Genomic DNA, 116,595 nt, shown 5'->3' on the forward strand with positions numbered 1-116,595 from the left:
ATGGAATGATATTTGCACATTTCAAATTTTGTCCAAAATTGGCAATATGGATGGCACGAGTGCATGGGCATGTGCAGGCCCATGATGCAATACATAAAGGTCCAAAATCATTCCAATTGAAATATGAATGGAAGTTTAATTGGCAAGGCAATGTGAACTGAAGTTTGTGCAATTGATTCTTTCCAAAGATGCAGCCCTGTTAAAGCCATGCACAGACCTAGCAAACCTCATCCAAAATGCATGAACTTGGGTTCTTTAGAAAGCTTGGATCAAGGGGAACAAGTTTTATCTTTAACACTCTTTCATTTGGAGCTTGGATCATGGAGAATTTTGAGGTGGAAGTTTGGAAATTTTAATATGTTGAAAATTTTTCTAAGTGTCAAGCCATATACCTCAACATTCCACTTTACTTAACTTTTTATGTGAGCCTCAAATGAGAAAAGTGTCTTCATCAAAGTTGTATATATTTCAAATACCTTAAAAATAGTCACCAATTTCATGTCATTTGGATTTATAATGATAGAGTTATGCATTTTTGAAGTTTGGAAAAATCACTTGTTCAATGGTATACGTCAAAAATGACCTATAATGTAACTTCATATCATATGCTCATAAAAGTTGAATTAGCTCTTACTCCAAACATAAAAGTTTAAGTATACATCTTGAATTTAATTGTTCAGCTTGGAAATATTTTATATCATAAAAATTGAGCAATTTATGGCCTTGGGAAGTTGACTTTCAAATTAGGGTTTAGACAAAATGACCTATAATGTTTCAACATAGAAAATGAATTTCCAAGCAAAACTAGATCTAGGTCTCAAAATGAAAGTTGTTTTTAATGTCATTTAGAGTAACTTTCATCTTGGAATCATTTTCATATGGTGAAAAGTGTAAGAGATAGGGTCTAGGGAGACCCAGTTTTGATCAGATGACTTTATCTGGCCAACCACCATCAACCAACTTGCTAACCTTCAATTCTTTGGAATTTATTGAATCATGATAGATAATATATGCATAATATAATGAATTTTGAAGTGTACCTTGAGAAATTTGATCAATTGGTGAGATAGCTTGTTGGAGAAGTCACTCAAGATACCCAGACAAACTAGGGTTTCCAAGGCAAATCACCCTCAAACTCTTGAAGAAAACTTGATCAATATGACATGTAGAGATCAATGGAAGTCATATATGATGCTCATAACAATTCCTGGATCAATTCATGGTTGTGCTCTTTGTCATGAGGGTCTCAACCCCTAGATATGAACTTGATAGATCAATGGGGATCATGCCCTACCTACAAAAGGAGTTAGGCAAATGCAAAAATATATTTTTGTATTTTGGTTAGTAAATGATGATATACAAGTATGATACAATCACATAGTGCTTGGTGATCTCTCCCAAAACAAACCCAATGAAATAGAGGTAAGGAGGATGCCAAGGTATGATCTCAATGCTAATGTTTATGATGAAATTGCATGAGGGATCTTAGGGTCAAAATTGAGGTCTTACAATAGGAATAAGGTCCAAAGAGACCTTATTCCTCTCAAAGTTTTGTTGTTGATTATTGTTGTTGTTGTTGTTGTTGTTGGTTCTTTGTTGCGATTGTTGTTGACGTTGTTGTTGAATCAAAGTAGATTGATTGTTGGAATTGTTGGAAAGCACATGAATTACAGATGAAACTTGATGTTGATACAGACACTGTTGAGAACTTCTTCTGACATGAGGCCTCCTCTACCTCTCTACAGATACTGAATTAGTTTCCCCCTCCTTCCTCTTGGAGAAACCACTCCCATACTTCTTATTGGACGATGCTTCTTCCCTGGACAGACATCCTTCACGGACTCCCTCTTCTAGCCTCATCCCCATGTTTACCATTTCGGTAAAGTCACTGGGGGCACTAGAAATCATACGTTTGTAATAAAACAAACTCAGCGTCTTCAGGAAAATCTTCTTCATCTCCCTCTCTTCCAATGGAGGATTAATCTGAGCAGCAAGTTCCCTCCACCTTTGAGCATACTCTTTAAACGTTTCCTTATCTTTCTGAGACATAGACCTAAGCTAGTCTCTATTAGACTCCATATCAACCTTGTATTTGTACTGCTTAACAAAAGCTTCACCCAAATCGTTGAAAGTACGGACACTTGCACTGTCTAACCCCATGTACCATCTCAGTGTAGCACCAGTCAAACTGTCTTGAAAGTAGTGAAGCAGCAACTGATCATTATCAGTTTGAGTCAACATCTTTCTGGCGTACATTACAAGGTGGCTTAGTGGAAAAGTATTTCCCTTATAATTTTCAAAGTCATGGACTTTGAACTTCATCGGGATTTTCACATTCGGCACTAGGCAGAGCTCAACAACACTCTTACCAAACATGCCATTTCCTCTCAATGTTTTCAACTCCTTTCACAGCTCAAGGAAATGATCCTTCATCTCCTTCATCTTCTCATATACTTCTGGGCCCTCAGATGGCTCAGAATGGTATATGGTGTCCTCAACATGAGGCAAAGTATGAAGAACTAGAGGAGGCACAGACATGACTGGGCTAGATTCCGATATAGAAACAAAGGTAGGTGCAAACCCCTCAGGCATTAAATTGGATGGCATTCCCCACGGGAATCTAGCAGGCACGGATAGACCAGATTGGCTAGTAGCAACGGGAATAGTCGAGGTAGCAACCTCAGAAATGACAGTCCTTTGGGGAGGAGTTACGGTAGTTGGTGAAGACTGATTCTGTGCAGCAAGAACAGATTCCATCATGGCAGTCAACCGTGCAATCTCATCCGTCAGTTATTTATTCTCTTGTTCCATGATCCTTAGTTGATTGGCGCGAGTGTTGTATTGGTGAGTCAGCTTGGCTGAAGCACAAAAGAATAACCAATGAGACATCTGAAGGAAGAAAACCTGTTATGTAAATTATGTATGAAATGCAATGTTTTTTTTTAAAATTTCAAGGAACATATGAAGCTTTATTTGCAAGTATTAAATAATAAGAATTATAACAATTTGATTGACCATAAAATCTCTTTTATTCATAAAATTTGGAAGGATTACACTGAGTACAATTTCACAAACCAAAGTACAAATACAAGAGAAAGGGAAACTAATCATCCTAAGGATCCCCTAGCAACAATGTCAGATGATCTGGCTGCGGGCGCGTACTTCCTTCGGATGCGTCAAATCTCGGACTCAAAAGATGTCTTCATCTGAGCTTTCTCAAGGACAAGCTGATCAACAATCTTCTTCCAAGCACTAGAAGGCTGAGGCATACTAGAGGAAGGTAGACCATCTGGATCTCTTTGTATCTTCACTAATCGGTCTTCAAGAAGTTCAATAAGTGCATTCTTGTCTTTCGACTCAAGCTGCAACTCCTCATGCTTTCGACTTAAAGCGTGGAACCACTCTTCACACATATCTTTCTCTTGCTTCATCTTAGCGAGTGCGTCTTCTAACTCCTCTACATCTTGGTTAGGAAGAGTTAATGGCTCAACCACAACCAAAGACATAGGTCTTTCACAAGCGTACGACATCTTCAGCTCCAAAGCTCTCTTCTTTACCCAAATAGTGTAAGCTTCCAAAGCTACACAATTGCGCGGACCAGTCTTGGATCTTCCTTTCCTATGCACCTTATGCCAAGCATATATCATCTTTTGCTTCAAATGTTGGGGATCTTTACCCTCTCGATATAAAAGACCTTCTAACTGAGTGTTATTAGTTTTGTCTCTCAAGGGGAACCCAAGTTGACGACGAGCCAAAGCAGGGTTGTAGTTGATTCCTCCTTGTGTACCAATGAGAGGCACATTAGAGAACTCACCATAACTGTCAATAATATCCACACAACTCAATGTAGAGTCATACCAAACAATATCATCATTAGTGAGAGACATATATCTATGGGACCACCGTAAATATTGTTGGTTCTCCAAGAAAGCAGGCGTCTGAGGCAAGTGCAAAATAAACCACTTGTACAAAAGAGAAACACAACACACAATAGTTTCATAACCTTTAGAATTCCTCAAATGCAAAGAAAAATACATATCACCCAACAAAGTAGGCACAGGATTCCCAATCAAGAAGATTCTAATGGCGTTAACATCAATAAAACAGACGATGTTAGGGAACAAAGCTAAACCATAGATGAGAAACACAAAGATGGCTTCAAAAGCATCTACACTACCGGCTTGAGCAAAGACAGTAGCTTTTCCAATGAGAAACTCAGAAGTCAACCCAAACATTCCTCATTTCTTCATCCAACGTTAGATGAAGAGCTTTAGCTATGATATGAGATATGTGAATCTCCTCCAATCCACTAAAAGACACTTTGTTAGAAACGGGTATTCCCAAGAGATGGGCATACTCCTTTAACGTAGGCACAAGCTGATAATTTGGAAAAGTGAAGTAGCGGTAGAGAGGGTCATAGAACTTAACCAAAACACTCAGAAGTCCTTCAACTACATCAATATATAATATAGACAAAAGCTTCCTATGACGTTGCTTGAAATCCAAGGGATCTAATACAAAGGATGGTAGCTTCCTTAGCTCCTTCAAACCAAGACATTTAAGACTGTACTTCTTAGTGTTCCTTCATCCACAATCCATAGTCTGAAAATATTTGTAAATAAGACCTCAGTTCCTTGAAGTTATTTTCGTGTGATGAATGTTATGATGCACATGAATTCATGGATGCAATAACCACAAACAAGGGATCACACACAAGGAAAAAACAAATAAAGGTCGAGGGATGGATCAAGTCATCATCAAGATCAATCGTCCATTTTGGTGGATTATGGTTTTCACCTTATCAACACCCAAGTTCCGTTGATATTGACAAGACTTGATCGGATCAACGAAGAATCAAAGGGTTTGTTGCGAGTCACGAGCATGGAGTTAGGTTAAGAACCATCCAAAAGGAGTGTACTAAAGATAAAAACCTATAGATCATGTTCTAGAAAGTTTCCAGAGTCTTAATTCCATCTATCAGATATTATAGGTTAGGATGAGTAACTCATTAACCCATAATATTCTCAAGAGAAACTCGTCTGAGTGTAGTATCGCATAACAACTGTTATCAGGTCTACACCTGAACAATCTCCGTACTACGTCCTAAATAGACCAAGTTAGGTTAAATGTTCTACGATCCTCAGCTTCTCGGACCCCAAATCAGAGAAAGTAATGTCTAACCACAAATAACTTATGTGACATTAGTAACTCCAAAAGGATCTCCATTAATTAGATGTATCTCAAGCCAACTTGTTAAGGACTACTCCACACAAGTCGAAAATGACTATACCATCCTCTTATCTTAATTGCACTCAAGTTTGGGTTAGAACTTATCTCACCACTCAGAGATCACTAAGCACAACAAGCAGATCATATCACACAAACAAATATACAAACATAAAATATACAAATATATACACATAAAAAAGTAGGCTAAACACACTGAGGACTACTCCCCAGCAGAGTCAACACTTAATTTCTATAGCGGTAAATTCATGACCATCAAGTTATGGATAAACTTAACGTCAATAAAACCAGAGTCGTCATCGCGCTTTTATTGTTTCCAAAGGAAAAGGGAAAAGTACGAATAAAACCCAAAGATAAGAAGTTTTTAAATCAAAACTAATAAAATGCCAGAGATTACAGGTAAGGGGGTTGGTTACACATAGGGAAGGTGTTAGCACCCAAAGTGTCCTAGGTACTCCTAGGAAGCCCTTTTTTATGTGTGTATGTGTTTTGGTATAAAAGGATGTTTGAGAAAAATAGAGTGTGGGGATGAGAAAAGAATTTGTTGATTATATTTTTGTGTTTGACAAGACCTTCGGACTTGTGCCTACTTACCAACATAAAAAAGAGGGATCAAAACCTCGTAGTTCGTGGTATCAATTTAAAAAATGGGTAAGTTGCTTTTAATCAAATTTTAAGTTAAAAGAGGCACAAAGGGCCCAGAAGTTTGAATAAGTGTTAGTTCTTTTTGTCTTTTGAAATTTTAAGTCAATATGATTAGATTTATTTACAAATTTGATTTAAGAAAAGAGTTTTAAAATGCAATGGCAGGAGGCCAAAGTTTCTATTTGAAATAAAGTCTAAGTTTTGAAATCACAAGCAAATAAGGGTTTTTTAAATGGGGGGAGATTTGAAATTTAATAAGTGGGAGAAGATGAAGAGACTAATCCTAAGCATAAAATTAAAAGTTAAGAGTTGAAAAGATTTGACCAATGGGATGCAATCCAACAGACAAGAATGTCATATAGAAAACCCATTTTCCCTTTGAATTTGAATCAAGCAATAATCAACAAGCAATTAGCAATATCAGACATCATGAAGATCAATGCATCAAATAAAGATGGCCACATCCAAGCAAGCAATTCCATAGCTAGCAGTCTTCTTTGTCTTCTCATGTATCAGATGAAATACTCCTTGATTAACTCAGAATAATCAGAATCAAAATAACAATTAGCATCAAGACAATGTAGCAGATGAATTCAAGTGGATCCCAATACTTGCATCAGATGAAAGCTCAAATTACAATAACTTGGTCTCAGAAATGTTGGCATTGGCCAAGTCCTTTTGCATATGGAATGTTGCCTAATCCTAAGTCCAAAAGTTCAGATCAAACTCAACAGTCCACACAAACATTTTTTAGGGATTTTTGTTGTTTATTAAGTATTTTAAGTTCCTAAGACCACAAACTCAAACATAATACACCAACAAATATATACAATCATAATATATGGCTCAAATGAGTAAAGTGAAAATGACATAAACATAAACAAGTTGAATGATATATAAATGGCAAATGAATGGTAAATGACTAGAAATTAAATTGCATAAAGTAAATGGCTTGAAAGTAAAGCAAAATTAATAAGAGTTGGTCAAATGTTATTCAAGGTTAATTGAATGTTAGTGGTGTTTTGCTTTTTAATTGATTAAGTCATCCTTTGGAGAACACTCAACCATATATTCACAAGCATGAATCCCTGAACCAAGACATCTTACAAAGGAAGGAAAAAAGGCCAAGTTTCCACACAATACCATGAAAGATGGGAGACTTACAATCTCACTCACTAGAATGTTATGCCTTTAGGGTCAAAATTTAGCTCTATGTTAAGCAATTATAATTGGACTTATGTAGAAGTCACAACTATCTGAGGCCAGGCAATAAAAATTTAGGTGCTAATGCATGTTAGAGATTTGGTATAATGAACCAAACTCCTAAAACATACCACACACTAAAAGAAAAGATCAAAATGGATGGACCTATCTCATCCATAATTGTATTGGTTCATCTGACAAAAAGTCATTGGTCAACCAATTAGCCTTAGGATATTAAGACTTCATTGGTCAATGAAAGGAATGGGAAAGAATAGGGATGAAGATGAAGAGGGAGGGGAGGAATTTTATAAAATTAAAATCATTCATTCATTTTGGGAGATGAAATGTGCATTTCATCAATCCCCTTAATCCAATGATTTTAATCCAACAAAAGTCAAATCAACCTTGACCAAGGCCCAAACAAATAGTCAAATATCACAAGACCATAAAAATGGCTCAACATAATTTTTACACAATTAGTCAATTAAAAATCAAATTAAAAATGCATTTAAATTCAATTTAATTTGGTCAAAAACTAAAATCTCTTCAAAACACCAAATAAATAGCCAAGAGATTTATCCCAGGTCAAATGACCTTAGACAAAAAATTTCATGATTTTTGAAAAGTCAGAAGTATTTTTAAACAATTAAAAATATGCACAAAAATAATTAATTCATGAAAAATATCAAAGTTAATCAAAAAAATAAGTTTAATTCAGAAAATGAATGAGGAAAATATTTAAAGATCTTTGGTGAAAGTCCCACATATTTTGGATTAAAAATGAATTTAATATGAATTAAACAAAATAAATGGATTAAATATAAAATCAGAAATTAAAAAGAATTTCAATAAAACAAGGACCATCAAATCTCCCTCATTAATTGAGGTGGCAAATGTGATGGCCAAAAGCGCGCTTCCACCAAACACTGCAGTTAATGCATGTACACGTATGGTATTCAAAAGCAAGGGCCCTGATTAAAACGTGGAACCAAGATCAAATGGTTTGGACAATGCCAACACACCACCGAAGCCCTAGCTCCGACCATCTTCTCCAGTGGGGACCACCGGACTGGTCCAACCAAAACATCACGAAAAATGGAAAATGAATACACTAATTTGAAGAAAAAATACTCAGGAGCACGAATCTGACCTCCATTTTTTCCAATTCCAAGTATATTGAAAGATACATGGGTTTGAAATTTGAGGTTCATGATCTGAGTTGCTTCGATTTGACCTCAAAGCAACTCAATCTTGTTTCCTACATTGGTAGGACTTCAACCAACAAATAATCACAAAGAATGGTGAAGAATTGAGAGAGAATCGAAGAGATGAAGTTTCTAAAAAATCACCTTCGAGTTGCTTCAAATTCACTTGATCTTGATCTGGATTTGCTTGTTTTCTCTTCCTCTTGCTTGTAGAAACCAATTCAGATGAAAAGGGCAATGACTTCTTGGAGTTTGAACTTCCAAACAGAAGATGAAGTTCAAGCTTGATTTCAAATGAAATCTTCAAGAATTCTATGGAATGGAGGGTTTAGATTGCTTTGGAAAAGCTTGGACAAGGTGTTGATGAAGTTCTGATCACATTGAACTTGTATTTATAGCCAATGCATATGTTTTTCACACACTTCCATTTGAATATCCAAAATTAGCAACTTCCTTCATGAGCTAGCATAGGTGTATGCAAAGCCCAAATAATCATTTGCAAAGGTCCAAAATCTTGCATAGGTCATGCTGAAAGCAACGCATTAAGCCATGCAATGTTGAAATGAGTTTGATCATGAAATCCTTCCAAATGGTACCATGTATTGCAGCCATTTGCAAGTCCTTCAATATTGATCCAAATGAGATGATTTTGAACTTTTTGGAAATCTGAGATCAAGGGGAACAAATTTCATGTTTAACACTTTTTCATTTGAAGCATAGATCATGATGAATTTTAAGGTGGAAGTTTGGGAAATCAAACATATATCAAAATTCTCTAAGTACCAAGTCAAATGTTCACTTCTTCCATCTTAAATAACTTTTGCTATGAACTTCAAAGGGAAAGAGTTCCTTCATCAAAGTTGTAGCTATTTAAAACCTCTTTAATTTGGTCACCAATTTGACCTAATTTGGATTTGGCATGAAGGAGTGATGCATTTTAGAAGTTGAGGAAAATCACTTGTTCAATGGTAATGGCCCAAAATGACCTATAATATTTCCTCTTGGCACATGCATTTTCAAGTTGAATTTGAACTTAGTACAAACATAAAAGTTGAAGTATAAATCTTGAATTTGATTATAGAATTTGAATGGATTTAATATCTTAAAAATAAGCAAGTTATGGTCTTGGGAAGTTGACCTCCTAACTAGGGTTCAAACAAAATGACCTATAATCTTTCACCATAAAAAATGACTTCCCAAGCAAAACTAGATCTTGACTTAAACATGAAAGTTGTTTGGAATGTCATAAGTATTAACTTTTATCTTTAAAGAATTTTCATATGGAAAATTTTGTAGGAGATAGGGTCTAGGGAACCCCAATTTTGACTAGTTGACTTCTCTGGTCAACCACCATGAACCATCTTGCTAGCTTGACATTCTCTTGACCTTTGGGACTAATGGAGGATCATATATGTGTAAGATGATATAATATGAAGTATCCCTTGAAATATTTGGTCAAATGATAAATAAACTTGTTGAGGAAGTCACACAAGATACCCATATGAATTAGGGCTTCCAAGGCAAACAAGCTTCAAAGTCTTGATGATTTCTTGATCAAAATGATATTTGAAGACCATGGGGATCCATATATGATGTCTAAAGTCAATGTGAACCATATCTTGATTAGTCTCCTTGCATTAAGGGTCTCAAACCCTAGATATGAGCTTGATAGAGCATAGGTGAGCATACACACTACCTACAAAAGCAACAAACTATACATTGACATATTTTTTGGTATTTTGGTTAGTAAAAAAACAAAGTATGATACAATCAAATTGTGCTTGGTGATCTCTCCCAATGCAAGCCCAATGAATGAGGGGTAAGGAGGATGCTAAAGTGTGATACCAATGTTAATGTATATGATGAGATAACATGAGGGATCTTAGGGTCAAAATTGAGGTCTTACACCTGGTTAAGTTCATTTATAAATTTGATTTAAGAAAAGGTTTGAAAATTCATTGGCATAAGGTCAAAGTTTCTAGTCATTAAAACATGTCTAAGTTATAAAACACAAACAAAGAAAGTTTTTGAAAAGAGGGAGATATTTTGAAATTTAAGAAGTGGGAGGAGATGAAGGGACTATCCTAGACAAAAATTAAAAGTTAAGGGTTTAAAAGATCTGACCAATGGGATGCAATCCAACAGACAAGAATGTCATATAGAAACCCATTTTCCTTTGGACTTTTAGCAAGCAACAAGCATAATCAATATCCAAGCAAACCATAAGAAGACCATAGCTATCTTGCATTGGTGGATTATGACTCTCGACTTTCTTGCATTGAGTCCATTGGATCTTCTACTATGACCTGGAGGGAATAATAACAAACAACCAAAGCATAAAATCCTGAAAATACGAAATAAAACTAAAAATTGATAAAACGCTTAAATAACTTACAGAAATGCAAAGTAACTTAAAACATGACATAATGCGAATAAAGTATTCCAGAATCCTTGGTTTCTTGTCGAATAAGTGATGAAAACATAGGGAAAATGGTGGTCGGTGAATGCACATCAGTCAGATTTTGCAATTGGGTACACCAAGTCCTCAAACTCTTTCCTTCTGATCCCAATGGTCCACCAACACTTTGCAAGTGGTATTATGGTATTATTGAAGGTCAACTTTCACATGGAAACCTCCTCAAACAGAAAACTCGATGCCATGTGCAAAAATTAGCTTTTGCCCAAAATGGCAAAAAGCAAATCATGCAGCTGACATTCTCGTTGCTCTTAGTTGTTCCAAATCCACGCTAGGGATCAAAACCAACTTGCCTATAGTGAAAACAAGCATATAAGGTAGTCGTTTCAGTGTTCCCCAAGTCAACACCAATCATGCTTCAACTCACATGCGAATCTGAAGCAAAATACTCCAATCTCACTCTAAAACCATCCACACACCTTTCCTATCAATAGGTGAAGGTGTTCCACTATAGAACCATGCTGAAAAAGGCTCCAAACATATTCTGAACATTTAAGCTAAGCCTATATTAATAGAGTATCGAGTTTTCATTCCAGAGATCCTCAACCCCAAACAACCACCCAGAAACACTCAATATACATCATTCAAGCTTCCCAAACACTTAACTCCCCTTCCCCAAGCCTCACCTGAGCTGAGCCATACCATTGGAAAACTCCCCTGAGCAACTTCTGATCAGGTAGTTTCACTCACCCTCATCTCTAAAACAAGTTACCACTTGACTCAAAATTCATCTTTGATCGTTGACCCTAACCTTGTAGCTTTGATTACTCCATTTCCATAATTTAATTTTTAAATTAAGGCAAGGTTGTTCATCTGGTTCGTGTGTAAGACTCCAATTTTGACCCTAAGATCCCTCATGTTATCTCATCATATGCATTGGCATTGGGATCACACCTCGGCATCCTCCTTACCCCTCATTCATTGGGTTTGTATTGGGAGAGATCACCAAGCACCGTTTGATTGTATCATACTTTGTATTTTAGCATCTTTACTAACCAAAATACCAAAAATATGTCTTTGTATTTGTCTAACTCTTTTGTAGGTAGGGCATGTGCTCACCTTTGATCTATCAAGCTCATATATAGGGTTTAAGACCCTCATTGCTAAGAGCTCAATCAATAATGGTCTACCAATGGCTCTAAGCATCATATATGGATCCCCATGAATCTCACATGTTATTTTGATCAAGAAATCATCAAGAGATTGGAGTTGGTTTGCCTTGGAAACCCTAATTCATCTGGGTCTCTTGTGTAACTTCTTCAACAAGCTTCTTCAACAATTGATCAAATATTTCAAGGGATACTTAAAATTTCATCATCTCATGCATATATGATCTCTCATGAGTCCCAAAAGTCAATAGAATTGCAAGCTAGCAAGTTGGTTCATGGTGGTTGACCAGAGGAATTCATCTGATCAAATCTGGGGTCCCCTAGACCCTATCTCCTACCATTTTGTCATATGAAAATTATTCCAAGAGTAAATTTACTCTAAATTACATTCCAAAAAACTTTCATGTTGAGGTCTATAGCTAGGTTTGCTTGGAAAGTCATTTTTTTATGATAAACAATTATAGGTCATTTTGTCTAAAACCTAATTTGGAGGTCAATTTCCCAAGGCCATAACTTTCTCAATTTCTATGAGATGAAATATTTTCAAGTTTCAAAATAAAATTCAAGGTGTCTACTTCAACTTTGATGTTTGGAGGAATAGCTAATTCAACTTTTATGAGCATGTGATATAAGGATACATTATAGGTCATTTTGGACCAATACCATTGAACAAGTGATTTTCCTCAACTTCAAAAATGAATAACTCCTTCATATCAAATCCAAATGAGGTCAAATTTGTTACCATTTTGAATCAATTTGAGAGAGTTGCAACTTTAATGAAGGAATTTTTCTCATTTGAAGCTCACACAAAAAGTTAGCCAAGATGGAATAAGTGAACATATGGCTTGACACTTAGAATTTTTTTTGATATGTTTAATTTTCCAAACTTCCACCTCAAAATTCATCATGATGCAAGTTTCAAATGAAATGTTTCTAACATGAAAGTTGTTCCTATTGATCTACCCTTTCCAAAAAGTCCAATTTCATCCATTTTGGACAAGACTTGAATGGGTTGTGCATGGCTTGAACTTTGCATCATCATTTGGCAAGATTGAACTTCAAACTTCCATGCACAATTGCCTAGCATTCCAACATAATCTCAGACTTGTGTACACTCAACTATGGACCAAATGAAGTGACTTTATGGGTCTGTACACACCCATGTACCCATGCATCACACATTGCTAAATTGGAAGTTCACTTCAAGTGTGCAAATATCAATTGAATTGGCTATAAATAGAGGCTATATGCATCAGAAATGAGGACCCTGCGCGCCAGCTTTAAATCCACACTTCCAAACCCTTCCATTTGAGAGGATAAACCTGAGAATTTCCATTGGAAATTGAGTTTGAATCTCATTATTTTGAGATTCAAAACTCCAGGGTGTAATACCCCAAAATTTACCCTTCATTTTTCCTGGAAAAAAAAACGAAAAAAAAAAACGAAAAAAAAAAGAAAAAAGAAAAAAGAAATTTTTTTATTTAATTAATTAATTAATTAATTAAATAAATAAATAAAATAAATAAATAAAACATAACAAATTATTTTGGACTTGGGTCTCCCTCATTTGAGCCCATTACCCACGAAAATCAGTCTATAAATACTGAAGTTTCAGTAGAGGAAAACACACTTGGAGTTACACTGGGAGATTCACTTGAGAAAAAGGGAGAGAAGCAAAATACTCTGAGGTTTCCTTGGAACAAAACCCCGAGGAAAAAGATAGTGAGAGAAGAACTAACAGAGTTTAGAGCAGCCTCCAAACCCTGAAGGGAAATCAACTTGTAAACCTCACGGGTGCAACTCAATTTCAATCAAGCTCTCCAATCAGGTTTGCCCTATATCCATCATCTTTATGCCTTTAATTTGAATGCTCTAAATGTATAAGGTATTATGGATGAATTTGATACCTTTTTTGTGAGCCTTTTGTGAATTTTGATGGAATTATTCATGTGGTTACATTTTGATTTAGGGGCAACTTTGGGTTACCCTATTTTGTTTATTCTAACATGTCTTGTGTTTCCATGGCATTGTTTTCTCTTGATTTCATCCTGCTGCTCTAACCCTTTGTCGAGTTTTGTGAGGGCTCACATGGCTTTCGCAGAGACACTCGCGTGGTTTCCCACTTTATTTGTGGGATACCCCCTGGAGTTTTATTCTGATTATTCGTGTTGACTGATTTCCTTTGACGGTCCAGCTGGAGACATTTCAGGGTTTCTTGCCCCTTTAACTGCTATAGCTTCGGATCTTTATCCGTGTGGTAATTTTTTCCCTTTCTCATACTTTATCGCTTTCTTAGCTGGAAGACCTCGATAAGAGGCAATGTTTGAGCCCCTGGGTGGCATTTTACTTTGAGATACATGTTTTGTGTTTTGTATTCATATCCCCCACATGTAGCGCGGTTCCTTCGTCAAGGACTGCCTGTTTGCCCTCGAGCATCTCAAACCCTAAAACCCAAAGCAACACGTTTACTTCTTCTACTACAGGCGAGTAAGTCTCCGAAGGTCGAGCATCCGGTAGATTGCGTAGTGACGTCGTTCGTCCAAAACCCAATCCATAACCCCGTAGTTAGCCGAACTACGGCTTGCTCTGATTCTCATTCCAGATGAGATACGTAGGCATAAGACGCAATGTCTTAGAGAGCACACATCCCCCCAACCCATAGGTCAGCCGAGCTACGAAGACTCTGATTCTCATATTCAAATGAGATACGTATGCAGTGGATGCGACATCCGCGCGAGTCATTTCTCTTAACCTTTTTAGTAAATAAACACATTAGGTAAACCCGTACCCTTTAGACAAAAAAACTACAAAAGTGGATCCCGTAGAGTACTATGGATGCGTAGGGGTGCTAATACCTTCCCTTCGCATAACCGACTCCCGAACCCAAGATTTGGTTGCGAGACCCCGTCTTGTCCTTTCCTTTTTTTCAGGTTTACTTCGAGCGTTTCCTTTCCCTCCTTTGGGATGAATAACGCACGGTGGCGACTCTCCTGTCATTCTCTTTCGCCGGTTGTTTTTTTTCGCGCACTGTATTTTTCAGGTTGCGACACAGGGATCCAAAGCCTTTTGATCATTCTAATCTACTTCTGCAAGCATTCTGAGAAAGATCAAGCACGAATCAAAAGTAATAACAGTTGAATTCAGACCTGCATTAAAGGTATTTTCCAGAAAATTTCATCTCTTCGATTCTCACTCAATTCTCCATAATTCTCTTAGATCCTTGGTTGTCTTAAGTCCTACCAATGTAGGCAACAAGGTTGAGTTGCTTTGAGGTCAAATCGAAGCAACTCATATCGTGTACCTCAAATTCCAACTCCCTGTATCTCTCAATATACTTGGAGTTAGGATGAATTGAGGCCAGATTCGAGCTCAGTGCCATTTTTACTTTAAAATCATGTCCTTCTTTTTAATTTTGGTGATGGTTATGACTAAACCAGTCCGGTGAAGCTCACCGGAGAAGGAGACCGGAGTTGTAGCTCTAGTGGTGAGTTGGCAGGTTCAGAGCCACATGATCCTTTTGAAATGAAATAATCTCGTGCATTGGTTTGGATTACCATTGTTATGGCGCACTGACTAGAGTCTATCGTGGATTGCGCGCTTGTGACCACTTGATCTGCCACCTCAATTAATCAGGGAGATCAAGTGGTTCACGTTTTTTTTGATCATTTGATTTTCATTTTATTTGTTTTATTTTCATTAATTCATATTAATTTTAATATTGATCCAAAAAATATGAGAGTTTCACCAAAAAAAATTAAATAATTTCCTATTTCATTTTTTGCATTAAAATTATTTTTTGGATCATTATTAATATTTTTCATGATTTAATTGATTTTGTGAATATTTTTAATTGTTTAAAAATAGTTTTAAGTTTCCAAAAATTATGAAATTTTTTCTCCAAGGTCCTTTGACCTTGTTTGACCTATGATAAATCTCATGGTCATTTCTTTGGTGTTTTGATGAGGTTTTAGGAATTTGATAAACCATAATTTAATTTAATGCATATTTTAATTGATTTTAATTATTAAAATGCCAAATAAATTGTGTTGAGCTTCTATTATTGACTTGTTGAGTTTGATTTGTGTTGTTGGGCCTTGGTCAAAGTTGATTTGACTTTGTTGAGTTAAGATCATTGGATTTAGGGGATTGATGAAATATACATTTCATCTCCCAAAATGAATGAATGATCTTAATTTGGTAAAAGTCCTCCTTTGATCAATTTGTGTTGATTCCATTTCCCATCCCTCTTCATCTCATTCCCCTTCTTTATTCATTCATGTCATGGACCTATGATATCTCTAGATCCTAAGACTAGTTAATTGCAAAATCAACATGAGTATGGATGAGATTAGGTCCACCCTTTTGCATAATCTTTTTGTGTGTGGTATGTTTTAGGAGCACAGTTCATTATACCATGTCTCTAACATGGATTAACACCAAAATTCTATTGTCCGGCCTCAAATAGTTGTGACTTCTACATAAATCCAATTACGATTGCTTAACATAGCGCTAAATTTGTGACACAAAAAGGCATAGCATTCTAGTAAGTGAGATCGTAAGTCTCCCCTCTTTCATGGTATTGTGTGGAAACTTGGCTTTTTTTCCTTCCTTTGGAAGATGTCTTGGTTCAAAGATCCATGCTTGTGATAAGTGGGTTGATTGTTCTCCAAAGAATTACTTAAACAAAACAAAGCAAAAGCAATACTAACTTCCAATCAACTAACAATTAACATTTAATTTCAAGCCATTTATTTTTATGCACTTTAATTTTAAGTCTTTATTCATTTGTCACTATTCATACCATTCAATTTGTTTATTTAATGTCATTTTCACTTTGCTCACTTGAGTCATATCTTATGAATATATTGTGTTTGTATATACTTGTTTGTATTTGTGGTCTTTTGACCTTAATGAACATAATAAGAACAAAAACCCTAAAAAAAATTGTGTGGACTGTTGGATTGATCTGAGATATTGGACTTAGAATTAGGCAACACTCCCTATGCAAAAGGACTTGGCCAATGCAAACTTTCATGAAACCAAGTGCTTGTGAAGTGAATTTTCATCTGATACATTATTGAAGATCCATTTGAGTTCATCTGCAACATGATCATATTGAAGTTGTTATTTTGAACCTGTGTCCAATGCTCCTCTTTGAAGTCATTTGATACATGGGGAATCATGGAGTTGCTAAGCTTGGATGTGACCATCTTTGCCATTTGTGACACTCAGATATAGCGAACCTTTGCCATGAGTTAAAGTTCCATTGGTCGTTAACTTTGTGTAGATGCCATTCTCCTAGGTTTGCCAGAGGATCTGGGATGTGTTGAAGCATACCGAACTACAATTTAACACGATCACTATTGTGCATCTCCATAGTGGTGCATCTTATGATCGATGTACATGCAGTCCAAACAACTGCGTCTTGTTCGTTGATTTCATGGTCATGATCCAAATTTAGATATGGACGCCAAATGAACTGAAATGTGAACATATATTATATTATAAATTTGGTAGAAGAAATTAAAAAATTATTACGAAATAATTAGATTAATGGCCATACATCTGTCAGTCAAAGGTGATCAAAGAGATTGGGATATTGGGTAATACAATGTCTAGGATATCTGTTATAACTCATACTACGTGCCGACCATATGCACCATAAAAGTGAAAATATCATTTAGAGATAATAATCGATAAAGTAAGTAAGTATAGTCCATTTTTAAGAACTTACTTTTGTCCATACAGGAATGTGAATGAGTTATTGTTGACGGGTGGTAGGGACGGTAGTATGGACCAACCCCATGCTTGGAGAAAAATAACACATCCATAAAATGTAAATGTGTCTTTGTGTGCATTTTTACACAAAGAGCTATGAAGATAAGCCAAACAAGCGGACTCCCAACTGTAACTTCCTATTCTATCTACATGTCTTAGTAAAGGTAAATACATAACATGCATACTAGAACCATTACCTTCGGGAAATAAAAATGAATCAATTAAAAGCATAATGTAACACCTAGTTTTTATTATTCGAGCCTCTTCGGTAGAATTGGCATCTAACTGCAAGCTGTTATAATATGCCTTAAGGCGTGAAAGGAGTATACCTTGACCTCTTGAGTTATCATCTAATAAATCAGCATCCAAGAGGTCCATGCAAATTGAATTCGCATAGTTGGTTTTACCATTTACCGCCTTACCTTTTATAGGCAATCCCAATAACATGTAGACATCTTCTAACGTCACGGTACATTCACTGGTTGAAAACCAGAATGTGTGTGTTTCGGGACGCCATCTTTCACATAACGCATGAATAAACTTATTATCCACCGACAAAGACATTATTTTGCTTATATGTCCAAAACCAACGAGTTCGATATACGGTTGAATCATCGGGTCCATGTGTCCAAATTCGTGGACCCGAGTTCGAAACCTAGAAATATCCTACAAAAGAAATAATAAAATACGTTACTTTATAAAATATAAACAACAAATTAAGTATCATTATTAAAAATTATTCTAGAAAAATAATACAAGAATTAAACGCTTACATAAGTTGATATATTTACAATTGTGCCTCTGTGCGATTCACCCATAGTGAGGAGAGACATCTTGTCGGAATAAATATTTGAAACATTGGTTGTTGCAGATGAAATAGTTGTTGTTGTAGAGGAAGAAGTGATTGTTGGTGAGGAAAAAATGTGAGAGTTGCATGTCTATTTATAATGAGTGACATGCAAATACATGCAAAAGTTTGAATGCATGGATAATAGTGTTTGCATGCTAGCGCCAAATGGTTTTACTTACACATGCAACACATACTCTCCAGGACGCTTACAATCATCTTTCTGATGTTTACAAGGCCATTACCGTCATGAATGTGTATAACAAAAACTTCTCAATGCTACCAATAGAGGAATATTGACCTCCATATAAAGGTGACATAGTTTGACACAACGATGAGATGCGAAGAAAGAAAAAAGGACGGCCAAACAGCACGCGTATTAGAACAAAAATGGATACGACTGATAAAATGATAAGATTATGTAGTATACGTCGTCAACCAGAACACAATAAGAACAAATATCTCAATCTAGGAGCAACATCTGCATCATAATCTTTTTGTAACCTTGGATTTTTATATATCATTATCTTTTTGTTACAATAAGGTTAACAACAAACATCACTACAACATAAGCAAACTTAAACCATAACATTTCTAACTGATTACAATAATCAAATTGATGTCATCTCGTCCAAACATCATTTCCCTAACATCCTTATCAGTTTTGACTCGCACCCAACCAAATATACCATCGAGTCTCTCAATACTTCTAATTTTTCCCCTTTTGGTATTTTTCCATCTAACCAACGAACCAACTCCCTCTTTAGTTGATCGAAACTACAGATGCTCCAGAAGAACATCAACATTGGAGGCTTGTCTCTCGAATAAATCACGTTTCCATAGCAACAACGAACACCAAACATGTTTGCAATATGACGAAATGAAATGTGGAAAAATGAATCACACAACACATCTATTTATAACAAAAAAAAATTCACTTTACACTGAGGCGCCAAACCAATTGGCGCTTCCTCTTCCAAATAACACATGGGCGCCAATTGGATTGGTAGCACCATGTGTTGTAGCCAATCCAATTGTCACCTCCACTTAAAATTTAAGGGTATACGTCAATTGATCTGACGCTTATGCCTTAAGTATTTTTTTTTTTTTTGTGAAATTGAGATAGTTTGACAAATTTTTTAAAAACTTGATTATTTTAAAAAGAAATAGAGTATTTGAATAAAAATTTCCCAAACTCGCGCCTACCCTATGAAATTCCTGTATAAAAATCATTTTACATTTAATTCACAAAAATCAATTTCATATAATAAATTCATTTAAAATCATATTTTTACACTACAAAACCAAAGTTCAAGACAAATTGAGGGAGAGGATTTGCCACCTTTACTCTCACGGTTTTTGAAGAGACTGACATGCCCAATAGTTAAAAACTTCTATCCACCTTATTATTAGTCAAAACTGTCTATCACCACCGCAAAAGAAAGAAATAGAAGATAGCTTAGCCTTAATGGAAGCCTAAATGAAACTTTCAGCATTCCCCAACTTCAAACTTGTTTCTAATTCTTCCCTATTCCATTCTACCTCGAATCAATTTCGCTCTCGATGCTCTCTTTCTCTTCGTCACTGCCATTATGGCTTTCGGTGTCGAAATTCAAAACCTGTACCGCAGATCAGGATGTGTTCGGAGAAGCTTCCGCTGTCGAACGGTTACGGCGGAGTCGATATCCGAGAAACCAAATCCGATTTCGTCGAAGTGATTGCCATTGGCGGTAGGAAGGACGCGGTTCTTGATTTCTGCTTGAATTCGCCATTTCAGTTGTCTTCTTTACGCTTTTGGTAATTGCTTAGTTTCCTGTAATCGTTTTTATGCGGTGTTGTTGTTGTTGTTGTTGTCAAGTTTGGTGAATTGAAAATTATACTGTTGCGTTACTGCGTTTGATTTTGGAGCGTGTCAGGCTATTCAGTGGATGCGATGTAATTGATTCTGGTTTTGCAACTCGAAACCTAAATCTCTATCACTATTATATTTGCTACTTCAGGATTTTCTATTAGGCTTGGCGCGAAAATTGATTTTATACCTTTCATATTTGATGATGATTTTAGAGTATTTAGAAGAGAGATTGGTGATTCAAATAGAGAGAAACTTACCAAAGGTAGAAAATCCAAAGGTAGAGAATCCCTACATATATAGCATGGTAAGAGAGGGTTGAACTAGCAACAAACCTTATCTACAAAGGGTTTATTCGGCTATGTGCCAAATTGTGGAGAATATTTATGCTTAGTTCAAATTATTTGTAGATGATTAGGTTTCTTTTAATTTCTAGCTGGCTCTGTGTAATGAAAAGTTGGCCAAAAGTTTGTAGTTACTTTTACTAGTTTTGGGAATTTAAATTTCCCTTCTAGCATTGTTATTTATCACAGCGGAAATTGATCACGAATAACAGTGGTCCGGTTTTAAGAAGAAATGGGAAATGGCTATGTTGATTATTCTGGAAATGATGGGCATTCTGCGAATGATATAATGTCGTGAGTCGTGACTATTTTGTGAGAGAGCCGTTTGTCACATAAAGCTTTTCCTTACTCTTCACTTGGATCGAACAGGGGAATTGAATCAGCTGCCATTTTTGAAATAACTGCAACTCGTGCAGTTTTTGTCCAATGGCTTAAAATATATTTTCATGAAAAGCTTTAGTTCTCCTGATCATGAAATTAATTTATGAAACAATTAGTAAGATTGGATTAGCATTGTTGACGGTCTCTTTGTGCCTGATATCAAATAGTACATCATTTTTAGTGTACAATAAATAACTTCTTGTTGTAGTTTGATAAATTATTCTTCCGTTGCAGAAAAAGATCTAATTTATTCTGGAATTGCTTTTTCGTTTCCCTCATTTTGAATTTGTCTTGATTTATCAATATCCTGCAGGAATGTCATTGTAAAAGATTCACAAGATGTGCAATTACAACAAAGGCCTACTAAAGAAGGTTTTCCTCTCATTTCTGATTCTTCTTCACTTGTTCTTCATTATGCTTTGCATTTCACTACCAAAAATGAAAGTTAAACCCCAATTCAGAAAACAGACTCATTATGTAAGTCACAACTTTTCAATAAAATAGAAAATTAGTAAAGAAAAACAGGGTAAACACCTAGTTTCATAAATGAAATTCAGTTCAAATATCCAAACATATCACATACTCTGGTTAAAAATACTGATAATTGACGTTATTTCTGCAGAACCTTGCTCCGGAATTGTCAAAGCTCCAGTATTTATGAAGTCATGCTCAAAGACCATTGTCCTTGTTTGTACATTCCTTTCCTTAATACTCTCATAGTAAAATCTTTGTTTCAATATTGGTGATCTTCATACATTAAGTTACCTCAAGCGTAGTTTGCTTTATCCTTTTAAACTGATGTTGTAAAGTTCACAAGTCAACTGAACTACTTAAATTTGTTATTCATCACCATAGAAAATATATTTTATAACTGAAATTCTAAGGCGTGACTTTTTCCATTATTAGATATGGTAAAGAGCTGGCTGACATGAATTAGGATGTTTGGTTGCCTTAAGATGTATTTTTCCAGCCATGATTAGTGAAAGTAGTCTAAATAGACCTTTGGTTATCCCCCATTTTTTTTTCTTTAGGTGGCTAGTGCAGGATATGGATCAGACCACACCGTCACCGTTGATATTTTTGAAACTATAAGGTCCACAAATGGACTCACAGTTGCTGTAGTTTTGAAGCCATTTAGCTTTGAAGGGTTGAGACGAAAAGATGAGGTATTAACGCCACTTTGTATAATATACTTCACTGCTATAATGTCATCAGAAATCACACCCTCAAAGCATTCTTTATGATGGTTATTCAAACAAAGCTGCATGCAATATGATGAATATTTCAATGAGCTCGGCATCTCATCAATTATGATTTCTCACAAAAATGGCACTGGAAGTTATTAAACATCTTAATATTTTTCACTTAATAGTTGCTTTAGTTTCCTCGTTTAATCAGTTATGTTTTGTAGTTCAAGCATTTTTGTCCACATGATATAATTATTTGTGTTATGAATTCTCAGGTAAAAGCTTTGATGGGGAAACTTAAGGAGAATACTAATTTACTTATCGGTGAGCAATGTGCTATATTTTTACAACTTTTTCATGGTTAATTGGTTTTTTCCAAAGTCCAGACCCATGTCCATGACACTAACAAACCCAACTGACACTTACCATACATCAGATTGACTAATATTGATTCTATAACTGATTCGTTTTCACATATCATGTACCAAACAAACAAAGGCATTGGACCAACTTGTGACATATGCCTCAATAACGGGCAAATCAGCAATCGTTAACACAACTAAATCTTCTTTTCTGAAATATATACTCTTGCAAGATTTTCTTTGCAAATCACCTTAAACTCATAAGTATAAGAATTATTTGAAGACCAATTATCGGATAGAACTCAACTTTTTGTACATATTCTAAGAAAGATTTTTGAATTTTATTTCCAACATGCCACACATTCAAAAGAACTTAGATCCATATTTACTAAACCTACTCAAAGTTGACACAATTGTCAAAACATTTATCATCCAAACAGCCTGCAATACAAAAAATGAGGCATTCTTCAGAGTTTCTCAAGTGTTAACACACATAAGGTGACAATAATTGGAAAGGTATGGTAACTGAATGGATTTATACCATTGGGATTATAGGTGGATGCTGGAAGTTGTTTACAGTTCCTGTGAATTGAACTGATTAAAGTTGAATAGGAGAAGCAAGAGAAGTATAATTTATTTTTAATACGATAACCAAAGTGCCCACAAAACGTCTGAAATTTTGCTCACTTTTGTTGTTTATGAGACAGAAATTGACATTGATGCACTTCTCAAAAAAGACTTGTTGACTCTAGATGAGGCTATGAAGACTGCAAATGATGCTGTTTTGCTAGCTATTAAGGCCATATCAGTTCTAAAATCAGTTAAGTTTCATTTTCAAGTATTTCTCTTGCTATTTGTTTGTGTAAAAGTATCATATGGTTAAAAACTTATAGATGGAATGTTTTACAGGAAATGCACAGAAAATTTATAGATAGATTGCACAATAGCGTGAAAGAAGCCTGCAATTCAGAAATTATTAAAGTAAGTTTCTAAGATTTTCATCAACAGTTCAGACATTCTCCCCATAAATGTTGCTTTATATCCCTGTTTATATCTTACTTGAAACGGGACCAATCTTGATTATCAAGGCACTCTATTTTTCTAAAACCTGTCTTACTATGTACAGATATTGGAATGCTATAAAGAAGCCAGAATTGGATTTGGGGCTGCTTATAATATCAAAACTTCAATTTTGCAGTCTATATTTGATAGTCCCTTCTTGGGTGCTTCTTTGAAGGTATCACCTTCCTTAAATATTCAAGCATATTAGTTATTTTTTCTTTGTTTGCGGATCATACACATGCATTTTTTTGTCGCACAAAATGACCATATTGCTAGTAGATCCTTTTAAAGAATGGTTTCCTTTGCCTGTTTTAGATTCATTTTCTAAAAATATTTAATCGTAAGCGTTTAGTTTTTTATTTTCTGATTCTTATTCCTTTCTTCCAGTGTATAACACAATCATTAATAGCGGCCGCTCCAGGTGCTATCCCGGGATTCTCTCCCGGTGCGGCAACCCTCCGCTACGGAGGAGCGGCGCGCATCCCAGTTTTAGATAGCGGCCAAGAAAGCTGGGATAGCGGGTTGCGGGAGCGAAGCGCTTCCCGGCCCAGAGTGATTTTCTGCTTTTAGGGCTTTTTGGAATGCGAAAAAGACCTTTTAACACTTCAAAAAAAAATTAATTTGAAAATTTATTATAGTCATTAGTGTTTTCTCCTCTCTCATTCGTGTTTTCACCTTTCTCCATCGCGGTTCTTTTGTTTGTTGCTTCTTGTGTTTTTCGCGCGCAGCTTCTTATGCCCTAACTCCTCCTCCGCCTCATCTGCTTCAAGCTTCTCTCTATTCTTCTATTCTCCTTCTTCTCTACTTCCGTATACTGCTTTTCTATTTTATTCTCTATCCTGGTCTTCTATATTCATTGTTTTTCTATTCGTTTTCAGGTTGATTTTTCTTTCATATCATTGTTTTTTTTTCTTTCTTTTTAAATATATTGATTATGGGATTAATATATGTAGATTATTCATATAATTAGTCCAAAACGTTATTTAATCTATGTTAAATATATAGGTAGATTATTCATATATAATTAGTCAAAAAAGTTATCCCGCTATCGCATTTTTGCGGTCGGCTGCTCCGCTCTGCTATCCGGGATTAATAACTCTGGACTGTATAAAATTATAATTACCATTTTTTTCAGGATCCAAATAGTGCAGTTATATGCATTATTGCGTGTTCTGAACCCATCAATGATAGTGATATAGCAGTCTTTCTGCATACTTTCCGTCAAACAACAGAATACACGAGGGATATTATAATATCAACAGTACTTGAGCCTGATGTCGAGCCCAACCTACTAATCACAACTGTCCTTACACTTGGGTAAGTATTCTTGTTCTTTTGCAGAGAGAAGGAGACTTGTGTAATCATCTATCTCACTTGAAGTTGTGAATGCTTGTTAGTAAACTTATTTTCTGTTGCTGAATTTGATGGCAATAACTCCCTTACTGTTGATGTTGTATTGGGATTGACACTTAGCATGATTTATCTACATGTGACCAATGATGCACAGATATAATATGAGTATCGGATACAATGTTACATTGATCCTCAAAAAACATAGATACAGTGCGCTTATTATTTAGATTTAGGTTATTATACTTTTTTAGAAATAGATCATTATTATTAAACTATATGCTATGTTTTAAATAAAATGCAACAAAAGAGAAGACACATACTCAAATTGAGCCATTCTATAATTAAATACTCAAATTGAATCCCAATAAGAATTAAAGAAAAGCCTCAAAAATCAAGTGTGAATTACATGTCCCAATTCCTAAAACCCTAGTATTAACCCCTCAGCAGCTAACTATTGCTGCCGCCACTATTTTAGAAAATAAAATTCGGTTATGCATGTGAGATCAAACAGCCACGCATGTTCTGAGTGTGAAAAAACAGATGCATATGGCTTAAGCAAGAGATGCAGGATGGGAGACGCAAGTACGACACGTCTACGATGAGTCAAATGGCGTGTAGATGTGTCACAGTTTTTAATTAAAAAAGAAACAGATCTCCGATACTCCACAGGCATGTGTCGACTGCTTATCACGCCATATCAGCGTATTGATATGTATCGGCAATATCCTAAAGATTTACTGTATAGGCGCATGGGAGCATGTGACTCAAAGATTAAATGGGTGGATTTTGTCTTCTTTTTTGCTGTCTCTCTCTGCATCTATATTAAAGTTTAGAAACTTTTTGCTGGTTAAATGCTAGTTTTGACATATTATGCATGCCTTATTATCAAACATGCTTCAAGTTTTATCCCCGTGTGGTACATGGGCCTTGATGGAGATTCTTCTTTCTTTTTGATTTCATGTGTCGTATTTGCATCAACGGGAAAGGGGGGTATTGTCTGTTTTTTTAATTATTTCTTTGCTATATCTCGATAGAACTTCATACACATACTGGAGAAGAAAATAATGGGGTTCAAGTCGAAGATTGATGTATAATTTGAATAGATGACATTGGCTCTCAATAACACGGGAGATACTAGATTTTGTAAACCCGGTATCTGAAAACCCTGCAGAACTAAAGGTAGTGAAATTGCTAATAATAAGTGATCGACAATATACTAGGATCTTGTCATTGGTTTAACATAAGATTGTTTTATGGTCTAGATGGGATGAACAAAAGAATTTCAAGTGTCTGTTAAGTGCCTGTGAACAGGTTTTGTAAAGAAGGAAATTACACACTCTTAGAATATTCTGTTGGTGGCTATCCTTTAAAAATAAAATTTCGGCTATATTTGGAGAATAATCAAGAGTTGGAACCATTAGGTTGATAACTCAATTCACAAATTAACTAATTTGTTGACCCCCACCCCTCAAACAAAAAAAAACAACAACTCAATTTTCAGTATAGGAAATTGGATAATTAGTAGACATTGTTTATCAAACTATAATATGCATGCTTTCTTAAAACAGAGTCGTGCATTGACATAAAAGACTTATTGGTTGATAAGCTGACTCAGTTTCTAAGTGCATCTGTTATAGAATCTGAACTACTAATCATTTTCTTAACCTTAATACTTTTTGGCATTCATTAGACCATTTCTTTTCTATGCATAGCCGGTCCCAAGTCCGGATAAAAGGAAAGGGTTGTGTTAGGCAGTCGACAACCAATGTAAAACTTTGTCGAATCTCTATTACATGGATCAAATACATAATTCATTAGATCATTGCTACTTGGTTGTTGATTATTGTGGCCTGTGTAATTTTGATGGTGTGAATCAGATCAGTTGTAACCAATGACACTAGGTTTTTCTTTATTTGTTAAGTATTTGAGGTCCATACTTCCATTCCAAGAATTTCTGACCTGTTTCCCTCTTCATATGATTATGGCAGCTTAACCGTGCAACCACCTTCCCAGAATGGTGGTATACTATCCAAACTTGCCCGGCATTTTCCTCTTGTATTTAGCTTTTGGGGAAGACATAGTATGCCACAAATTGTCCCTGGGAAAGAGGATGCAGTATCTTCTCATGAAATGATGAGATCTTATAACAGTGATGAGGGGGAAAGTATGGTTATTCCCAGTACTGTTGATGACAGATTTGACAAGCAGTTTGCAGAGCTGGAGCCAGATGTGAGCAACAACAGCTCAAAGTTGTTTGTTTTAAGGTTTTATCTCTATCTTACTTACATTATCTTACATGCAGATTCTCTCTTATTCTTTTCCTCTTTACAAACAAATTTATCCTGCCTTACATTACATGGCAGGGATTCTGAAGAAAATGAAGATTCATTTGACAACATAGCCAATTCTCCTATCCTTTATGATTCCATTAACGAAGAAGGTAATCTTGAGACATAGATAACTATTTTCTGTGTTGACGCACTTGACAATTGTTGAATAATTTCTATGTTTGGGGTTTTATTGTTCAAATTCTAATCAACTTGCAATAGACGAATTTGCTTTTCAGAGGGAACAGCTTGGAAACTGGAATCTGGGCCCTGGATTTGAAGTGGCAAAAGAGTGGGCCCAAGAAACGGAAGCTGATGTTACACCAGTGGTTGATAGCCTAAGCATATTCCACCTTCCTGTTGGTGTGAGGCCTTTAGAAGAGTTGAAAGACAGTTTAGAAATCTCATTTATGTCAAAAAAGCACGAGCCAGATGCAGGTGTGGAAGCAATGATGGAATTTACATCTTCACTTTTGAAGGCAAAACGTGCTAATAGTAATAAGCCAAAGAAGCATGGTGTTCTGTCTGTTCGTGCTGCATCTATGCTGGTAAAAGTTACTGGAATTTTTATGATTGCCCAAGCATATATTATTGAAAGAGAGAACATTAGCAATGTTCTAACAGTAATATTAATGATATTTGTGAGAAAAAGTGTTGTCAGATTCTACAGCTGACAATGTTAAGGACACATTTCTTTGTGGTTATACTTTGAGGAATAAATAAAGTGTGTACAGTTCCATTAAGATTGTTAGTTTAATGATAAAGTAGCAGATTGAGCTTTGCAACTAGCATTACTTTGTTTTATTTAAACTTTCATTTGTGTTGTAAATTTGAAAATATATTTCAACCCCAAGTGGTAAAGATTTTTTAGGATTGACTTTATATTAACAGGAGGCAGAACGCGATATGTCAATAAAGTGGAGTCGTGTTGTGGAAATACAATATAGGGGAGGAAGATACAAGGGACGATGCCAAGGTGGTATTCCTGAAGGGAAGGTAAATCCTTGCAAATATGTAATAGCAAGCAGAGCTTGTTCCAGCTAGACTCAGGAATTTCTTTTCTTTTCTTTCTTTTTTTTCCTTGTTTTGGCCAACAAGCTGAAGAGAATAAATGTGTTAAATGAAAATCTACAACCAGGGGCGTCTTGTTCTTCAAGATGGAAATATCTATGACGGTTTATGGCACACTGGCAAGAGGTCAGGTCCAGGAACATTCTATTTCAAGAACGGAGACATGTTTCAAGGATCGTGGAGGGATGACGCCATGCACGGCAAGGTTTGTACTCTTTTAAAATTAACTCTTGTGATACAGTCAAAGCTCAACATGAACAATGAGTAAACTTTAAAATCATTTTACTGTTGATATGTTGTACGATTGTATCTATACTCAAACTACTGAGATATGCAAGTCATCTATCAGCTGTTATTGTACGGGGGTTTGCTTTGCCAAAATTTCTAATTTATGTGCGGATGAAACCGAATATCTGTATATCCACCAGTGAAGATTTTAGTAATATTAATATGAATGCCATCATACAACTTCAAGAAATAAATTTTGGTTAACACACATCCAATTGTTGGCAATTGCTGTGTTGATCTTGTACACTAATTTTAGCAATTTTAGACAACCGTTGTAAAGTGATTGCTTTTATTTTAATTTTATTTATATATAAGTTTTGAAGTGTGTCATGTATTATAATGCGGGCTATTACTTTGGTAAAACCCTAGAATAAAGTAACTGATGCTTATTAATTATGTAGGGTTGGTTTTATTTTCACACTGGTGATCGGTGGTTTGCAAACTTCTGGAAGGGAAAGGCAAATGGAGAGGGGCGGTTTTACACAAAGTCTGGTGATGCCTTCTTTGGCAATTTCAAAGACGGATGGCGGCATGGCCAGTTTCTTTGTGTGAATGCAAATGGAACGAGGTATCAACACAGTTAGTTTAATTAATTGAGTTATTTACATGAATTTTATTTTTCAGTATGCTGATTATATTTCTTCACCAAACAACTTATACTAACCATCCTTTAAGTCTTCGTTCTGTTAGATATGACATTGACATTTTGAGAGGAACAAGAAGCATTGTTGAAGGACCTCAACTTTAATTTGATCACCAATCTTATGATCAGATGCTCCTGAGTCAATAATCCATGAATTTTGTTTTCCCTTGCTAATGTTTAGAGCATGCAAAAAATTACCTTTTTGTGCCACAGTAGCTGTACCAATTGTTTGTTGAAGAATTTTTTGTAAGGCTTCCATTTGCTCCTTGCTGAATGGTGATGAGTGAGAATTTACCTCAGCTGTGTTCCCTCTGCTGTCCCGGTTTTTGGTCCATTTTAGCTCCGATGGCTTTCCATAAATGATCCAGCATGTGTCCTTGGTATGACCCGGTTTCTTGCAGTGGTCACACCAAGGCCGGATTTTCTTTTAAAGAACGCTGATCTCCCCTTGCTGCCATTACGGATCCCTCTATAGATGGGGTTGCCCTGGATTTTCCAAGCATCACTTTTCTCCTACTCTCCTCTCTTCATATTTTTGAGAAAGCTTCTCGAATTTTTGGAAGAGGTTTGGTTCCAAGGATTCTCCCACGAACTTCATCAAGTTTTGTGTTCAAACCTAATAGAAATTTGTAGACTCTATCTTTCTCCACCAATTCTTTGTACTTCTTTTTATCCTCTGTGCAACTCCATTCATTTTCATTATATACATCCAGTTGCTGCCAGTGACGATTGAGAGTATTAAAATACTCTGTGACGGAGCAGTCATCTTGACGTAAATCATAGAGTATGCTCTTGATTTCAAAAATTGCAGATGTATTGTTGACATTAGAGTAGGTTTCCTTTACGGCATCCCACATATCTTTGGGAGTGTCATAGTACATGAAATTTTCTCCAATTTCATTTGTCGTGGTGTTTAGCAGCCATGCCATTTCTGAGGTTGGAATCCTCCTTTTTTGGACACTTGGAGTCTTTTGTGATATAACATTCCTTCCATTTTCCTTGAAGGTAGATTTTGATTGAGCGCACCCATTGATTGTAATTCTGGCCATTCAATTTGTGACCGGTGATAGCAAGAGCATGTCCTTCAGCCAAACTGTTGGTTGAATTTTCTACTTTAGTATCTGCCATGGGTGGTGCTCAAGGTTTAGAAATGGTTCAGATCTTGTGCTCTGATATCATGTAGAAATATGTTGTATATTTCATTATGTTTAGAACTCTTACATGTGAGGTATAAATATAATACACTAGGTTGAAAGTTGTACCCTAATTTGTTAATAAATAGAGAAATAATTTCCTATAATGGCTCCTATCTAAATAAGGAAATAGTAATTACCTAAATAAAGAAATAACAATAATAGATAATAACTTTATTTACACCACTATTTTGTAATAGCTTGACAAATCAGAATCAACTGATTATGATTTGATGTGTACTAATCTTCAACATAATTCATTCACCTATTTGACATATTTGTTGGGCTTAAGGCTCAAACCAAGTACCTAACAAGATCAAATGGAGAGGAGTCAAAAACTCAGAGGTAGAGGAACACCTAGAAAAATTATAAAGAAACTATTAAGAAAAATTTCGAGATTAACTAATTGAATAGGAACATGATCTTGGAAAGAACATTAGGATAAAATTTGATCCATGTAACCGATTTTATTTAGTGGGATAAGGCTTGATTATTGATTCTTGACATGTTCAGCGTCTCTCATTACCAATTTGAAATGTCAAAATGTTAATCTTTCAATTTTTTGAAACATTGCAATAGAAGTATATGCACTTCACGTGAATGAAAATGAGAACTTGGATCTATTGAATGTTAACCATTATTTTTTGGTAAATTGCCGGACATATGTTGTAAAATCGCTGAAGAATGTCGTTGTTACCAATTCAGTAATCAAATTGACTTTTCTGTGTAACTGTCATATTGACTTCTGTGTAACTGTGATATGCACAGGTACATTGAAATTTGGGAACACGGAGTTCTTGTAGACAGCAAGCCTTTAGACAGATGACTGAGTGAGCTGGAGATATGTGGTGCCAAAATTTGTCATTACTATTGTGAATCTTACAGTCTTGTTTCATCTTTTTATTATTTGTTTTTTCATATTCCTCTTTTTATGTACATTGAATGCAAGCAATGAAGTTTGAAGCTACAACTTCATGTATACTACCTAAATCTCTCACTCTGGACCAATCCTAATGGCTTTGTATTATATAGCTGGCAGTTTGCTGTGTCATAATAACTCACAGGTGAATTACTGAATTTGTATCATGACAAGCTATTTTTTAAAGTAATTTCGTTTCCTTTTTAGTCATCACAGTCACACAGTTGGGTTATTTGACACATGCCGGCACAATGCTAAGAAAATCCTCATCATTCTCTTCTTAAGGAGTTTCTCAATACATTTTTCTATATGTTAAGATACACTTGGTAAAGTCTTTTCGGTAGTGTATTTTGATAACCATGAAAACTTTTTTTTTTATGAACTTTCATATTTTAATGGAAGGATAAAGTTTTTTTTAACTAATAACAAAACTCTTGTTGCGGAGAATGTTTTTGGGTGGGATATGGTTAAGACGTGTATTTGTTTGTAGTTTGTCATAAAAATAAGTTGAAAAAAGATTTAAGAATAATTGTAAATTTAAGATGAAATAGTAATACATATAGAAGATTAAAGGTAAATAATACTATAAAGAATAATAGGATTAAAAATAAAAATTATTGAAATTTGTATTAGATAAATCAATTGTTTTAGTTTTTTAAAAATAAGATAGTTATTTTATAAGAGAATATAATTTTTAAATGGATTTAATTGAAATACACTGACAGTGTAAAAAGATTTTACACCATCAGTTAATCTCAGACGTTGGATGTTGAAACAAGTTTGATTTTTATTTTAAAAATCTATAAAGTAATACAAACGGGTGATGGTGATGAATCGATAGTGTAATTCACCCTTTATAAAATTGGCCTCCACTATCTTCTTTGTGAATCTCTACTTTCTTATTCACTTAACTCTCTTAATATTTGTTTCGGAGCTTATTCTAGAATGCATCTCTGCATCTAATTCACCCTTTATAAAATTGGCCTTCACTATCTTCTTTGTGAATCTCTACTTTCTTATTCACTTAACTTTCTTAATATTTGTTTCTCTTTTCTCTCATAACAATGGAAGATAAGAACTATGTTGATTTTTCTACAAATTCTGCAAATTTTTATTATTTACATTCAAACGAGCGTCCAATTTTGATTCTAATTACTCCTTTAGATAAGAACTATCATACCTAATTTATATCAGTGTACATTGCACTGATTCTCTTACAATTTGTTTCTCATTTCTCTCATAACAATGGAAGATCAAAACCACATTGATTTTTAGATAAGAACTATCATACTTAGTTTATATCAATGTACATTGCATTGATATTTAAGAATAAATAAAACTTCATTGATGGATTACTTTCCAAACCTTCAATTTCTAATCCATTGGAGAGGCCTTGGATCTGTTGCGACACAAGTTAAAAATATATGCATCAATTGCAAAATTTGTTCTCTCGATCAATATTGCAGTTGTGGTGGCATTTTCAACATTTAAGACACTCTTATGTTTCTAATTACTTACAAGGTTGAAAGTGTTGTGGGATTAACTAGATGATTATAGACCAATTCCTCTTTGTAAATGTTCTTTCCAATGTTCATCTGGACTTATTAATTAATTAAGATCTAGATTGTGTCATTAGGTTTCTAAAAGGTTTGAATGAACATTACTCATTACAAATCACAAATCATGATGATGAATCCAATCCATTACGAGATATTGATGATAATAAAAATTTATCATACAATATGAATTAACTGGATCAATTATTGCATCTTCCGATACTCAGCTATTTAAATCAACCACTACTTTAAAAGTTATTTCATTTTAGCAAGGAAAGAATAACTCACAAGGCAATTTTTAAAAAATGTGTACCATCATTTAGTTTATACATGTTTTCTCAAGCATGATTTCGTACAAATTACAAACCTAAAGGAAAAAATCAACAAAATTCTCAGGCCAATGTTGTCTCTAATGAGAATTCAACACGTGGATTCTTCTTCACATGAATCTTCCATTCTATTTGGTTTTACTAAAGAGCATTATAATAAAAAAACAGTTTATGGTTCATTTCTCTACCTAAATGAGTTCTTCGTCAAGTTAACAATAATTGGACCATATTAACATTAAAAATAAACTAAAAAAATATCTTCTCACTACACCCCAAATCCATCTTACACAACCCCTCTGTTTTTCTGTATATTGGAAAGTCCTTTTACGCTATCAAAACTCTTATAATGATTTTTCACTCTTCCTTAAGAAGAGCTTTGTTTTCCCTTTGATATTCTGACTTAAGTTACTTTTGCTAGATCATCAATTTAGAAGCAAATCACAGAATAGTGCTAGATCATCAAGTTAGAAGCAAATCACCAATTTAATCACAGAATAGTGTATAGTTAAATAATATACAACAAAATGCTGCACAGAATTGTGCAAAGCACAGACGACTTAATTTAGGAAACACTTAAAATCAATTAATTGAACAGCATGCTACATCTTTCACATTGCCAAAGTGTTTCTTCCTAGAGACCCTGGTTTATAAAAATCAATTTCCTAATTCAATCTTATATCGAACCTTTTCATCCCAGAGTGCTGTTGAACTTCCACATTTAAATGTGACACATGCAACAAAACATTAATGTTGATCATTTTCCTTATATCGAACCTTTTCATCCTAGAGTACCGTTGAACTTCTACATTAAATCATTTTCCTCTGGTGAACCATGGTTCCTGAGAGCATCAAGGCTGAGGAGAAATTGCACCCCAGAAAGAAAACATTAAAGCAATGAACAATAATAAAGAGTATTTTCAGAATGGTAAATAAAAAACAAGGTAAGATTATGAATAGAAAGGCTCAAGTATATTGCCGACCTGCATTTTTGAGGAACCCTCCAGGAAACAACTGACAGTTTTTTCAAACTTGGAGGCAACGATAAATAATGTTTCCAATCCTGAAGCATAATCTGAAGGTCGTGAAGCTTGCTATCCATACCAAAGCAACAATTTGCATGCATCGTACAAACCTGGTTTAGATCCTTACTGGGCTCACAAAGCCCACCAAAATTAGTTGTATCCAAAAATCTCATCTTCAGTCCAATATCAGCAATGAAAGGGTGAACCTTGATGAAGTTAAGGACATCTTGATCATGGTATCCGGGATAAGTTTCTCGAGAAGAGTACCAGAATTTGTAAAACTCTATTGATCTATTATTGGACTTTACAAAGCTGAATCCTCCATTGGGTCTGTTCTCTACATCATCAGAGCTACCTGTGAAATGATCACACGCTATCTGGAAATCTGCATCAACGTAAAACTGCGGAAATGGGTCCCTAAACCACATAACATCAGCATCCTGGAATAGGAACACCATAGTAAGCTTCAACAAGAGAGCTTAGAAATGTGAAGAGCTTCTTATATAGACTCTAATAACATCAATTGTAGGAAGATATAATAATAACAGCAACAATAAAATCATAGCCATAAACTTAGCAGCAATAATAACTAGTTATTATTTTGGTGAATTTAACGACAAATGCTAAAGTTAGCTATTATTGCTACAACAGTTCAACAACAATTCGCAAGTCAGAGTTTATGAAAAATCTTTGGGTTCATCATACCTTCAATTTTACTGTGTCTACACTGTAATGCCTGGAAATGAGAAAAGAAAAAAAAGTAGAAGATGGAGAGGAAAGAATGGTTTGTTTAATTATCAATGATAACTAAGGAATGATAATTCCCAAGATAGGGAAAAAGGAGCTTCCACTTTATTCACAGCCTCCAATATCAAATTTTACATTTATTTATCAAATTTCTAAAAAAATGTATCATGCTCCATAGCTTGGCTAAAAAAATAAAATCAACAATATGGACTTATATTGCTGTAATCAGTATATTCTTTACATGTAAAATGCTGAAAAAGAATATCATATAGGATACAAAATTGACTCAACATACGCAACTCATTCACTCATTCATTTAACAGACAAATATCTCTTCATTAAGCACGATTATCTACAAAAATCCATCACAATAACAATAAACATTGAACTTAAGAGAATTTTGCTCATGGCAGATGAAAGAAAAAACAAACTTAAGGCTTACATAACTATGTTCTAGTGAACTTGAAGAGATTAACGATGAAAAAAATACCGTGAACACAAAATTGTATCCCATCTCAAGAACAGAACGCAAGAAATCAATCCTTCTCCACATCATCATCAAGTAGCTAGGAGTCATAAAGTATGCTTCTTCATGAAAATCAGCTTCTTTACTAGCAAGAGAAAAGCAATGGGTATGTATAACCTGACAACGCGCAAATGCCTTTTGATCCAATGCAACGATTACCAAATGGTTTAAAAGCCTACGAGTATGATCTCCTATTCTGAAGCTCTGAAGGAAAAGATCAATGACAGAATTTGGAGCTGCCCATGCTTCATTTAAAGTGGTCAAGATAACAGTTTTGTCTTCCATAGCGGCGTCATTCAAGATTTTTTCAAGTGGAGATTCGTTGCTAGTCTGCAGAAGAGTCGATTAAATTTACCTTTTTCATGGACAAATGCACAGATTAACCACGACAGTAAAATAAGTAATCCCTCCATCGGGGCAGCAGATCAGCATCAAGATACTCTCCTGGTAAAATGGTAATAAAACTTTCATGCAGGTTATGGTCATGCTGATGCTTATTATGAAATTAAATAAAATAATGAATTATAACTATGAAAAAACCATCACTTCGAACAGAGAACAGTCTATTCATATTTTGCAATGCTGACCATCACTTCTAGTAGAGAACACAGTCTATTCATATTTTGTAATACTGACCCACAATTCATATCAACAGTGAAGAAATCACAGACAGTTAGTGTAAATGTTTCTCCCTGTCCATTGTGTAAGTTAACAATAATCATAAATAGCTCATCATCACATCGTCAATCTTTCTTGGTTAATGCTTGGGAAAGATCTAACTGAAACTTCAATTTTATCAAATCTTACTACCTCAGTTCCACCCAATCTCATGGAATTTAAGGAGATATCAACTGCAGAAGGCTAGTGCATGTTTAGTATCAAGAGGAGTTGAACAAAATCTACAAATTAATGTGAATTTTACAAACCCCCCTCATTACCAAATAGCCACTAAATAACCAAATTTTGGTCCAAAATTAGTACTATAATACTAAAGATTTTACAAATCTATACCGTCTCTAGAATTTTAGCATAAAACCTATAAGCGCACACAAGGACATCAGACTCGCTGACACGCGACACCTGTACTAATTTGAAGGAAAAAATGAATAAATTGAACTTAATCACTTGTGTCGGTCTCGTGTTGAACTTAGACACACCTAAGCCTTTGTTCATAGATGTCGATGAGCATAAAACACACTTTTCAAAAGACCATTTCTAACAGAATATTCAAGTTCTCATAAGAAATTAGAGCTTAAATTGCACTTCACAATCAATAAAATAACACAGTGAGAATACCAAAAGTTGAACACGCGCGTTTGAGGTAGCACAACAACTACATTATAATCAAATTCATACACGAGAGAAAATTAAGCTTCAAATTGATTGTCAATCGATAAGATAATGCAACAAGCAAACGAAAACAACACGATGCACAAAATGCTATAACTCGATTTACCAAAAAAAGATGCTATGCATAAGTAGAGAGGAAACGGAACTTACCACAGCGAGATCATTCGACACCAGCGGAAAAAAGCTAGAAAAACGAGCGAGATGATAAGAGGAAGAGAATCCAGAGAAGAATCGGTAGGAATCAACGTCTCTGAGAAGAATTAAGCAAGAGAGAGAAACGGTGGCGAATAAGAGCGCCGTAACGAGGGCACAGCGGAGATGAGAGACTTTGGAGTCCCGAAACATGTCGTCGGTGGAGTCACCGGTGGTGAAGCTCTTCGTTGTGAAAATTATGTAGCGGCGCGTGAGAGAGTGTCGGTGCGGTCATGTTATTGTTGATGCATGAAAAGAATGTGAATGAAAATGGAAGTGGGAATGAAGAAGAGTGTGAATTAGAAGAATCGAGATTCTTGGCAAATCTGTTACGGGCGCGGAACGAATTCTCGTGTTATTATGAACTGGTACGGCTTTATGACTTTAACCCATTTACTAGAGTCGGTTTGCTAAGAAAAATGAGCTTTTGATTTGGGGAATGCTAACTTACAAGCTTAAAAAAAAGAAAAAGTAAGTTTTCTTAAAAACATGAAACATGTGTATTCAATGCATCAATATGGAAATATTTGATTTTGGCTTAAAGAGTGTCCGAGACTATGAGTTAAAATCACCTTTTCAATTTTTAGTTTTCAGTTTTTAGTCCACATTAATAAAAAAAATTATATATATGAAAAATGAAATAATGTTTAATGTCTTTACTTAATATATAAGTTATATAATAAATTTTAAAATAGTATTGATAATGTGAAAATGTCAGATGAGAATCAATAAGATCAACCTAGATGAAAAAATTATGAATATGATTGCAGTTTTATGGTAGAATATTAAATAATAAATTCATTATTATTATTATTATTGATTAATCTAACTAAATTCAAAATTACAATGTTATTAATTTGTATATCTCGTTAAATTTCATTATAAGATTCGTATACAAATTTAATATACTTTGATGTTATCTTTAATTTTTCATATATATTAAAACCATTTTCATGTTTATATTTATTTTTTTGAATAAAAATTATTTTAATAAGATAATGAACCATCCATTTTTAATTAAGAATATCGTTTTATGTTAGTTTGTATGTATCAACTAATGTAACAGCTAATTTATCAAACACTCTAATTAATTTATCAGCTATAAGCTATCAGACATCAGCTACCAGCTATCAGTCATCAGTTACCAACTATCAGTTATCCGTTAGTTTTACCAAACAGAACCTTATTAATGGTAGCTTTTGTTAGTAGTCAGTAGGTGTGTAAGGACATCGAGTGTAGGGGCACGAGTTTGAACTCACGACATCTTATTTGTGTATCTTTAAAAGGTGAATTTCAGTCATTGGGTTATGGTAGTTGGTAGATGTGTAAGGACATCGAATGCAGGGGGCGAGTTTGAACTCGTGACATCTTATTTTTGTATCTTTAAAAGATAAATTTCAGTCATTAGGTTATATAACCCCAAAAAAATTGTCTCTTTTTTTCATGCATTTTTTTGTTGCATATTTATTAATTGACTATTTGCTTAAGTTGGAGTTGATTAAGAAAGTTGGAGCGGGTCTTTCAACTTATTTTTTAGAGAGACTTTTGGTTTGGTACGGTTCCTTTAGAGATTAGATTTCAAAGACTTTTCTTTATTTTTCAAGTTTCTGAAGGTATTATAGGAGAGGTTGGAAGTTGTGATCAAGGGGTGAGTTGGGTTCTTCATTGGCGTAGAGCATTCTTCGTGAATGAAGAACCTCTAGTTGGAGAGTTCTTCTCTACTCTCCAAAAGGTTCAGCTTATGCGAAGATGGACGGGTGGGTTTGGAGACATGTTAGAAATGACTATTTTTCTATGGTGTCGGCCTATCAACTTCAAGTAGATTTTCACCCCACTTCTGAGAGGCATGTGGGAAATTTCTTCCTAGCTCGTCCATTAATTTAGAAGAGTTAGACTCATGCTAATGTGGTGGTTTTTTCTTGGTAGTTTTTGTGTGTTAAGCTTCTATAAAAGGAAAACGTATTCAAGCTGAAAGTTATCATTGATCTATAAGGGACCATGTGTGCTCTTTTTGGGGATAGGGTTGAGACTTCATCTCATTGTTTGTCTTGTGCAGTTTGATTTTTAGTCTATATTATAGGATTTTAGGTGGTTATGGGTTCAATTGCCTCTTCCTAAGAATATTATATCAGTTTTTGAGTTTTCCCTCTCTTTATGGTCTAGACTTAAGTTTAAGGATAAGTTTATAATGATAAATTGTCTAGTAATTTGTCAACAAATGTGAAAGAGTTAGAGGATAAAAGTATTTTTTTTGGCCTAAAGTTAGTTTATTAACAGATTTCTGTTGAATTATCTCTTTCCTCGTTGATTGGTTTCATAACCCTATTTTGTGTTTGAACCAATAACAACTTGAGAGTGTTGACCTGGCCCTTGGTGTCTAGTGACTTCTTGGGGATTCCTTGTGGTCTTGGTTTTTGGTTTGAGGGTGGTGTCGGGGCTCTAGCTTGGTCAGTGTCGATTGCTAGTTTGCTGGGTGTTTAGCTATTAGGTTTACTCTTATTTGGCTTGTTTTTTTTACATTTGTTCTTGCTCCTGTAGTGTAGTTCATTTTTTTGTTTCGCTTTTTTTTTGTTTCTTTGGTTGCTTATCTATTGGTGATTGTTGGTCTGGTACTCCTTGTACTCGTGGTCTTTTTGTGTACTCATATAGGGTCTTTTACCCTTCTTTATTAATATATTATTTGACCATATAAAAGTTATTATTAATGTGGAACTTTGGCTTTACGAAATTTAATTTAATAATAATAAATTCAAGATGTTGACCTCTTATTATCTAATCTGCTAGTAATATTGGTGAGTTGTTTATTCATTTATCTAGAGTTCATGGGTTCAATATTAATGTGGGAATTTTTTAGTGAGAAACATTTTAGTATGATTATTACACTTTAATTGTTTCGAAATTGCTCATGTACGGACATTAACATTCTGAAGCCCCTGGTACAATGTTGTGCATACATACTCAATCAGCAAGTGACTAAATGAATGGGTATATATATTAATATTTGGATATTAGTCGGACATCAACTTCCTGATGTACCTTGTACCATGTTAGTCATATCATCCCAATCAATAAATGAACAAAGGTTGTGTATGATAATTTCAACATGACATCTAGGATAAAGTGAATGGTTGAATTTATAAAATTTGAAACTATTGTTGTCGTTCATATGTTTTATTGGGTAATTGACAACCATACCTACTAAACTAGTAAAATTTGTGACCATGATGTTCGATATACGTGCAAGAAAAAGAATATTAAAAGTTTTTAAAAATATTTTTTATAACACGATTCACCCCTTTGTGTTTGAAGTCATTTGGTTAACAAGTGGTATCAAAGTATAACTATCATTTAATGACTTATTGTCTCAAGAGGTATGATAACTTTAAACAATTCTTTTAAATCAAGATTTTCCATAAACAAAGTATACTCTCGCGGGAGTATACTCGCTATATTTGGATAAAACAATTCTTCTATAAACAAAGTATACTCGCATAGAGAATTGTAACTCCCCTTGACAAATTAGATACTGGCTTAATATATCATAAAACAACATTCTTTCCCTCATTCAACAACATTTGAAAAGTCACAACAAGCCCTTATAAGCCCCCATTTTTGTGAACACTGGAACCATTACTCCAAATTCTTTCAATTTCAACACTCATTAATTCATTTTTACTTTGTTAATCAATTTCTAACATTCCTCACATTCTCTAGCGACATTTGACCAATAGTCAGTGACATTAAACTCTTCAATGTCTCGCATTACTTCTGGTTATTAGGATATGTTCTTTTCATTTTTAGTAAGACACGTTCCTTTATCTCCATTGCATTATTTCCTTATAGAGTTGTTTGTATGTTTTGGGATTTTATTAGCTTTAGGATTAGGGTTGGGTTCTGGTGTGTTTTTTGTGTCCGTGTGCGTCGGAAATTACTATCCAAAGACACCGTTCAAATTTTAATTTTCGGACATTACAAATACCATGCAAGATGTAACATCTCTAGTTCCCATTTGTTATACCATACACTATTATTTTATTTTATTTTGTTTCATCTTATGTTTTTTGGGTACCCTATAAAGATTGATTTATGATCTAAATGCTTGTACTTTAATTAAATTTAATGAACTTAGTTGTTTAATTTATGTTTTATATTAGTATACTATTTGGGGGTTAATGTGTTGTACACTAAATAATGGAGCTACAACAGAGTTTTAGAACTCAATTTTTGCAAATATAAAGTATGCATATAAAAAATTATAGGAAGAACATTTGATATGAAACTTATGAATTTATTTATTTTATATCCTTTAATGTTTCTTATGTTAATGACTTTGTTGGTGTTTGATGTTGTCTATTATCTCATGTGATTATAGAGAAATGACTAATAAATGACAAAGGTATAAGCATGGTCGATTATCACAACATGATTTAGTACATAAAGATAATGCTAAATCTTCTAGCACTTGAAACTATAGAGTTTGAAGTAGGACAAGTATTTAGCATTGTTTAAGGACCTTTTTAACATGGTCTAGGGTCTCAGTCTAATGAAATTTTTAAGCTTGTGCATCTGCTCTTGCACTTTAGGGATTTCATATAGGCCCGTCAGACATGTAAAGATGAGAAAAATACATAAGAAATGAAGGTGTGAAAAACATAAGAAATTTGGGGTTTGAATTGGGCTTTAAAAGTAAGAGATTTTTCCAAAATAAAAACTTTACTAACAAGTTATATAATGAAAAGATAAAAATACAAAGATTTTTATCCTGGTTCGCTTGAAACTCAAAGTTAATTCAGTCCACCCACCAAGGTGATTTGCCTTATACACAAGGACTTAATCCACTATAATCAACCGATTATAATAAACACAAAGAATACCCTTCTTTGTCTTCTCAAGAATCCAACTTAACCTTAGTCTCCTAACGGATTCACAAAGAAAAGTTTTCTTTGTCTTCTCAAGGATAACCTCCTTAAGGAATCAAAAAAACAAATTGAATACAAGTGTATGTGTTACAAGATGCTTCTTCAAAAGCAGATTTTACACAAATAAATAATAAATACTTAAAGAACACTGAATACAAAAGAGGAGTTTTTCACAAAGAAAATTAGCTTGTGTAGTTCAGTAGAAAAATGTGAGCGATAGAGCGAGCGAAAAAAGCGAGAGTTCTTCAAGTCTCCAAAGCATACTTATATAGTGTAAGCATGTGACCGTTGGATGGCAAAATGGGGAAAACTCATTGAGCGGCTGTCCACTGTTGGATGAGAAAGGAATTATACCATGTACGTCTTTTTGCCCACAAAATCAGTGACATGTGTGATGAATATTATAACCATTACCTATGAAATCAGGTAGAGGAAAGGTTGTTCGATTTGTATAATATACTATTTGATCATGTTCCCATTTGATATTATCTTTAGATTCATTAGATTCTGATAAAAGATCATTGAAACATGAAGTGAAGAAATAGAGAGCTAGATTCAGAAACTTCAGAACCTTGGGTCAGAACCTTGACATCATCAATAGTCTATCTTGAGTTATTTAGTGTCTTCGGAATCTTCAGAGTCTTCAGAACCTCTGTCAGAACCTTGATAACTTCAATCGTCTGTCTTGAGATCTTCAAAATCTTCAACTACTTAACACAACTTCAGAAGCTTGTCATTCTTCAGAAGCTTGTTGATTAGAGTCGCGTCCAAAAGCAAAACAATTGAGAGAACATTGTAATAGCAACATAGTGTTTCCTCATAAGCTTCTGATGGGTGAGATAACGCAAAATCATAAAGAACATTGCAATAGCAATATTGACATCTTTCAGAACTTCTAATTGCAATGCAGAAGCAAATTTGAAGCACAAAGTTCAGAAACTAATGATGTTACACATCATATGATAAGAATCAAACCTATTTGTTAAAGCTAAACAATGACAACCTATTAGGGTGCCAAAATTATTCTCACACAAATACAACATTGTTATCATCAAAACTCAAGGTATAAATTTCGAACCAAATCTTGTTATAACAATCTCCCCTTTTTTGATGATGACAAAACATGTATTTTAATGAACAATTTTGTACAAGGTAATCACATATGAATACATCTTACAAAAGCACAAACCTCCCCCTGAGATGTATTGTAGATGTTTGATTGGCTGCATTTTATGTTAGAACACTAGCTGGACTCTAATGTCTTGACTGATGTCATGACATGCTGTAGAGATGTTTGATTGGCTGCATTTTGTGTTAGATCATCTAACTGGACTCTGATGTCTTGACTGATGTCATGACATACTTGAGTAGTATGCTGCAGGTTTAGCTAATACAGGATCTACTGAATGTCAAACTAGATGTTATGACATTCATCCCTGACAACAGATACTGAGGAATAGAACAGTTGGTGTTCTGTTATAACTCAGTATTTATTTCCAGTCTGTTTATCAAGGGAATAACAGACCTGGCACAAGGCCTACTGTTTGAATGTCAAACTGGATGTTATGACATTCATCATTGACAGCATATACTGAATAATAGGCAGGTTGGTTTTCTGCTACATTTCAGTATGTATCTCAGTCTGTTCTTCAGGAGAACAACAGACCATGGCATAAGGCTCTATGTGTAAATGTCAAATTGGATGTTTTGACATTTATTAATGTAAGCTGATACTGAAGTATGAACTGGTTGGTCCTCTACAATACAACAATTTTGTACAGTCTGTTTTCATGAAAATAACAGACTTAGCATATGGTCTATGATTTGGACGTCAAACTGAATGTTGTGACATTTATTCCAGACAACATATGCTAAATTGTAGGTTGGTTAGTTTTTCTGTTTCAGCATTTTTCTCAGGCTATTCTTCAGGAATTCAACAGCTGAGCTAAAATCCAGGAAACTAACAACTGAGCTACAATTAATGAACCTAACAAATAGCCTATTTGTTAGTACCTTAATATGTGGGAATTAGGTTAACTTGCTTGACCTTAATTTCAGGAAATACAAGTACAAGGCCCAAGTGCTGCAATATAAAAGGATGGCAACCCTTCATTCAGAACTCAGGGATTTTTAGGCGTGAAGATTTTATTGTTCCATATATTTCACTGCTGTATTTTTGTGTGTGTCTTGTATTAGGTGTATCTTGTGATCCAAGCAATTATCACCTAGATGATTGCATTGGACTAGGGTGTTCATTGAGTTGTAAGTGTTGTGTCACTCTAAGCTTTTAAGCGTGAATGTTGTGTATCTTGATTAAAGTTGTTAAGCACACAATCAATAGTTGTTTGAAGTGTGACTTCACCATAAACTTTAATCTAATTAAAGGTTGTAATCACTGAGGTGATTGAGGGGGAGTGAGTAGGAACTTTGATCTTAGAGTAAGATTGAAATTGCATTGGGTAGGTATTAAGTAATAGGGTTAAACAGTTGGTTTAAGGTCTGAATTAATACTACTAATAGTGGATTTCCTCCCTGGCTTGGTAGCCCCCAAACGTAGGTGTGTGTGACACCTAACTGGGTAAACAATTCCTTGTGTTATTTACTGCACTTACTTTTTAAGTTCTGCATAATTCTTGTCTGCGCATAATTGGATGTCATAACATCCCTTGTGACATCGAAAGTCTGTTAACTAGAATTTCAATTGGCATCAGAGCAGGAACCCTGGCTGTTAATTTCTGGGTGAGATCTAGGGAAGTTACTTTCTAGTATCATGGACAAGGATGTAGGATACTCAAATAGATCACCCATGCTGGATGGTTCTAACTATGATGACTGGAAGCCTCGTATGATAGCCTTCTTAAGGTCTCTATACAGCAAAGTCTGGAGAGCTGTCAACAAAGGATGGGAACATCCAACGAAGACAGGTAAAGATGGAGTCTGTCATACCCCAAAATTTGCCCATCAATAGTTCAAGACATTTTTCAGGGGCATTCCGACTCATTTTATGGCACTGATCTTAAAGGGACAAAGGCCCAGCTCACGAATGACCCAATCCAGAAAATGGCCCAAACTGGCCTGTTCGCTACACGCTCGCCTAGCGAACGTTACGTTCGCTACACGCTCGCCTAGCGAACGTTCGCTACACGCTCGCCTAGCGAAGCAAACGTTCGCTACCAGCTCGCCTAGCGAAGCTGACAGACAACAAAAAATTTCGGGCTTCGTTCTGAGCCCATTAGGTCATGAAAAAGGGCATTATAAATACCAGCACTTCAGTAATGAAAGAGGGGACGAAAACAGAGGGAGACAGACGAAAACCCTGGCACAAAAACCCTGGAGGCTACTTTAGAAACCCTGAAGGCCGCTCCTCCGCTCCGAAGCTACCACCGTCCAACTCAATCCGGCTCGCCAATTCAAGGTTGCAATTCGATTGCAAACAGGTTTGCATTACTATTATCGCTTTATTTTCTTAATTTGCATGTGATACCGCTTTATGTTCTTAACTTGCATGTGATATTATAATTGAATTCATAAACATATTTGAGGTTTTGCATGTGAATTTAAGTGTGCCTGAATATTGTGAATGTTGAACCGTATAATTATGTGTTGGATGCCATAAGCTATGCCGCAGGTTGAAGTCATACTGTTCTGAAATTCAAAACCCGCAGCCGCTCGCTAGCACATCGCTAAGCGAGCATGTAGCGAGTATTCGCTAGGCCCTCGCTAGGCGAGGCAGAGGCGAACGGGACAGTCGCTAATATTTTGTTTGTTATGTCCTATGCGTATCTGATCTATTCTATGTTAATTATGCACTGTTTTGCCTGACATTCATGCTGCTGTATTTTCTTTTGCGGTGTAATCTTCGATTACACCCCGATTTGGTATTCTAACCCGTTTGCTGAATTTTGCCAAGGTTCACATGTCCCAGGAAAAGATTGCCGTTAGGTCTTCCACTTTATTTGTGGGATACCCTTGTGGAGACTCACCCTAAATTACTTAATTAATTTTAATGTGTTAATTTTAATGTATTAATTTTAATGTATTAATTTTAATGTATTGATTTTAGTATGGACTTAATTACTTAATTGACTTTAAAATATGACCTTTAAATAAGTGATCTTGGACCTCTCTTTGCTGCCTTACGGTATTACGGTATAACGGTCATGTCCCGCGAATGTGGGGATACACTTAGCAATGGCCCTTCGATTAAATCATCATAAAATAAATCATAGTCCCTCGGATGTTGCCTTCGAAAATACGATTTTGTCCCTCGATGACCCTTCGGTGTAGCCTACGGTTAAATGATGATCGTCCCTTCGAATGCTAAGGTATCCTTACAACTGTTGCCTTCAATGACCTATCGATGACCCTACGATGACCCTTTAACATCCAAAGGATAAAATTACTTACTTCTCAATAGTAAGGACAGTTTTACCCTCATAAGGATAGGAAATGCCCATAACGACCTCAGGAAGGTATAACTCTCAATTACTGGATCATAACCTAAAACATTTTCCACCCCTCACACTTTACACTTTACAAATCCTAGAAAATCACCACTTGGTATGCATTCATACTAGAATCATTACCGAGTTATATTTTTCTAAACCATTTTTCAAAATCAAATGAGATAAATACTTTGTATACATTCATACGAGAATCATTACAAAGTTAAACTCTCTTTCAAACATTTTTTAAGCAATTCACCGACACTTTTCAGACAAAAATATAAGTGATCCAGTAATTAAGAGCCCATGGATAACCATGGATACAAAGGGTGCTAACACCTTCCCTTTGTATAATGTACCTCCCGAACCCAAAATCTATTGAGGTCTTTCCTGTTCTTTTCCACCTTTCCTTATTGGATAAAAGAAAAGTCGGTGGCGACTCTTGCTATCCGCGACATTGCGATAAAAAGCAAAACACCCCAAGTCAGTTCACCGTATGACAGAACTGGCGACTCTGCTGGGGAAACTTTAAAAAGAGAGGTTACCTTAAAAACAAGATCACTTATTTCAAATTGTCTGATTTACTTTTAAGGGATTGCTTGGGTATTCTTGAGTGAAAGATCCTACACCCGGATCTAGTGTACCTTAGGTAAGTAGCAATAGATCATCGCGACTATCCGGCGTATACTGGAATGGTCAAAATGATGGCTACGGTTAATGTGACACTTTGGTTGTCCTGATGTTCCTCATGTTACTTGAGGAAAAATTTGGCTTCCGCGTGGTGTCATCAAAGCATTAACCAGACCTTTAGAACCCTAATTGACTTATCCTGGCCATTAGAAAGTAGTGAGATAACTGACTTCGGTTCCGACTGGGGTTGGTTGAGACTCGATACTACACTCTTTGAGATTGGACTTTAGGGAAGCTTCGGTCAACCACTTGGTGTTGCACTGAAGTGGACTTAAAGAAAGGTCGATGATTTGAGATCCTTCTAGAACCCGGTTACTATTCTAGGACAGGTTGAACCAACCAAACTTTAGTGGGGAGGGTACTTACCTATGGAACTCATGCAAGCTTTAAAACCTAGGAATGATGGTTGTGTGAATTGCTTGTGCTTGTTATTTACATAACATACATAACATCATAACATACATAACATCATCATAACATCATGGCATTGTACTAACCATTTCGAGGACTTAGGGATTTAACTTTTCTCTAGTTCGTAAAAAAAAAAAAAAAAAAAAAAAGAGTTTCCTTTTTTGGTAGTTTATGCAAAGTTAAATTCCAAAAGTCCTTGAAAACATTTCATACATTGCATAGCATAACATTGCATAACCGGTGTTCTAAAGGGATCAGTATTCTCACGGTTTTCCTCCAAACAGAAAAATGGACCTCGAACAAATTGTCAAAGACCTCCAGGCTCAGAATGCTCAACTCCAGAAGATAATCTTGAACTTATCCAGGGGGCAGAAGGAACTGAAGGCTCTCTTGCTCGAGAAGAAAAAAGACAAGAAATCTGTGAGGCACACTAACCCGGGAAGAAGGCAGTTTACGAAGATCAATATGACTTTAGCACAGGCACTGCAGGGTATGCTAAAAGCAAATTTAATTACCCTCAGAGATCCTCCTGCAAAACCCAACACTACTTCTCCTCGTTATAATCCCAATGCCAGGTGTGCATATCACTCCGATAGCCCCGGGCATGATACAAACAATTGTTGGTCGTTGAAGAACAAAATTCAGGATATGATCGACGCCGGAGAATTTGAATTTGATCCGCCTGAGACGCCTAATGTCATCACTGCCCCTCTGCCTAATCAAGATGAGACTGTCAATGCTGTGGAAGATACTGATAACGATTGTGACTTGGATAGCTGGATTTCCCCAACAATTGGTGACAGACTCGATAGTTGGAAGGCTGAAGACACTATCCCGATTTCCTTTAGTCAGGAGTAATTGTTATTGTTGTTTTAGCATTTTAAGGCATTGTGTCTATGCCCGGGGCACAATAGCTAATTTTTCAAGGATTTTGTCATTTTCATAAGCATATTCATATTCAATGGATCAATGGACTTTTTGCATTCAAATATTGCGCTCTTTATCTTTCCTGTCATTTTTCAAACAAGCTATGTTTTCTTGCACACACTCACGTAACAATTTGCCGATCCATATCCACTCTGGATCCTGTTGGTAATGACTCTGCTACTGTTCATTATGACTTTGAAAATCCGATCTACCAAGCCGAGGATGGAAGTGAGGAAGATTGTGAAGTCCCTGGAGAACTTGCCAGACTGGTACTACAAGAAGAAAAGACCACACAGCCGCAGGAGGAATCAATTGAAATTGCAATGGGTACTGAAATAGACAAGAAAGAAGTCAGAGGTTTCTTGGGGCACTCGAATTACATTGCCCGATTCATCCCACATTTGACTGCTACCTGCAAACCCATCTTCAAATTACTGAGACAAAATCAAGAAGCATCTCCAAGAACCTCTAATTCTGATACCACCAGTTGAAGGAAGACCTCTAACTATGTATTTGACCGTGTTAGAAAATTCAATAGGGTGTGCTGGGGCAACATGACGAGTCTGGTCGAAAAGAGCATGTCATACACTGCCTTAGCAAAAGGTACCGACTGTGAAACAAGATACTCACAGCTCGAGAAAGCTTGCTGCGCTTTGGCTTGGGCTGCTCGCCGACTAAGACAGTCTATGTTGAATCATACCACTTTATTGACTTCTAAGATGGATTCTATCAAATATCTATTTGAGAAACCTGCTGTCTCCTGAAAGAGTTATCACTGACAATGGTACTAATCTGAACAACAAGATGATTACTGAACTCTGCACGCAGTTCAAAATAAAGCACCATGACTCTTCTCCGTACCGGCCAAAGACGAACGGCGCCGTGGAGGCTGCTAACAATATCAAGAATATAACAGTAACATACAAAGACCGGCAGGAGATGTTACCTTTTGCTCTTCATGGTTACCGCACTTCGACAGGGGCAACCCCTTTCTCTTTAGTCTATGGAATGGAAGCCGTTTTACCAGTGGAAGTTCAGATTCCCTCTCTAAGAATTGCGAAAGATGCAGGCTTAGATGAGGATGAATGGATTCAAACTCGACTCTATCCGATAAATCTGATTGATGAAAAGAGACTTGCGGCTGTATGTCATAGGCAGATATATCAGAAGCGCATGACCCAGGCATTCAACAAAAAGGTCAAGAGACGAGTGTACCGAATCGGCGACTTAGTTATCAAGCATATCATTCTACCACAAGGTGATCCCAGGGGCAAATGGACTCCCACACACGAAGGGCCATTCGTAGTTAAGAAGGTATTCTCTGGTGGAGCCATGATGCTTGCTACAATGGATGGCGAAGAGTTCCCGCATCCTGTGAACGCTGACGTAGTTAAAAAATACTACGCATAAAAGAGACCCGCTAGGTCGACGTACCTAGGCAAAAGTAAGGGCATCCCGGCGAACCAAAAGGGTTCGGGCAAAAATTAGGGATAAACATATAAAGACGTACACCCGGCAAGTCGAAAACCTGAAAAGGCGGCTTGAGCAAAAAAAAAGGGTATCCCGGTGGACTGAAAACCTGAAAAGGCGGTCCAGGCAAAAATTAGGGATTAAAGCGTATGACTATGCCCCGTTCTCTGTCTGCTTCAACCAAGTTCAAGGGACTGAACAAGCCAATCACTTCTATCCGACAGCAGGAGATAAGATGCTTGAAGACATAATGACGGTAGTGGATTTAAAATCAACAGGACTTTTCCTGCATAGCTTTTTCTTTGTTTTCTCGGCAATTTCCTCTTACTAGGATTTCTGTCTCCTTGTACACGATTTGCCTGCTCATGGGCCCTCTTTCAAAATCAATACAATTTCATTCCCAAAAAGTTGCTTTTGTCTTACTTTCTCTGTTTTGTTTGCGTAAACGTCCATTGATTTAATGTGAATTGATATATGCATTTGAATATGATCTATGTTTATCAAAAATACATGCCTAAAATGGAAATAGCAATTACTACGAGACTTCAGGACCAAGGAGAAGGTCTAACCATGCTTCCCAATGAATCTGTTGCTAATTCGATTCCCCGGGCAAAGCCAGCTATTCCCCAGAAGAAGTCGATATCATCAGACAGATTGATCATCTCTTCCATCCCCAGCCAGGCTCTGTTGAGTGGTTCCATCGTCAGACCGAAATCAAGTATCCCCCAGCTAAGAAAGGGTCATCAATACAAATATCACCGACCAGAAGACCGAGATTTATTCCCCCAGTAGAGTCCCCTGGAAGAACGTTTCAGACGCATAGTGCATTCATTACATCATTTCACATCACATACCTACATACAATTTTCATTCCGCATCATATACATTACATCATTTCATAACATATACATGCATACAAAGCTCGCATTCATTCCAGACGCATAATTCACTCATTACATCACTTCACAGCACATGCATGCATACAACATTTGCATCTCATGCATCATGACATGGCATGAAGCTAACTTTATTTTTCAGGTTAATTATCCTCTTGATACAACCAACACAAAGGTCCATTCAGACGGACATCTTTATCAATTACATTCAAGATTCAACTATATCCCTCAGATACTGCCTAGCATATGGTACATTCCGAGGTGTAGTCTAGCGTACGACTACTTTCTTCTTCAGATACATCTTCCAGATCTGCTCCATGTCAACATCCATTCTGACATCCTCCTAACGATGGCATCTATAAGCCCATCCCAAATATTCATTGCAAATACAACATATACAAATACTAGCAGATATAGCCTAGCGTACGGTTCGTTCTGATTCGGCTCATCATATAACTCCTTCCACTCAGATACGATCTAACGGACGATCCATTCTGATCTCCAACTACTCCCAACACGGTCTAATGTATGACCCAGCTGGACCTTCAACAACTCAGATACGATCTAGCGTACGATCCATTCTGACCTTCTTCAACTCGAATACAGTCTAATGTACGACCAAGTTAGACCAGATGCTGCTCAAATACAGTCTAATGTACGACCAAGTTAGACCCTCATCCCTTGCTCAGGTGCTACCTTCGGACAGGTACATTCCTGAATGGTAGTCTGGTATACGGCTACTCCCCTTGCTCAGGTGCTACCTTCGGACATGTACATTCCTAAATGGTAGTCTGGTATACGGCTACTCCCCTTGCTCAGGTGCTACCTTCGGACAGGTACATTCCTGAATGGTAGTCTGATATACGGCTACTCCCCTTGCTCAGGTGCTACCTTCGGACAGGTACATTCCTGAATGGTAGTCTGGTATACGGCTACTCCCCTTGCTCAGGTGCTACCTTCGGACAGGTACATTCCTGAATGATAGTCTGGTATACGGCTACTCCCCTTGCTCAGGTGCTACCTTCGGACAGGTACATTCCTGAATGGTAGTCTGGTATACGGCTACTCCCCTTGCTCAGGTGCTACCTTCGGACAGGTACATTCCTGAATGGTAGTCTGGTATACGGCTACTCCCCTTGCTCAGGTGCTACCTTCGGACAGGTACATTCCTGAATGGTAGTCTGGTATACGGCTACTCCCCTTGCTCAGGTGCTACCTTCGGACAGGTACATTCCTGAATGGTAGTCTGGTATACGGCTACTCCCCTTGCTCAGGTGCTACCTTCGGACAGGTACATTCCTGAATGGTAGTCTGGTATACGGCTACTCCCCTTGCTCAGGTGCTACCTTCGGACAGGTACATTCCTGAATGGTAGTCTGGTATACGGCTACTCCCCTTGCTCAGGTGCTACCTTCGGACAGGTACATTCCTGAATGGTAGTCTGGTATACGGCTACTCCCCTTGCTCAGGTGCTACCTTCGGACAGGTACATTCCTGAATGGTAGTCTGGTATACGGCTACTCCCCTTGCTCAGGTGCTACCTTCGGACAGGTACATTCCTGAATGGTAGTCTGGTATACGGCTACTCCCCTTGCTCAGGTGCTACCTTCGGACAGGTACATTCCTGAATGGTAGTCTGGTATACGGCTACTCCCCTTGCTCAGGTGCTACCTTCGGACAGGTACATTCCTGAATGGTAGTCTGGTATACGGCTACTCCCCTTGCTCAGGTGCTACCTTCGGACAGGTACATTCCTGAATGGTAGTCTGGTATACGGCTACTCCCCTTGCTCAGGTGCTACCTTCGGACAGGTACATTCCTGAATGGTAGTCTGGTATACGGCTACTCCCCTTGCTCAGGTGCTACCTTCGGACAGGTACATTCCTGAATGGTAGTCTGGTATACGGCTACTCCCCTTGCTCAGGTGCTACCTTCGGACAGGTACATTCCTGAATGGTAGTCTGGTATACGGCTACTCCCCTTGCTCAGGTGCTACCTTCGGACAGGTACATTCCTGAATGGTAGTCTGGTATACGGCTACTCCCCTTGCTCAGATGCTACCTTCGGACAGGTACATTTCTGAATGGTAGTCTGGTATACGGCTACCCCCTTTACTCAGATGCTACCTTCGGACAGGTACATTTCTGAATGGTAGTCTGGTATACGACTACTCCCTCTTCAAGCAGATTCAGCCTAACGGACGGCTCATTTTGCAATTCAGAACCGATCTAGCGTACGATCCGTTCTGATCTTTCATCCCCATCAAAGTCATCCGCCTAACGAACAGCTCACTCTGATACCCAGATATGGTCCAGTGTATGATCCATTCTGATCCATTATCCCCAGCAGCATATAGCATATTCTGACTCCCCAGCGAAGTCAACAGCATGATGGATGATTCACTATACGGTCTAGCGCATGACCCGGTATGACGTCCATGTCTTCAGACATTGTCTAACGTACGACACAATCTGGAAATCTCCTCATTGAACCTCCTGGATGGCATCTTTAAGCCCATCTCCATCAAGACTAATGGACAAGCGCAAATTTTTGGGGCATTCTAGTGTTCAATAATCTTTCACCTCCAGACCACGAACGGCACATACCATTCTACTCTCTCGGTTCAAGAATATTGAACAGGGGCAGCTGTCATACCCCAAAATTTGCCCATCAATAGTTCAAGACATTTTTCAGGGGCATTCCGACTCATTTTATGGCACTGATCTTAAAGGGACAAAGGCCCAGCTCACGAATGGCCCAATCCAGAAAATGGCCCAAACTGGCCTGTTCGCTACACGCTCGCCTAGCGAACGTTACGTTCGCTACACGCTCGCCTAGCGAACGTTCGCTACACGCTCGCCTAGCGAAGCAAACGTTCGCTACCAGCTCGCCTAGCGAAGCTGACAGACAACAAAAAATTTCGGGCTTCGTTCTGAGCCCATTAGGTCATGAAAAAGGGCATTATAAATACCAGCACTTCAGTAATGAAAGAGGGGACGAAAACAGAGGGAGACAGACGAAAACCCTGGCACAAAAACCCTGGAGGCTACTTTAGAAACTGTCGCATCTCGAAAAATACGATTCCTCGCGATGGTCGTGGAAAAAATTATGTTCAAAACAGAGTCGCCACCGAACTTTATTTATTCCAATGAAGGAATAGGAAAATATCGATAAAACCTTTAAAAAAATAGAATAATGGTCGTCGCAACCATATTCGGGTTCGGGAGTCGATTACGCAAGGGGAAGGTATTAGCACCCCTCACGTCCGTTGTACTCAACGGGAACCTTTTAGTCTAATTTGCTATTTGAATGTTAGTTAACTGTTATTCGTTTTCTTCGAGTGATTAGAATTGGTAATAGAGATGGATGAAGACCTCAGAATGGAAAAAGGGAGGTTTTTTATTAGTGTGCTCGCGAAGATACAGCAATCTCCTGCCTACGTATCCTTATGGTGCAATAAGGAAATCAGAGCATTCGTAGTTCGGGAAACTACGGTTTTTGTTAGTGTCTTTTAATGAACGACTGTGTAGATCGCGTTCTAAAGGCTAAACGCTGGCTTGTCTACTCTCGGCGGAGGCTTAAGCGTTGGTTTGTTATGCGCATTAGAAAGGATTAATAGTATTCTTCTGAAAGGAATTTTAAGGTTGTGGGCCGCCCAGTGGGACGAGAGATTAATTTGATTTGTTAAGGTGTTTTAAAGAACGACAAAAGATTGAGCAATGTGGTGTACACCAATCGTTCAATTCTTTCGAGGAGTACTAAGGCGTATGCCTTCTACTCCTTTTTCGTTCGATTATTTAAAGGTTTGTTTGTGGATGTTGAATATGCATGGTAGTGAGGCGTACGCCTTCTACTTGCTTATTCAAAGGATAATGAGGCGTACGCCACTTATTCCTTTATCCAAGTTTATTTAGCGTATTTTAGTCGGAAGTCGATAATTTGTGCAATATGGCGTACGCCAATTATTCAAATAATCGAGAGATGGCGAGGCGTATGCCTCCTATCTCCTATCACCCGAGGTTTAAATTGTGAAAGATATGTTTAGATGTTTGTATGTGATTTGCGAAAATAGTTTGGATTTATTCGATTGTGTTTTAATTTGATGACGAAGATTCGAGCAATATGGCGTACGCCAATTATTCGAATAATCGAGAGATAATAAAGCGGAAGCTTACTATTCTCCTTTTCATTCAAAATTAATTATTAAAAACAAGGCTTTTAGAATTAATAAATAATCTGGAGGAGTAATTTGATTTTATGGAGTTTTAAGGTGTTAATTAAATGACAAAAAATTCGAGCAATATGGCGTACGCCAATTATTCGAATAATCGAGAGATAATAAAGCGGAAGCTTATTAATCTCCTTTTCATTTAAATATTAATTATTATAATGCTTTTAGGATTTGTAATTAATTTGAGAAAATAATTTTAATTTTATAGAGTTTTTAAGGTGTTAATTAAATGACAAAAATTCGAGCAATATGGCGTACGCCAATTATTCGAATAATCGAGAGATAATAAAGCGGAAGCTTATTAATCTCCTTTTCATTTAAAGATTAATTATTAAAATAGAGACTTTTGGAATTTGTAATTAATTTAGAAAATGTGATTTGAGTTTAGAAATTATTTGACTTTTAGAATTTATATTTGATTTGAAAAATTGATTTGGAATTGTTATGATTAAGGTTTAATCGGATGACAAAAACTCGTGCAATATGGCGTACGCCAATTATTCGAGTAATTGAGAAATAGTGAAGCGGACGCTTCCTATATTCTTTTTCATCCAAGTTTTAGAATTAGAAAGTTTTAATCAGAAAAAAAAAAAATTGAATTGCACGGATGAAGTACTCGCTCGAATTTGAAAAGGTTACTTTTTTTTATTTAAGATTTTAACTTAACAAATATCCATCTTAATTACCAATTATTCTTGTAATGTTTAAGGTATGCATCATTATATAAGACATGGTGGAGAAATAGACTATTTATCCAAGTAGAATTATTTAATTATGTATCTATTAATTTAGCTTAACCATACTTAATCGATATAACTAAATAAAAAACAAATTAATCAATTTAACTAAACCTAATTTACTAAATTGGTTAAAAGAGTTTCACTAAAGATAATGATCATATGAAAAAAAACAAATAAGAAATAAATCTAAAAGATGGGCCTAACTAGCCCACAAGCAGGGGGTGCAGAATGCTGGATGTGCTTGGTCTTAGAAACCCGAATGGGCTGGGAGCTTAAAGGCCCAAATAAATTAAAAAAAAAAAAGAAAAATTATTCATGATGATAAGAAAGGAAGTGGAATTCCCACGTACTGACCGTTGTATTCTTGAAAATGGAAACGTTGAGTCATTGTTCATAAAAGTGTATCAAGTGGCTTTAATAGCCACCATTATTTAAAACAATATATTTCTATTAATTAAGAGCCACCATTATTTAAAACAAAATATTTCTATTAATTAAGAGCCACCATTATTTAAAAACAATATATTTCTATTGATGGAATCAAGATATTATTTATCCATCAAATATAAAAAAATAACACTCTCTAAGCGTTCTCTCTCTCTCTCAACATTTCAAGTCATCCTCTTCATCGACCTTCGCCGGAGAGGGGCGGCGACCACTAGCGGTGCCACCGTCAAGTATAAAAGCTTTAGATATGAACCCTAACCCTCTTCGTATCCCCTCTACGAATCTAAAACCCTTTTCACCAATCGAAAAAACAATTAACGGGATCGGTCTTTTCAGAAAACCAATATTCTCATCACGTTTTAAATCACACCCTAAACCAACCAAAAATTAAGAGTTATCCACGATTCAAGAAGAAACAAGCATGAACAAATCAAAAGGTGTTCCAATCATATTTAGTCATAGGTCTCAGAATCAACGGCGTGCGACAAAGTAAAGTTGCAGATCGAGTTACATATAATGAAGTTTAAAGCGAGAGAGAAAAAACTACCAATATGTTCAGGTGAAAGTTTGTTTCCTTGCCCTTTGTGTCTCTTTTTTCGTATTCAGTTAGATTCTGATCTCCTTCTCTGTTTCCTTGTCGTTGCTGCTTGTATGTTGTTGAGGGGTGGTGGCTCTTTAGCTCAAGCTTGGGAACGAGATTGGGATTGAGGAAGATGAGCAACAAGAAGCTCTTCTAGGGTTTGAGCAGTATGTGAGATTGAGATTTAAGGTAGCGATTTGGGATTCTGCTTCGATTTGGGACGGATCTGACGAGAGATTTGAAGAATTACGAAACGGCTTTTATGATGGTGTGGGGTTCGATTTTGAGTAGCATCCTGAATTAAATGTTCAGAGGTTTTTTTTTTAATCTCTTGTTGTGCCTATGCTGTTTTTGTTGTGGTTTAGGTTTTTTTTTAGAAGAAATTTCTTACCGTGCATCTGTTAATCCTCCCTCTGTTTATGAAGAAATCTCAATCTTAGAAACAACTTCCCCCTTTCTCGATTTTCTCATCCCTAGATTATGTGGGATTTCGTTTGTTCCTGTTTTAGATCAACCTTGACATGCTTTTTGGATGTTTATGTTAATTTGTTGGATAAAGCTTTAATCTGAGTGATTTATTTTGTTGTTTTGCAGTTTCTTAAGAGCTTTTGGAAAGTGCTTTTAAAATAAGCTGCTTTTGTTCTCTGCATATTACAACTTTGGAAGTGACTTGATGAAGGTGGCTTGTGAGAAATGCCAAACGTGGGGGCGCCAGCTTTTGGTCACCAACAACACCTTTTTTTATTTAATTAGAAAATGTAATTACTTAAGGTTTTCTTTTAAGACAAATGTGTATATTTGGATTTATTTGTAACTTATTGAATTACAAGTCTAATAGCAATTGTAACTTGTTGGATTTGGGAAAGAATTGAATTATTAAAGTGTTTTTTTCTATTATTTGGAATATTGTTTGGATTATTATTTATTTGTGCAATTGGTCTCTTTTTTTAAATTTTAAATTTTGTCTTAACAATTTAATTGTATTAATAAAAAAGAAAATTCTAAGCTATTTCTCAAATTTAAAAATGGGTTGGGCCCAAAAATGTAATTTTAATGGATTTTCAACTCGATTAACTTTAGCACATTAATAAAACATGCCAAAAGGTCTAGCATAAAACATGCTACAAAAAATGTTGCAATTTCAAACTTGATCCTAAAAACCAATCTAATACTCATGTATGTGGTATCCTGATATAAACTAAACACAGTCATATTTAGAAAAGATGCAAGTTTAGTTTAAGGTTTTTTTTTTATGAACGGTTTAGAGATTTGGTATTTGTTTGAAATGTGCAAATGGGTTTAATGACAAGTGATCATAAAAATAATCATGTCTCTTAATACTTTACTGATAATCGAATGGACTTTTGGATCAGTGTCGTAAAAAGATTCAAACCATATTTTGCAACATTAATCATGGACATGTCTATGTAAATGGCCCTTTTGAAACAAAGCAATCTCATGGATAAACCAAAATGGCCGGACAAAATTGGGGTATGACAGCTGCCCCTATTTAATTACCTCAAACCGGTAAGTGATAATGACAGTAGTCTTTACGCATTCACGGTGGGAGATAATTAAATACAAGAAGACCCAAATTTTGTCCCAGGCAATGAAAGGAAGAAAATACAGGAAGAAAATGCGGTGAGAAATGGAAAAAAAAGACATCATTCCACAGTAAAATGGAACAGTCAAGACTTTTTAGGAGTCGTCAGAACAGTATCTTGGACATCACAATCGAGGTATGTTAGCAATGGAATGACATCCCTAGCTAAAACTCAAGATTTTTCAAGATGCTAGAGCAGTATAAAGAAAATCTGGCATGAGACTCTTCATATCGATGAAGCAGCATCTCAACAGTAAAAGTGAGATTCTCTATATCAAATCGAAACAGCATCTTATATGATAGAATTAAAATATTCCAGCAAAGGAAAAATACCTTAATTGAATCTAAGACTCTCCGAAGATACTTAGAGCAGTATCTCTAAAAAAAATCTGAATGAGACTCTTCATATTGATGAAGCAGCATCTCAAACAGTAAAAGTGAGATTCTCTGTATCGAGTCGAAGCAGCATCTTATATGATAGAATTAAGATATTCCAGCAATGGAAAAATACCTTAATTGAATCTAAGACTCTCCGAAGATACTTAGAGCAGTATCTCTAAAAAAAATCTGAAATGAGACTCTTCATATTGATGAAGCAGTATCTCAAACAGAGAAAATGAGATTCTCTGTATTGAGTCGAAGCAGCATCTTATATGATAGAATTAAGATATTCCAGCAAGGGAAAAATATCTTAATTGAATCTAAGACTCTCCGAGGATATTAGAGCAATATCTCTAAAAAAAAAACTGAAATGAGACTCTTCATATTGATGAAGCAGCATCTCAAACAGTAAAAATGAGATTCTCTGTATCGAGTCGAAGCAGCATCTTATATGATAGAATTAAGATATTCCAGCAAGGGAAAAATACCTTAATTGAATCTAAGACTCTCCGAGGATATTAGAGCAGTATCCCTATAAAGAAATCTGAAATGAGACTCTTCATATTGATGAAGCAGTATCTCAAACAGAGAAAATGAGATTCTCTGTATTGAGTCGAAGCAGCATCTTATATGATAGAATTAAGATATTCCAGCAAGGGAAAAATATCTTAATTGAATCTAAGACTCTCCAAGGATATTAGAGCAATATCTCTAAAAAAAACTGAAATGAGACTCTTCATATTGATGAAGCAGCATCTCAAACAGTAAAAATGAGATTCTCTGTATCGAGTCGAAACAGCATCTTATATGATAGAATTAAAATATTCCAGCAAGGGAAAAAATACTTTAATTGAATCTAAGACTTTCCGAGGATACGCAGAGCAGTATCTCTAAAAAAATATCTGAAATGAGACTCTTCATATTGATGAAGCAGTATCTCAAACAGTAAAAGTGAGATTCTCTGTATCGGGTCGAAACAGCATCTTATATTGACAGAATTAAAATATTCCAGCAAGGGAAAAATACTTTAATTGAATCTAAGACTTTCCGAGGATACTCAGAGCAGTATCTCTAAAAAATATCTAAGATGAGACTCTCCATATTGATGAAGCAGTATCTCAAACAGTAAAAAAATGAGATTCTTCAGATAAATGAAGCAGTACCTCGAATATTCGTCTGTTGGGAGATTTTTTTGTGAAAAGGCTCCTTTTGAGGGAGATTTACTAGAAATGCTCTGCAGGGGAAAAACTCATAAGAGACTTTTTAGGGTAACCCCTGCTTGGGGAGCAATGATTGTAAAGAAAAATGCTGGAAATATCATTTTTAATCACAAAGTTGAACAATGATGCGCTAAGAAATAATTCTACGAGCACATGTAGGGAAATAACTTCATTTGGAAATGAAGAATGTCTAAGATATACACGAATGACCTTGGATCCTGTTACCTTACATTTGATTTTTGTATAATGTCCCACTTTAGGTGGGGATTCCATGTATGGGATAATGCATGGGATGTATGCAATTATGCAATTTTGCTGGGGGATATTTGGCTGTAGGAATGCGAATGATTTTTATCTTGCTGAAATTCCCATTTTGTGGAAGTGTTATGCATGAGTATGTTGATGATTGATATGACTGTTTTTTTTTGAATTTCCTTGTTTGGCAGGAAATTATGCATGAAATGATGCTTGTGATGCATGTTGGAATGCAACTGGGTAATTGGATATGCCCTAGTTAGGATTTTTCGCTTTGAGGTATGATGCCAACAGTATATATTTTTTATCATTGGGGCTATCAATGGAAATCAAATTGTAATGCCCCTGCTAGGTGGTTTTGGGAATATATTTGGGTTGTTCCAAGTCATTGAAAGGTTCAGACTTTCGACACGCGATACCCCGTCCATGATTTATCAATGTTTCTGTTGGAAAGGTGATGAAACCTTGCCCCGGTCTGGCTATACCATGAGTACATTTATGAGAGGTATGAATCAGTAGTTGAAAGGAACATAATTGTCCGCAATCAGTCCTGCACCTTTATGAAAGACAAGAGTGAGTCTTGAGGACTAAGGATTCGTCCGCTTACTGTTTCAAGAGCAATTTTACCACTTTATTCAAACATGCATTTTTCTCCAATATTTTTTAAAAGTGATGTTTATCAAAAATAAAAGGTTCTTTGCAAACAATAATAAAAAAAAATGATTTGGGCACATTTTGTTGAGAAAAATTCTCTTTTATTGATTTGACCCTTAAATGGGTGATTGTACATAAAGATGCAATTCCTTAATGAGGTAATTGTTGTGCATAGAAAACAAAATGGCAATGAGAATTGAGTTCTTATTGAGTTTTCCCCACTGCTATGATCCTTATGCCTTCGATAGTCTGAGCACTTTGCTTTTGAAAAGTGGGGTAGATCGATTCTTTGTCTTCCAGGGTATGCCAGATGTCTATAAGTACAACTCTTTGCTTTGGAATTAATCCCTAACTTTTGCCTGGACCGCCCTTTCGGGTTTTCGATCCACCGGGATACCCATTTTTGCCTGAGTCGCCTTTTCGGGTTTTCAACTCAGCGGGTCAAATTCTTTTATTTTTATCCCTAATTTTTGCCTGGATCGCCCTTTCGGGTTTTCGATCCACCGGGATAGCCATTTTTGCCTAAATCGCCCTTTCAGGTTTTCAATTTAGCGGCTTTTATTATTCCACTTTTTTAGGCGAAGTACTTTTTAACAGCATCAGCGTTGGTGGGAAGCGGCAACTCATCACCGTCCATAGTTGCTAGAATTAGAGCGCCTCCGGAAAAGGCTCTAACCACCACAAATGGGCCTTCGTAATTTGGTGTCCATTTTCCTCTAGAGTCTTTGTGAATGGGCAAGATTTTCTTCAGTACCAAATCTCCCTCTTGAAACACCCTGGGACGCACTTTCTTGTCGAATGCCTTTTAAAGACGCCTCTGATAGAGTTGACCATGACCTAACGCTTTCAAGCGTTTCTCCTCAATAAGGTTGAGCTCGTCGTACCTTGATTGAACCCATTCTGCCTCGTCTAGCTTAGCCTCCATCAGGACTCTCATCGAGGGGATCTCTACTTCTATAGGGAGAACTGCTTCCATACCGTATACCAAGGAATAAGGAGTTGCCCCTGTTGAAGTTCGTATCGATGTGCGATAGCCATGTAACGCAAAAGGTAACATCTCATGCCAATCCTTGTACGTAACAACCATCTTTTGGATGATTTTTTTGATATTTTTATTTGCAGCTTCGACAGCCCCATTCATCTTAGGTCGATAGGGTGATGAGTTGTGGTGCTCGATCTTGAATGTTGTGCATAACTCATCCATTGTCTTGTTATTGAGATTGGACCCATTATCAGTGATAATTTTGTTGGGAATACCATATCGACATATGATGTTATTTTTCAAGAAACGGGCGACTACATGCTTTGTGACGTTCGCATAAGACGCGGCTTCCACCCATTTGGTAAAATAATCTATGGCCACCAAGATAAATCTGTGTCCATTTGACGCTTTGGGTTCTATCATTCCAATCATGTCGATGCCCCACATAGAGAAAGGCCAAGGTGATGCTATGACATTCAACGGGGTAGGTGGTACATGTATTTTGTCAGCATAGATTTGGCATTTGTGGCATGCTCTGGTGTAATGGTAACAGTCAGCTTCCATCGTCAACCAGTAGTAACCTGCCCTTAGAATTTTCTTGGCCATGGCATGCCCATTTGCGTGCGTACCGAAAGAGCCTTCATGTATGTCCCTCATAAGCTGGTCTGCTTCATGTTTGTCTACACACCTCAACAAAACCATGTCGTAGTTTTGCTTGTACAATACCTCTCCATTCAAGAGGAATTTTGATGCCAATCTCCGGAGGGTCCTTTTGTCAAGGCTGGAAGCCTCTGCCGGATACTCCCTCTTCTCCAAATATTGTTTGATATCAAAGAACCAGGGTTTACCATCTGGCTCTTCTGCTGTCGTCAGGCAATGGGCAGGTTCGTCAAAACGTCTAATCTCAATATGAGGCTGATGGTTGGGCCATATTAATTTATACATGGAAGCCAAAGTTGCTAAGGCATCTGCCATCTGATTCTCTTCTCGAGGAATATGAGAGAAAGTGACTTCGTCGAACTTTGGGAGTAGCTTCAACACATAATCCCGGTATGGAATTAGGTTAGCATGTCTTGTTTCCCAATCGCCTCTGATCTGATGTATGACTAGAGCGGAGTCCCCGAATACTTCTAGTATCTTGATCTTCAACTCAATAGCTTCTTCCAACCCTAGTATGCAAGCTTCATACTCGGCCATGTTATTTGTGCAGGTAAAACAGAGCTTTGCGGTGAATGGTAGATGGAAATTCTTGGGAGACATCAGCACTGCCCCAATTCCATGGCCTATTGCATTTGAGGCACCATCAAACATGAGCGTCCAGCCTGCTCTCGGCTCGAGGCTTTCCTCTAGTTCGGAGTCTTCAACATCCTTAACAACCATGATGTCCTCATCTGGAAAGTCAAATTTCAAAGACTGGTAATCCTTTAGTGGTTGATGAGCAAGATGGTCTGCTAGTATGCTTCCCTTGATCGCTTTTTGTGTAACATATTGGATATCATATTCTGACAACAACATCTGCCATCGAGCAATCCTACCAGTGAGAGCTGGTTTCTCGAATATGTACTTGATGGGATCCATTTTAGATACCAGCCAAGTTGTGTGAGTTAGCATGTACTGCCTGAGACGCTTAGCAGCCCATGTGAGTGCACAACAAGTCTTCTCGAGTAAGGAATATCTGGTCTCACAATCATTAAACTTCTTACTCAGATAATATATGGCATGCTCTCTTCTACCAGTCTCATCTTGTTGTCCCAATACACAACCCATGGACTCGTCGAGCACTGTTAAGTACATGATGAGGGGTCTCCCTTCAACAGGGGGTGTTAGAATCGGTGGCTCTTGCAAGTATTCCTTGATTTTATCAAAGGCTATTTGACAATCCTCATTCCACTCCACGCCTTGATTCTTCCTCAGAAGCTTGAATATTGGTTTGCATGTTGCAGTGAGGTGAGAAATAAACCTGGCGATGTAATTTAGTCTCCCTAAGAAACCACGAACCTCCTTCTCAGTCTTTGGTGCAGGCATGTTCTGAATGGCTCGAACCTTGTCAGGATCTACTTCAATTCCCTTTTGGCTTACAATAAAGCCTAAAAGCTTTCCAGATCGAACCCCAAATGTGCATTTATTAGGATTAAGTCTCAACCTAAACTTCCTCAAACGTGTGAATAGTTTCTCCAGGTTGGTGATGTGCTCTTCTTCTGTCTGGGATTTGGCAATCATGTCATCGACATACACCTCAATTTCTTTATGAATCATGTCGTGAAAGAGAGTCACCATGGCACGTTGATATGTTGCCCCAGCGTTTTTTAAACCAAACGGCATTACTTTGTAACAAAAGGTGCCCCAAGGAGTAATGAACGTGGTCTTCTCCATGTCTTCGGGATCCATCTTAATTTGGTTGTATCCTGAGAAACCGTCCATGAAAGAAAACACGGAGAACTGAGCTGTGTTATCCACTAATACATCGATGTGAGGTAATGGGAAATCGTCTTTGGGACTAGCTCTGTTTAAGTCTCGGTAGTCTACGCACATGCGGACTTTTCCATCTTTCTTCGGCACCGGTACAATGTTAGCAACCCATTGTGGGTATTTAGCGACTTCCAGGAAACCAGCGTCAAACTGCTTTCTCACTTCTTCTCTGATCTTGAGAGCCATATCTGGTCGAGTTCTTCTTAGCTTTTGCTTGACGGCAGGGCATTCTTCTTTAAGGGGAAGCTTGTGAGTCACAATATCAGTGTCTAATCCAGGCATGTCTTGGTATGACCAAGCAAACACGTCATCATATTCGTGGAGGAGCTCTATCAGTCTTGTCTTCACTGTATCTTGAAGCGCAGCGCCTACCTTTACTTCTCTCTTATCTTTTTCTGTTCCCAGATTGATGACTTCAACGTCTTCCTGGTGGGGTTGAATAACCTTTTCTTCTTGTCTGAGTAATCTGGCCAACTCTTCAGGGAGTTCGCAGTCTTCCCCCACTTCGTCTTCAGCTTGGTAGATTGGACAATCAAAGTCATATTGGACCATAGCAGTGTCGTTATCAATGGTCTCGGTGGTGTTTCTGCATGTTATGATTTATGCAGTTTATTCAGAAAGTGCGTGCATAAAAAATTGATTGCCATTTTCGTAAATAGATCAAAACGAAAGAAAAGGAACAAAAATTTGAATGCAAAACGTCATTTCATTAATGATAAAAACTCTTGAAAAAGATAAAGGAGGCCCTACAACATGCCACTGTGCCTTGGGCAGAGCACAGGGTTTTGTCTAAAAATGATAAAATTACTTTTGAAATATTTGGGGAACTTCCACAGCCTTCCAGTTTGTTAGTTCTTCATTAGGTGCGGCTTGACGCATCCAGCTGGACACCCCCTCATTGCGGTCTTCTTCATTGATCATTGCCACCTGTTTGCCAAAGATGTGGCCAGCGCTGGTGAACGTTTTCTCCACAGAAGGAATCTTCTCTTTGTCAGATTGGCTACCAGCTCTGTCTGATGATGGGTCATACCCCAGGCCAAACTTGTCTCGTTTCTCTTTTACTTCCACCACTTTGCCCCAGTCTTGTGCATCTTCACTTTCCATAACGGCTTTAGCTCCTTGCCATGAGGCCATGGATGGTCCGGATTTCGGGACTTCCAAGGTTTGTTGAACGGCCATCATGTTTACCACTTCCAGGGATTGGAATGGTGTCTCAGTGATTTCGCCATCCACATCGATATATCGAAAGGATGTTAAGTGACTGACCAAGATATCTTCTTCTCCCCCAACCACAATCATCTTGTCATTTGTGATGAATTTTAGTTTTTGATGCAGAGTGGAGGTGACAGCACCTGCGGAGTGAATCCAGGGTCTCCCGAGTAAGCAACTGTAACCAGGATGTATATCCATGACCTGGAATGTAATATTAAAAATTGTTGGACCTATCTTGGTTGGTAAGTCAACCTCTCCTATCACTGCTCGCCTTGAGCCATCAAATGCTTTTACAATTAGGGTGCTGGGCTTCATACTTATTCCTTCCACTGGCAGTTTTATCAAAGTTGTCTTTGGCATGACGTTCAATGAGGAACCTGTGTCCACCAACACCCTTGACAGTATAGTATCCATGCATTTCAAAGAGATGTGGAGAGCCTTGTTATGGTTCTTTCCTTCAATCGGTAGTTCGTCATCATTAAAACCCAAGAAATTTCCAGTAGTCACACAAGCTATTACGTCATCAAACTGTTCTATTGTTATGTCCTTGGTGATATGAGCGGCGCTCAATACCTTCAATAGCGAATTCCTGTGTGCTTCTGAGTTGAGGAGGAGAGATAACATGGAAATTTTGGAAGGTGTTTGGTTTAGCTGGTCCACCACCTTGTAATCGCTTTTCTTGATTATTTTCAAAAACTCCTCAGCCTCATCACGAGTGACACCAGTTTTAGGAGACAGGTGCATGTCTTGCATCCCCTGATTAGGAATGGGGATCTGGACAACAGCCTCCTTCCCTTTAGCTCTCTCAGAAGTATCAACAGTTCTTGGTGCGAACACTCGGCCGCTGCGCGTCATTCCTGCTGGGCCCACAATTGAAGTGACATTTGGTTCGTTAATCATTAAAGGTTTATCTTCCTGCCCCTGCTTAAAAGCTCTGGGCTGATATATCCATGGGACTGCCTTCTCATCTTTATATTCGAAAGGTGCTGGGAACTCTATCACCAACGTATTTATAGGTATTTCTACTCTGACCTCATCATAGGGGATATCTACCACGGCTATCTCTTCCTGGCGCTTGCTCTTGACATGGTAAGTTATCTGTAACTCGCCTCGATCCAGCATTCGTTGTATAAAACTCCTCAACTCTTCATTATTCTCTTCCTCAACCATCTCTTCTAGGATCAAACCACTTTTCAGCAATTGTGCTCCTATCATGGTGATAGGGGTTTGAATCTCTTCAACCTTACGGATCAGTTTGCCTCCATCACTCTCCTCAATGGCACTGACGGAAGCATCCTTATGCGTTGGCATAGGGTTGGTATTCACGTTCGGGCGTCTTGGAGTGAAAGAAACGACCTTGGCTTCGATCAAGTCTTGTACTCGATTCTGAAATGCGAAACAGTTTTCCAAGGTATGACCAGGTGCTCCCATGTGAAATTCACAATGGGCATTAGCGTCGTATCCAGGTGGATATGGAAAAACAGCTGGTTTTAACTCCCTCAATGTTAGAAGGCCCTCCTTCTGCAGATATGGGAATATCTGACTATAAGGTACTGGTAGAGGATCAAGTTGTCTTCTTGGAGGTCTTGGCTTGAACTGTCTTGGTGGTGCGGTATTTTGCTGATGATGATGTTGTTGATGTTGTGGTTGATAAATTTGTTGTTGTTGCGTCGACTGCTGATAGGGTATAGGTACCACAGCGGCGACTTGACCATATGAAGCTTGTTGCTTCCCTTTGTAGTTCCTGGATATGGCGTTTGTTTCACCTTCTCTTTTCTTTGGGAAGCCTCCAGAATATTTCTTTGGTGCGCTAGATGCTGTTACTGCTCCAGGAATTTTTCCATCCCTCAACCCCTTCTCTATGCGGTCTCCAATCGTGACGAGATGTGCGAAGTCAGATGCGGCACTGCTCACTAATCGATCAAAGAATGGGTCCTTCAAGGTGTCCACAAATATACCGGTCATTTCCTTCTCAGACAATGGTGGCTCTACCTGAGCAGCCAACTCTCTCCACCGCTGGGCATATTCTTTGAATGACTCACTCTCCTTCATAGCCATCCCCTGCAACTGCATTCGGTCGGGTGCCATATCTAAGTTGTATTTGTACTGACGGAGAAATGCGTCAGCCAAATCCTCCCAACTTTGAATTCGGCCCTGTTCTAAACTCATATACCATCTCAGAGATGCCCCACTCAAACTGTCTTGAAAACAGTGTACGAGTAGTTTGTCATTTTCGGTATGAGCAGCCATTTTCCTGAAATACATCACCAAGTGACTTCTTGGACAAGTCTGTCCTTTGTATTTCTCGAAATCAGGGGTTTTAAATTTAGCTGGGATGACTAAATTCGATACCAAACGCATGTTCATGGCAGAAGCACCGAAGATATTGTTTCCTTCTATGGCTTTGATTTTCTTTTCCAGGGCACGAAGTCTATCTGCAGCAGGATCTGAAAGTATCTTAGGCTTTGGTTGATCAGGCATATAGAATGCATCATACTGGTCATCTCCAATCTCGGATCCATGATGAGTAGACGTATCAGAAGGCTCTGCACGGTCTCCATCTCCCTTGCCTCCTACTGGTATCTGAACCAATCTCTTCTTGGTGGGAATGTAACTTTCGTCTTGGGGATTCAGACCTGGCGTGCCATTATTCCTTTTTGCCCTATCTTCTTCCTCCTCGCTCCTCTCTCGCTGAGCGATCGCAAGCATTGTCTCCAACAGCTGATCCATCTTCTCCTGGATCGTGTTGATGTCTGTCCTCATGGTAACCTGGTTGGCCTCAACTTGTTCTAATGTCATCTTGTATTTGCCTCGCGTCTCGTACCGATGTCGATTAGTCAGCGTGGCTGGATAAAGGGTAAAAAGGTTGGGTAAGTTTTTTTTGAGTTTTCATGAAGCGTGATGCATGTGAGGATGCGAATGTTATGCATATTTTATTTTCAGGGAATTTTCATCACGGTTGTAGTTATATTAAGCATTTAGAGAAAACATAAAGTCAGGAAATAAAAATGAGGATCATCCCCTTCCATTCAAATATTTAAAGTACGGAGTACAAAGGCATAACCGCCCAAATCGATACAGCTCACATATTAACTGAATATAAGAAAAATAGAAGAATCACACAGAAGTCTTTCGAGTTATGAGTTCTTCTAATTCAGACTTGAACCTCTTCACCATCCCCTCACACATCATAACAAAATGGATTACAGCAGGATGTGTGCCATGCTGGTCCAATCCTTCCACTGCCTCTCTCAACCTCCAAGGCATTTCTTGGGTTATCCCGTTGCAGAAATGTACCAAACCGTTGAGCTTTGCACGGTACCCATCTTTGTCCGCTTGCAAGAAATTGATAGTTCTCCTAAAGGTATCGTAATCCTCAATGACTTGCTCTCTTTCCCTTAGCCATATCACACTATCTTGATGGAATGCCTCAAATCTATCTTTCCAATGTTGAGCAACTCCTCTAGCATCTTTTGCTTCTTGACATTTCTCGGCCCAAGTCGTAGGTGTGACTCGAGAAGCTTCCAGGGCTCTTTCCTTAAGTCGGCGCTCGTGCTCGGCTTGGGTCTCAGCATTATGGAGGGAGATAGTGAGATCTTGTATCTTAGCCTCCAATATCTCTCTAACCTCTTTTTTCTCTTTTGTAGCTCGTAGCCACCATCGCTTATTCCTTAGGCATTCTTTCTCAACTTGTCTTAACTGCTCTTTAAGGGTTTCTAGGCAGTGATCAGCTTGTTCCATGCCTACCTTCACTTTCTTTCTCTTATGTTCTTCCTTGTCGACCTTTTCCTCAGTCGCTTCAAGTTGGGCCTTCTTCCTCTCTAGTTCCCACTTTATTTCATTTCTTTCATTTGAAACTTGCTGGAAGCTGGTCTGTAGCTCTTCCTTTTCTCGTCCAAGTCTTGCTATAGTAGCTCTCAATGCTTCCACTTCTTCCATGGAGACAGGGATGGGTTCTGGTGGTGGAGGTTGAGTTGGAGGATTGAGGATGAATGGCAGTTTAATCTCTTGACTTCTTCTGGTGACCCATTGATGATAGGGTTCTCTATCCCTTATGACACCTTTTCCTTTGTCTTGTCCTCTGAAGCGAACTTTCTCCCAGGCTCGGATGACCCTTCTCAGCATAGCGGGATCCTCCATATCATGGAACACAAAACCTTCTAACAACTGGTCATCTGGTTTGTATGTGATAGGATAACCCAACTGCCTTACTGCTAAAACAGGATTGTAGTTAATGCATCCTTTTGACCCTATTAATGGTACATTCGGAAATTCTCCACAGCTAGTAATTGTATCTCCCACATTCAAGCCATAAGGATACCAAATAATGGTATTTTCAGTGAGTCCTACTAGCTTTTGAGACCACTCATATCCATCCATACTTTCAATTGTATCAACCTCTTTGAACACATGAGAGACAAGCCATTGGTAAAGGAGTGGTATGCAACATAACATCAGTCCTCCCTTCTTCTCAAAGCGTAAGTGCAAAGTGTGATAGACATCTGCTAGGAGTGCGGGCACTGGATCTTCATTCTTAACCTTGACGGCCCAAAACACGCTAATAGCTGCTACATCAATTAACTTCTCCATATTAGGAAATAACACTAATCCAAAAATTAGTAAAGCCATAATAGTATCATGGGCTTCCCACTTCTGGGCTTCAGCAAAGCTTTGAGCAGTTTTCTCCAAGTATTCTTGTGGAATTCCTTGTACCTTTCCCCAAATTTTGATGTTAGGGGTTAGATCTTTGACTGGGATGCTTAATACTTTTGCCAACTCTTCGGGTTCAGGGACTTGACCTAACCCCTTGTATGGTCCCTTCTTCTGTTTAGGAGAGTCCAATATTCTTCCAAATTCTTCCAAAGTCGGGGCCAACTGGAAATCTTTAAAGAGAAAACTTCTGAGTGGTGGATCATAAAACTGGGCTAATGCGGTAATAGCTTCCTTCTGTACTGGTACAGACAACAAGTGTAGAATCTTCCCATATTTGAGTGTGAATGCGTCTCGACGGATGTTAGTCAACCCATCTCTGAATGCAATGAACTTCTTCACACATGGTACCTTAGCTTTGATTTGGAATGTTTTTTTCTTTTCTGACTCCATTTGTTCTTGAATGCTTAATTAACTGAAAATTTTGAAATTCCCTGAAAATAAAAAGTGTGTAAATGATCTTGCTATGCTCATAATGAATGCAACATGATGTTTATGCAATGACAGGGATCCAGGTTTCACATATATCACAAGGTTTCAACTTAACAACGGTTCTATGTCTTTTACCCCACACATCAAGGATTGCTCCTAAGGTTATCCACTTTTATGATAAGAACTTAGAGTCACGGACCAAGTTCAGTTTTCCATCGCAATAATGGGCTAGCCACATTGAGATGGAAATTCTGAATCGGTCTACTCTAAGTGGGATCCTCGTATTGTTCGAACAGGGTGTACACCCTTCGGTTCAATACTACACGATCGCCAATCATGAAGACGGACTTCAGTTTAAGATGAGGTCCCCAGAGTCATGGACCATGTTCAACGTTTCCTCGCAATAATGGGCTAGCCATATTATGATGGAAATTCTGAACAGATCTACTCTAGGTGGAGTTCTCGTATTGTCCCAATGAGGTGTACACCCCCTGGTTCAATACTACACAACTCCGAGTTCTAAGTTCTTCTCAAAGCTCGGGTACGGAGCTTATCTCACAACATGTGTCAAACACCATAGATCACCCAACATAATAGCAAAATAAAATACATAGCATAAATAATACATCAAGATATACAAAAACAAATAAATAAATAAAAAACAGTATTCTATCATTCATAGCAAATTGACTAAGTTAGGCTTGACTCTCTCTTGCTTGGAGCGGGCTCCCCAGCAGAGTCGCCATCTGTCGCATCTCGAAAAATACGATTCCTCGCGATAGTCGTGGAAAAAATTATGTTCAAAACAGAGTCGCCACCGAACTTTATTTATTCCAATGAAGGAATAGGAAAATATCGATAAAACCTTTAAAAAAATAGAATAATGGTCGTCGCAACCATATTCGGGTTCGGGAGTCGATTACGCAAGGGGAAGGTATTAGCACCCCTCACGTCCGTTGTACTCAACGGGAACCTTTTAGTCTAATTTGCTATTTGAATGTTAGTTAACTGTTATTCGTTTTCTTCGAGTGATTAGAATTGGTAATAGAGATGGATGAAGACCTCAGAATGGAAAAAGGGAGGTTTTTTATTAGTGTGCTCGCGAAGATACAGCAATCTCCTGCCTACGTATCCTTATGGTGCAATAAGGAAATCAGAGCATTCGTAGTTCGGGAAACTACGGTTTTTGTTAGTGTCTTTTAATGAACGACTGTGTAGATCGCGTTCTAAAGGCTAAACGCTGGCTTGTCTACTCTCGGCGGAGGCTTAAGCGTTGGTTTGTTATGCGCATTAGAAAGGATTAATAGTATTCTTCTGAAAGGAATTTTAAGGTTGTGGGCCGCCCAGTGGGACGAGAGATTAATTTGATTTGTTAAGGTGTTTTAAAGAACGACAAAAGATTGAGCAATGTGGTGTACACCAATCGTTCAATTCTTTCGAGGAGTACTAAGGCGTACGCCTTCTACTCCTTTTTCGTTCGATTATTTAAAGGTTTGTTTGTGGATGTTGAATATGCATGGTAGTGAGGCGTACGCCTTCTACTTGCTTATTCAAAGGATAATGAGGCGTACGCCACTTATTCCTTTATCCAAGTTTATTTAGCGTATTTTAGTCGGAAGTCGATAATTTGTGCAATATGGCGTACGCCAATTATTCAAATAATCGAGAGATGGCGAGGCGTATGCCTCCTATCTCCTATCACCCGAGGTTTAAATTGTGAAAGATATGTTTAGATGTTTGTATGTGATTTGCGAAAATAGTTTGGATTTATTCGATTGTGTTTTAATTTGATGACGAAGATTCGAGCAATATGGCGTACGCCAATTATTCGAATAATCGAGAGATAATAAAGCGGAAGCTTACTATTCTCCTTTTCATTCAAAATTAATTATTAAAAACAAGGCTTTTAGAATTAATAAATAATCTGGAGGAGTAATTTGATTTTATGGAGTTTTAAGGTGTTAATTAAATGACAAAAAATTCGAGCAATATGGCGTACGCCAATTATTCGAATAATCGAGAGATAATAAAGCGGAAGCTTATTAATCTCCTTTTCATTTAAATATTAATTATTATAATGCTTTTAGGATTTGTAATTAATTTGAGAAAATAATTTTAATTTTATAGAGTTTTTAAGGTGTTAATTAAATGACAAAAATTCGAGCAATATGGCGTACGCCAATTATTCGAATAATCGAGAGATAATAAAGCGGAAGCTTATTAATCTCCTTTTCATTTAAAGATTAATTATTAAAATAGAGACTTTTGGAATTTGTAATTAATTTAGAAAATGTGATTTGAGTTTAGAAATTATTTGACTTTTAGAATTTATATTTGATTTGAAAAATTGATTTGGAATTGTTATGATTAAGGTTTAATCGGATGACAAAAACTCGTGCAATATGGCGTACGCCAATTATTCGAGTAATTGAGAAATAGTGAAGCGGACGCTTCCTATATTCTTTTTCATCCAAGTTTTAGAATTAGAAAGTTTTAATCAGAAAAAAAAAAAAATTGAATTGCACGGATGAAGTACTCGCTCGAATTTGAAAAGGTTACTTTTTTTTATTTAAGATTTTAACTTAACAAATATCCATCTTAATTACCAATTATTCTTGTAATGTTTAAGGTATGCATCATTATATAAGACATGGTGGAGAAATAGACTATTTATCCAAGTAGAATTATTTAATTATGTATCTATTAATTTAGCTTAACCATACTTAATCGATATAACTAAATAAAAAACAAATTAATCAATTTAACTAAACCTAATTTACTAAATTGGTTAAAAGAGTTTCACTAAAGATAATGATCATATGAAAAAAAACAAATAAGAAATAAATCTAAAAGATGGGCCTAACTAGCCCACAAGCAGGGGGTGCAGAATGCTGGATGTGCTTGGTCTTAGAAACCCGAATGGGCTGGGAGCTTAAAGGCCCAAATAAATTAAAAAAAAAAAGAAAAATTATTCATGATGATAAGAAAGGAAGTGGAATTCCCACGTACTGACCGTTGTATTCTTGAAAATGGAAACGTTGAGTCATTGTTCATAAAAGTGTATCAAGTGGCTTTAATAGCCACCATTATTTAAAACAATATATTTCTATTAATTAAGAGCCACCATTATTTAAAACAAAATATTTCTATTAATTAAGAGCCACCATTATTTAAAAACAATATATTTCTATTGATGGAATCAAGATATTATTTATCCATCAAATATAAAAAAATAACACTCTCTAAGCGTTCTCTCTCTCTCTCAACATTTCAAGTCATCCTCTTCATCGACCTTCGCCGGAGAGGGGCGGCGACCACTAGCGGTGCCACCGTCAAGTATAAAAGCTTTAGATATGAACCCTAACCCTCTTCGTATCCCCTCTACGAATCTAAAACCCTTTTCACCAATCGAAAAAACAATTAACGGGATCGGTCTTTTCAGAAAACCAATATTCTCATCACGTTTTAAATCACACCCTAAACCAACCAAAAATTAAGAGTTATCCACGATTCAAGAAGAAACAAGCATGAACAAATCAAAAGGTGTTCCAATCATATTTAGTCATAGGTCTCAGAATCAACGGCGTGCGACAAAGTAAAGTTGCAGATCGAGTTACATATAATGAAGTTTAAAGCGAGAGAGAAAAAACTACCAATATGTTCAGGTGAAAGTTTGTTTCCTTGCCCTTTGTGTCTCTTTTTTCGTATTCAGTTAGATTCTGATCTCCTTCTCTGTTTCCTTGTCGTTGCTGCTTGTATGTTGTTGAGGGGTGGTGGCTCTTTAGCTCAAGCTTGGGAACGAGATTGGGATTGAGGAAGATGAGCAACAAGAAGCTCTTCTAGGGTTTGAGCAGTATGTGAGATTGAGATTTAAGGTAGCGATTTGGGATTCTGCTTCGATTTGGGACGGATCTGACGAGAGATTTGAAGAATTACGAAACGGCTTTTATGATGGTGTGGGGTTCGATTTTGAGTAGCATCCTGAATTAAATGTTCAGAGGTTTTTTTTTTAATCTCTTGTTGTGCCTATGCTGTTTTTGTTGTGGTTTAGGTTTTTTTTTTAGAAGAAATTTCTTACCGTGCATCTGTTAATCCTCCCTCTGTTTATGAAGAAATCTCAATCTTAGAAACAACTTCCCCCTTTCTCGATTTTCTCATCCCTAGATTATGTGGGATTTCGTTTGTTCCTGTTTTAGATCAACCTTGACATGCTTTTTGGATGTTTATGTTAATTTGTTGGATAAAGCTTTAATCTGAGTGATTTATTTTGTTGTTTTGCAGTTTCTTAAGAGCTTTTGGAAAGTGCTTTTAAAATAAGCTGCTTTTGTTCTCTGCATATTACAACTTTGGAAGTGACTTGATGAAGGTGGCTTGTGAGAAATGCCAAACGTGGGGGCGCCAGCTTTTGGTCACCAACAACACCTTTTTTTATTTAATTAGAAAATGTAATTACTTAAGGTTTTCTTTTAAGACAAATGTGTATATTTGGATTTATTTGTAACTTATTGAATTACAAGTCTAATAGCAATTGTAACTTGTTGGATTTGGGAAAGAATTGAATTATTAAAGTGTTTTTTTCTATTATTTGGAATATTGTTTGGATTATTATTTATTTGTGCAATTGGTCTCTTTTTTTAAATTTTAAATTTTGTCTTAACAATTTAATTGTATTAATAAAAAAGAAAATTCTAAGCTATTTCTCAAATTTAAAAATGGGTTGGGCCCAAAAATGTAATTTTAATGGATTTTCAACTCGATTAACTTTAGCACATTAATAAAACATGCCAAAAGGTCTAGCATAAAACATGCTACAAAAAATGTTGCAATTTCAAACTTGATCCTAAAAACCAATCTAATACTCATGTATGTGGTATCCTGATATAAACTAAACACAGTCATATTTAGAAAAGATGCAAGTTTAGTTTAAGGTTTTTTTTTTATGAACGGTTTAGAGATTTGGTATTTGTTTGAAATGTGCAAATGGGTTTAATGACAAGTGATCATAAAAATAATCATGTCTCTTAATACTTTACTGATAATCGAATGGACTTTTGGATCAGTGTCGTAAAAAGATTCAAACCATATTTTGCAACATTAATCATGGACATGTCTATGTAAATGGCCCTTTTGAAACAAAGCAATCTCATGGATAAACCAAAATGGCCGGACAAAATTGGGGTATGACAGAAACCCTGAAGGCCGCTCCTCCGCTCCGAAGCTACCACCGTCCAACTCAATCCGGCTCGCCAATTCAAGGTTGCAATTCGATTGCAAACAGGTTTGCATTACTATTATCGCTTTATTTTCTTAATTTGCATGTGATACCGCTTTATGTTCTTAACTTGCATGTGATATTATAATTGAATTCATAAACATATTTGAGGTTTTGCATGTGAATTTAAGTGTGCCTGAATATTGTGAATGCTGAACCGTATAATTATGTGTTGGATGCCATAAGCTATGCCGCAGGTTGAAGTCATACTGTTCTGAAATTCAAAACCCGCAGCCGCTCGCTAGCACATCGCTAAGCGAGCATGTAGCGAGTATTCGCTAGGCCCTCGCTAGGCGAGGCAGAGGCGAACGGGACAGTCGCTAATATTTTGTTTGTTATGTCCTATGCGTATCTGATCTATTCTATGTTAATTATGCACTGTTTTGCCTGACATTCATGCTGCTGTATTTTCTTTTGCGGTGTAATCTTTGATTACACCCCGATTTGGTATTCTAACCCGTTTGCTGAATTTTGCCAAGGTTCACATGTCCCGGGAAAAGATTGCCGTTAGGTCTTCCACTTTATTTGTGGGATACCCTTGTGGAGACTCACCCTAAATTACTTAATTAATTTTAATATGTTAATTTTAATGTATTAATTTTAATGTATTAATTTTAATGTATTGATTTTAGTATGGACTTAATTACTTAATTGACTTTAAAATATGACCTTTAAATAAGTGATCTTGGACCTCTCTTTGCTGCCTTACGGTATTACGGTATAACGGTCATGTCCCGCGAATGTGGGGATACACTTAGCAATGGCCCTTCGATTAAATCATCATAAAATAAATCATAGTCCCTCGGATGTTGCCTTCGAAAATACGATTTTGTCCCTCGATGACCCTTCGGTGTAGCCTACGGTTAAATGATGATCGTCCCTTCGAATGCTAAGGTATCCTTACAACTGTTGCCTTCAATGACCTATCGATGACCCTACGATGACCCCTTAACATCCAAAGGGTAAAATTACTTACTTCTCAATAGTAAGGACAGTTTTACCCTCATAAGGATAGGAAATGCCCATAACGACCTCAGGAAGGTATAACTCTCAATTACTGGATCATAACCTAAAACATTTTCCACCCCTCACACTTTACACTTTACAAATCCTAGAAAATCACCACTTGGTATGCATTCATACTAGAATCATTACCGAGTTATATTTTTCTAAACCATTTTTCAAAATCAAATGAGATAAATACTTTGTATACATTCATACGAGAATCATTACAAAGTTAAACTCTCTTTCAAACATTTTTTAAGCAATTCACCGACACTTTTCAGACAAAAATATAAGTGATCCAGTAATTAAGAGCCCATGGATAACCATGGATACAAAGGGTGCTAACACCTTCCCTTTGTATAATGTACCTCCCGAACCCAAAATCTATTGAGGTCTTTCCTGTTCTTTTCCACCTTTCCTTATTGGATAAAAGAAAAGTCGGTGGCGACTCTTGCTATCCGCGACATTGCGATAAAAAGCAAAACACCCCAAGTCAGTTCACCGTATGACAGAGTCAGTGTGCAAATTCCTGAAGAAGAGTGGGACAAGGAGCAAGAGGCAGTAGCCCTTGGAAATTCTAAGGCCTTGAATGCATTGTTCAATGGAATAAGTAAGAACATCTTCAGACTGGTGCACCACTGTGAGCTGGCTAAGGAAGTTTGGTATACCCTCAAGATAACTCATGAAGGTACCTCTAAGGTGAGGATGTCTAAACTTCAGATGCTGACCACCAAGTTTGAAAATCTGAGGATGAAAGAGGATGAGACTATTCATGATTTCCACATGAATATTCTTGAAATTGCCAACACCTCTGGTGGCTTAGGTGAGAAAATGGCTGAAGAGAAACTTGTAAGAAAGATTCTCAGGTCATTACCTAAGAGATTTGCCATGAAGGTCACTGCTATAGAAGAGGCTCAGGAGATATGCAATATGAAGGTGGATGAGCTCATTGGTTCTCTCAAAACCTTTGAAATGGGCTTGTGTGAGAATGGTGAAAAGAAGAACAAAAGCGTAGCTTTTGTATCAAACACTGAAGAGGATTCAGAAGCAGGAAGTACTGGAGGTGATGAAAGCATATCAGAAGCCATAGGCCTGCTTGGGAGACAGTTCAATAAGTTCGTAAAGAAGATTGATCAAAAAGGTAGACCAAATGTCAAGAACATCTCGTCTGACATCAGGAAAAGATCAACTTCTGAAGAAAAGTTCAACCAAGGCAAGGGAATCCAGTGTCATGGATGTGAAGGTTTTGGACATGTTAGAGCTGAATGTTCTACTTACCTCAAGATGCAAAGGAAGGGGCTATCTGTCACATGGTCTGAAGGAGATTCTGATAGTGAATCTGCTAAACATGTCACTGCACTAACTAGTGTTTGTGCCACTGATGATGACTCAAGTATAGATGAACTGACCCTTGAGGAACTTGCTGCATCATATAAGGAGCTATGTGTCACAAGTGCAGAAGTGCGTGTACAAGGAGAAAAGCAGAAGAAACTCATCAAGGAGCTAGAGGGTGAGAAACAGAAGCATCTGACAGTCATAGATGGTCTAAATGGTGAGATAACCTTGTTGACCTCCAAACTAGATCAAATGACAAAATCCATCAGAATGCTAAATAAAGGAACAGACACATTGGAAGAGATCCTAAAGGTGGGACAGAAGTCAGGAGCCATGTCTGGTTTAGGCTTTGTGAAGAAATCCTCAACTGAACTCAAACGCTCAAAGGCTAAAGTTCAGAAGTTCAAGCAGAAGTCACAACCAATGTCTTAACATCAGGGAACCAGGATGAATAATCATCAGAAGAAGAAATTTCAGAGATGGAGATGTCAATATTATGGTAGATTTGGTCATATAAAAGCCTTATGCTACAGGTTGCATGGTTATCCTAACCAAACCCCTCATGTCATACCTAAGCATAAGGCATATAAGCATAATGCCCCCATTAAGAAACGTCAATGGGTTGCTAGGTTAGCTCACACAGCTCTAAGGGCATCTACCATAGAAGACTGGTACTTTGATAGTGGTTGCTCAAGACATATGACTGGTATGGAGAATTTATTGGTGGATATACAACGTCACACTACCAGTTATGTGACCTTTGGTGATGATGCTAAAGGAAAAATCAAAGGTGTGGGTAAACTGGACAGCTCAGGAGTTCCAGAACTGAATAATATGTTGTTAGTAAAAGGACTAACCGCTAATCTCATCAGCATAAGTCAGCTGTGTGATCAAGGGTTCTATGTTCAGTTCACTAAGGAGCTATGTGTTGTGACGAATGGAGATAATCAGGAAGTTATGAGAGGATCCAGATCCAAAGATAATAGCTATCTATGGGAACCTAAAGTCTCAAACTACTCCACTATTTGCTCCTCAGCCAAGGAAGAACAAGAGGTGAAGTTGTGGCATAGACGTCTTGGTCATCTTCATTTAAGGGGAATGAAAAAGATCATATCCAAGGAAGCAGTTAGAGGAATCCCAAAGTTGCTTATTGATGAAGGAAGAGTCTGTGGAGAATGCCAGGTTGGCAAGCAAACCAAGATGTCACATCCTAAGCTAGGACATCCTACAACATCCAAAACCCTGGAACTTTTGCACATGGACTTAATGGGACCTATGCAGGTTGAAAGTCTAGGTGGAAAGAGATATGCTTATGTGGTTGTTGATGACCATTCCAGCTACACTTGGATAAGCTTCATCCGAGAAAAATCAGATGCATTTGACGTCTTCAAGGAACCGTGCATCAGACTTCAAAGGGAAAAGGACAGTTGTGTGGTACGAATTAGGAGTGACCATGGGACTGAGTTTAAAAATTCCAAGTTTGATGAGTTCTGCTCGTCTGAAGGGATAAGTCATGAGTTTTCCTCTCCTATAACTCCTCAGCAAAATGGGATAGTTGAAAGGAAAAACAGAACCATTCAAGAATCTGCCAGAGCTATGATTCATGCAAAGAAGCTTCCTATGCACTTTTGGGCTGAAGCTATGAATACAACTTGCTATGTTCACAATAGAGTTACCTTGAGAAAAGGAACCTCGTCCACTCTGTATGAAATATGGAAAGGCAGAAAACCCACTGTGAAGTACTTTCATATCTTTTGAAGCAGGTGTTACATTCTTGCAGATCGTGAACAAAGAAGGAAAATGGACCCCAAAAGTGACGAGGGTATATTCCTAGGATACTCAACTAACAGCAGAGCCTACAGAGTATTCAACTCCAGGACCAATGTCCTAATGGAATCCATAAATGTTATTGTGGATGATAAAGAGGAAGGAGTCGATGTCATAGAGGATGTTGGAACTTTCCTTGATACTTCAACAGACATACCAGTCAAGTCTGAAGAAGTACAGGAGACTCCTCCTGAATGTGAGGTAGATGCATCCACCAAAGTGCCGTCTATCAGAATTTAGAAAGACCACCCTAAGGATCTTATCATATGGGATCCCTATAGTGGTGTGACTACCAGGTCAAGGGAAATTAGCTCAAATTCATGTTTTGTATCCAAGGTTGAACCAAAAAATGTGAAAGAAGCCCTAACTGATGAATATTGGATCAATGACATGCAAGATGAACTGGAGCAGTTTAATAGGAATGAAGTATGGGAGCTAGTTCCACGACCTGAAGGGACTAACATCATTGGTACCAAGTGGATTTACAAGAACAAGTCTGATGAGAAAGGAGTAATCACTAGGAATAAAGCAAGACTAGTGGCTCAAGGATATACTCAAGTTGAAGGGGTTGATTTTGATGAGACGTTTGCACCTGTTGCTAGACTTGAGTCAATCAGATTGCTGTTAGGTGTGGCCTGCATTCTGAAGTTCAAATTGTTCCAAATGGATGTGAAGAGTGCATTTTTAAATGGCTACTTAAATGAAGAAGTCTATGTGGAACAACCTAAAGGGTTATGTGATCCTAACCAACCTAAACATGTGTACAAGTTAAGGAAGGCCTTGTATGGGTTAAAGCAAGCACCTAGAGCTTGGTATGAAAGGTTGACTGAATTTCTGACCTCTCATGGGTACATAAAAGGTGGGATAGATAAGACCTTGTTTGTGAAGGATGAAGATGGCAAAATCATGATTGCCCAAATTTATGTGGATGATATTGTCTTTGGTGGAATGTCAGAGCAAATGGTGAAACATTTTATTCACCAGATGCAATTTGAGTTTGAAATGAGTCTGGTTGGGGAATTGACTTATTTTCTTGGAATGCAAGTTAACCAAATGGAGGATTCTATGTTTCTCTCCCAAAGCAAATATGCCAAAAACATAGTTAATAAGTTTGGTATGGATAATGCTAGGCACAAGAGAACTCCTGCACCTACTCATCTAAAGTTAACCAAAGATGATGGAGGTCCCAGTGTTGATCAATGCTTGTATAGAAGCATGATAGGTAGTCTACTATATCTAACTGAAAGTAGACCTGGTATTTCCTATGCAGTTGGAGTGTGTGCTAGATACCAAGCAGAACCCAAAGTGAGCCACTTAAATCAAGTCAAGAGGATTCTCAAGTATGTCAATGGGACTTATGACTATGGTATGCTATACTCTCATGGCTCTGAGCCTGTCCTATCTGGGTATTGTGATGCTGATTGGGCTGGGAGTGCTGATGATAGAAAAAGCACCTCAGGAGGATGTTTCTTCTTGGGAAACAATCTCATATCATGGTTCAGCAAGAAATAGAACTGTGTATCTCTGTCCACTGCAGAGGCTGAATGCATAGCAGCTGGAAGCAGTTGTTCCCAACTGGTGTGGATGAAACAGATGCTTACTGAGTACAATGTCTCTCAAAATGTCATGACCTTATACTGTGACAATCTCAGTGCCATCAATATTTCCAAGAATCCCATCCAACACATCAGGACCAAACATATTGACATTAGACATCACTTCATCAGAGATCTGGTGGAAGACAAAGTGATTACCTTGGAACATGTAGCCACTGAACTACAACTTGCTGACATATTCACAAAGGCTCTGGATGCTACTCAGTTTGAAAATTTAAGGAGAAAACTGGGAATATGCCTTTCTGAGGATTTATAGCAACCAATGATGTTTGGGATGTATTGTTTAATATCTCAACCTATTAAACAATTGAAAGTTTGCTATGACTGGACAACAGATCACAGCTATGTTACTCACTACAACTGGGGTAACAAGATGTTAAGGGGATACCCTAACATGGGACAGCCTATGTGCCTGCTGGACTTCACGAAAGTGTTCATGCAGGAGTGGTTCAAGATGTCATACTCAAATTCATGGCATTTGATATGGGTGTACCTGCTGTAAAGCAAAAGTGTGTGACTACTTGATCAAAGCTGTGAAGCAAGATCAAGTGGGTGGTGTCTTGATTGAAACTGTGAAGTAAAATCAAGACTGTATTTCTGTCATTGTGTAATTCTGTTTTTTTTTGTCTGAAATTTAAAGTGTTGCTTTGGCAACATTTTTGACAAAAAGGGGGAGTAACACCTGTGATGCCCCAGGATAACAGACTAATTAAACAGATATTGAAGATCCTCTAATCCAGAGGTTGTGCTGCAGCTGATGTTCCACTTCTATGAGTGTGAGTGTGTTTGTGTGTGCTGCTATTAGAAGTTTTTATTTAACTTCTATATGTGTGATGCTGGTGGAAGTTTTTATTTAACTTTTGTATGTGTGCTGATTTGTGAGGTTCTTATTTAACTTTTATCTGTGTGTTGAGTGTGTTGCTGCTCTGAGTGTATTAGCTAGGTTTTTCCCTGCTAGATGTGTGCTTTCTGCTGCTGTGAACTCAGTTGTGGTGCCAAGCTGTTTTAGCCAAAAATTTGTCAAAGGGGGAGTTTGTAGATGTTTGATTGGTTGCATTTTATGTTAAAACACTAGCTGGACTCTAATGTCTTGACTGATGTCATGACATGCTGTAGAGATGTTTAATTGGCTGCATTTTGTGTTAGATCATCTAACTGGACTCTGATGTCTTGACTGATGTCATGACATACTTGATTAGTATGCTGCAGGTTTAGCTAATATAGGATCTACTGAATGTCAAACTAGATGTTATGACATTCATCCCTGACAGCAGATACTGAGGAATAGAACAATTGGTGTTCTGTTATAACTCAGTATTTATTTTCAGTCTGTTTATCAAGGGAATAACAGACCTGGCAAAAGGCATACTGTCTGAATGTCAAACTGGATGTTATGACATTCATCATTGACAACATATACTGAATAATAGGCAGGTTGGTTTTCTGCTACATTTCAGTATGTATCTCAGTCTATTCTTCAGGAGAACAACAGACCATGGCATAAGGCTCCATGTGTAAATGTCAAATTGGATGTTTTGACATTTATTAATGTAAGTTGATACTGAAGTATGAACGGGTTGGTCCTCTACAGTACAACAATTTTGTACAGTCTGTTTTCATGAAAATAACAGACTTAGCATATGGTCTATGATTTGGACGTCAAACTGAATGTTGTGACATTTATTCCAGACAACATATGCTAAATTTTAGGTTGGTTAGTTTTTCTGTTTTAGCATTTTTCTCAGGCTATTCTTCAGGAATTCAACAACTGAGCTAAAATCCAGGAAACTAACAACTAAGCTACAATTAATGAACCTAACAAATAGCCTATTTGTTAGTACCCTAATATGTGGAAATTAGGTTAACTTGCTTGACCTTAATTTCAGGAAATACAAGTACAAGGCCCAAGTGCTGCAATATAAAAGGATGGCAATCCTTCATTCAGAACTCGGGGATTTTTAGGCGTGAAGATTTTATTGTTCCATATACTTCACTGCTGTATTTTTGTGTGTGTCTTGTATAAGGTGTATCTTGTGAGCCAAGCAATTATCACCTAGATGATTGCATTGGACTAGGGTGTTCATTGAGTTGTAAGTGTTGTGTCACTCTAAGCTTTTAAGCGTGAGTGCTGTGTATCTTGATTAAAGCTGTTAAGCACAATCAATAGTTGTTTGAAGTGTGACTTCACCACAAACTTTAATCTAATTAAAGGTTGTAACACTGAGGTGATTGAGGGGGAGTGAGTAGGAACTCTGATCTTAGAGTAAGATTGAAATTGCATTGGGTAGGTATTAAATGATAGGGTTAAACAGTTGGTTTAAGGTCTGAATTAATACTACTAATAGTGGATTTCCTCCCTGGCTTGGTAGCCCCCAAACGTAGGTGTGTGTGACACCGAATTGGGTAAACAATTCCTTGTGTTATTTACTGCACTTACTTTTTAAGTTCTGCATAATTCTTGTCTACGCAGAATTAGATGTCATAACATCCCTTGTGACATCGAAAGTCTGTTAACTAGAATTTCAATTGGCATCAGAGCAGGAACCCTGCTTGTTAATTTCTGGGTGAGATATAGGGAAGTTACTTTCTAGTATCATGGACAAGGATGTAGGATACTCAGATAGACCACCCATGCTGGATGGTTCTAACTATGATGACTGGAAGCCTCGTATGATAGCCTTCTTAAGGTCTCTAGACAACAAAGTCTGGAGAGCTGTCAACAAAGGATGGGAACATCCAACGAAGACAGGTAAAGATGGAGTCAGTGTGCAAATTCCTGAAGAAGAGTGGGACAGGGAGCAAGAGGCAGTAGCCCTTGGAAATTCTAAGACCTTGAATGCATTGTTCAATGGAATAAGTAAGAACATCTTCAGACTGGTGCACCACTGTGAGCTGGCTAAGGAAGTTTGGGATACCCTCAAGATAACTCATGAAGGTACCTCCAAGGTGAGGATGTCTAAACTTCAGATGCTGACCACCAAGTTTGAAAATCTGAGGATGAAAGAGGATGAGACTATTCATGATTTCCACATGAATATTCTTGAAATTGCCAACACCTCTGGTGGCTAAGGTGAGAAAATGGCTGAAGAGAAACTTGTAAGAAAGATTCTCAGGTCATTACCTAAGAGATTTGCCATGAAGGTCACTGCTATAGAAGAGGCTTAGGAGATCTGCAATATGAAGGTGGATGAGCTCATTGGTTCTCTCCAAACCTTTGAAATTGGCTTGTGTGAGAATGGTGAAAAGAAGAACAAAAGCGTAGCTTTTGTATCAAACACTGAAGAGGATTCAGAAGCAGGAAGTACTGGAGGTGATGAAAGCATATCAGAAGCCATAGGCCTGCTTGGGAGACAGTTCAACAAGTTCATAAAGAAGATTGATAAAAAAGGTAGACCAAATGTCAAGAACATCTCGTCTGACATCAGGAAAAGATCAACTTCTGAAGAAAAGTTCAACCAAGGCAAGGGAATCCAGTGTCATGGATGTGAAGGTTTTGGACACGTTAGAGCTGAATGTCCTACTTACCTCAAGATGCAAAGGAAGGGGCTATCTGTCACATGGTCTGAAGGAGATTCTGAGAGTGAATCTGAAGGAGAATCTGCTAAACATGTCACTGCACTAACTAGTGTTTGTGCCACTGATGATGACTCAAGTATAGATGAACTGACCTTTGAGGAACTTGCTGCATCATATAAGGAGCTATGTGTCACAAGTGCAGAAGTGCGTGTACAAGGAGAAAAGCAGAAGAAACTCATCAAGAAGCTGGAGGGTGAGAAACAGAAGCATCTGACAGTCATAAATGGTCTAAATGGTGAGATAACCTTGCTGACCTCCAAACTAGATCAAATGACAAAATCCATCAAAATGCTAAATAAAGGAACAGACACATTGGAAGAGATCCTAAAGGTGGGACAGAAGTCAGGAGCCATGTCTGGTTTAGGCTTTGTGAAGAAATCCTCAACTGAACTCAAACGCTCAAAGGCTAAAGTTCAGAAGTTCAAGCAGAAGTCACAACCAATGTCTCAACATCAGGGAACCAGGATGAATAACCATCAGAAGAAGAAATTTCAGAGATGGAGATGTCACTACTGTGGTAGATTTGGTCATATAAAAGTCTTCTGCTACAGGTTGCATGGTTATCCTAACCAAACCCCTCATGTCAGACCTAAGCATAAGGCATATAAGCACAATGCCCCATCAAGAAACGTCAATGGGTTGCTAGGTTAGCTCACACAGCTCTAAGAGCATCTACCATAGAAGACTGGTACTTTGATAGTGGCTGCTCAAGACATATGACTGGTATGGAGAATTTATTGGTGGATATACAACGTCACACTACCAGTTATGTGACCTTTGGTGATGATGCTAAAGGAAAAATAAAAGACGTGGGTAAACTGGACAGCTCAGGAGTTCCAGAACTGAATAATGTGTTGTTAGTAAAATGTGTGCATAGTGTGTGTGTGTGTGTGTGTGTGAGAGAGAGAGAGAGTTTTTAGGCTGGAAGTGTAGGATAAATATGCGCATAGTGTGAAAATGTGAGTGATGTGAGTTTAAATAGACAATTTTAGTAATGGTGACAAAATGTATGCATATTCATGAGGGAAAGTGTAAAGGTTTAGACCTAATTCCAAGAATTGTTAAACTCAATGTGTCACGCTTTAATCACATGTGCTCATAAAATGGGACAACTATCTCCACTAAGAATCACACAAAATCAAACGACAAGACAACCATTAAATGCTTCAACTGTTCAGAATCATGAAGGCAAATCAATAAGATTGTTTTTTATCATAACCTTTCTGATTCCTGAAAACTTCTTTACTTCAGAAAGCTTCAAGTTTCAGAGTCAGAAAGAAAACAATCTCATAATCTAATATAGATTCAGGAGACTTTACATTCTAAATAACATCTTTTCATTCTGGACATGGTTTCATAAATAGATTTTTCATAATGAATGTGAATCTATCTTCAACAAGGTTTTTTATAAAGATATCACCCGATTGATGATTTGTATCAATAAATTTTAAGTGAAAATTCCCTTCTGAACATAATCACGTGAAAAATGATGTTTTATTTCAATATGCTTAGCCCTAAAATGCAAGATAGAATTCTTAGATAAATATATAACAAAAGTATTATCACAGAGAATAGGGATGTTACTCTTAAATATATGATAATCTTCCATCTAACTCTTCATCCAGAGTATCTGAAAAGAAACACTAACTCATAGACTCAAAGGGGTTGACTATGGATTAACTCATTATCTCTCTGGTGTTTATGAGTTGAAGTAACACCTTACATCACCAACAAGAGTTTTATTTGAAAGCATCCTTTTAGAAATATTTAACATTTCTTTACATCATCATCCATCCATCAAGTGAGTGCCCAGGGGCCCATTCGTGATATTCGTAGCGAGCATTAGGGTCGTACTAAGGAGGATACGACTTTGGCAACAAAGTAAGTGATCTGGGGACCACTAAACCTTTTTGAAGTAGAGATGGGTACAACTGACTGTAGGTCATGAGAATATAATTGTACCTATTTCTCTCACTATAGTTTTGATTGGCCGATACAATGTGGTTTCGAGGAGCCTGGGGTGTAATACTCTAATTCTTGAATTATATAATTATTTAAATTAGTATGTTTTGTGCATTTATTTGATTGTGAGTGATTAATTAAATATGGGAGTAAGGATGTGTATCCTTGAGTTAGTGGTAGATAGATAGTTGTATGTGATGAGAAGAAGTGAGGCAGAATGACTAAAATTATTTTAGTAATAATAATTTAATTGATTTAATTAATTAAAGGAAAATAGAGCTTTTGTGGTGAAACTGAGAATTAAGGAAACATTAAAGGGAGAAAGGAGAAATTATTTTGTTAGTAGAGGAGAAAAATATAATAAGAGTTATTTTGCCTTAACTATATATTATAATGAGAGAAATCTAGGAATACCTATTTTGTCGGTATGTAGAAACCAGAGAAAAGAGAAAGAGACCAAAGGGTTAAGAAGAGGAAGATATTTGGAGTGGAGAAGACGAAGTTCTACCAGAAATCAAAATTTTCCCGCTAAAAGTATCCGGTAAAGGGGAGAATGGTTTTCAATAGGGCTTATGCATAAAGGGTAGGGTAGAAGAGTCATTAACCTCCTATAGAGTGTATGTTGTGTATTATTTTTGATTATATGATCAAAATTGCCTATAATAATTGATGAATTTATGCATTATTCATGACTCATTTTTCTGCTTTGATACTTGATGTTTTTCCACCATTGTTGCATTGTCGAAGCTTTTGCAAATCAATGATTTTCATAAAAACAATGGAATTCATATGTTAAATTGGGTTTTAATCATGGGATAATCACAATATGTCTAATTTTGAGTGTCTGGCTTTTTGCGGAATCGAAATTGAAGTTCCAGAGGTCCCCTAATGGTGAAAATCACATTCTGGTTTTTGTAGGTCTGTACGCCATCACTTAGTGAGCTGTCACTTAGGAAGGGAGGTCCTCGCGTAGCGAGACGCTCCAACGACTAAATTCTTCTATTTTTGTTTTTATCATAACTTGAGTTTCGTAACTCGAAACAAGACGTAGTTCGAAGTGTTAAAAAGTTAACGTGAATTATTATCAATTGATAATAATTTCAGAGGCTGAATATATTGTGATAACATGAGTAATTGATAAGAATGATTATTAAAAATTGTTTGATTGAGTAAATGTCGAGTTGTGCGAGTTTGAGGAATATGTTTTATGAGTTGTGGAAATGTTTGAATATGTTGCTATGACGAGATGTTAAGCGTTGAGAGTAAGTATGAAATATGAGAATGTTGATATGGATTATTTTGAGTTATGTTTGTTGTATTGTTGCATGTTTGAAATATAATTATATTAATATGAATTATTAACATGCTTGTGCTACACTATTGATTGATAATGTGCATTTTGTGATTTTGGTGTGATGTAATCTAAATAGGGAATTGCTTGAGTTGTCAATGAATTTATGTTCGGATCAGAGAGGGGTCTTAACACATTGATTTGATGGTATGACCATGCATCATAAGGGTTCTGTCAAAAGGCATGTCTGCTAGTCAAGAGAGGGAACTAGTGGATTATCCCAAGCTTAGAAATGAGGCTTAGGGTCCGCATAGATTGGAACCCGATTCGTATGAAGAACCAAATGTTGAGTTGGTACCATATGCATATGTATATAGTTGCATAGTTGATTTGTATTACATAATGAATTATATGCATTTTGTTGAGTTGTGAATGATTGATGAGTTTGGTGTGAGAATATATTGTGAATGATATTGTGTAAATACCCTACCTTGTAGTATAATGCCTGTTATTTTTTATTGTGATTTATTACCCCTTTGTTGATGTTGTTGTGGTATGTGCTCCTCTTCGGGGTACAAATAAGCAAGTAAATGGTAACTGCTTATAGCGGAGGATGACACGAGGTTGTTTCTTCTTTTTCTTTTTGCGTTTAGTTTATGTGCTTTGATATGAAACACTAGGGGAAACATTTGTCATCTATATTCTGTTGTGTTTAGTAGATAGTTATTATATATTTTCATGTTTGATATTTTTACGTTTTGAAGATATTTTGTTTATGAGTTTGATTATGCCATAAGTGCATTTGAAGTTTAAATAATTAAGTTAATGCATGTTTATTATGAGAATTTCCACTGCGATGATACCCTAAGTGAATGTGAGCATGCGAAGACACCATGAAATAAGGTGTTGATTATTGTTATTATTTGTTAAAGTGTTACATAGCATATATGTTTGGATTTGAGAATGTGTAACATCCTGTTTTTGTTTTGATGAATACTCTGATTTTCATATATTTATGCGTGGGAAAAATAAGGTGTTACATAATTAGTATCAAAGCAAGTCGGTCTGTCCGACCAAGTTTTCATATGTTGTTTGTACCTTACTACACGACATGTGTGTGAAATGTTGTTGGTGCTTGCTTATTTTTATAACCTCTTAGGAATGGGATTGAAACAAGTGAGGGAGAAACTTCTACTTTTATGTGTTATTGCAGGTATGAAGAGTTGGTTTAGTGAACCGCTGATTGCAAGAATTTAGGCGATAGGCCACCATCTTTCGGTAGTACATCACTAAGTGGATCATTAGACAAGTATGACCCTTGTTCTTATCAAAGTTAGGCATTTTGAATTTTGTCGGGATAACTAAACTCGAGACCAAGCTCATATTCATGGCACCCGCACCAAAGATATCACCACCTTCCATGGACTTTACCCTATCCTCAAAGATGTGATACTTTTCTTTTATTTTGACCAACTCTTCCCTCTCTTCTAGGTCATCGTTGTGAGAACCAACATTGTGGTAAGCATAACAAAGATCATCAAAGGTTCCTATAGCCATGGTATGGACCACAAGTGGATGTGGCATCTCAAGAATCGTCGATAGTTGTGCCATGTGCAGAATGGATAACTCTACTCCCGAAACATCGACAAAGGTTGATGAGTAGTTCGATGGAAAACCAAACTCTAACCACACAATATTGACCATTGTGGGGAGCTGTGGCTCGAATGAAGGGATTGTGATTTCAAAATCAAGGTACGCTAATGAGTTTCCTCTCATCTCTTCCATCTTCCTTCGTAGTTGCATATGGTTCCGTCGTGGTATCGGTGAATCAGCTTTGAACTGGGGAAAGAAGGACAAAATGAGTTCTTTGGATTGTAGAAAAATGATATGCATGATGATGAATCTAGATGCGTGGATTTTATTTTTGTTGTTGTCTTTTGACATGCAAAAATGCGCTATCATGTTTATGCATGTTTTTTTGTTTGTTTTAGGTAACATGGTTTCAAAGGTCTAAGGTACGGATGACGAACAAATCTGATTTCTTTTGACATATGGTTCTCACCAGGTAAGATTTAGGGTTGTGATAAAGGTTCCTAGAGTCATGGATCCAACACGAAAATATTACCGCACACGACAAGTTACTTGCCAGATAACAATATCCTCACGAAGGTCTCTTCCAGGCGAGGTTATCATGCCAACCACACGAGATACACATCTCGTGACTAACACTATGCAACCATTAACTTCAGGGTTTTAAACATGGTTCCTAGAGTCATGGACTAAACATAAATTGATTGTCGCTTACAACAAATTACTTGTTGAGCGTCAATTCCTTAAAGGGAATATATTCTGAGTGATGTTCTCGTATCAAACCCATGAGGTATGCATCTCGCAGACCAATACTACACAACCATCATTCCTAGTAGGCCATGAGTTTAACGTTCTAAAAGTGTTTTTAGAGTCACAAACCCATCATGAAAATATTATCGCTTACGACAAATTACTTATCGGGCAATAATATTCTCAAGAGGATCCACTCTAAGTGAAGTTTTTATGCTAACCCTATGAGATATACATCTTGTAGGCCAACACTACGCAACCATTGTCCTATCTTATGTTTTCTCTCTAGACTTTGGTGTAGAGTTTTTCCCATAATGCGTTAAAGCAATTAGAGTTTCCATACCAATAACACATGGAAACCAATAACATATATAAGATACAGTAAATATAACACACAAGATAAACATAATCATATGATAGATGAAATCTAAACAAATAAATCAAACACTCATCACAAATAAACCAAACTAGGATTAACTCTCTCTTTAGGGAACCAAGATCCCCATCAGAGTCGTCGACTGTCGAGGCATGGAAAATACGACCACGAGCGCATCACACGCTCGTGGTGATAAACAGAGTCGCCACTGAACTTTATTTCTTCCAAAAAAGGAAAGGGAAATATTGATAAAACCCTTAAAGAATGACAAAGATATGGTCATCACAATCAAATCGGGTTCGAGAGTCGATTATGCAAGGGGAAAGTATTAACATCCCTCACATCTGTTGTACTTAACGAAAACCGTTTAATTAGTTTCCCGTTAAGTGTTAACTTAAAATGTTGATGTTCTTCGGGTTATTAAAAGGAAAAAGAAATAGGACTAACAAATAAGGTTTTTTATTAGGGTGCTTAACGAGACTTTGAATCTCGCTCCTACATATCTCCATGTGCGATGGAGAACTCAAGGCTACATAATTTTGGGTAGTAAATATTTGTTTATTGGTCGATTTTAGCGAAAGCTATTTTTTCGCAATCGAGTGAAAAATATTGCTTACTATTCAAAATAACGGCGAAGGGGACTTTTGCATCACAACATAATAGTTAAACATATTAACATTCACAGGAAAACATCACTAGCTTACTCACACATATAAATGGACGAAACATTGTTTTACATCGTCTCGAGACAAAATATATTTCGTTTAAAAAAGATTTTGAGGTTTAATACCCAAATACAAAAGGTTTGAATGTGTTGGATTGTTTTTTAGGGTTGGAAAATAAGTACTCGGACATACAAGCTATTACGACTTGTGTCAAAATACTCCAGGATTAAGATTGAATATTACGTCCAACTAATCCTTTTTAATCCATTTTGTTGTGAAAATTCTGGAATATTTACAAACGTTTTAAGTGGAAGACCGATACTCGAGTGAACAAGCTATTACGACTTAGGCCTAAGTATTCGAGATTATGATTGTACATTACACCCAACTTGTCCTTTTTAATCCATTTTATTGCGAAAGAAAAAAAGGCGTTCAATAGGTTTTTGGAGGAAGACAAATACTTGAGCGTGTAAGGTATTACATATTGTGCCAAAGTATTCAAGACTAAGATTAAACATTACACCTAACTAGTCTTTTTTCATAACTATTGAAAATATTCAAATTATTTAACTATCTTCGATTTGATTTTAAAAATGCACCGATATTAATTGATGTTTGATTTGCATTGGGAAATGAACTAAAAAAATGATTTGATTTTGGGTTCGAAAATGATTTTTGAAATTATGGTGAAAGAGGTATGAATCTATGCTAAGTAAATGAAAATGCGCCGAAATTAAATTTGCGCGAAATATCGATTATGATTATTTACATGTGCCATAGTATGAACAACTATAGAAAAAATACATGATTAATTGACTTAACACCTTAAAATCGATTAGATAATTAATCAAATAATCCATTTAACAAATAAAAATGATTAATTAAATAAAATCTAATCAACTAACAAATTAAATAAATAATTAACTAATTACTAACTTAAATAGTTAAGAAAAAATAAAAAATAATGAAAAATACTTAAATAGTCTATAAAAGAAACTTTTTTATTTATTATTTTAATTGTTTAATTTCAACCATATCAATTAAATTCTATATTATATATTTTTTATTAAATATAAAAAATAAGATATATTTAGTCAATATAAAATGATTTTATACTATAAAAGACTATTCACATATATTTTAAATTTTTTTTATTAGAGGACAGTATGAAATTATAAATGCATATTGATTAAACTTCTATTTATATTATTTATGAGATAATAGTTTTAAATTGTCATTGAATAAAAATTTATTAATCTATTACAGTATATTATTACTAGTGTAATTTAAAAAATATAAAATATAAATGTAATTTAATCGAATACATTGTTGATGATTATTTTTACACTATCTGTCGTATATACTTTTTCTATTTAATATTTAATAATAAATCCGTGAAAAATCAGTGTACGTATTTGTCTAGTTTTTAGAATAGAAGATAAAAGATACTACTATCAAATCTACCATTTAACCTAATTGAAACAGGAGGAGTATATATCTCCGTTTAATTTTAGATTCCGATATTGAGCGATAAAAAATTGAGTGTAATAAAAAGAAAAAAGAACCCGAAGCAAACGGCGTTACTGAAGAGCGAAACAGGAAAATTGGGCGCTGATATAATAAATAACCAATTACCACTACTCTCTAAAACCCCTCAATCTCACATTCCCGATCTAACATTTTACTCCTCACAATTTCGCAGATTCTCCAGCGATCTCGTTTCAGGTTTTCTCTATTTCCCCTCTTTTTTCATCGCAATTCGCTTCGATCGTGTTTTTCGTTCACTGCATGCAATTCTGTTATTTTCATCGATCGTATTCAATTTTCGAGAATTGTTTCGTTGATCGTTCAATTTATGTTTTTCTTTTTGTAGATTTGGATCGTGTTTTTTGTTAGGCATTAGTTTGATAATCTGTTGAAGAGGAACGAGGATAATTAATTAGAGGTTAGGGGAGTTTGGATTTGATTTCATTGAGTAATTATGGCTGCTCCTGTGCCTCCAGGGGCACCTAGACCCGGAAGCAACACACCTCCCCCTAATTATGTCCCTAATTTTAGAGGTTCTTCTGATGGATTAGCTGATAATATGCAGAATCTGAATCTTAATCGGCCTCCTATGACGTTGAATCCTGGTTCTAGACCTCCGCCATTCGGCCAGCAACCGCCTTTTCCTTCATCCGGTCCCTCGCCGCAGGGGTTCCCGGGTTCGTCGCCTCAGTTTTCGCGACCTGGCCCGCCTCCTGGGACGCTGGGAAGGCCTGCAGGGCCTCCTTCCGGACCTCCAGTTGGTTCCCTTGGAAGGCCTACTGGACCACCTCCTGGTCAACCTTCGCCGTTTGGGTCAAGACCGCCTCCTGGTTCTTTTTCGTCTCCAATGGGTAGTGTTGCAGCACCGCTTTCTGGGGTTCCTCCACCTGTCGGTTCTCCACCTGTTCGTCCACCTGGGCCTCCTCCACAGAATTTTGGTGCTCGGCCAAGTCCAAGTCCCTTTAGCGCTCCGCCAAGTCCAAGTCCTTTTAGTGCTCCGCCAATGAGTGCTCCTCCTGGCATGCCTCCTACTAGTGCACCCATTAACTTAATGAGTAACGGGCCACCGGTGTTTGCTGGTGGGGCTATGCCAGGTCCTCAACACTTTCCAGGTGGCAATGTTCAACAGCCACCGGTTGGACCTCCAACAATGAGAATTCCTCCAGGTCCGGCGGGCCATCCTCAGTCTCCTTATCCCATGGCACCTCAGGGAATAATGCAGCCTCCGAGTTCACCTTTCGCTGCACCTTCTTGGCAAACACAAGCCCAACAGGTACCTATATATTTGAACTTATTGCATTTGGATGTCTTTTTATCTATATTTTCGTAACAGCATTTTGTTGAATTAGTTGACAAAAGTAATACAGCCTACTCTTTTACCACTATGTATGAGGAATAGACTTTTTTCACTATGTTTAAAAGGAAAAAATGGCTGATGCATTATCTTAGCTCAACTAGAGTCTAGAGGTATGTTTGGTTACCCAAATGAAAGGTTCAGCTGTATTTTTGACTCTTAAACAAAAATAAGATTATTTTATGCATTAATGAACAACGCTGCCATGTGTATGCATTGTCATTTCTATATGTAGCTTTTCAATTTATGCTTCAGGCTGGTGTCTGGATGTAAACCTTAATCTGGAAAAATTAGAAGATATGGTTAAGTTGATATATAAATTATCAAAACTCCTATGTTCTCTGTGGGAAAGGCACTAAGCACATCTTTATGTAATTAACTAAATATCTCATAGTGCTTGAGATTAGTGTGCTGTTATCATGTGTATATTTAGACAAACAAATGAGCATTTAGCAATGGTAAAAATCTTATATGCGTAGCTGTCGGCGTGTGATGTTTAATTGTTATCTAATATTTATCATATCTAGCACTTAAATTGTGTTGTAGCCATATGCCTATTCATCTTTTGGAAATCAGTCAATATACTTTTGGAATTCTGTAGGTAGTTCCACCTCCTCCAGTTTCTGGTACTTCACAGCCTCCCAGGATGTTTGGCATGCCACCACCACTGCCAAATCAATCTATGACTACAACTATATCACCCGCTGTTGGTCAAACTGGAGCCCCCATGGCAGGGCCTTCAAAAATCGATCCCAATCAAATTCCAAGGCCCACGCCAGGGTCCACAGTGATCATGCACGACACTCGTCAAGGCAACCAGGCAACCATCCCTCCGGTATTCATCTGAAAAAAGTCTCTGTTATTAAGTCATATGTATATGCCACTACTGCTGTTTGTTCTTATGATCTTTTTGTTCAGCCTGCTACAAGTGATTTTATTGTAAGAGATACGGGCAACTGCAGTCCACGTTACATGAAGTGCACAATCAATCAGGTCATGTTTAATATCTGTGATATATTTTTATCCATGAATAAGTTAATGAAAAATGCTAAGATTTCTTTCTTGCCTGTATGATCTAGCACTTGTTTGTTTGTATAAAGATCTATTTGTGGCTTTTATGTTGCGGCTACTTAAAGATTGCTTTTTTGCATTTGACAATCTCATATATAGAGGGATGGAGGGCTTTATTCGTTTGATGTATTTTTTATGCTTTGGCTTCTGAAGAGGTTTTTTTATTTTTATTATTTTTGCCTAAAAAGAGCGTCATTTTCTTGCCCTGTATTATTTTCTTTCTATAAAAGATTAAATTCTTCTGTTCAAAGTGAATTTTGGTGTTACAGTAATTTTCTGAGATTGGTTATTTCAATTTTGAAAATGTTTAGATTTATGTTATTTCATATTGATTTTCTTTCATTTGCTTTGTTCTTTTTGTTGAATGAAACAGATTCCTTTCACTGCTGATCTTTTGACAACATCAGGAATGCAGTTGGCTATGTTAGTCCAACCTTTGGCGCTTCCACACCCATCCGAGGATCCCATTCAAGTACCAATGATTATTCCTTTGAAGTTTATGCATCTGTCTTTTTCCTTTTAAAAATTTAATAGAATTGTTAGTTGTAGAAGTTTCTATAGCTGTGGGTATTATTTTTTGAAGTTCTACAGTTTTCTTTTTTTTCTTCTAATTATGGAGCATTTGTATAGTAGGGTGACTTTGCATACATTTCACATGTTATTAGTCTTATCTATGTAAATGAAAATTTGAAAATTTTCTTTATCTTTGGCAAATGTTTGATGATGTTTTAAGGATTCATGAAATGACAGCATTTGGAATTCTTTGTTCATATTGTAACTTGCTGTGTTATTCTTATATTTGCTTGTATTTCCTTAGAGAATATTAAAAGTATTTCTCTTCTTTCAAGTATTTTCAATTGTTTATGCTTGAACTAAGAAGATCGGTGGTCAGTGTTGAGCCGATAATTACTTTATTCAAATCATAGTTTGTATATCTGTAGTGGAAGATATACATTATAGGATAAAGTATGTGAACTTTGTGCTCTGTTATTTCTAAAATGTTTCCTTTTAATAAAATTTTGGTGTAATAACTTCTAAATATCTAATGTTGATATAGGTTGTTGATTTTGGAGAGAGTGGTCCGGTCCGTTGCTCACGTTGCAAGGCTTATGTAAATCCCTTTATGAAATTTATTGATCAGGGAAGACGCTTTATCTGCAATTTATGCGGTTAGTACTATAACAGTTGCTCATCCTAATATTAGTTGTGGGTATATACTATGGTATTCTGTTTGGAGATAATTTTTTACATTACATTTCCCTAGAGTAAAGACAAGAATTATAAAATTTTATTGTCATTTACTGGCAAAGTCAGTCAGTGGTTTGTTGAGCATCACCGATCACATTACAAGTTTATGCATATGTTGTACACCTTACTTATTGCTCACTTTTTAAGTGCGATTAATGCTGCTTATGCACTTTTCTTCTTCTTTCTGTTTTGATAGAAGAAATTCATCAAGACAGAGGGAAGTACAAGAAATTGGAGGATAACATGTCCTCTTTAGGTTGAAAAAAGGAAAATAAAGCATCAAAGAAAAATAGGAAACATCATCAGTTAGATAGGTCTGATAGGACGGACATTCAGATTTTCAATGCAGAGATAGCCCTAATCAGTTTCAGCTTGACAATCAAAGAGCAAAGTACCATAGAATCCCCCAGTCCGCTCTCTGAGGCTATGTTGGGCTCTGCGAAAAAATTAGGAGAGAAAGAGTGTGAGAAAAGATAGAGATGAGAGTTAGTGGGTTAGATGTATTATTGGGTATATGAAAAAGGAGAGAAATAGAAAATGATGGGATTATTAAAAAAAATCTTTTTGTGACACAGCCAACCATTTAGCTCTGAATGTACATCTGTTTTGCAGGATTTAGTGATGAAACTCCACGGGACTACCACTGCAATTTAGGTCCAGATGGTCGACGTAGAGATGCTGATGAAAAGCCTGAGCTATGTAAAGGAACGGTTGAGTTTGTTGCTACTAAAGAATTCATGGTTAGTTTATTTGTTAACTATTCAGGGCTACATGAAGATGGATTTGTTGTATATTTCTGTTATTGAGTTGTTCATCATCAGGAGCATACAAATTTAAATAATTTGAATGTGCCAAATTTGCTTAATTTGGGATGATATCTAGCCCACAAAGATTCAAACCATGATCTCTCGACCTTATGAATCAGTAATCTTCATGACTGGCTGTTGAATGTCAATCCTTTTGTGAAAAATCCAAGTTGAAGAAAAAGAAACTGAACTTCATTTATTGGACGCCTAAGTGTAAATAAGTGAAATTTAAATGTTTGTTGTGTTAAATTAAGTATAGCAATTATGAATGTTGATATTAGGATTTAGTACCATTGGATGATCTTGTTACATGAAGAAGGATTAGTGTGATACTGCGCTGTAGGAAAAAAATTAATAGGTTAATGGAGAATGGTCCTTCATAAATAGGATAACCACTGATCTTTACTCTTCACCAGTAGTAATTTAGTTATTTATTTTTCCATTGCTTGAGAACAGTTCGGTATTCTCCTAGGATTTATACAATAAGTGCGAACTAAATACGAAAATTAGGCACAATATCATTTAAGTAGATAAAGCCCAACCCTATATTTCAATTCATAAAAGATGCTTCTAGACTAAAATTATGAATTTAATAACTAGCAGCTTACCAAACCTAATAATTCTCAAGCAAATTTGTTTTCCTAATATAGCTCGTAGAAAATTTATCTGTCTCACAGTCAACACCAAATCAAATGTTGAGGCAATTTGTCTATAGGCTTATTGATTTTGATGCTATTGTTGGCCATTATACATGGCTGTTTGCTCATATATAGTCAAGTTTATTTGGTCCGTTTGTATGCTGGGTTAATAAAGTATAGTTAATTATTTGATGGCCTAAATTTATGTTATGGCTCTAAGATGATATACAAGGTAAGCAGTTTATGCTTTGTTTGGAGTACATTGTTTCTTCTGTCATCCTTAACTGTCCTGTGATGAGTGGTGTCCGATTTACTATTTTGTGTAGGTCCGTGAGCCAATGCCTGCTGTGTACTTCTTTCTTGTTGATGTATCAATGAATGCTGTTCAAACTGGTGCAACAGCGGCAGCTTGCAGTGCCATAAATCAAGTTATTGCGGACCTTCCTGTGAGTTCTAACTGTAAACAACTTATCAACTATTTATACATAATAATATATGTGAAGCATAACTTTTTCATTTGTTTGATTGGTTCGACCATATCCTTTTGTTATAATCCATTTAGATTGGTGCTTTAACATAACGAGACAAAACCTTTCAGATTTGTCCTCCTCTCTGCTCCTGCTTCCAAAACAAAAATGAAATAAACTTAATGAACTGTTTAAATTGAATGGGGTGATATGAAAAATCAGTTTCCCACCAAGTTGGTTACACTTTATTATAATAGCATAACTATTATTTCTGCAATTTATTGATGTGTATTGTCTTATGTGAGCTATTTGATCTTTTGGTCTAAATATTATGTTAATTTTATAAGCACATCTTTGATGAAGATCTCATAACACACTATCAATGCTATGCTTGTATGACCATTTACAAGTCTGTTTATAATTCTAGTTAGATAAACTCCAAAGAGCACATTTGACACACATGAATTACAAATACCTTCTTGCCCATTCTACGGGATGAGGATTCCTATATTTGGTATGACATGAGAATGATGTGATTATTGACAATCAGGAATGAGTGAACTTAATTTTATTTTATCCTTTTTATCTTCATTATATAGTTATGATCTCATTCATCTTGTGCTTAACATTCTCCATAATGGTTTAGACTATAGATGTTAACATTAAATTCTTATTAGGGCCAAACTGAATGAGATAGTGGGGTGACTAAAAAAGGGAGAAACATGTGCGCATACGTGAATGTGTGTATCAATTTTTTGGTTAATTGTTTCTCAGTTAATGAGTGAGACCATATTAGGGATTTTGAGATGTAGCATATTGTATCTTTTTATGCAATTATGCAATTTTTTATGTTTATATATATATATATATATATATATATATATATATATATATATATATATATATATATATATATATATATATATTACAGAATATTTTTAGCTTTTTTTTTTTCACTCCTTTTGACAAATCTCTATTTTTTTTACATATCTGACTCAATTTCTAGGACTCTTTTTATATTGATTTAAAATTTAGGCGGTGCGACCAGAGATTCTGGCAAATACATTATTTTGTTTGACATTCACTTCATAACTAGAATTTTCTGTCTTATTGCTACAGGAAGGTCCTCGTACACAGGTGGGAGTTGCGACGTTTGACTCAACAATTCATTTTTACAACTTGAAACGTGCATTGCAGCAGGTAGCAGCACATAAGTACCCAACTAAACATACTGAATTTACCGCTTTTAGTTTTGGAAGATTTATGATAGAAACTTATACCGAACAATAAAATTTAATAGTAATTATAATGAGTTCCCAAGAAATTCGAGAGTCTTGGATCTCTCCCTTCCCAAAATGTTCGAGAGTTGGGTCTCTCCCAATAACCACTTACTAATTCCCCAGATAATAAACTCTTCCCTATCTTCGCCGATATATTCTAAACATAAACACAGAAATAACTCTGCACTAACCGCTCTTAATAGTATCATAACTCTCCACCGACCACTCTTAATAATATAATAATTGCTATTTAAAAACATAATTGTTAAGTCATATGAAAAGTCTAACAATACTCCGCCCCTAAAGATTCACCTTGTCCTCAAGGTGAAAGAAATACACAGTAGAAAAATGTATCCTCTTGGATCCCAAAATTTGAAACAGAAAAATTGAGTTGTACATGAAATAGGAAAATTTTCCTTAAGATCAAATTTGCTTGCTAATGGCAGTCCTCTCGTGAACAGTTGTTGGTGTGATGGCGATACCAGCAGTCGAACTTTCTCGTTACCAGACTTTATCTTAGGAATATCAGTAAACACTACCGTGCCATGTCGGGTGGTTTTGACAATGGAGGTTGTTGGCCTAAGTCTAACCATTCTGGTAGTGTCCTCTCATTTGGTTCCTCATTCTCTATTGAATCAATTTCTGATCCAAATATCTTGAGAATTGCATCTTTAAAATTTCCCCAAGTGGAACTTGGATTGACCAAAATCCATAATTTGTACCGTGTGAGGACTTTACCACTCTCATCTACTGTGCAATTTTTAGTATTTGATCTTCTTTTTTACATACACCCCTTGCATCAAAATATTTCTCAACCTTAATCGTCCATCCAACAGCATCCTTTCGTTCAAAGATTGGTACTTTTAATCGGAACTCTTTGAGTTCTCTTCTCCAATCTCTAATCTCTTTCAATTCAACACTTCATCAACAAGGTCAAGCATTCCTTCCATTCTTGATGACAACTCCATTTTTTCTCTGTTTTTTATTTTATTTCCTCTCCCGTATCAGAAGTGCTCTGATACAAGTTGATAGAAACTGAATTCAAACAATAAAATTTAATAGTAATTATAATGAGTTTCCAAGAAATTCGAGAGTCTTGGATCTCTCCGTTCCCAAATGTTCGAGAGTTTGGTCTCTCCCAATAACCACTCACTAATTCCCCAGATAATAAACTCTTCCCTATCTTCCCTTATATATTCTAAACATAAACACAAAAATAACTCTGCACTAACCACTCTTAATAGTATCATAACTCTCCACTGACCACTCTTAATAATATAAATTTTTTTATTTAAAAACATAATTGCTAAGTCATATGAAAAGTGCAACAATTTACTTTCAAACTCATGTTTTCATTTGTTACAAGGGACGAATGTTGCTTTAGGCATTAATTTCAATGCTTCTGCTTGGTGTCTAGGAAACTGAGCGGTTATATTGCAGTTGTTTGATTCTGTTTTTGTGTGTTTCAGATTAGTGGTGGAAACAGTGGTTTTCTTTTTTTGTTATTATTATTATTATTATTATTATTATCTAGGTTGTCAATAGGGTGCTATAGCGGCATAGCGTGGTGGCACGACCCCTCACTGCTACGCTATTGACGATAGTGGTATAGCGGCCTCAAATAGCGGTTCCGTAGCGGCGCTATAGCAGTGCCATCGTGGTTTGATGGCTGCTATGCTCAATTTTGGGCAAATTTGTAAACCTTAATATTATTTTTTGGGGTCTATTTATCTTCCCCATCCTTTTATTGACCTAATATTTAACCCCATGTGTAATGCTTCTTCGGTCCCACTGTTCTTTTTTCTTCATTTTCTTCACCGTGCTTCCAGGCCTTTGCCGTTTTCAACTGTGCTTCACTGTTCGCCTCCGCTTTCATATGTTTCTTTGTCGTTCGCCTTCGTTCTCCTCTGCTTCTTCACCATTCGCTTCTGTTCTGTTTCTCCTTGCTCTGTTTCTCTTCAAAGTTTTGTAACATACTATTGAACTGTTTTGCTCTGTTTCTTCTCTCTTCTTTCTCTTATAGCCCGCTTTAATAACAATGATTTAAGCGATCATATTCTCCTCAACAATATTGATGAATGTTATGAATGATTGCAATAAAATGAGAGTGAAAATGGAATATTGAAGATGATTTGGTTTTGGGAAGTTGTTGGTAATTCAATTGAGGCTAATGAATCAACAAGAGTTACTAGACATCAATCTAGACTTGCTACAACAGTGTCTGATGGAGATGAGGAGTTGGAGGTGCAAAAACAAGAGTTTGAATCAAGTGATGAACAAGATAATATTAATGTGGTGGAACTTAGAAGTGAAGATATGAGGAAAACGCGATGTGATTTAGAAATTTCATTTTGTTTATGTTTAGAACTTGGTTTAGTCATTTTGAATACTTCTATAATTTGATTTCTATGAGAACTCATTTTGATGGATATGCGTGGCTCTCCGAGGTTAACAACCTAGATTATGATTATTTTTATTATTATTATTTTTAACTTGGGACTGAATTGTGAAATTTAGATTATAGTAAGTATTCCTTTGCAACTTGTTAGATACAGTGCCAGTTACTTAAGTAACCTAGTTTAGATATCTAGCTCTTCGGAATTATGGTTTTATGGAAATGAGTCTTAGGCTAATTTTGAAATTTAAATTTTGTAGCCGCTGATGCTCATTGTTCCTGATGTCCAAGATGTTTATACTCCTTTGCAAACTGATGTAATTGTTCCACTACCTGAGGTTAGTTTCAAATATTTCCCTACTTGCAGAAGGTTACTTGATAAGTTGATTATTATGTTTTATTTCTTATGTTTGGTTTAACCATATGGTTAATTGGTTTTCTTCTTTTCTGGTTAGTGCCGTCAACATTTAGAATTACTTCTTGAAAGCATTCCTACTATGTTCCAAAGTAATAGAACTTCTGAATCGGCCTTTGGTGCAGCAATCAAGGTATTGCATTTTGCTTTAATGTTATAATAATTGTCTCACTGTATTGTTTTTAAAGTTTTATTTTTATTTTTTATGTTGTTTGCTGAGATGGTTATAGAGATGAAATAAACCTATTTTCTTCAATGTTCATGTAACTTTTTGCTATAACTTCACTCTGTAGATTCTTCATCTTTTTCGCGGCTTTTCTGCTTTTCTGAGGTTTATTTACACTCCTCACCAACCTTTTCTTTGTTGTATGTAGAGTGTCTTTATGATGCATAACACTTGATTGTTTGAAAATATATGTTTCTATTTTGGAAAATGAATACAAAAGGGAGAGACGTTTCAAAGGACTCCCTTTCATGAAAGGATTTCACGATTGAACACTTGCTTAGTTCCCTTTCATGGACTGGCCCACTTGATTTCTGGGTCCCATCCTTATTTCTCTTGTTTAGTTTCTCCTTATTGGGAGCCAAGTGCTAAAAGGTTACAGGCCAATCCCTCATCTGGCCCTTACTCACACTGCACTCTTTGCTTCGGCTATGTATTCCCCTAATAGCATTTGTAATTCTCTCAACCTATCTCGTTGTAACGAAAGGATTCCTATCAGGTTATCTTTGGCATTTGTTATTACTTACTGTCTTCTCACTGAGGTTGACAACTTGACATGCATTCCTCTATCCAAACCAATACCTGTATACGAAGAATATTAATGCTCATATACCTTTGATTTCTTATTTTAGGCAGCTTTCCTTGCAATGAAAGACACTGGAGGAAAGCTTATGGTTTTCCAGTCAGGTGTGGTTCTCAACTACTATACTTAACTTAATTGATATTTATATCATATAATTGTTTCTACTAGCATCATGAATGGAGGAACATAAAAATCTTGTTATGAACATGCATACACATGCACATTTGTTACTTGACCAATTCATTTCTGGATTTATCTAACTTGAGTAAAAGTGAGTATCTAAATATAATGGAAGTTACTAGTATTAAGGACGTCACAATTTTCTACTATAGTGCCATACCACGATTTAAAATGAAATAAAGAAAAGAAAATTCTTAAGGATAAAAAATGAGTAATATGCATTGTTGATATAACACAAGAAGTGATATGCATTGGCTTTATCCAAAAGTTTTTGTTGTCTTAAAAGCCCATTCACATCTTTCAAAAGTAATATGTCCTGCCCAGAATTGTTCATTTAATTACTTTTTGAACAAACTTTATTATTATACAGTTCTGTTCCCATTATTTTTGTCTGGACTTGGTGGTTGCATCATTTTTTTTAATGTTTGATTCGGTCATATCTTTAATACATGTTCAGCTTCTTGTCATCATTTTGCTTTTGTCTATGCCGATCTCTTTCTCTCATCTTTTTTCTATAATGTTATCTGTGTTTTATTTTTTGGCTCATGGATGAGTTTCTTTCGTGTTCCTCTGTTTATTTGATAGAAAGATGGATCAAGTGGTGGGCCTGGATAGTGGGCCCAAACCAAAGGTTTGGAGGGTTTACAAGAGAAGTAAAAGAATAAAAGAATAAAAGAAATAATCATAGGAGTTGTTAGAGTTATTATAGGAATTAGTTATTACAGAAGTTTGTTATTTTAATTAGGGGGGTTTGTTTCGATAAAATAGGAATAAGCTTGTGGCTATAAAAGAGGACAGAAAGGTAGGATTTAGGTATCAAGGAAATCAATTAGGATTCACCATCTTGGTGAGGGAAGCACTGTGTGCTTAGGGGCTGATTGGTATTCACCATCAGTTGTTACTTTCATTATTATTTTACAATCGATTCATTCTTTTATTATTCCATTCAATTATTCTCTATTTCTCCCATATATTCATATAAGAACCAACATTATTTTTGTCAGTCTTGCCATCTATTGGCATTGGTGCCCTTTCTGCGCGCGAAGCCGAAGGGAGAACCAACATCTCTGCAGGGGAAAAGGTATTCATCACAAGTTGGTTGTTTGCATTGTTGGATTCTTATCTTTTTTTCTTGTTGAAAATATTTCAGTTTGTTGTTTTTTATATTTAAAAATTCAATTATGGCATTTTCTTGTTATTTGAAAAATTTTATATTTAAAAATTCTATTATGGCATTTTCTTGTTATTATAAACTTGAGCTTGTAAGACGGTGACATGGGATTAGTTCCATATATTTAAAAATCCCATTGTTTATTAGCTGTAAAATTGTAACAGTGATCAAATTTAATATTAGACATTTGATTTACACCAGTGAAAATTTAAAGTATTCATCGGCTAATAGAGTAGTTTACTAATATGCCCTTCATTTTATTTTTCTATTCTGTTTTGCTGAGCTGTCAGCTTTGTTAGTGGTGTGCTGTTAGCTTGTTATGCGCCTCACACCTTTCTGTTTTGGATTACATGGATATATATTGTAGCCTCTTGTATTACTGTTCATCACATAATACAATGAGAGTTTCTTTTCATTCTCTCTCTTTACCTAATTCTATCATCGGCATATTACATTAAATTATACAAGTGCAGATGCTGATCGGTTTTTGTATATATTGAATTTCAGGAAGCACATAAATTACTTCAACCATCAGATAAAACATTGAAGGAATTAGCAGTTGAACTTGCTGAGTATCAGGTCTATCTTGAGTTCTTTTGGTTTGATTTTGTTTAGGCATTACTTTTCTGTCCAATTGAAGTATTTAGTTGATTTATCTTGTGAGCTTGATGAGCAGCCTGTTGTGGATGGTTAAAGTACAATAATTTTGCAATGTTGTAGGTTTGTGTTGATGTATTTGTGACTACTCAGACTTATGTTGATATTGCTTCCATATCGGCCATCCCACGAACGACTGGTGGACAGGTATACGTTAATGCTTAATGTATCTGTTGTTTAAGTGAATATCCAATCACTGTTTTATTTTTGCTTCCATATGGCTTTCATTGTATTTTATGTTAAAAGGGTGAATATTTTATTTATACTGTACTATTTTTCTTGTGTAAAGCATTTTACATAAAAAACTAGGTATATGCCATGCAAATAAATGTATGTGATGCATACATCAGAATTTTAAATGTTAAACTTCTCATGTTTTTCAGGTTTATTATTATTACCCATTCTCAGCTCTTTCTGATCCTGCAAAGCTTTACAACGATCTTAGATGGAATGTCACTAGGCCACAAGGTTTTGAGGCTGTAATGCGTGTGAGATGCAGTCAGGTAGTCTGCATGATTCACTTTCTTTCATACCTTATCATGCAACATATCATCTCTACAATTTTCATTTTATTTTTTGTCAGGGCATCCAAGTACAAGAATATTATGGCAACTTTTGCAAACGTATCCCAACAGATGTTGACTTACCTGGGGTAAGTATTATTTTCTAGATGCTGGATATAGTTATATTCGTGTGTATATATGGGACCTTAAACATATGTTTATCTGGGTGTAGAAATATTCCTAACTATTTCTTATTTAATTCCACTTATTTCATCTGCAATAATAACCAATGTTGCATTGATCTTTGAAACGGACAACTAAGTAAAAACAGTTTTTTCTACCAAAGTGATAGTTAAAGAGAAACAAGGATGGTACTTATTAGCAGTACCACGCCATTATTATGTTGACCAAAACTACTTGGCTTTCTTAAAACAAACTCATGTATTCAACCTGTTTTTTTTTTTTGCAGATTGACTGTGACAAAACCTTCATGGTGACTTTGAAACATGATGATAAGTTACAGGATGGATCAGAATGTGCCTTTCAGGTATTAAGGAAGTTGGATATCTACTTTATCCCAAGTAGTTTATGATCTTCGCATTACCTGATGTTAGTCTTGGAAAAACTTTAGTCACTTGAAGTATCATTTTATTAATTACATGTTCTTTTTCATTATTTAGTGTGCTCTTCTATACACAACTGTGTATGGCCAAAGAAGAATACGTGTCATAACCTTATCTCTGCCTGTCACAAGTATGCTCAGTAATCTATTCCGTGCAGCTGACTTGGATACTCAATTTTGCTGTTTCTTAAAGCAAGGTATCTCATTTATCAGCAACATGCATCGTCGTTGTGATTATTCTGTTTTTGAATATTGTTGCTTTCGACTATACGTTGACTATTAGCAACTCTATTAAATTTTGTTCTCATTATATATCATACCTGTTGTTTCTGTGGCGTTGTCATCCTGTACATATTTTACAGCATATGTTTGTAGGTATACTTTTGGATAAAAGAATTTTAACACCTTTTTTTTTGTGTAGCTGCTAGTGAGATCCCTTCAAAGCCACTTCCTCTTGTTCGGGAGCAAGTGACAAACCTTTGCACCAATGCACTATATTCATATCGTAAATTTTGCGCTACGGTGTCCTCATCTGGACAACTTATTCTTCCGGAGGCCCTAAAGCTTTTGCCCCTGTACACACTTGGTATGTGGTGATTTATAATGCATATTTGGCAGGAATTTTATGACGAACAATGCTGTGAAAGTTAAGGTTTTATTTCTTATAGTTTATTTGTGTATTAGCATAAAATGTCCAAGTAACATTTCTACCTTGCATTCAAACAGTTTGCCTTTAATCAATTTGTTTGTTTATTTTTGCTTCTTCACTTCTGCATTTATATGCTAGTTCCTTATTCCAGTCCTTCTGTTTTGAAGCAATGTCTTGTTTTTTGCTGGGATTTGAGGATGACTGTGAAAGCTTATATACATTTGCTTATTTTGTTAATGGTCAATCCATATTTTTGAAATCCAGAATGTTTGATGTTTGGAGCTATGTGTTTCAGAAGGGCCAGTTAGAATTGGGTGCTAATTTTACTTTTCATTTCTTTTTCAGCGTTAACTAAGAGTACAGGGTTGAGAACAGATGGAAAGATAGATGAACGGTCATTTTGGATAAATTATGTGTCCTCTCTATCTGCTCCATTGGCAATACCGCTTGTGTATCCTAGGATGGTGGCTGTCCATGACCTTGACTCAAAGGTATATATTAATTAATCAATGTTTGATGTTCCATATTGTGTTTTATCAAGTACTTAAAGTGCTTATTCAGATACCAAAATTTGATGATGTATCATATTTTGAAGAGGATGAGTTTAATTTTAAAATGTGTCTAGTACATGTTACTATTTGAATAGGAAAACGTGTCAGCATAGTAAGCCATGTAATGGAAAGGTTAAATGTTTTTTTTTGTGACAAGATAACATGTTTAAGACTATTGTTCATTAAGCCTGATCTCATATTTATAATACTTCTTGAGACACTAATATCATTTTTGCAAAATTGCAGGAAGAGGAAGAATCTGTTATTCCTTCCTTCCTACCTCTTTCTAGTGAACACATTAGTGATGATGGAATATATCTTCTTGAGAATGGTCATGATTGTTTAATATATGCTGGAGAGTCTGTGAATCCAGACATTGTGCGGAAACTGTTTGGTGTTTCTACAGTTGATGAAATTCCTACTCATGTAATTTCCCTCTATATCACGATCCTGGTATTTTAAAGATTACTTGATTGATTTTTTCCAGTACTGTGTTGTTCAGAACTTGCAATGCAAAGTTGACAATTGTAGCTGGGTTTGGATTAATTTTTAACTTATTGGAACATTTCAATTTTTAGTCATGGTTCTCTACTTAGGAAAAAGTGTTTATAATTTATAGGGGTTTATTGTTAAATAAATGAGCATTTGAAAAGAACTTATGTGAGATGCTTTATTTTAGTAAACCATAGTTATTGCAAGATTCTTTTTATATTATTTTTCATGTGTTTTTATGAAATGTTTATCTAAAGTGACTCTTTTGTTTTCTCAGTTTGTATTGCAACAATTTGACAATACACTGTCAAAGAAGTTAAATGAAGTGGTGAATGAGATTCGGCGGCAAAGATTTTGCTACCTCCGGTAAGCTAATTGTTTTGACTATTATATCATATATTGAACCCTGTTGAGCAATCTTCCATGTCATTTACTGACTAAACAATGTGTAATTTTTTTGTTAATTTATTAAATCTGGCAGGCTTAAGCTCTGCAGGAAAGGCGATCCATCAGGTCAGTGCATTAGAATGATTGCTTAAACTCCATTGCTTAATACATGATGGATTTTTAATTATTTTTACGAACATATTAAAATTAATTATTGATGAAAGAAAACTGTGGATAATTGTTAAGGTAAACCTTGTTCTGTTCTTTTCAACTTAACTTATCTTACTTGTTGTCCATCAGGAATGTTATTCTTCTCGTATATGATAGAAGACAAGAGCGCAGGTGGCTTCTCATATGTAGAGTTTCTTATCCATGTTCATAGGCAAATCCAGAATAAAATGGCATCATAATGAGTATATATGCCAGCTTCATTTTTGCAAGCTTTTGGACCTAAATGGTAGAGCAAACCCCAAGTCCCCAATGATGGGTGAGAGATTCTGCATATTTATGTGCATTCTTAGTTTACTTGCGTTTGTCAGGAAAATCAGACAACACAAGATTTTGTTATTTATGTTAATTAATGTACATGTACTATAAGTTAATTGTTGTGATAGTTGGATCTCTTTTCTTCTTCTGGGGTTGACAAATCAAATTTTATGAGCAATTGTGTTTTTATGTGGAACATTATATGCTAATGGCTTTTTCATTTTAATAAATTTGAAGAGTTAGAAGCGGTAAAATAAAAACCAATTTTTACTTAGATGAATGGATTGATATTTGTATTCAATTGTATGTTAAAAAGTACAATTGATACCATAAGCACGTCCTTGTATTTATGGAAGAAAACATAGAATCAATCCAGTTATGAAAAGTGATATTGTATTGGCGATTGTAACATAATGGAGAATTCTTGAGAGAAGTGAATTGTGCTGACATCCGGAATATACCTTACTATTACAAAATCAAAAGTGATTTCAAACAAAAGATGAAGTAAAATACAAATTACCATAAATATTTTATCACATACCCAAAATATGTAAAATTAGTTCGATAATATAAATCTAATATGAAATTTCATGATCAAAAGATGGTTTAGGATATTTCAAACATCTTTATTTTGTTACTGTCGCATCCACCTCGTTCAGACCGCTGTTGTGTAATATTAAAATGCATTTCACATAACTCTTAAATCTCCATTTGTCTTTAGTTCAATTTTGTTGAACTTCATCTTAACTTTGTTATCTATTGAGAGGATTCATGTTGTTGAAGTAAACATGTGTGAGATGTCAAAATTTAGACATTTCGAGATATTTTTGTTGGCAACTTACAAAAGCAATTGTGGCTCAGGGGATATTCCAAAACTTGAAATTTGGATTCAAAGATTCAATCAAATATAAATAAGGGGTTTGTATGGATATATATATGCTGACGGTTTGAATGACACAAAAATATGATTTGTATTAAAATTTGGATTCATCGTGATTTGTATTAAAATCTGGATTCATCAATTACAAAAGTTGCTCAAACAAACAAAATATAGGTTTCAACAGTCAAAATTTTAAGTCCAATTTTAATACAAGTAATGTTAGATATACAATAATATACATTAACATGTATTTGAATTACATCGTTGAAAATAACAATCCAATATTACATATAAAAAATGTGTCATCAATTAAATGCATTGTAAAATAAAACTAAAATACATTAAAAAATGTGTCACCACCTAAATCTGTATCTATTGGTACACTTGCATAATATTTGTCATACTTTCAGGTTTTTTCTTTTTCAGAGTGGATAATATATTTTTGCACTGAGATTAATTTCTTCTCTTCAGAATTCAGACGACATACAAATGATAGACTAACTTGTGACACAAATCATGATTATATATACCACAAATTACATTAAATATCCATGTATTATTTTCCTTGAGATACTCACAAATTAAAAAGGACACTCACATTTTCTCGATCTAGTGTCATCGTGTTTCAACTTCTGGATAAGTTTTATATACTTGTCACTTCTTTCACATATCATCGTCACAAATGTCTATATTATATCATAACCAAAATGCGACCTCTAAATTACAACGTCGAATCCTAATTTGACAGTCCTCGCAGACCCATTGAAACATATGTTCATGTATAGCAAACTCCTGTTTATTTATAAATTATTTCTAACATATACATGACAATCATTCGGTTTAACATCCATATATACAGTAGACTCGGAGACAATATTAGGGTGCATCATAACTACAACCAATCATAACATAAGACATTTCAAGTTAAATATCAGAGCAATCCGAATTTTAATTTCTGGACAGTGTGACAAAATATGAATTTTAAAAAATCTGAACGCAATATACATATTTTCAACAAAATAAATCAGGTGATCTAATACAATGATGAATGTAATACATGTACATTATTTGAAATTTTAACTTATTTTGCTCCTTTGATGCTAAAATACAGAAAAATGTTATTTTGAAGTAAAAAAATCTTAAATGAGAATGGAAGAAAAATATTGTAGGATTTTTCCAAAAATGATGTTATAATTATGAAGAATATGAAGATTGGCATAATGCAAGGCGATAGCCAAGTTCGTTTTTCCATTTAGAATTTTAAATGCAAAATTAAACCAGAGATCCTTTAAGTTATTTTTTTATAATAGGTCAGTCCTTTAACTTTTTTTGTAACAATTGTTGAAGTTTGTAAAGTATTTCACATGCTGTAACCGATTACAACTGGAGCTGACATGCATTCCAGTAATAAATAATTGAAGTTTCGTAGGGGTAACCAGTTACCAGAAATGGTGTAACCGGTTACCACTGAAGCTGAATTAATTTGTTTTAATTTCAGTGTCAGGTGTAATCAGTTACCTGTTTTGGCATAACCAGTTACAACCTCGAGTTTTTATTTTTCTACTATTGTGCTTGGTCAATTTATATTTCAATCATTGTGTAACTTGTATATAATTGTGTAGGGTGCACTCTCACCCTAGTTAATGAAACTACTTATTCTCATCCTCAATTCTCTCTCTCTCTCTCTCTCTCTCTCTCTCTCTCTCTCTCTCTCTCTCTCTCTCTTCTCCTCTTTCACTCTCCACACATCAAAATTATTCCATCATTGTTTCACCAACTTTGTGATTGCTTGTTCTAATCAAGAGTCTGGTTCAGATCCACAAACACCTTGTGTGCAACATGAATTCATTTTCCAATGAAAAAATCTCTGTAAATTTACCCATTCTTGATGCGAAGAACTACGACAAGTGGTGCAAGCAAATGAAAGTGTTATTTGGCTACCAAGGTCTTCTTGAGGTGATCATGAACGATGTTACTCCTCTTGTTCAGAATTCTACTGGAGTGCAACAAGCAACACATAAAGAAGAGAAGAAGAAGTATTACAAAGCGTTGTTCTTGATTCATCAATGTGTTGATGGTGACAACTTTGAAAAGGTTGGTGATTGCGATTCATCGAAGCAAGCTTGAGATATATTAGAAAAAGCTTATGCAGGGGCTGACAAAGCGAAGGCGGTGAGGTTACAAACTCACAAACGACAGCTTGAATTGATTCAAATGGAGGAAAAATAGACAATCAATGATTTTGCAACGAGAATCACTCGGTTGGTGAACCAAGTGAAGGCATGTGGAGAAACCATTACGGAGTGGTATGTTGTTGCTAAGATCTTATGTTCTTTAACACCAAGACTTAATAACATAGATTTGACGATTGAGGAGTCGAATGATCTTACGACAATGAGCAAAGAGGAGATGGAAAGTTCTCTTGAGGCTCATGAGCAAAGGATGGAGGAGAGGAATAACGATAAGGCAAAAGTGGAGATAGCTTTGCAAGCTTGTTTCAATGAGAAGGACAAGAGATCGAAAGGAAATTGGCCCTTGAAGAACAAAGGGGATTTTCATAATTTTGATGGAAAAGAGTCCCAAAATTCAAAGAATTCGATGAGTCAAAGGGGTGAGAGCAACTACAAAAAACATTATGGCCATGGAAACTTTGTAGGCAAGAGAAAGAGATTTGACAAGAGCAAGGAGCAATGCTACAAGTGTCAACGGTTCAGTAATTTTGCGAAAGAATACAATGCAAACAAGAAGAAATCTCAATGGGATGAAGCCAAGGTTGCAAGGCAAGAGTTTGATGAAGAAAATACACTCTTGGTAATGATCATAGAAGCAAATTGTAGTAGCAAACAACTGTGGGACAGTAAATGCAACAACTCAAAGAATGCATAAACATTAGATTAAAGTCGGTTGAATGATACAAATGACTGATTGCGTGAAGAGCAAGACACCATGATGAGTATGAAAGGAGTTAAGTGCAATGAAGATTGGTATTTGGACTCGATTTGTTCAACTCATATGACGGGAAGTAAGGATTGGTTTGTCAAAATCAATTGTGCCATGAAGAACAAAATAAAGTTTGCGGATGACACCATTCTAATGGACGATGATATCGGTAATGTTTTGATCATGAGAAGGGATGATGGACATTCCTAATCAAAGATGTCTTGTATATTCTGTGAATTAAATGTAACCTTCTAAGCATTGACTAATTTCTTGAGAAGGGATACAAGATTCATATGGAAAACAAAGGGTTGTGCATTTTGGATGCAAAGGGAATTTTGGCCCTGAAAGCGCCTATGGATGCAATAGAACCTTCAAGTTTGAGTTGAAGGTTATGAAGCATAGATGTCTTGTTACTGCAGCAAGTAGAGAAGAGTAGATGTGGCACTATCATCTTGGGCATCTCAAAATTTTAGAGATCTCAAGAATTTGCAAAAGTAAGGTATGGTGGCGAGGCTGCCATCTATCAACATACCAGCTGAAATGTGTGAAAGCTAAGCAACATAAGGGAAAATTCGACAATGATGCAGACCAGAGAACCAAGAATCACTTTGAGGTGGTGTATTCAGATGTTTGTGGACCGATGCAAGTAGATTCAATTGGTGACAATAAATTCTTTGTCACTTTTATCGACGATTATAGTAGGAAGCTATAAACATACCTAATCAAGAGAAAAGATGAGGTATTCGAAGTGCTCAAGAAGTTCAAGTCCATGATGGAGAGGCAAAGTGGTCATAAGCTCAAAGTGCTCAAAATAGATAGTGGAGGAGAATATGTCTCAAATGATCTTGGTAAGTTTTATGATCAAGAAGGGAATGTACGTGAGGTAGTACCACTATATACACCACAAAAAAATGGTGTAGCCGAAAGGAAGAATCGATCGATTATGAACATGGTGAGAAACATGTTAAAGGGGAAGAGCTTGCAGAAGGAGTTATGGGGAGAAACGGTATCCATAACTACGTATTTGTTGAATAGGTACCCTACAAAGAAGCTGGAAAATGTAACAACAGAGGAAGCATGGTCGGGGTTCAAGCCAAATCTGAACCACTTAGTTTTTGGTTCCATTGCATACCGATGTGTTCAGGGTCAACTTAGAAAGAAGTTGGATGATAAAGGGAAAGTGATGATTCATGTTGGATATCACTCTACCGGCGGTTATAAACTGTTTGATGTTGTTAACATGAGGATCGTGATCTGTAGGGATGTTGTAATCGATGAAATGAAACAACTGAAATAGGGTGTAACCGGTTACCAACAGTCTGTAATCGGTTACATGCAGGCTGTAACCGGTTACCAGATTCATGTAACCGGTTACAAATATAAAATTTTGGATTCTGAGGTAGCAAGAAGTACAGGACAACATGTCGTCGAAGCCTAAAATTAAGGAAATGTTAGGAGGTCAACAAGTCAAAAGGGTTTGCCTCAGAGACTCTAAGACTGTGAGCTCTTTCACAATAATGAGGTCATTGATGATGGTGATTTCGTTCACTTTGCACTTATGACTGAATCTCAACCTATTAATGCAGAATAGGCTTTAAGTGATCCAAAGTGGATTTGTGCTATGAAAGAGGAGTAAGAATCCATTGAGAAAAACAATACTTGGGAGCTTGTTGATCTACCAAAAGGGAAGAAGGAAATTGGTGTGAAATGGGTGTTTAAAGTGAAGGCAAATCCCAAGGGTGAGATAATCAAGTATAAGGCTAGATTAGTGGCTAAGGGATTCGTGCAAAGAAAAGGTATAAACTTGGAGGAGGTATTTGTACCATTTTCTAGGATTGAAACCACTAGGCTTGTTGTTGGTATTGCAAATAACCATAGTTGGCCTATTTACCAAATGGATGTCAATCCGTATTTTTTAATGGACCACTTGAAGAGGAGGTATATGTAGGACAACCCCCTGGTTTTGTTGTGAAATACCAAGAGCTAAAGTTCTACAAGTTGAGGAAAGCACTATATGGTTTGAAGCAAGCTCTAAGAGCTTGGAATAAAATAATTGGTAGTTTCCTAAAGGGCATTGGCTTCAAGAAATGTGTATCGAAGCATGAAGTATATGTGAAGACGGATGCTAGTGAAGGAGTAATCATCCTTTGTCTATATGTGGATGATTTATTAATCATGGGCAGCAATGATGAGTGCATTTCAAAGTTCAAGAGTGAATTTATGCATGAATTTGAGATGACGGATCTTGGTCTAATGACTTATTTTCTTGGCATTGAGTTTCACAAGTCAAAAATGGGACTGCTCATGCATCAAAGGAGATATGCTCTTGAGATATTGAAAAATTGTGAAATTGAGCATTACAATGTTGCCATTTCTCCAGTTGAACCAAGGTTGCAATTGTCTAAAAATGAGGATGACGAAGATGTTGATCCAAATCAATATAGGAGGTTGATTGGATCTTTGTGTTACTTGTGCAATACGTGACCAGACTTAGCGTTTAGTGTCAGTATTGTGAGTTGATTCATGGAGAGACCGAAGGTGTCTCATATGGCAGCAATCAAGAGGATCATGCAATATGTCAAAGGTTCTATTGGTTGCGAAATACTCTTTCCCGTAGTGAATACGGGAAGAAAATGCAATTTGCTCGATTTTACCGATTCTAACTGATGCATAAATAAGGATGATCGAAAGTCTACATTGGATACATTTTTATGTTCGGTGCGAGACCAATCTCTTGGTGTTCGAAGAAGGAACTAGTAGTTGCGCACTCATCTTGTGAGACCAAGTATATTGTTGTTTAGTTATGCGCGTGCTAAGCCATATGACTTATGAATCTATTGGAGGAGCTGGGCAACAGTGAATATGAGGTTGTCACACTCTTAGTTGACAACGTTTCCGCGATTAATCTTTGCTAAGAACC

General features: G+C 36.4%; 3 protein-coding genes and 2 long non-coding RNA genes across 10 annotated transcripts; 4 read left to right on the forward strand and 1 right to left on the reverse strand.

Moving 5' to 3' along the window:
* Window positions 1-19,827: 19,827 nt before the first annotated feature.
* LOC127097703 (protein ACCUMULATION AND REPLICATION OF CHLOROPLASTS 3, chloroplastic) lies at window positions 19,828-31,695 on the forward strand. 4 transcript variants are annotated; one of them, XM_051036193.1, is made up of 16 exons: window positions 19,828-20,307; window positions 21,398-21,456; window positions 21,707-21,771; window positions 22,116-22,250; window positions 22,547-22,595; window positions 23,341-23,453; window positions 23,543-23,614; window positions 23,760-23,870; window positions 24,831-25,012; window positions 27,037-27,312; window positions 27,412-27,488; window positions 27,598-27,923; window positions 28,267-28,371; window positions 28,514-28,651; window positions 29,136-29,302; window positions 31,339-31,695. In XM_051036193.1, the coding sequence occupies exons 1-16, from the start codon at window positions 19,991-19,993 to the stop codon at window positions 31,394-31,396; spliced, it is 2,250 nt and encodes a 749-aa protein (XP_050892150.1). In that variant the 5' UTR covers window positions 19,828-19,990; the 3' UTR covers window positions 31,397-31,695. The 4 variants fall into 4 exon arrangements, with proteins under 4 accessions (XP_050892150.1, XP_050892152.1, XP_050892151.1 ...); XM_051036195.1 differs by lacking the exon at window positions 19,828-20,307 and adding an exon at window positions 20,792-20,997; XM_051036194.1 differs by lacking the exon at window positions 19,828-20,307 and adding an exon at window positions 21,012-21,266.
* Window positions 31,696-33,838: 2,143 nt separating this feature from the next.
* Window positions 33,839-37,649, reverse strand: LOC127097704 (uncharacterized protein At4g15970). Its single transcript, XM_051036197.1, has 4 exons — window positions 37,170-37,649; window positions 35,634-35,999; window positions 34,355-34,836; window positions 33,839-34,228 (listed from the first exon to the last, which is right to left on the reverse strand). The coding sequence occupies exons 1-4, from the start codon at window positions 37,362-37,364 to the stop codon at window positions 34,177-34,179; spliced, it is 1,095 nt and encodes a 364-aa protein (XP_050892154.1). The 5' UTR covers window positions 37,365-37,649; the 3' UTR covers window positions 33,839-34,176.
* An 18,705-nt stretch (window positions 37,650-56,354) lies between these two features.
* LOC127097705 (uncharacterized) lies at window positions 56,355-57,864 on the forward strand. The gene is made up of 2 exons (XR_007793140.1): window positions 56,355-57,281; window positions 57,562-57,864. It is a non-coding gene; the product is annotated as an uncharacterized LOC127097705 (long non-coding RNA).
* A 16,094-nt stretch (window positions 57,865-73,958) lies between these two features.
* On the forward strand, window positions 73,959-75,469 carry LOC127097706 (uncharacterized). Its single transcript, XR_007793141.1, has 2 exons — window positions 73,959-74,885; window positions 75,167-75,469. It is a non-coding gene; the product is annotated as an uncharacterized LOC127097706 (long non-coding RNA).
* An 18,176-nt stretch (window positions 75,470-93,645) lies between these two features.
* On the forward strand, window positions 93,646-110,056 carry LOC127097707 (protein transport protein Sec24-like At4g32640). 3 transcript variants are annotated; one of them, XM_051036199.1, is made up of 26 exons: window positions 93,646-93,875; window positions 94,024-94,095; window positions 94,243-94,950; window positions 95,633-95,866; window positions 95,950-96,024; window positions 96,476-96,574; window positions 97,160-97,271; window positions 97,963-98,090; window positions 99,121-99,240; window positions 100,381-100,461; window positions 103,197-103,274; window positions 103,392-103,484; window positions 104,207-104,261; window positions 105,342-105,418; window positions 106,016-106,087; window positions 106,229-106,312; window positions 106,549-106,668; window positions 106,749-106,817; window positions 107,138-107,215; window positions 107,349-107,487; window positions 107,712-107,876; window positions 108,285-108,430; window positions 108,737-108,916; window positions 109,260-109,348; window positions 109,464-109,495; window positions 109,670-110,056. In XM_051036199.1, the coding sequence occupies exons 3-26, from the start codon at window positions 94,267-94,269 to the stop codon at window positions 109,777-109,779; spliced, it is 3,120 nt and encodes a 1,039-aa protein (XP_050892156.1). In that variant the 5' UTR covers window positions 93,646-93,875; window positions 94,024-94,095; window positions 94,243-94,266; the 3' UTR covers window positions 109,780-110,056. The 3 variants fall into 3 exon arrangements, with proteins under 3 accessions (XP_050892156.1, XP_050892155.1, XP_050892157.1); XM_051036198.1 differs by having other exon boundaries at window positions 94,024-94,950; XM_051036200.1 differs by lacking the exon at window positions 94,024-94,095 and having other exon boundaries at window positions 93,651-93,875.
* Window positions 110,057-116,595: the final 6,539 nt, after the last annotated feature.

The sequence above is a fragment of the Lathyrus oleraceus genome, chromosome 6 (assembly GCF_024323335.1).
Source record: "Lathyrus oleraceus cultivar Zhongwan6 chromosome 6, CAAS_Psat_ZW6_1.0, whole genome shotgun sequence".
Taxonomy (NCBI): Eukaryota; Viridiplantae; Streptophyta; class Magnoliopsida; order Fabales; family Fabaceae; genus Lathyrus; species Lathyrus oleraceus.

Excerpts from the sequence above, each read along its gene's own strand:
- LOC127097703 (XM_051036193.1), top strand. The coding sequence starts at position 19,991 with ATGAAACTTTCAGCATTCCCCAACTTCAAACTTGTTTCTAATTCTTCC. Across the intron at positions 23,615-23,759 it reads GCAATTCAGAAATTATTAAA|ATATTGGAATGCTATAAAGA; the intron begins GTAAGTTTCTAA and ends TACTATGTACAG. Across the intron at positions 29,303-31,338 it reads GTGAATGCAAATGGAACGAG|GTACATTGAAATTTGGGAAC; the intron begins GTATCAACACAG and ends TGATATGCACAG.
- LOC127097704 (XM_051036197.1), bottom strand. The coding sequence starts at position 37,364 with ATGTTTCGGGACTCCAAAGTCTCTCATCTCCGCTGTGCCCTCGTTACG. Across the intron at positions 36,000-37,169 it reads TGTCGAATGATCTCGCTGTG|ACTAGCAACGAATCTCCACT; the intron begins GTAAGTTCCGTT and ends ACTCTTCTGCAG. Across the intron at positions 34,229-34,354 it reads AGGGTTCCTCAAAAATGCAG|CCTTGATGCTCTCAGGAACC; the intron begins GTCGGCAATATA and ends ATTTCTCCTCAG.
- LOC127097707 (XM_051036198.1), top strand. The coding sequence starts at position 94,132 with ATGGCTGCTCCTGTGCCTCCAGGGGCACCTAGACCCGGAAGCAACACA. Across the intron at positions 99,241-100,380 it reads AAGTTATTGCGGACCTTCCT|GAAGGTCCTCGTACACAGGT; the intron begins GTGAGTTCTAAC and ends TTATTGCTACAG. Across the intron at positions 103,485-104,206 it reads CCTTTGGTGCAGCAATCAAG|GCAGCTTTCCTTGCAATGAA; the intron begins GTATTGCATTTT and ends TTCTTATTTTAG.